The following is a 144,179-nucleotide window of genomic DNA, read 5'->3' on the forward strand; positions in this document are numbered from 1 at the left end:
ATATAAACCTGTGTCATGATCATATCCAAGCATACCTCTCCCTCCCTTTCATCCAGGTACACACAAGTCTCTTTCCCATATTCACATCCTTTACTTTTCCCCTGTAACTCACCGAGTCCAGTTTCGTGCAGCTTGTTGGAATGTTGATTTATCTAGTTGGCTAGATCTTCTGCATGTCTTGAGCAGGTAACCATAACAGACGTGAGTCCAGGAGTGCAATATTTGTGCAATGTCCAGAAGAGAGTGTTTCACAGCGCTCCTCTCCATCCTTGGGCTCTTTCTTTCCACTCCTTCTTCTGTGATGTTTCGAAAGCCATGTGTGCAAGCATGTGTGTGTGTGTGTGTGTGTGTGTGTGTGTGTGTGTGTGTAGGTGGTACAGGAGATCACTATTTTTGACTCAGCTTCCACAATGGGCTCCCATACAAAAGACTAAAAGAACAAATCATTCATGATTAAGTTCCACATAAACAAAGCAAAACTTATCTGCTATCTGACCTCCTAAGAAATCAAAAGAGACAATAGCAAAATTTTCTAAGTAGGTCAGTTTTAATCATCTTGATAATGAAGTCTTTCTACTTTAATCCTTACTAAAAAGAGAGCAACATAAAGCAGCATGATGTTAACCAGCCAGTTACTTTTCTGTTGATTTCTTTCTCTGTCTCATCATTCTTTGAAATGTCAATGCATTCTTTGTTCTTTGGGTTTTCTTTCTCTAGCCTTTTTTTCTGTGTGTAAAATCAGCTCATCACATGTTTCTACTCTATGGAAGGAAATGTGCAGTTCTAGAAACATATAAGAAGCCAACTGAAACCTTTAAATTGAGTATTTTGTAGTTTTACCTTTGGGTGGTACTATGTTTCCAAAATACGGCGTGTATCTTACACATTCCAGCATGTCTCAGTTTTGTAGCCCCATGTTTTAGTTAGAATTTCTACTGTGATAAAACGCCATGACCAAAGCAACTTGGAGAAGAAAGGGTTTATTTGGCTTATACTTCCACATCACTGTTCATCATCAAAGGAAGTCAGGACAGGAACTCAAGCAGGGCAGGAACTTGGAGGCAGGAGCTGATGCAGAAGCCATGTAGGGATGCTGCTTACTGACTTGCTCCTCATAGATGGCTTGCTCAGCCTGCTATAGACCTCAGGACCACCAGCCAAGGGGTGGCCCTACCACAAATGGCTGGACCCTCCTCCATCAGTCACTAATTAAGAAAATGCCCCAGAGCTGGATCTTATGGAAGCATTTTCTCAACTGAGGTTCCTTCCTCTCACATGAAGCTTTTGTCAAGGTGACATAAAACTAGCCAGGACACCTTATTTCAAAAGTCCCATGATACCATGTGCCTTCTTGACAGTCTTAATGAACAGGCCAGATCTAGATCATTTTTCTCATCAAAATTTAGCTTAGATGGCTGTGAAATTGCTGGGGAAGAAGCTGATTCTGGGAGTCTGAGATAGAGCCCCAGAATCACATCTTTAACTATTTCCTAGCTGAAGTAACCATTACTGGTCTAGGGACCACAATTTACAAAATATGTGTTTAAACAAACCCAAGAAAGTCACACATGAGAGAAGAAATGCTTCTCTGTACAATACAGAGAAATGTATATTTTGAGTATTTATCACATTTTTTTGAGGTGATATTCCTCTGCATTGTAACTGAGACTTTCTGGGTTGACTTGAAATGATCTTGGCTATCTCAGTCTTTTCTGAATGTCTTCTGTAAATTATTATCTCTTCCTTGAGCTCCTCATATTTTATTTGTAATTGGTTTTTTAAAGTATCTACTTAGAAAGTTTCCACTGAACAAATATGAACATTAATATGGAATAAGTTAAAAGAGGCATTGAAGGTTCTTATATCCTAATGAAGACTTTTCAGTGATAGGAGAAAATTTCTTCATCAATCAAAACCTAGAGGCACAAATATCTGTATTTTCCTTTTATAATATATTGGGCTGCTACTGAATCCATCCATTTACCCTAATTGAAGTACAAATTTGTAAAGCTATATCATAATTTATTGAGGTTTACTAATGATATGAAGTAATACATTTAATTTTCCCAGAAGTGACACATTTTAATTTCTAAGATGAACTGTCTTAATTTCATTATTCAGGTGGTTCTGGATAGTTTTATGTCAACTTGACACATGCTAGCATCATCTGAGAGGGAGACTCAATTGAGAAAATGCCTCTATAAGATTAGGCTGAAGGCAAGCCCACCAGGCATTTTCTTAATTAATGATTGATATGGGAGGGCCCAGTCCAGTGTGGATTCTCATGGCAAGTTGAGTAGGAAATAAGAAGCACTATTATTAAGTTCGTAGCACTTCTCCATGGCCTCCAGTTCCTGCCTCCAGGTTTCTGTGCAGCTTGAGTTCCTGCACTGACGTCTCTTGGTGGTGGACTGTTACCTGGAAGAGTGAGTGCTACAAATCCTTTTCTTCTTAAGCTGCTTTTGGTCATGTAATTCATTACAGCAATAGAAACCCTAAGACTCCAAGATTTGACAAATGCATCTGTATCTAATGTACACATACCGCATTCCTTTCCAAATTCAACGTATCTAGTAGCTATAGATTGAATCTTAAATATCTGGACAGGCCCGTGTGTTAAAAAGGCCAAAAAGGCCTGATTGCTCGTCTGTTGCACTATTGTGAGACCGTGAGTCCTTAAGGACTAGTAGAACTAAATTACATTGTTGGTGTTATGCCTTTTGTCATCAGATCTTTCCTCTCTCTCCTCTGTTTTCTGGCCAATGTGTGGTGAATATGTTCACATCATGATGGCCACTGTATGATAAATAGTCCTCCTTTGCATATGTTCACACCATGATGGCCACCATGTGGTGAATAGTCCTCCTTTGCATATGTTCACATCATGATGGCCACTGTATGATAAATAGTCCTCCCTTGCATATGTTCACACCTTGATATGTCACATAAACAAATCAAGAGAGCCTAGTGACCATGGGCTGAAACCATGAGCCCAAACAAACTCTTCCTTTTTAAATGTTGATTTACTTAGATGTTCTCTGTAGCAACAGTAAGGTGACTATGGCCTACAGCTAGCAAGGTTGTAGGTAAGGACTACCTGCCATGGTGTGCCCAATAAGCCATACAATACCATAAACCATGCTTGCCTTGCTGAGTTTGTGCTTGCATGAGTCCAATTCCCCTTGCAATTTCCCAATCCCCCGAGTCTGGAAAAAGAATGTTTATCATGCACAGTGTGTTCCTGATGTTTTACAAGGATGCTCAGCTAGGAGTTTACCTAGACATCAGGGCGGCCTTTGGACTTGGGACTTTTTAGCAATGCTAGGACAAGTAAGACTGGGGCGTTACAAGGGTAGAATTAATGCATCTTGCAGTATGAAATGGGTATAAAGCTTTGGATCCAGGATGGGATGTAAGAATTTGGATCTGGAGTGTCCCCAGAGTCTCACATCAAATGTCTTAGGTATCATTCTGCATTGGTGCCGAGAGGTGGTGAAAACATTAGAAGGCAGGGATTAGTACAAAGAAGTAACTTCATTCTGTCTTTGAAAATGGTGCTGGAAAAAGAAAATAAAGAAAGAAAAATAAAGCTGGGGTATGGGGTGGGGAGTGGATAGCTCATGCTTTTTATCCCAGCACTTGGGAGGCAGAGGCAGGCAGATCTCTGTGAGTTCGAGGCCAGCCTGGTCTACAGAGCTAGTTCTAGGACCAAGATTACACACACACACAAAAAACCCTGTCTCAAAATTATCAAAACAACATTAAAAAGAGAAAGGAAGGAAGGAAGGAAGGAAGGAAGGAAGGAAGGAAGGAATGAAGGAAGGAAGTGTTCTGGTGGAACCCCACCTCTCTGCCCAGACCTTGCCCTTCAGAAAGTCCTGCCAAACACAGCTCCTCCCCCAGAGATGCTCAAGGAAGATGAAATGGCACTGGAAGCCCAGATCCTCCTTTCTCTCTCTTGCTTCCTGGCCTCTGAACTCCCTACTCCCTGACTTCCTGTCCTCTGTGAGGCAAGCAGCTTTACTCGACCATGCCATCACCTTATGCTTTGCCAGAGGCCCAAAGTAAATGGAGCAAGAAAACCCAGAATGATATTCTGCAACTATGAGCCAAGGTAAGCCTTTCCTCCTGGTGAATTACTTCAGACACTCTGTTACAAGGTGGAAAGCTGACACACAGGAGCTGGTGAGTTACCTCAGACACTCTGTTACAGGGTGGAAAGCTGACACACAGGAGCTGGTGAGTTACCTCAGACACTCTGTTACAGGGTGGAAAGCTGACACACAGGAGCTGGTGAGTTACCTCAGACACTCTGTTACAGGGTGGAAAGCTGACACACAGGAGCTGGTGAGTTACCTCAGACACTCTGTTACAGGGTGGAAAGCTGACACACAGGAGCTGGTGAATTACCTCAGACACTCTGTTACAGGGTGGAAAGCTGACACACAGGAGCTGGTGAATTACCTCAGACACTCTGTTACAGGGTGGAAAGCTGACACACAGGAGCTGGTGAGTTACCTCAGACACTCTGTTACAGGGTGGAAAGCTGACACACAGGAGCTGGTGAATTACCTCAGACACTCTGTTACAGGGTGGAAAGCTGACACACAGGAGCTGGAGATTTTAGTCCGGTCTTATATTTATATTTATCATTGGTTATATTATTGGGCATCCATCTCTATTAAAAACAGATTTCTTTTCAACTTACGCTATCAAAAAACCCCTACATTTCTTCCTCTATTGGTGGTAAAAATCCCCTGTTACTATCTAAACTGTTATGAAAGGTAAAAAGCAAAAAAGTTGGGGAGGATGAAATTGCCTTTAAGTCTACTGGAAAGGGAGACAGGGTTGGACACTCTTGGTGGCCAAGAAGACAGAAGTTTCTTTTCAGGAGATGCACAGAAAGACAGATCTTTATTTTCATGTAACCAAGAAACAAAGTTTCTTCTTCATGGACCTGAAGGAACACAAGCAAGGCCATTTTCTCACCGTCATCACCCAGGCACAAGGTTTCCATCAGCTCCAAATATAGATGGCTTGGACATGTGCAAGTCAGGAACACAGGGTTCTTGTCATGCTTTTGTTCTGGCAGGGAAGGCCATTCATGCTGGAGAACTTCCCAAGGAGGACAAGAAGTAATGGTTTAAATAGAAAATATAGAAAGTTTCAAAAATATGTTAAAATTTTATGATGATTCTTTTCCATACAAAAACGAGAATCTAGATGTATTGTAGCTCATAGATACCATTTAAGGACGTGAACATGTGGGACTGATAAAATTCTCATTGGGTAAAAGCATTTGCTGGGCAAACCTAACCACCTGAGTTGGATCCTGGAACCCACATAAAGGGGAAAGACAGAATCCATTTAGGTCTGACTCACATCCCCTCACATATAAACCCACTAATAATTAATAAAAGCATGCAGCTTTGTACTTTAGACTATACAGAATAGCCAGGTGTAGTGGTGCACGCCTTTAATCCCAGCACTTGGGAGGCAGAGGCAGGAGGATCTCAGTGAATTCAAGGCCAGTCTGGTCTACACAGTGAGTTCTAGGACAGCCAAAGCTACATATTGAGATCCTGTCTCAAAAATACCTGCCTCCCCAAAAAAAGAAAGAAAGAAAGAAAAAAAATGAAGAATATGAAACATCACATTTTAGTTATTTTGTTGGAAATCTCTCAAAACAATTCTAGCAGACATAGGATCTTCATTTTGAGGGTTAAGTAAATTTCCAAGATGTTAACATTATTTTTTTCAGAGACTGGTATGTCTTCATGTGAATTGGTCAGTAAGTATGTTTGGAGAGCCTACCATGAGTGTGGCTTTTACCAAGTCTTGGGGATTTAATGATGAACACTGAGTTCATATTCACTTGCTAGAGCAAGGAGAATGATGCAAACACTTTAAGAATAACAGCAAATGCCTTATGTGGGAGTCAAAGAAGGCTCTATATCAGTGGTTCTCAACCTGTGTGTTATAGTTGTTTGTTTTTGCTCTTTTGGGGGCCCACCACACCGCTCCCAAGTAAATCACACACAGAGGCTTATACTTAATTATAGATGGCCAGCCTTAGCTTGACTTGTTTTCTTGGCAGCTTTTCTTTACCTAAATTATCCAATCTATCTTTTGCCTCTGGGCTTTTCCTGTTCTCTTACTTCTATAAATTGTACTCTTCTTACTCTGTGGCTTGCTGTGTAGCTGGGTGACTGGCCCCTTGCATCCTCCTCCTTTTCTTCTTTTTTCCTCCCAGATTTCTCCTTCTATATATTCTCTCTGCCTGCCAACCCTGCTTATCCTTTCTCTTCCCTTGCTATTGGCTGTTCAGCTCTTTATTAGACCATCAGGTGTTTTAGACAGGCAAAGTAACACAGCTTTACAGAGTTAAACAAATGCAACATAAACAAAGTAACAAACCTTAAAATAATGGTCTACAATAGTGAGTCTGTGACTCCTTTCGCGGTGACCACCTCAGACCATTGGAAAACACAGATATTTACATTCATAACAGTAGCAAAATTACAGTTATGAAATAGAAACAAGAATAATTTTATGGTTGGGGTCACAAGGGTTGCAGCATTAGGAAGGCTGAGAACAACTGTTCTGCAGGGAGAGATAACATTGTGTATACAATACAAGGCTAGATAAGCTGTTGAGGGAACAGGAAGAGGAACGGCAGGTGTTCTGCCTTTGGGCTGATGAACACCATGTGCCATTCATGTCCCTGGATACAACAGAGTATGTCTGGGGACCAGAAAGCAGTCACTATTGGAGTTGTAGGAGAGATGGGTCCAGGCCAACTGAGACAGAGCCATTGTGGAGAACATGGGGCTTCTTAGACTGCTGCACTTTCAGATGGGGAGAAAAGGATGGAGGGGGCTCACTTAGGCAATTTTAGCATCCGGAGTTATAATTGGCTAGCCTCCTGTTACTCTAGTAGGTTTATCTGTATGGATCTAACATGTTTTGAAATTCAGAGTCTCTTTTGAAAGACAGATTTTAACTTGTTCACTATTAACAGCAGATACTTACTTAGCTTCAATTTCCTTCCTTCATACAGAACCCCCAAGTTGTACTTGTCAGGCAAGTGCTGTGCCACTGTTACAGCCCTAACTAAGCCTCTATTTATAGGTCATTTCAGCATGTTTCTGGAGCCACAATACTCACTGTTTGTTTAATGCACATGATACTGTCTTTGACGTTATCAGATCTTGTGAATTTTGTAGCATTGTTACTTCTTGTTTCTCTCATGCTCAATAAGCCACATCAATTCTCACAGTCTCCATTTCCGCATGCTTGAAAGGAATACAGTCCTTCAGAGAGCTGTGGTGAGGATTGTGCTAATAAGTGCATCAATATCTGGTGCTCAAGATGCACGAATCAGGATCCTGCTTAACCCTTCCCTGACTGGGAATCCATTTTATAAGCTTAATACCACTTTTTAAAGCTTTTGAACTTTGTGACATTGCTGAAGAAACTGAGGACATTTGCGGGAAGGTTTAGTTGAGGTTTGCTGGGTTCAGGGATCCTTAGTTCCATTACATGTTGACATCATCCAGAAGAACTTTATAAAATTATAATCTTTGCTCTCACACTTTCCCATGGCCTAAAATCAACACTAATTCATTTAAAAGAATTCTTCTAAAGGCCAAATTGATTTGAAGATTCTGTTTATAGTTTTTGTAAGTCTGTACTATTTGGCCATCTGAACTTGGACTACCAGGATGCTTGTTCATAATCAGGGAATGGTGATTGTGATGGCTGGTCTTGGTTGTCAAGATGATTACATCTGGAATCAACTAAATCCCCAAATGGAGGGGCACATATGAGGGATTTTTGCTTAATTTGAAGTGGAAGGATCCACTTCTGATCCTGATCTTTGAGATGGGAAGACACACCAATAATCCAGATCTTTTTAGGTAGGAAAACCCACCTCCAATCTGGGTCAGACCTTCTGCCAGAAGCCTACATAAGGACATGGAAGAAGGAAGTGCTTGCCCTTTGCCTGCTTGCTCTCACCTCACTAGCAAGTCCATTCCTTGACTGGCATTACAGACTACTTCTTTGGGATTCTGGTGTACACTGAAGGCAACATGAGTCATCCAGCCTTGTGGACTGAGCAACTGCTGGGTTATTAAATCTTCTGTTCATTGACAGTCATTATTGGATTAACTGGACCACAGCCTATAAGTAATTCTAATAAATCCCCTTTCTATATACATAGGAAATTAATTCTATAAGTTTTGTTACTCTAGAGAACCCTGGCTAATATAGTGATCATTTAGGATAGTATTTATATCACTCTAAGATTTCTTCCCCAATAACTTTTTACTTAAATTAATTTCATCCATTTCTTTTCTGGGTCACATAATGAACTAGAATTTTTTTCAGACAGAAATAACATACTGGATTTTTTTTCTAGTTGTGATGACTTTAAGAATTAGTCTACCTTAGAAATTTCTTCATTACAGGACACAACTTTGTGCTGTAATAGGTTAGTTAAATGTGTTAATAAAACATACGGCTTATAGAAAAACCGATAACAAAATAGGTCATTACTGGAAATGCTTTCATTTTTTTCATTGAGTTATGGATACCTGGGGCAACTATAGCCATAGAGACCTGCTGTGGAGCTCCCTCTGGGGACATGAAGAAGGTGCATTGGAGGTTGAAACCACCAGCATTGAAGAGATGAGGATGAAACTGGCCAACATCCTAGGGTGGGCATTTGTACCAGAAAAAAATGTGTGAACTTGTTCGGCCATTGGCTATCTATCAACCAGAACTGCAAGTTTGGGTATCTCATGCCTACTCTGAGCATTGCCTTTAAAGTGAAAGGACCTGGAGCCTTGAGAGATAGACGATGATTTCCATGCAAGCACAAGGACCTGAGTTCAGATCTAGAGCATCTACACAAAAAAATGCCAACAGTTGTACATGTCTGTAACACTAGTGCTGGCAGGGGGATATGGGCAGTGTCTTCATTAGGGTTTCTATTGTTGTGAAAAGACACCATGACCACGGCAGCTCTAACAAAGGAAAACATTTAATTGTGGTGGCTTACAGTTCAGAGGTTTAGTCCATTATCATCATGGCGGGTGGCATGCAGGTAGACATGGTGCTGGAGAAGACACTGAGAGTTCTACATCTTGACCCACAGACAATAGGACCTAAACCGTGTACCATACTGAGTGTAGCTTGAGCAAAAGAGACCTCAAAGTCCACCTCCAACTGACACACTTCCTCTAACAAGGTTACACCTTTTGGGGGCCATTTTCTTTTAAAGCACCACAGGCAGAGATAGGTGAATTACCAGAGCTCACTGGCTAGTGCCCTGGCTAATCAGTGTGCTCTGAGTTCATGAGAGAGCTTGTCTCAAAAAGGAAGGCAGGGCCACCAAAGACGGCTCAGCTGGTGAATATGCTTGTGACAAACCCAATAACCAGAGAAGAAAAAAATGCTAGAAGTTATTCTCTGACTGCTCTGTGAATGCTGTTGTGCAAGTGCACATATAAATAAAACTTAATTAGGAGAGGTTAAGTAAGACACTTTATGTCAACCTCTGGGCTCTACATGTGTGCTCATACTCATGCACAGGCATTCCCCCACACACATGTGAACATGCATGTGTATATACACTGCACACAATTTTTTATAAAAGTATCTTCAGGATAACTTCTGTCAAGAAAAGTAACTGGAAATGGGGGAAGCGATTCATAAATATTCTTTGAGTGGAAAGCTGAACATTGTCCATGGGATACTTCCAGGATGGTTTTACTTTCTGGGAACTATGAGACTTCAATTGTGTTTGAGTGCCCTATTTTGAATATCAGTAGAAAATTGTATTAGTTACTTTTCTTGTTGCTATAATAAAATACCTGACACATGCAACTTAAGGACAGATGTGTTTATTTTGGCCCAGAGTTTGAGAGTACCGTCCATAATGGCAGAGAGGGCAACAGGAGCTTGAGACAGCTGGTTAGCAAACAGAGAGAGAGAGATGAATGCTGCTGCCCAGCTCCTTTTCTTCTTTTTATGTGGTCCAAGATCCTACAGCACATTTTGGGTAGGTCTTCTGATCCCAATTAACCTACTCTAGAAAACTCTCCATAGACACGTCCAGAAGTTTGCTTCCATGGTGATTCTAAATCTAATCAAGTTGGCATGATTAGCCATCACAAAAGCGTACCTTCAATTTATTACGTTATAAGTTGATTGAGCAGCTTCTAAAGGCTAGGATCCTGGAAATGCAAAGGGAGGGTTTTGATCAGTTCCCTTTTCACAGGCAGATACACAGGCACCCAATGATGTTGAGGCTTCTGCTGTACCCTGCTATCTTTTCTTCTTCAAACTCATTCAGAAATGGGGGCTTTGTCTAAGAAAGCACAACATAGAAGCAGCTTGGATATTTTTTTATTGGCAGTAAGTTTCATGTAGTTGGAGATTAGGGTCAATTTTAATGAATTCAGTACAGGCTGACCCCAACCTTTCCATACCAGATAAATGGCAGCTTCTCCAGTTACAGTCACAAACACTGTTCATGAGGAAAGGGCAGGCAGGGAAGGTTACCACCAGGGAATTTTATTTTAGACATGAAATTTGAGAAGCAATAAAACAAGCAAGATTAAATATGTGGTATTATTTACAAATTTTAGGATTTATATATATATATTAAGTTTTGTTTTACAATTATGAATTGCTATTACTTTAAATCATATGTTTTTCACATAGAAGGAAATGCTATCTTTCTTAATATACTAATATTGAGTAGGGTATAATTCTTTTAAAGGAAGTTATACAAAGTTGCCTTTTCTGTTATAGTCATGGTTTGTACATGGTAAGCAGTCCTTGTGGGAGGCTCTATGTGAAACCACAAAGCCTCCCAGCTCTGGGATGCTTTCCACTGGTCATGCCACTCCCTCCAAAGCTGGTTTCTGGTGGTCCTCCCTTAAGACATTCTGAGTGTTGGCACGCTATTTTCATGGTTGTGACTCTTCAGGAACAAAGACAAATCCTCCTCCTCATGGAATCCTAAATGTTTGGATAATACCTTCTGTGAGTGTCTGTGTTGGTTAGCTTTTGCCAACTTGACACTAACTGGAGTCACTGTGAAGGGATAACCACAATTGAGAAATTGCTTCTATCAAACTAGTGTGTGGCATGCCTAGACGGCATTTAGCATTTTCTTGATTAATGACTGATGTAGGAGGGCCCATGTGGGCCAAGCCAACAAATAAAGCTTGCCTGGAGATCAGAGTATGGAGCTAGCCACTAGAGGCCAGGCAGTGGTAGCACACACCTTTAATCCCAGCACTTGGGATCTCATGCATTTGATCCCAGTACTTGGTGGACATACTCCTTTAATCCCAGTACTTGGGAGAAGGAAACAGGAAGTGATATGGAGAAAGTGATAAGTGAAAATGATATGGAGAACGTGATAAAGCTGGGTGGAGACAGGAGCTCTCTCTGCCCTTTCAGTCTGAGGATTCCTAGAGGTAAGAAGTCTTTCTAGTGTCTGACTGCTCTGCTTCTTTGATCTTTCAGCTTTCACCCTGATATCTGACTCTGGGTTTTTATTTTTAAGACCAATTAGATTCTCACTACAGGCCCAGCCCACTTTAGGTGGTACTGTTCCTAGGCTGGCATTCCTGAGTTATATAAGAAACCAAGCCATGGAGAGTAAGCTGACTTCCTTCACTGCCTCTGTTTCAGTTTCTTGTTCCCTTTGCATGCCTTGAGTTCCTGCCCTGACTTCCCTTCATGCTGTACTGTGACCTGTAAACTGAAATCAATCCTCTCCCCCTTGTGTTGCTTTTGGTCATGGTGGTTATCATAGCAACAGAAAGCAAGACAGAACAATAGCTAATGAATAAATATTTCCTGGGTGAATGAATGGATGAATGAGCACATTCACATGTAGTTGTAGGAGTGACAGACCCTATGAAAGAACCCTAGAACTTCGCTGTAGCAGCACACTGTATGACCATGGTTTAGTCAGTGATGGACTACATATGTTGTCTAGTGACACTGTGTCCATCTTAGCCTGTGGAGGTACATCATATGTTTACATAACAATGACATCACCTAGTGATGTATTTCTTAGAGGGTGTTCCCACTAAGACACTGATGATTATATTTGTAGTTTTATTGTTCCTGGAATGTGCAGAAAGCTCACATCTCAAATGATTTCCCTGCCTTCTTTCCAGGACCTCAGCTTCTGGATGGATAAGTTTATATCCACCTCACCTGAAATGCAAACACCAGTCTCCTGTTTACATGTTTATGGGTGGAGGCAGGTGTGGGTAACTAATCCAGAATACATGTCTGTGTCTAAATTTGGAGTTTCTTCATGTCAAATACCTAGTCACCTAGACTCCTAGCAGATCCTATTTTGATCTGAGGTCTCAAAGGGATAAAGGTTAAGTTACTGGGCCATTTACCGTGTTTGAGATTCTTAAGTGATGATAGTTCTTGTATTTTGTACACTTGGGAAAATCTTGCAAGTATAAGAATTATAAAAACATTTCTGAATATGAATGCCATGATAAGAGTAACATGGACACAATTTAAACTAATAGTAAAGTTAATTCAAACATAAGATGATCTAAGAAAATATACATATAGACTGTTGGCTTCTTAGAATGAACACAACAATAATTAAGAGTATTTATTATATGCTGAGTACAATAGGTTTTGCTCTAGTACAGTATGTACACATTTAAGAACCAACATTTGAGAATAACCACAGAGCAATGCAGAAAATAAATTTGAGGGAACAGTGCTCTAAAAAATATCTGAACAATGACACACTATACACACATGCATATGCTCATGCATGCCAACAGAGATAAATTTAATAAATCAATAACATTTTTAACACACGTACAATGGTAAAACATGCACAAATGATAAAATAAGTATGGCATCTTTAAGTTTGGAAAGAGCTGATGTGTGGTGTGCAAGTGGAGTATCAGGCTAAAGGTTGGCAGCTGCAAAGGGGAGCCTGGAGGCCACCTGGTATTAGATGGTCAGCTGTAGCAGCGGATGAGGACGGGGTGGCTAGGAGCACACGGTAGCCCGAGTATTGGGAACACACATGGGTTGTGCACCACAGGCTCAGTCCTACTGGATACCGTTTCTGTGTTTCTTCAGTACTTCCCATGGGAGAGGCAGGAGAAAAAAGACATGCTCCAATTGTTCAGCAGTTTAATTGTTTCCTAATTATATTGTTATATTAATTTCAGGCATGAATTTGCATTTTCTTTCTTTCTTTCTTTCTTTCTTTCTTTCTTTCTTTCTTTCTTTCTTTCTTTCTTTCTTTCTCCTTCCCTCCCTCCCTCCCTCCCTCCTTTCCTCTCTCTCTCTCTCTTTCTCTCTCTCCCTTTCTTTCTTTCTTTCTTTCTTTCTTTCTTTCTTTCTTTCTTTCTTTCTTTCTTTCTTTCTTTCTTTCTTTCTTGGTTTTTCAAGACAGGGTTTCTCTGCAAAACCTTAGCTGTCCTGGAACTTGCTCTGTAGACCAGGCTGGCCTTGAACTAGGAAATCTGCCTGCCTCTGCCTCTGTGTGCACTACTACCAGCCGGTGATAAAATACTTCTAATAAGATGTGGTTACACCTGATTTTTGAAGTATCCTTTATTTTTGAGAAGTCCTCTTTAAATAATTTTTAGCACTTGACAATTATTTTGTATTAAGTTCTTTCATGTTTTAGTTATAGTTTGTTTTTTAGTTTTCACCTCTGCAAAGGTCAGGGAATAGCAGGCTATCATGTCATATGTTTACTGACCCTAGTGGAAAGTAGTGATGTCAGTCTGGCTGGTGCTGCAGACATGCTCAGCAGCATGCTCGTTTTTCTCTTCTATCATTGATAATTATGCTGATAATACCCAGCAAAGCCGAATCAAGGACTTCTAATCAGTGTAAACACGCTGAGCCCCATTAGCATTCCAAATGCTTATTGCTTTTTGTATTCTGTTAGTGTCCCTCCTCATTACACAACCTCTTTATGGAATAGAAATATTTAGCATAAAACATCTTCAATGCTTTCTGTTTTGGAGGAGAAGCATTATCAATTGCTAAAGAGGCACTTCACAATTGATACCTCATTGAGAGCTGGTAGCAAATGTGAACGGATGAGTAACAAATGGCGCTATGAACCGTCTTTTTGTACAACAGTGATTGACACCTCCTCACTTTCAGTTGAGAAGCAGGGAGAGGGTTTGGAGTGAGTTCCAGCTTGAGCTGGTCAGAACTGTGTTGACGTCTTAGTTCCTCCCTATGTTAGCAGGTAGTGTGACCATGGCCAAGGTAGGGAGTGTGACATGGCCAAAGCAGGTAGTCCTCCAGGATTCATTCCTTCAACTATTAACATGGTGCTTTTGATTCATATTGCTATGCATTAATGTCTCATATTACACATAGAATCCATAATAAGTAATTGGTAAGTTACCTGCCAATGGAAAAGGATGTTGAAATCTACCAAAAGATGGAACTCTGGGTTGCTGGTCTGAGCAAGACAAGCCTGAAGAGGGAAACCAGATGTCTGGATAACCTTCTCCATGCTAACTACTGTAAAGTGCTCTGGGTTTTGATGTTTTCAAGATATCAGATCTAGAGAATTGGCTAAAACAAGCAGGCCCAGAAAGACATTGGATAGGGTGGACCTGGAGCAAGTAGAGCCCCAAAGACATGCTTACAGAGGAGGGTTGGGTCGGGAGCTTATCTCTTTAGGAGAGGAGTCTAGCCACCGACTTCCTTTTCTGTACATAAGTAGAATCTTCAACTAATACATAGGGTGCTGTTTAACCTTCATTGCCAACTTGACAGGATTGAAAATCACCTTGTATAGAAAACTGTAACTGAATAGAGGGAGCTGCTGCTGTGACTACCCTGGTCTTGTGGTCTGCAGGCAATTGGAACTAAGACTGTGGAAAAGTTTGGAGCTGTGGTCTAAAGAAGACCTAAAATTTTACAAGTAGAGCTTAACGGGCCATGCTGGTGAGAGTATAGAAAACCTGAATGCTGACTAAGTGTTTAACACTGAGTCCCAGCTTAAAAGACCATGCATGTTACATCTGGCAAATAACCTGTAGCATTCGGTCAGTGTTCTGACAACTTGAGTGAGGTTGAATTCAAAAGTGATGAACTAGTTTGTACTGAAGAAACTTTCAAGCCTAAAAGAGACACATAGCACCCAGGTACAATATGGCTTCCTGTGTTTATCCAGGTTTATCGAAAAGCATGGGGTGTTCAGTTTGGTGAGAAAAGAGTGAGTGAAAAAAGTTGTGTCTGAGGAGAGTGCAGAGAGAGATGAGCAACTGTTAAAAAGCTTGGGACAATTAAGAAGTAACTTCATATTCTGTACTGGGACAGTAGGAAAGGTGCTTGGAACGTAAGACCCCACCCATTGATGCTCCAGCCTCTAAACATGTAAATTCACCTGAAAAGGGATGGGGTGACTGAGAATGTCACTGAACTCATTTGCTGCTCTAAAACAACTGCCTAGGAAAGTGTTTCCCCAGGTTCAGCTGCCAGGGCACACAGAGGACACTGTGGCTGTGGCAAAAGCAGCCAGACTTCATCTCAAGTTGGCAACAGAACTGGTTTTTCAGGCAAGAGTGAGAGTCATGGAGGCTTTGTGCTAAGGTTACAGAAAACCACTGAGGCCAGGCAATGGGCAGCTGGATTGAATTCCTTGCAAGAAACCTTGAGAGCCCACCTCCTGAAGCTCTGAAGATAAAGCCCAAGCTGTAATGGAGCCCATGGGATGCTGCAGATGCCAGAAGACAGGATTGACTTAGGAACAGGGTAGGCATGGAATGGAGCCAACCTGAAAGAGAAACTGTGTCCTGAACACAGCAGAACTAAAAGTGAGGGCTATCTAAGACTAGGGAACCCAGCTGGTACCAAAAGAGCTGCAGATGCTGGTATAGAGCTGGGCCTATTTTCTCCTCAAATACAGAATACATCATATTTTTGAGCCTTTTACAAGAATGAAAGGAAACAACCCGAGGAAGGTTCTTGGCATGGTGTATGGTACATAAGGGACTGCTATGTGTTTGGTTGTTGTTGTTGTTGTTGTTGTTGTTGGTGGTGGTGGTGGTGGTGTGTGTGTGTGTGTGTGTGTGTGTGTGTGTAACAAGTGTATTTCTTTATAAACTGTTTAACAGATGTATTCACATCAGGAAACAGATCGTGCTCAAGAACAAGGAAATGGGGACTTCTGGATCTCATCTAGGCAATGCCTAACTTGTAATCCTCAGAGACTGTAGGAACTTTGCTTGGAAAACTTTTCCCCCCTTTTTCTGTAAAATTTTCTTTCTTGCTTCAATGTGGGCTTGTTTCTCAAGTCTCAATCTGACAAACCAACCACATAAGACATTGTCAAGAATTGTTTCCTTGTTTTATCTTTTATTTAGGTACCAAGGCAGTGGAAACCGTCTGAATTTGTACCAGATGATTTGTCCAATGATGTCCTTCTCTAAGCACCAGGTCTTGCTTTTCTTGACCAGTCTGAAGAAACGTGAAAGCATCTTTCTTCTCCTGAACAACTTTACCTAAAGCATCCATGGATGTTGTTTTAATCTATGCTGGATTATAAACCAAAGTGAAGGGGCTTAAAACATGTATTCCCATGAGTGAGTGGGCTTGGAATGCAGATGGGCAGGACAGAGATGGACACTTTTCTGCTCAGATTGTTAGCTCAGCCAGTTTTGGCTAGTGGCATATGCTTTACTCTCCAGTGGTACCTCTGTTTTCTGTTCCCTGTGGTTGGCTGGAGCTCCCTCAGACTTGAGAGGACTTGGGATAGTAGGAAATGGCCAGCTAGAGGCTGTGGAAGGTCATTCAACCACAGACTATTGGATTAAACAATTCTGAAACTAGCTCAGATTGACATGTGACTATAGGAGGGCAGGAGTTTTGGCACATGCCAGTCCGAGTTATGAAGTTGGCTGTAGTACTTAAATGATTATTCCCTTTTGATCTGGCTTGTTGCTTTTTATTAACAGGCGTGGCTTCAGGAACTGAAGGCCTGGTGCAGTGACGGGGTGTTCTCACTTGGCAATGGCATCTTTTCTTTAGATTCAAGAGGTCTCAGTAAATTTTGAGTCCTATAGTTCTGTCAGCCAAGTTGTAAACTTTCTTTGAGGCATTTAAAAATATTAAAACACAGACAAACTAGTTAAATAGGTATTTTCCCCCTCCCCTAGTTTTAGAACCATAGGAAAAAATAAATAAAAATAAACTTCATTAGAAAAGTGAATCCACCCTGGCTTTTGTACTTGTGTGTGTGTGTGTGTGTGTGTGTGTGTGTGTGTGTGTGTGTGTGTGTATTTGTCCTTTGAATTGGAATGGGAATGCTCCTCTGAGTTCCTCTGAGTCCGTTCTGTGGGTGAAAGAGCTCGTATTTGTCTTTCAAGAGCGGTCACATGTCACTTCCTGGATGAAGCCCCTGTTGACACACCTGCCAGCAGGTAAACTTGATCACACCTTTTTTTTTCTTTTGGCCCTTCTGCACTCCGAAAGTCTCCACCTTAGTAACTCTAAGTTTATTGCCCTAATGTAAAGGTCAATCAGGACATCCGATGGCTGGTGACAAGGAAACTGATTTCTCAGCACATGGCACGTGAGGGCTGCACAGGGGAGCGAAGCTTGGGAAGCTCACTGTATGTTGCAGGAGAAGGTCAAGAAATTCATATTTACCATAGACTGTTTCAGGGTTAGAGGTCTGGACAGGGTTCGTGAGTTATTTATTTATTTATTTATTTATTTATTTTTGTTGCTATGACCGAGTATCTGACAGGAGCACTTTCAGAGCTCTCGGCTGCTGTGGCAGGGAAGGTAGAATGGTCACATCACTATGGAACACAGGACAGGTAGGGGCCAGAGAAGCACACAGTCCCCAGAACATTGCCCCAGTGATTACTTCCTCCATGAGCCCCACCTTCTACCTTTCACAAATGTCTTAAAGATGCTATCACATCAAGAATTTATCCAAGGATTAATCCATTCATTAGGTCAAGGCCCTCACGGTCTAACAGGCTCCATAACTACAGCACTGCACAGGCCCAGCCAGAGACATCCTTTATTGATCTCCTAAGCGTTTAGGAATTCACTCGCGCTGTCAGGAAAGCTTCGCCATCACATGTGTATTACAGGGGCACTGGGGGAGGGCACCCCACCCTGCAGTGAGGAGCGTGCTTGGCAGAGTGATAATCTTAACTATCCCAACTCCAACCGAAATCATCTTGGTGCTAAAGCGGATGAGAGAGCCTCAGCATAACTCCTGTGGCCTTAGAGAAGGGGGCTGGTTCCTGGGTTGTCTCCATTTCAGCATCCTGGGATGAAGCAATGTCTTTTTTGGTGTTGTTGGCTTGAAGAGCAGTCGTATGTAGAACGACAGTGGTGCTGGAACCACATGATAACTCCCCAGACTTTCTCCTGAAGACAGTACATGAGGCTGGAGAGATGGCTCTGCAGTGAGGAACACTGGGAACTCTCAGAGGACCCAGGTTCAATTCTCAGCACCCACAACTGTCTATGCAACTCCAGTTTCAGGGGAGACGACATTCTCTTCTGGTTTCTGGAGACACCAGAATACAACAAAATAATTTAAAAAACTAAAAAGGCGTCATGTCTCTTCTAGCCATATTAATTTGTTATTGACTGGTTAGCCCCACGTAGAAGAGTGAAACCAGCTTCCCATCTCTCACTAGGCACAAAATTCAGTTCCCAAAGTTCCCAAAGACCTTAAATTCTAAATGCAAAACCTGAAATTCTAAAACTACTAGAAGAAAACACAGGGAAAATATTTCAAGAGAGGAATGGGCAAGAACTTTCTGAAGAAGAGTCCAATAGCTTAGGAAACATTTCCAAGATTAACAAACAAGTGTGTGCGATTGTGTGCCATGATGAAGCCTCTGGGCCGCAAAGGGAACAGTCCACAGAGTAAAGAGGCTCCCTGCAGAACGGAAGGAAACTTTGCCAACCATACATTAACAGAGGATTGACATCTAGATAGCTAAGTACATAAAGGACTCCAGAAATTAAACACTGCAATAAATGTGCTAATGAAGTGACTGGAAAACTCTTAAGGAAAGAAATACCAATGGCCAAATAAAAACTGGAGAAAGTGTTCAAACTCCTTAGCCACCAGTGAAATGCAAACTAAACATTTTGGAAATTCTATCTCGCTGAATGACTGTCCTCAATAAAACAAATAACAAATGTGGCGGGGATTGGGGAAAGTTGATCTCTCCGTGTCTCTCTCCCCCTCTTCCCGTGTGTGTGTGTGTGTGTGTGTGTGTGTGTGTGTGTGTGTGTGTGTGTGCATTCAGGAAGCCAGAGATAACTTGGGGTGTCATTCTCCAGAGCCATCTATGTTGTTTCTGAAATAGGGTCTCTCACTGGGCTGGAGCATCAAGCCCCAGGGATCTGCCTGTCTCTGCCTCCCCAGTGCTGTGATACAATTACACACACCATTGTATCTATGCCCGTCTTGGGGAGGGACACTTATATACTGTTGTTGGGAATAGGACACCCACTAGGAAAGTCAGTGCGGATATTCCTCAAGAAAATATGAAAAAGAGAACAATTATATGATCCAGCTGTACCAGTCCTGAGTACGCACTGGAAGGAATCTAAGTCGGCACACCATGGAGACACTTGTACCTGCATGGTTATTGCTGCTCTATTCACAACACCCAGGAAATGGACCAGATTGGATGTCCACCAACAAATAAATGGATAGAGAAAATGTACATACCCATAATGGAATTTTAGTCAGTTATAAGGAAGAATGAAATTATGACACCTACAGGAAAAGTGAAAAGTGAACAAAATTAGAGCTCATTATGTTATGCCACACAAGCCAGACTCAGAAAGACACAAATTTCTCTCTCTCTCTCTCTCTCTCTCTCTCTCTCTCTCTCTCTCTCTCTCTCTCTCTTTGAAAATGTTAGCATTTAATTAACCTCCCTGGGTGGCTTCAAGCCACCAGGACACAGGCACCTCCATCACCCTTTATCTTCTCTTCAGCTCTTCTGCTGAAACATTTGGCTTTCACGATGACAGGGTGCTTAGGGAGCTTTCCCTTCCCCAGAACTTTGTAGTAGCCCGATCGCACAACATCCATGATGGGAGCAGCTCAAGTCTTGTTCTTTGCAGCATTGACGCGTGTCTGCTCACTGACCAGTGTCCACAATTTATCCAGGTTGACCGTCGGACAGAAGCTCTGGTTCCTCTTTAAGTGGTAATGTCTCATACCAACTTTCCCAAAGCAACCTGGATGATATTTGTCGAAGTTGATCCTGCGGTGATGCATGCCTCCAGCATTACCGCGGCCTCCTGGGTGCTTGCGGTGTTTACTGATGCGGCCGTGGCCATGGCTCACGTGGCCCTGGAGTTTCCGGGTCTTCCTCAGTCTGGATGGCATGGCGGCAGCAGAACAGAAAGAGCACATTTTTCACTTATATGTGAAATGCAGATCTAAATTTATGTATGTGTGCACAGGCTCATGCACGCACGTGTACACACACACACACACACACACACACACACACACACACACACATGACCTGAAAGTACAAAGGGGGATATTAGAGAGAGGAAGAGGCTGAAAGGCAAGGGGCAGGAGGCAACAAGAGAGCGCAGTGGAGTAGATGTGGCATGGGCACAGAAGGAGCTACTGTCTGTGAGGTAGAAGAGGACCATCAAGAGAAGAGGAGGAGGGATGGGGAAAGCAGGGAAAGTGGAGTAAAATGAAATGCACGCATGACATTTTAACAGTGAAACTGTAGCTTGTTTGTGGGCAGAAGTAGGTTTTATTCCTTTGGGGTCATCCACAGACTCTACTGCTGCAGATCTGGAATTAAAATCCACATAGAGAGCATTTGTCATGCACAGGCTAGTTCTCCTGTCAAGGAACTCCTTGGAGGATGAGGAGCATGCAAGGTGAGGAAGGTGGCAGCTAGGATCTAAACTCACCCACGCACTAAGCAAGTCTTGGCAGAGTAGACAAGGATGAGAAAGATCGATTGGGAGAATGGGAAAATGCAGAAGCTCTGAGAAGAGATCCCTCTCTCTCTGCTCCTCTGACATCTAGTGGAGATTTTTCCTTCCAGGGATCTCTGCTTAGAGCAAATGACAGTTAGTTATACAGATCTTAGTTTTAAGAAATTGTTCTGATGATATGGTGTGACCTCAGTTATGCAAACAATGTGAACAAATGATGACAATTTAAAGACTCAAATCCGACATTAGCTTAACAGGGACCCCAAGCCAGTAGATACTTCCGTTCATAATATTTTTATGAATATTTTTATATTCATGATATTTTTAGATTCTGACATTGGATTTGATAGTGCTTGCTCTAGCCTGTCAATTAAAGAATTGGCCTATATCTTTGATCTGTGTTTAGATTTTCTGTTGACAGAACTTTATAATAGCTAGAACTAGAAATGCCATCTTTGGTGGTGATATAGCAGGGGACCTAGGAAAGGTCTTAAGGTGTTGATAATTAGCAGTGTGTGAAGCACACGGTCTCAAAGCAATTAAGGATGGTAATTGAATATTTGGTTGCAAAGCAGAACGGCTCATATGTAGCTGGAGGTACTGCTTGCTTGAGTTACATTATACAAATGAGGTTGAAAATCCAGAAAGAACGAATGTGGGCCAAACAAATGCTTGTCTCACACAGAGCCACATTTTTTGAATAGTAGTGCCTTGTTGCTATATGTGACACTATTGGCTGCAAACTTCAATATTAAACATGTAAACTTTTAGCCTATCTCTTGTAAATATGGCACACCATTTACTCATGGAAAACTTAGCAGCCAAGGACAGTCTGCAGTCATTTGATTTGGTAAACACTTCCACGTTCATGTACTTTAAATGCAATTAGTGGTCACACGATGGCCAAAATGTCACATCTATGCTCATTTGGGAGGCATAGGGGAATATTATTGATGAGTTCAGAATGGCCCAGGGATTTTATCATAGATGTCCTGTATAACGTTCGTATGGACTTCATAAGCTATGACATTTGATTAATGTGAAAATATATACAAGAAACTCAAAACAAATCCAGTCTTGTGAAAAAGTTTTCAAGAAAAGTGAAAAAGAAATGCAAAATTCCCTTTAGAGGAACATCTGCAGAAACTGGTGGATGTTTTTCCTCAGTGCTTATGGGAGAGTGGGCTGCATGGGTCTGCCTGGGGCTTATTAAGACAGAGGATAGAATGCCACTAAATATGTGGGAAGGCTTAGAATGCAGGCTGAATTTAGTGTCTGGCTATTTCTGTCTTCTGGATGGGAAAGCAAGTTGTACAGCCTCTATGATAAAGAAAAGAAATGATATATGCTTGAAACCCACAGGTTATATCAGTGCTGAAGCTGGTCATCTCCTGACTTTTTCTCCTCAGCCTCCATCGGCTTTCTGAAGATGTATGTAACAGATGGTGATTTTTTTTTTTTTAAAGTTAAAATTCTAGCAGGCAGTGAAGGATAGGAACCCAGAACCTTAAAGTTCCACAATTAATCACCTCCATCCTGTTTGAGGAACTAGCTTGCATAAAGATGTTATGATCTAGGAACCACAGTCCATTAACCACAGTCCATTTTGGAGTGTGCACAGGGTATATAAAACGTAAATTGTACTCCAGGCCTGAAGCCGAGCTTATTATGCAAATACATCTCCTAAAAATGTGGAGTAAAGGAGCTTAGGGTTAGCGAACAGGGCCCGATCACAAGAATGAAGCATTAGCCTGTGATTGGGAAACACGGTAACGACTTGACCTCTTTGGATCTGGGAAAGTTCCTGTTTGTTTCGTAATGTGTGCATTTCACGAGGGCTTGGGAGCTGTGTAAGCAGTAAGGTGAGTCTGCAGCAGTACCACAAACTTAAGAAAGTGGAACCAAACACCCTATTTCATCGTCGTTGAAATACATTTAGTAAAAACCTCCCAAACTATACCCACTTCTTGATGCTAAATTTTTCTTTTTTTCTGAAATGTTTATATGACTTTCTTGGGAAAAAAATTTTGTACTCATTTTCACTGTGCTCTAAGGACGAATTAAAAAGTAAAACCAGCTCTCAAAGACAACTCCCCAGGCCATGGTAGTGCATTCCTGCAATCCCAGTGTTTGCACAGCGGAAGCCTGTGAAGTTCAAGGTCATCCCTTTCTCTACGGGGAGGAGTTTGAAGCCAGCTTGATCTCCTTGAGACCCCGTCTCACAAAACCAGGCCCCAACAAAACTAACGGGTAAATGATGGGAAATAAACCGTTTGACCAGAGTCTTACTGAATCATGGTCTTCAAGCCCCCTCCCAAAGCAAGGCAACCCATCCGCCCTTCAGGGAATTGCCTGGAGCAATGAGAGCGCCCAGGCCAGGCGTGTCCTGGGGTCCCGCGGATTCCGGGAGGGCTCTGAGGTCTCAGGCGCAGCAGGCTTTCTGGGGAGCAGCAGACCCAGCTCGGCTTTGGCAGGCTGCTCGGTGTGTGTTCCTGTGTTAGGGGGGTGTGAGTCGGGGGCGGGTCCTCGGGTCGGACACGCCCCCCACCGGCCTTAAAACGCTTGCCCGCGCCCGACCCGCCGCCGCTGGCGCTCGCGGGGACTGCCAGGCTCCGCGCGGTCCCCAGCCCCGCGCCTGCCGCGTCCGCGCCGCACAGTTGCCCATGGCTGACCTGAGCTTCATCGAGGATGCAGTCGCCTTCCCCGAGAAGGAGGAAGACGAGGAGGAGGAGGAAGAGGGCGTGGAGTGGGGTTACGAGGAAGGTAGGCTCGCGGGGCTGCTGCCGCGGCTTCTCTGCCCACGCGGTTCCGCGCTTTCCGCTCCGAAGCTGCCCCACTGCAGCTGGCACCTGCTGCACCCAGGCAGCCCAGCCCGGAGCAGACCTGAAACCCAGTTGCTTTCTAGTCTTGGGAAGTCCAACCAAATGCGCTTTAGAAAACGCGTCCCGGATTGCAAGCTCAGTCAGTGCTCTTGGTGACTTTAAAAGGAGTTTCCTAAATCAGTCCCTGAAGACCTAGGGCTCCTAATATCCACTAGTATCCATGCTTACTGTATACACGGGAAAAAAAAGAAACAGTGCAACGGAGTTCATAAATATATGTATGGGATACTGTATTTACTTTTTAAACAAATGGTGCTCCTTAGCATTACGGGTTTCCCCTGTCTCTGAGCTTGTTGAACGTTGCAGATATTTTTTAAGTATTGCATTATAATTGAACTGATGAGCAGAGGAAATTTCTGTTTTTTTTTTTCTAATCACTTAAAGTGACTTAAGTTTCCTAAATCCCTAAATCAAGGCATCTGTGTGCACAGATATAAACACGCAGTAAAAGATTTTGTGTGTGGTATTATATTTGACAACAGATCTCTCACCCAATGAATGTGAAAACCCATACACATTTCTCAAATTTCATTTGTGTACACATGGTAGTCACAACTACAATGTCAAGGATTATGAGCTTTTATGTTATATTTTACTATTACTAACTTAAAAAATCCTATTCTCAATTTCTATCATTTCCTTGTCAGGTGTTGAGTGGGGCTTGGTGTTTCCCGATGCTAACGGGGAGTACCAGTCTCCCATCAACCTGAACTCCAGAGAAGCCAGGTACGACCCCTCGCTGCTGGATGTCCGCCTGTCTCCAAATTACGTGGTCTGCCGGGACTGTGAAGTCACCAACGATGGACACACCATTCAAGTTATCCTGAAGTCAAAATCAGGTATTTTGGAAAGCATGTTTTTGCGTTGTTGTGAGCAAGTGGACAATCTCTGATTTAATTTGTATGGTTTAAAAGGTGGTACCAATCAGTTCCTATTTTCATAGTTCTTTACAAGAACTATGCATTTTCTGTGGATTATTTTCTGAAATAGTGTGAAGGGCTAAGAGGGTGAATGACGGCTGTCTCAGCTGGCTGTCCTCCCAAAGCTGTGCCTGGCGCTGCCTCTGTTGCTTGAACAAACATTTACTGACCTGTGAGGAACAGAGTCCATACACAGGCATGCTTCTTTGAGTTGTACACAGGCATGCTTCTTTGAGTTGTTCTGCTGTGCATTTTGTTCTAAAGTACTGATCAGCTGAAATCATTTAATTATAATTCTTTGTTTTACAGTTTGTGAAACCAAACATCAGAATTTATAGATGTCATTGATGTCCGTATTCAAGATAGACCTTTCAAATTGAATTTCCCTTCTCTATTATTGACAAGAATAATTTTAATAACAGTTAAAAGCATCCTCTGAACTCAGCCAGATATTTATATGGAAACCTAGCTCTTGGTTTTGTTTATATTTAACTTCTTGAACCTAGTTGAAATGAATCTGAAATGTGGAAAAATTAAATTTCCAGGGAAATTGGTTTTCAGCTTAAATTCAGGAGAGATGAAAGCAGTTTTTTTTTTTTTTTTTTTTTTTTTTTAAAGAAATAAGCATTAACATTGTGTTTTTCAAGGGGAATAATGACTGTTTTCCTCTTGGGAAGATTGTGACGTTCAAGTATGTTGAATGTTGACGTGCTTCACAAACAGGCTGTGCTTGCATTAATTCCAAATTGATAAAGGAGGTGTTTCAACCCATAAAGCCTTTAGGTCTGTCACTGGGCAAGGAAGCCATTGACTCCGTCCTTTAAGTCACCATGTTTCAGAGCTTTATTTGAAATCTGTGAGACAGAACATAAATTCTTTGTAGCTGTTGCGTTTAATCAAGGAAGGGACAGCTCCCGAAGGACAGTCTGTGTGTGTGTGTGTGTGTGTGTGTGTGTAGTTAGTTTGTTTTTCACTAAGTCCACGCATTGAACTTTGAGCGTAAATCAGAATGTTTTGGAGATGTTTACCTCTGGTCACTGTGTATTTGCATTGTACTTTGTGTATTCCTCTGCCCTCTCCTGCCCTGCCCTCCACTCCTGAGGGGTGGCAAGAGCTGCCTGTACCTCTGTCCTGATGCAGGCTCTGTCCTCCTCTCCTCTGGGGGCTTTTCTCCCGCACGCCCCTGGTTCTTTCAGTCACTGAGTGATCTCTCCCTTTGATATTTCAGCAAACTTAAAAGTTAATTCGTGCTGTGCATGGAGGTGCATACCTTTAATCCCAGTGCTTCAGAGGCAGAGGAAGGTTGACCTCTCTGAGTCCAGGCTAGCCTGGTCTACACAGTAAACACTTATCTAAAAAAGCCAAGTAGCTGAAAGACCATGTCTTGATTAGTTTATTATTTTTTTTTCTAGGATATTTCAGCTTCTCTAAGGAATTGTTTTTAAACTCTAAACATCATTATTTATTTAAGTTTTTTCTTTATCAAAATGGACTACAGATATAATTTGAATAGTTAGCTTTTTCTATGTTTTTCTCTACCCTAGCTACAGCCTATCTCATACCACCTACAACTTCTGTTTTTCTAGTAACAACTACTTTGAACCTTCAAGAATTATATATTTGTTTTTTGTAATTATGATTTGATTACATAATTTCCCCTTCCTTACCCCAAACCCTCCCGTATACCCTTTCCTGTGTTTTTCATTCATTGTTATACATATATGTAAATGTACATACATATATATTCCTAAATGTATAATACAACCTGTTCAGTCTGTATGTGACTTAGGTGTTTGCTTTCAGGGCTGAACGTATTAAAATTGTTTCTCTTGTGTTTCTTAATAACGTGTTTATGTTATTTGCTCTGATATTTAGGAGCTCCCCAGGTTCCTTGCTGAGGAAGGGGAGGTGGGTCTTCTTATAAGTCTCTCCTGCCCTGCTTTTGCCCCACATGCCTAAATTATAGTTATTAAAATTAATATTCAAAACATTATCACTATGACCTTGCACCTGCCATTTCTGCCCGAGACTATATTCTGTTTTTCTTTATGGAACAATGTTTTCCCCTGGAGTTACTATATTTTTGTTTATTTATTTTTAAAGTTACCTAACAGGAATTCACTTTTAACTCTGAGAGATGATAGGTCCTGTCTCAGCACATTCGAAGGCATCACGTGGTCCTTCCTTCTTGTCCTTTCTGCTGCCCCTTGGAGCTGTTCTTCTCTGTCTGGACTGACACTGAAAAGCTAAAACACACACACTTTTCATTTTCTCTCTCACTTTTAGTTTCTAAAAACTGATACTGATTGTTTGATTTAATTTCCTTTTGAATTTCACCATTCAGTGTTTCAAGAAAATGAGACCTTTCTTCATTCTTTTCTGTTGCCTTCATCCTGGATTTTTGTTTATTCTGGGTTCCTTCTCTATCAGCTCAGCTCTGTCCTTTCATTTGGAGGTTCTTGTCAAGCACCTAGTGTCCAGCTCTCTGCTGCTACTTAAGAGTGACTCTAAAACGCGGTCTAGAAGCTTGGTTCATGAAGGGAGGGCTTGCCATCTAGTCACATGGTCAGTAATGGAATCAGACAATGACCTAGCTGTGTGGGAGAGATAGCTCTGGAGGTTGGCTCAGTGTCCTGGGACTTTACCTGCTTGCTATTTCTGCTTTTCTGGGGGGCAGTAGGTGGGTGGGGAGGGAGGGTTGTCCCACTTGTGGATGGTTGCATTCTGGCCATCGTCAACAGCCAAGAGAAGAATATCACCATATGCTGTGTTCATATTCTCTGTTCACCTGCCAGGGACTACGAAGGCAGTTGTTTGACTCTGGAGAACGCGGTGCAAAGTGAGCCACTCTTTTTAGAGATCTTCATTTCCTGTCTGTAGTTTCCCACTCTGTGCCTCCACTCACATCCAGGCACACCCAGTGCCCCTCTGTTCTCAGTCTGCCCTGGTGTGTCTTTCCTTTTGGCTGCTGTGACAAAATGTGATTTATAAATAACAGGAATGTCTCAGTTAGGGTTTCTGTTGCTGTGAAGAGACACTGTGGCCATGTCAACTCTTAGAAAGGAAAACATTTAGTTGGGTGGCTTACAGTTCATAGGTTCCGTCCGTTATCATCATGGTGGGACGTGGCGGCATTCGCGCAGACGTGGTGCTGGAGAAGGAGCTGAGAGTCCTACATCGTGTACAGGCAGGAGGAAGTGGTCTACCTCACCGGGTTTAGCTTGAGTTGAGGAGACATCAAAGCTCACCCCACAGTGGCACACTTCCTCCAACAAAGCCACACCTTGAACTAGTGCCACTCCCTTTGGGGGCCATTTTCTTTTACACCACCACAAGGAGTTTCTGATTTCCAGAAATCTGCGAAGTCTCAGCTCAGGGTTGTACAGATGCAGCATCTGAGGAGAACCATGCTCTGCTGCATAGACGGCACCCAAAGTTGTGTCCCATGAGAGGACCGAGCAGACGCCATAACAGGCTGCTCAGTCTTCTCTCGGAGATCAAGCCTCAGACCCTGCTTTAGGGAACCGAGCAGGCAGTTTCTGAGGAAGACCCACAGACAAAGGGCAATTAATCACTGGTGCCACTGACAACAGTGACAAGGGAGATAGAACCCACCAAGCCTGGGCCACTGAGCCAGCCCCCACAGTTAGTACATGCTAGGCCAGCCAGCCTCCACAGCAGCTCTAGGACAAAGCCAGGAACGTGTCCAGGCCTGCCCCCAAAGTGGAAAACTGTGCCCTGGCCAGCCTCTGAGTAGCCCTGGCCAATTAGAATGTGCTGATATAATTGCCACTTGCTTGAGCCAATCATATCTAAAGTGACCTAACTGCCTTAGGACATCCCCTTGCCTATGCTTAAAAGGAGCCCACTCATCTGTTTCAGGGTCTTTGGCATCTTCCCTTTGCATAGGATGGACAGCCCCAGCATGCTGGGATAATAAATGCTCTTGTTGATTGCATATGTGGATGATGGTCTTTTGTGAAACTTCTCCAGGACCCTAACGTCCTCAAGTTGCAGAGGGTAAAGGGAACACTCTTTCCGTTCTCCAGGGTAGAATGCTAATTGCCTGAGCATCTCTATCGAGGCTGCACTTGGGAGCTGACTTCAGTAGGCCGAGTCCTGTGGCAGGTGCGTCTCCAGGGGGCGTCTCTGCTGTTTTACTAAGTCAGAATTTCAGGCCAACCAGCTTCTTTGGCTTCTTTGGCTTCTTTGGCGTTTCTCTGCTGCTTTTAAATTCCACCCTTGGCCATTTTGCCCTTGCACATTCCGCTCTTTTGTGTCGTGAGGTTTGAAGAGGAATGGAAACACTTTGAGGAAGGAGGTTCTCCTTGATAACAGTGTGATATCTTTTAAATTTCATTCATTTATTAATCTCAGTTAAGTTATCCAGGCTGGACTGAGAATCACTGTGTATTGGAGATGGTTTTGAACTCCCAGCAGTCCTTCTGCTTCTGTCTCCCACATGCTAGTGTTACAGGCATGAGTGCCATGCCCCACTCACGTGCTTTCAAAAACATTGCTTTAATTATTATTTTGTTGTTAGTGTGTGTGTGTGTGTGTGTGTGTGTGTGTGTTTTGTGGCTTTATTCATGGGGAGGTCAGAGGGCAATTTTATGGCCCTACATCTCCTTCTACCTTTACATGGATTCTTGGGATCAAATTCAGATTATCAGGCATTGTAGAAAGTGCTATTACCTGATGATTCATTTTGCTGGCCCACAAATTAACCTTTTAAAGTAAAAAACAATATTCACAGGAAAAGTGCAAGTGTTCTTTTATTATTATTAAGGAATTAAAGCTGACTTTTTATTACCTGCTGTGTTGAGATCTTAGTTTCTTTGAGAATGCCTTCGGCTGTGGACATTTAGTCATTTTTTTCTTTTCTTTTTATTTTTTTTCCTGTTTTTATTATAAAAAACAAAAACAAAAACAAAAACCTCACAAAGAATTACCCAAATGAGGACACCATTTTTGTAGTATAATTTCAGTGTTTATGCTTCACAAACCAAAGTTGTTAGTGTCACCCTAATGACGCAGTTCCTGTGTATGGTCACATCTGGAAACGCTGCCTTACGGTGAACTTGAGGCATTTCTTGAGCGCAGGGACTAGCCTCCCTACCATGCGGTTCTGATGAGCCTTTCTCAGGCTGAGGCCACTGGGATCTTCCCATGTGCTCTCCCCAGTGGGAACTGGAAAAGCCTATCAGACTCCAGCTTCGCTGGGTTAGAAATGATGTGTGCAAACCCTCTAGCTGGCCTCTCACACAGTTGTCCGAGGGTCGTTTTCGTTTTGACTGCCTTCTCCCTGCCAGTTCTTCACCATCCTCAGCATTCTGGGCTGTCAAGGCTTCCTTTCCAGTGCTCCTCCCACACAGGCACTGCAGTGTAGAGACTGTGTGCTGCTCTGTTTTGTGTTGTTTCCACCAACGGACGGGCCCTACATTGCATCCTTTGGCAGGTTGGGACAGCCACTGCTTGAACAGCCCAGGGAAGGAAAGTCAGTCTTCACTGAGGAACACATTCTGCCCCTGAGCAATTCCACAAGTCAGAAAGTTCTATGGCTTCCCCATTATGTCTATTTTAGAGTTCTGGACTACACAGAGCATATGTATCAGGCTTTCACAGACATCCTTTGGAACACCACTGTCATTCCGTCAGGCAGGTGCCATTTTTCCTTTCTGACACTCTCTCTTTTTTTTAAACTCTTACTCTTTGGGGGGGCCTACCACCCAGCTCCCAAATAATTACACACAGAGAGACTTGTTCTTACTTATGAATTCCTGGTCTTAGCTTGGCTTGTTTCTAGTCAGCTTTTTAAAAATTATCTCATCTACCTTTTGCCTCTGGGCTTTTATCTTTCTCTATCCTATATACCTTTCTTTACCTCTTACTCCATGACTTGCTGTGTAGCTTGGTGACTGGCTCCTGATGTCCTCTCTTCTTTTCTCCCTCCTCTATTTACCCTTCCCAGACTTCTCCTCTTATTTAGTCTCTTGGCCTGCCAGCCACACCCATTTTCTCTCCTGCCCAGCTATTGGCCATACAGTTCTTTATTAGGCCAACCAGGTGTTTTAGACAGGCACAGTAACACAGCTTCACAGAGTTAAACAAATGCAACATAAAAGAATGCAACACATCTTTGCGTCATTAAATAAATGCTCCACAGCATAAACAAATGTAACCCATCTTCAACTAATATTCCACAACATGATACATGTGTTCCTTCAACTCCAGACAAGTCCTGTCCTTCACCTCTCAACACTTACTGATTGCTTACCACAGCAGCACAAACTCCCTTGTCTGTAAAGCCTAAGCAGACACTCTCAGCTAGGACAACAAAGGCCTGGAAATGGCTACTGGCTGTCTGATTTACCTGTAGTGATGGGAGGGGAAGGCCTGGACAGAGCATGCCTGGTGTGCCAGATGTTTGATGTGTCAGGAGAAGCTGGAGGTGCACCTGGGCAGCAAACATATTTGCTCTGGTTTCCTTTGGCTGACAGTGCATTTGGCAAGATTATATTTTTATCTTATGCAAAAAGTTACATGCTTTGGGTGTGGTAAATATAAGTCAGAGACAGAGCCATTGAAGGGAGATTGTTCAGGGAAAATTATTAGAGGAGGGTTTGGGGAGGAAGTAGGAATTGAAGTCATCTTGAAGGGTAAATATGCTTGTAGGTTGGTGAGATATGGAGCAGAGAGCTACAGAACGCACAAGGATATGGGAGAAATGTAGAGATGGTGGTACAAGGAAAGGCAGGTCTTTTAGCACACCTGAAAGATGTATTTGTGGTGAAGGGCTCAATGGGAAATACAAGAGTGAGAGTGTGCTAGAGCAGTCTTGAGGGATCGTGAACAGAGTCTAAAGAACGAGAGTCCTCCTCCCTTACAGGAGTCTTAAGTACCATGTTGAACTAGGAAAGTTAACCTGGTAGCACAGGATGAGCTGGGATGTAGGAGAGATGAGGATCTGGTTAAACTCAGGGCAAGAAAGGAAGTGACCCAAAGACTGAGGCCATTTCGGTACCCGGCAGGAAAGTGGGGCTGACCCAGGGCTTTACTGAGGGATAGTCTGCAGAGCTCTTTGATGAGTGAGTTTGTGGAGTAGGGGTGAGGAGGGGATGGGTGGAGATGGGCAGGAGTGGAGACCTCGAGACTGGACCATGGTTTGGGTCCTGTCACCGTCTGTTTCTGTACCAGGTCTGCTCAGAAGCGGTGGAGTCACACTGAGCCTGGAGTTTGGCCCATTTCCACATCCTACTGGTTATTAATTTACCAGGCCACTTGCCCTGCCTTCTTGAGCTGAAGAAGTTATCTAAAGCTATCACATACATCATTTGATTTCTCAGGACTGATGGATGGCAGGAATCTTCACATCTGAGGTGTACAGAATAAGAAAATTGAACATATTTATGATGATAGGAAAAAATAGCATAAATATTAAAATATAATGATACCAGTTCTCATTTATTGGCAGTGGATATGTTCTCGGATCCCAAAGATTGTGCTAAATTTTCTCTATACTGTTTTTCTAGTTATATATACTTATGATCAAGTTTACCTTGTTAATGAGGCACACAGTACAAAATTAGCAGCACTATGTAATAATCATATAAAAATTATATGGGTGAAGTCTCTCTATATGTTTGAAAATTTTGATTGAGTACTGTCAGTTTGTGGTTGAATGAAGGTAATAGAAACCACAGAAGGTGATTACAGTAAGGATAAATTTCTAGTGGGAATAGTGTATACTTAGGTGTGTGGCACTGCCCAGGCCCATGTGATAGCACATTACTCCATCTAACTACAAAGGGTAAAGACTTGTTTTCTTGTTTTTTTATGAAATGTGGTCTTGCTATTAGCCCAGGCTGAAGTCCAGTTCTCCACCCTCTTGCTTCCCCTTTGAGTACCGGGGTTCCAGCAATCCCCTGTGCTCAGTAAAGAGATTTTTAACTGTCCATTAGCATAGGAGAAACTGAAAATCACTCTGGCTCATTTGTGTTACCCACTGCAACTTCTTACAGCAACTTTAATTATTTATTTATAACTTCCAATCTAAGTTTAGGCTCGACAGTCTTTCCCAATCCTTCCTCCCTGGTGTGGAGCCTCTGATCACTGGTGACGAAACGGTTTTCTTCTCAGAACACATGTGAACCAGTTGGTACCTTGAGCCTTTCCCAGACTCTTCTTCCTGCATTGGCTGCTGTTTTCTATTAGAATATAGATGAATATTAGCATATCTTCAAGGTTCAGCTTGGCTGTCATGCCAGGAAGTCTCCACTGATTCTGTGCATGCTACCTGGTTTTCATTTGGCCCTAGCTGGGTGTCCTACTGTCCAAACATTCTCTTCACTGTCTCTGATACTTCTTCTTGGGAACACTGTTTAGGTACTGAGGAGGCCTGTCTGCACTGGGGAGGCCTGTCTGCACTGGGATGTCTGTCTGCACTGGGGATGTCTGTCTGCACTGGGATATCTGTCTGCACTGGGATGTCTGTCTGCACTGGGGATGTCTGTCTGCACTGGGATGTCTGTCTGCACTGGGAGGCCTGTCTGCACTGGGGATGTCTGTCTGCACTGGGATGTCTGTCTGCACTGGGGAGGCCTGTCTGCACTGGGGAGGTCTGTCTGTACTGGGGAGGCCTGTCTGCACTGGGGAGGCCTGTCTGCACTGGGAAGTCTGTCTGCACTGGGGAGGCCTGTCTGTGCTGGGATGTCTGTCTGCACTAGGGATGTCTGTCTGCACTGGGGATGTCTGTCTGCACTGGGGAGGCCTGTCTGCACTGGGGATGTCTGTCTGCACTGGGATGTCTGTCTGCACTGGGATGTCTGTCTGCACTGGGGAGGCCTGTCTGCACTGGGGAGACCTGGCTTATGCTGAGGTTGGATCATTTTGCTTTATGTACCCCGTGGTCATTCCACTTAGAATGTGTGCTCAGTTCAAATGAAATGTGAAGGAGTTCTTCTCCAGTTGCTGCTTTTGAATTACATGGTAAATTTGTTTTCATCAAAGGATTATGAGGCTTCAACAGGTTTAGGTAAATGTTTGTTCATCAAGCTGTCATATGTAGAGCTTTCCTTTGCGAGCTCTTTCTGTGCCTCTTAAGCATCATGGCAAGGTCCATTAAAGGGCAGACAAGAAATGGGGACCAGAAGCAATGGCATCAGCCAGTTGCAGGTTCTTCTCCCAACTTTGTCACTCTGTGAAAGTGCTGCTTGTCATCAGAGCCATCCTATGTTGTTTCATTGTAATGCCACTGACATCGATGTCATCCCAACAAGGACTCTGCCAAGCAGGGTCCAAGCATCACTGTCCAGAACGTAGTGCGGTGTGGGAAAGCACCCGCTGGGTTGACTGTTTTCCTTCTAAACAGCATCTGTAGAAAGGGAGTGTAGTATCTTTAGAGGATTTCAATGGCTGGGGTCAGAGTGACAGTTTATTTTGGTGTATGAACAATCAATCTCGAGGGATGGATAGGAAGTGCATTTACTTGGCACCTCAAATAAATTCAGTGTTTTGTCTTCTTCTTCTTCTTTTTTAAAAGGCCTTTAGTGGCTGCATGGTGTTAGAATGGTTTACTTTGGGATTGTTAACCAGCAGCGAAAGTGAAAAATACCCAGACCCTGGCACCTGGACAAGGGCACCTCTTTGCCTCCTCTCTCCCTGAGGACGGACCCGGGAATGATGCCTTCCTCCTGTGTGCCCACATACCCTCACAGCAAGTGTGGTCCATGGGGACCCTGTCGTTTCATTATAATTCCAGGAAGACAGTTAACTGCAGCCAATGAGACTGCCGCCCAGTGACCAAGTATTCCTCAGTGGTGTTTGATCTCCATGAGTAGACAAATTCAATTTCAACCTAAATGGATGTGAGGTCCAGGAAGCCAGGAATTCTGTTTTGTTAAAATCATTGTATCCTAAGCATTTTACACACTGCCTGGTGTCATGTAATAGATGATAAAAATAGTGTAAATGAGTCCCATGGGTTTTGAGTACCATCCTATCAAAACATGGGCCTGTGCAGTTTGAGTTTGTAGCATGTTTAAAAACAGGAGCTCTGGGACTGGAGAGATGGGCCCATGGGTAAGAACCTTGCTGTGTAAGCCTGAGGACCTGAGATCATTTCCAACTCCCAGCACCTACGGTAGAAAGATGGATATTGCAACACATATGTGTGTAAATACCTACACTGTGTGGGTGTGTGTGGAGGGTACATGGAAACAGGAGGATCTTTGGGGCTTGATGGCTTCCAGCCTACCTCCAGACTCAATGAGAGGCCCTATCTCAAGAGAATAAAAGTGGAGAGTGATAGAGCGTGAAACCCACCTCCTAGTGCACATCTGTGTACACATCTGATCTCTATACACATGTTCACACATACAATACACATATACCCATGCATAAGAATGAGTTTTTTTATCTTTTAAATTGAAGTTTTAGTTGTTTTAAAGACATTCAGGAGCTGGTGTGCAGACATATGCATACCATAACTCAGGAGGCAGAGGCAGGAGGATTCAAGGCCAACCTGGGCTACGCAGTGAAATCTTGTCTTGAGAAACTAACTCAAACATTCCCCTTACTCCAATAAAAGTCTCCCCCAAACAGGGGCATTGTAAAAAGATTTTGGTAATAATTCTTTTATTTTTAAAATTATAATATAATCATATCATTTCCCCTTTCTCTTTCCTCCTGCCAAGCCCTCCCACATACCCCTTCACTTGCTCTAAAGTCACGGCGTCTTTTTCTTTAACATGTTATCACACACATGGCACACACACACACACACACACACACACACACACACACACACACGCACACCTAAATTCATAAATACAACATACTCAGTCCATATAACCTGAACGTATATAATCTCAGGGTTGACCATTTCCCCCACTTTGCACATTCCTTTGTTACCCATAGTTCTTTGTTTGGGCCTGAGGCCCCACAAACTTTCCCCCTTCCATGTTAGCATGTCTGTTGTTAGTGTCCTTGTTCAGGTCTTGTTTAGGTAACCTTGCTAATGAAACGTCATGTGTATAGCTTCTCTGAGATTTTTAGGAGACAAGATCTCAGAGCATACTTCCTCTGACTCTTACAATCTTTCTGTCCCCTCTTCTGCAATGATCCATGAGGTTAGGTACAAGAATTGTCTTGTAGATGTATCAGTTCGGTACCACCATCTCTGTTTTCTGCATTTTGCTTGGTTGTGGTTTTTAGTAATGGTCTCTGTCTGTTGTAAAGATCAGTTTCTTTAATGAGGGCTGAGAGCTACACTTATCTCTGGCATAAGAATAAATACTTACAATGTAGTTAGGAATTATTCTGGTTCAGTAAAGTGATAGTTGTTGGTCCTCCAAGATCCATGGCCACACTAGGCCCTGGTAGTTGATTGGATTTCCAGTTCCAGGCATGATTTCTCTCTTGTTGAGTGGGCTGTAAGATGAGTTAGCTGTTGCTTACTATATGCACACCACTACTGCATCCTTAGGGTTATTGTTACATGCTGGTCATTGTTGCATTATAGGCATCATAGTTGGGTAGGATATTGGTTGCTTCTCTCCCTTGGAAGCTTACATGTGCCTTTTGGTACCATAAAGACTAGATCTCAGGGAGGGGCTTTCCGATCAGATCCATCTCAGGTCCTCTGGGTCCGGTATCCAAAGTACATGGTATCTTCAACAATTGGTACTCACCTTCCACCTCTGGGAGCCAATCAAGGGCAACAACAGTCTGTGTTTTGGGAGTCTCTTCGACAGCCCTGACTCAAAGGGGGCTTCTCATGTTTGGTGCTGAGGCTTTTGTTAGATGGTGTGTGGCTCTTGTGGGAATCATTGTCAGCCCACATGGGAAGATTTTATTTAATCTGTGCATGAATACACAAGCTTATGTGTATTAAATGTGATTTTAGGTAAATAGTCAACAGTGTGGTTTCTTATGACCTTTTCAGAATCCTTACTGTTATTTTACCCATACCTCTCTCTTATTTATCTCCATTCCTCTCCCTAGTTAAAATCCCCCTTCACTTCCATCTTTCCCCTTCAAATCATTGGGACCCTGCTGCCCCCCATCTGTCCCTCCCCCCACAATGTCCCCCTGTACTTTCCTGGTTTCTGTACTTACTCCAGGTTATGTATTCACATGGGAAGACGTGGAGCTGACAGCTGTCATTCACGCGCTCATGTTCGTGTCCTGGACTTTGCGCTGTTGGTCTACCCGCCTGTTTCCATGCCAGCGCCATATTGCTTTTGTCACAGTGGCTCTGTGATAGTCTGGAGATCTGGAATTGCAATCCCACCAGCACTGTTCATTTCACTCAGGATTGTTTTGGTAATCTGAGGTCTTTTGTGATTCCATAAGAATTTTAGGAGAGTGTTCTCTGTTTCTATGGAGAATGAGACAGGAATTTTGATTGAGATTACATTGAACATGTAGATGGTTTTTGTTAGAATGATCATTTTTGCAGTTGATTAGTTGCACCAATCCCTGTGCGTGGGGACCTCTCCATTTTCTAGTCTCTCTCTCTCTCTCTTTCCTCAGAGAGTTAAAGGTTTCATTGTAGAAGTCGTTGACTTCCTTGTTTAGGTTTAGTCCTAGATATTTCATTTTCTTTGAGGCTGTTGTGAATAGAACCGTGTCCATGTTCTCTTTCTCTGTGGATTTATTGTCCTTGTAAAGAAAAGCTATTGATTTTTGCAAGTTGATTCTGTATCCTGCCATACAACATAATAATAATTTGTTAAGACTCCCAGTATGGTCATTTTGATTTTATAGTTTTGAAAGGTGGATTTGTTTTTGTTGTGATGAAATCCATGTCAAAACCAGTTGTATCACCCTTTTCCATGAGAAGTGGCACACTGTTCTCTGTAGCTTCTCTAAATGTGTGTCCATGTGTATCCTAGGAAGGGGTTTGGGCAAGTAGATTTACTGTTTTTTCTTATTTTTTATGCATAATTTTATGCTACTCTTGTTCTTTTCCATAGCAGCATGGAGCTTAGCCTCTTCCAAGATAATTTTATTGCTTTCCTTTAAAAATGGAGAGTTCCAGAATTTACCCTGAAGGCTGGGGTCAGGTCCATGCTGTGTGTGGTGGTGGTGGAGATACATTTTCTTCAGATGATGCTGGCTGAGGTGCTGCGTGAGACTCCCCCTTTTCTCTCTGGTTTGGGTGACAGGGTACATAGAAGGTAGACTTCTGGTCTCCCTCCTTGTTTATCTCAAGATGGAGTTTGGACTAAGTGGGAGTGACTGTCCAGAATCTGTGACCCTGTCTTGAAATAAAAGCCTGGAATACAATCTTAAAGCTACTCTTACAGAATAGAAAGGCAGAGCAAGTCTTCAGAGTTCTGAGTATCTGCAAACCTTTTTGATTCATGAATTTAGATTTGTTTTGATTGTCTTTTGAAAAATCTGAATTTTGTCCTCAAAGGAGAACCCAGAGTTTAGAAATCTAGGCTTAGAGAATATATTATTTTTTTCCAGTTCATTCTCGTAAGGCAGTAAAATTTAGGACTCTGTCTCTAATTTATCCCCGTGGTGGGTTAGGCTCCAACTCTGGGCTTTGTCCTGGGCTTGCTAACAGGGTGGCTGAGGTAAACTACATTAGTCCCTCAAGCCCACCGTTCCCCTCTCTCTATAGGGATGAGAACACTGACCCTAGGAATCTGTTGTGATAGAAGGGCTCTGAATTCCCTGCTGTGGTCTTTATTCTGCTGGCCGTGCATTCTGCTCCCCTTATTGGGATCTGTTCACTTCCCCTTGCAGAATTAAAATCTCTCCTGGACACTCTTTCCTCCTGAGTTGGTGGAAAGATGAGAACCAAACTTGTAAGACACTCTCAAGGACTGTGTGACGTGGGAGATAGCTTCACCCTGCCTCGACTTCCTGCCATGTTGTTTCTTCTTGTTCTCTTTCTAATTTGCATTCTGGCTGTATTGACGGCAGATCTACATAAGCCCAGTTAGAACAGGTTCTTAGCTAAGAATTAACCAAACATACAGACACTGCTGCCCCAGTTCACTTTTGTATCAGTTGTATTGGAGGGTGATGATGAAGCTGATCCCAGAGAGACTTCAGGCTCCCAAGCGAATAGTGCTCTGTTCATTGACCCTTCTTCTAGGGTATTGGTGATGAAGGCTGCCAGCTATTTGTGTAAAAGAACCTAAAAATTCTTAGCTGGTATTATTTTTGAATTAGAAGTTGCTAGAGGAGGAGCAAAAGTCTTGAATTAATCTTCATCTCCATTGAAATTAGTCATTGTATTTTATAATATACTTTATTTCACGTTTTTACATAGGCTCTTTCTAGGGGCTATTAAAATCCTTAAGAAGTTGCTTAAGTGCAGTTTATCATGAAGATGCATTTTTCACTATACTTTAGTGTGTCCTTGTTTGGGACAGAGTTCTAAATCCCATTCAAAAGTGAGCACTGAATGAGGCCTGGGAGGATTGATACTAGTATTTTCAACACAATTTTAGCCCAGGAGTAGGCAAGTATGTTGAATGGTCATTGGTCTTTAAAACTATGATTTAATAGTAGATTATATTTAGTTATTATTTTAATTTTTTTGAGACAGGATTTCTTTGTGTAGCCCTGGCTGTCATGGAATTAGCTCTGCAGAGCAGGCTGGCCTTGAATTCACAGAAATCTGCCTGTCTCTGCCTCCTGAATGTTGGGATTAAAGGCGTGTGCTACCACTGTTTGGCAGATTGTATTTATTTTTATTTTATTTATGTGTGTGTGTGTGTGTGTGTGTGTGTGTGAGAGAGAGAGAGAGAGAGAGAGAGAGACAGAGAGAGAGAGAGAGAGAGAGAGAGAGAGACAGAGACAGAGATAGAGAATGTGCCACATGTGTGTGAGTGCTGAGGAGACCAGAAAGGGTGTTGGATCCCTGGAGCAGGACTTACAGAAGGTTGTGAGCCACCTCAAGAGGGTGCTGGAAACCAAACTGGAGTCCTCTGCAAGAGCAACAAGTGTTCTTAACCAGTGTGCCACCTCTTCAGCCTCACTGGTTTTATTAATATTATTTTTTTGGACAATTTAATCAGCTTATATCTTTTCTCTTATTGAAAGTCTACTAATGCCAGTGGATGACCCAAAGATATGGCTTAGTTCATTGGTAGATCTATGGTAGAGGACTGTTTTGTATGGGGCTCTGACCATATTCTTGTCTCTTGATTAGTGCCCATCTTAAAAGTCACAGTAAGGGGACTGGATAGATGACTCACTGATTAAGAGGCAGTACTACTCTTGCGGAGAACCTGAACTTGGTTCCCATCACCACAGTAGGTGGCTGGAAACGGACTGTAACTCCAGCTCTAGGTGATCTGACATGCCGTTCTTGCCCCATGAGTACCTGCACATAATTTAAAGTAAATATTTTTAAAACGGTCTTAGGAAGAATTTATTTCCTTATCTATTCTTGGACTGAAAAAACAAAACAACTTAAAATATAGGTATTATTACCAAGGTCCTATCTGAATACCAGGCATAAGAATTTTAGTGAAATCCGGACAGTTTAAGTTGACTCAGTTGTAATCTGTTTCTCATTGACTTTGCAAATGCAGTCTTTGGGGCCCAGGGGAGCTTTTTGGGTCAACAACAACGCAGCATCCAAATGCCTCTGTGTGTGAAGCTTATGACATCATTCAGCAGTTTCCTTTTCTCTTTCCAGTTCTGTCAGGAGGACCGCTGCCTCAGGGACACGAGTTTGAACTCTATGAAGTTAGATTTCACTGGGGAAGAGAAAACCAGCGTGGCTCTGAGCACACGGTTAATTTCAAAGCTTTTCCCATGGAGGTAAGAGTAATAATCTTGTAAGGATATCATTACTTAGTAAAGAATTCAGCAAGTTACTGAAAATGCTTGTTTTAAAAGTAGATGTGTAACTCTTGAATTTTATGTTTGTGCTAAGAGTGCCGAGTAAATGTCAGCTTGGGGCAGCTAATGAGGCCACCTGCCTACTTTTTGGGTCCAGAGTGCACAGGGGCGTAGGCCCCAGAGCAATCAGCACTCATGCGTCTTCAGGCCATAGAGAGCACACATGCATATGCACACACATATCTGAAGTGTTCCCTACAGCAATTCTTTCTTTATGAATTCATATACATTCTTCAATACCCACTTGAAGTATTATGTCTCCTTTTGTATTTTGTCTGGGTTCCGTGCCTAGGTCGAATTCATCATCCCCTGTCTAATCTCCCAGTGGACTGGATAGTTCCCTGTCTTGCGCTCATCCCATGGATTGACGCATGCTGAGTCCACTGACTTCTTTAGCTGTGGTATTTTGAGGACAAGGTCTCCTATTCATTCCAATGGTGATTCTTGTCACGTACCTACTGCCAGGCTCATCATAAAGGTTCATGAGTTGATGAGATGTCCTTGTTGGTGCAGGACTTGTTTGTATTTCTTTCCATAAGAAGTCTCACTTCTCCCCAAGAAGCAGATGTTCACTGGGATCTAAGAGCCTTCACCCCCTCCCTCCCTCCCTCCCTCCCTCCCTCCCTCCCTCCCTCCTTCCCTCCCTCCCTCCCTCCCTCCCTTCCTCCCTCCTCTCCTCCTTCCCTTGCCTGTTGTTTTAGTTAATTTCTAAGGCCTTACACATTAACTATATCAGACCTCAGCTTCACCTCCATGTAGAATCATGTAGACAACCATCTAGTGGACTTTCTGACTTGGATACCTGGCAGATATTGCAGAGTAAAGATCATCTAACACCTTTTGAAGAAGAACTATTTTGAGATTTGCGGCAATACTAGGTTTCTTTCTCTGTCATCCACACTGTGGATGTGCATCTTATTAGGTATGAACTCACTCCTGGCCAGATGCCATCTGCAGATCTGCCTCCATGATTTGAAATCACTGCTGTATAACTATATACGCCATATGTGAACTGGACAGGATGACACTGGAATGTTTTTCAGCATTGTCTCAATAATTACTTAAAAATCCCCTCAGAAGCTCAAAATATCCATTCCATTCAAAACAAACTCAAGCTTTAAAAGTGCAATATGAAGCGCTTCAAGGGTGGAGGGAAAACCTGAATGGTGTGTGTTGAAGAGAGTATGATTCCAGCCTCAGGAGTTCAGGAAAAGAAGATGGCCTCAGGTTTCTGTGGAGGAGGGTTATTCCGAGTACCTCCTTTCCCTTTGCTTTTTTTCCCCCTCCAAGGCATGGAGACATCCTCTCATTTCTACTGCTTTAAAAAACATTTCATATTACCTCAGGCTCCTGTCCTGTCCTGAGCATACCTGAGAAAGAAGAGTGTGTTCTGTACAACACCAAGAGGAAGGAAGATATCATGTCTAGCAGAGGGAGACAGGGGAGGTCAGAGGGGAGGACAGAGCAAGCCTTGCCCTCCTGTTCGGGTCTGAAAGTCCATGTCAACACTTTGTTGTTTAGTCAGTCTCCAAAGGCAGAGGTGCTTGGGGAGACACATGTATCCTCAAACTGCAGGAGGATTCTGTGGCTCTGCTTTGTACACAGTTCACAGCCTTGGGGAGTTTCATTATATTTTGGGGTCAGCAGTCTGTGCCCTTTCTGGGCAGTCAGATAGAATTTCCTGAACTAGTGTTGATGTAGGTTTAGCCACTTGGTGGTGTTTTAACTGCTATATCCCATTAAGCACAGGAAATGGTTTATTCTGAGTGAAGATTAAATTCTGGCAGTGAGGCTTTGCTTCTGTAGAGATGTTTATATTTGGGATAATGGAATTACTGACTTGATTTTTTCCAATGTCATTAAGGAGTGATATCTGTATTCTTTGTTATCCTAGATTATCTTGATGCAATTCCAGGGAAAATACTTCCATCAGTCATCTGTCATTTGCTTGGACTGTGTTCTATTGGTGTGTGTGTGCTGTGGCTACACAGAATTTAGAGGAAGAGTGCTTCACCATAGCTCTTAAAAATAAAGGATATAGGGCCTAGAGAGGTGGCTCTGTGCTTAAAGGCACCCACTAATCTCACAGAGGACCCAAGTTCGGTTCCCGAGCACCCATGTCAGATGGCTTTCAACTACTTGTAAGTCTAGCTCTTCCCTCTTCTGACTTCTTTTATGCACGCACGCACTCACGCACACACGCACGCACACAACGCACACACACACACACAATTAAGAGAAAAATAACAGCCGGGCGGTGGTGGCGCACGCCTTTAATCCCAGCACTTGGGAGGCAGAGCCAGGTGGATCTCCGTGAGTTCGAGGCCAGCCTGGGCTACCAAGTGAGTTCCAGGAAAGGCGCAAAGCTACACAGAGAAACCCTGTCTCGAAAAACCAAAAAAAAAAAAAAAAAAAAAAAAAAAAAAAAAAGAGAGAAAAATAACAATCTTAAAATAAAATAAAGGCTATGGATAAGGAGCCGGCTTTTAAGGAGACGGCTCTCCTGGTGTGGTGGCAGAGAGTATGCCACGTGGGAGAACATTCCAGAGTCTGGGATGAGATGGCAAATGAGTGATTGCTTAGATAACTCTATACCGATCTCCAGTCCTGAGCAGACATTAAGAACACCTCAAATGTGAAGATACAGCCAGCAGGATGGAGGAAGGTGAGGGACCAGGTATCCTTTCAAACACAGGATAGTCTTCACCTTCTTCCCCTGAGGACACAATGATCTTCTCTTCTCCCTCTTCCCTTTCCTCTCCTCTTTTATCTTGCCTTTTCTTCCTCTGTCTTCCCCTCCTTCCTTTCTTCTTCTCTCCTTCCCTTTTCTCTCTTTCTCTTTCCCTTTCTTTTTTATTTTTTGTGGTTCCAGGTATGGAACGCAGGCTCTGCGTCCTAAACTAGTGCTTGACCACCGAGCTACATCCCAGCCCTTGTGTATATGTTAAGACTAACGTCAGAATCACATATTTATGAGTTTTTTTTTCAAATTGGAATACAGTTTTAAATCATGTTTAAATTTTTTTCCCTGAATATTCAGTCTAGTGACATAACAGTAGCACACATGACTACATGCACCTTTGTGTGTGTGTGTGTGTGTGTGTGTGTGTGTGTGTGTGTGTGTGTGTGTGTGATTACTTCCTGAAGGACAAGGATTCTATTTGGAAAGTTCTCACCCATGCCTATTCCTTAAAGTGTTTTTTTTCCCTGAATTTTTTCTCTAATAGTTTCAGACTTTTAAATCTTATATGTTTTTGATCAATTTGGGGTTGGTATGTGTACACAGTGAGAAATAAGAATTCAGTTTCACCCTTTTCCTGTGGAACCAGCACCTTTTCTTGAAGAAGATGTCATTTCTCCAGTGTGTATTATGGTATCTTTGTCAAAAACCACGCAGCTGTAATTGTATTGGTTTATTTCTCAGCTGACTGTTCTAGTTCATCGATCTACTTATCAGTTTTTGTGCCAATACGAGTTTTGATAATAATACAAGTCTTTAGTATAACTCAACATCAGATGTGAGGAGCACTTCTAGGATTGTTCTTTTTGCCCAGGACTGCCTTGACTATCTAGGATCTTTTGTGCTGCCGACTGTGACGGATAGCTTAGCAATTTGATGGGCATTGCATTGAGTCTGTGAATCTGTAGGACACATTTGGTAGCATAGCCATTTTTACTGTACTAATTTTTCCAGTCAATGAGCATGAGAGATCTTTCTGGCTTCTGGTGTGTTCCTCAGTTTCCCTCTTCATTGTTCTAACATTTTCAATAAAGATGTCTTTCACTTCCTTGGTTAGTTAGGGTTATTCCAGTTTTTTCCCCTCCCTAATTGTGTTTGGGATTGTTGCCCTGATTTGGTTTCTCAGTCTGTCAGTTACTGGTAGGTAGAAAGGGTACTAGTTTTTATGTTGGTTTTGTTTCTTGAAACTTTGCTGAAGGCATTCATCAACTCTACGAATTTGCTGGTGGCTCTTTAGAGTCTCATGTGTAGAACCATACATATTTCCCTTTTATTTCCTCCCATTTTCTTGATCTAGTTAAGACTTGAAACATAGCCCTAGCTAGTGTGGATACTTTGGCCTTCTGTTGACTTAATGGACATGCTTTGAGTTCTTTTTCACTAGTCTGCTTTGGCTGTAGCTTGTCATGAGTGGCTTTATTATATTGATGATGGATGTTCCTTCTATTTCTAGTTTCTTCAGGGATTTTACAATGAAAGGGTAACGAATTTTGTTTCAGCCCTTTTCTGTTTCCATTAGGTTACCATGTGAGTTCCATTTTTTAATTCAACCATGTGATTTATTGCATTTATTGATTTGTATATGCTGAGCCATCCCTGCATTTCTGGAATGAAACCAACTTGATCATGGTCATTGAGTGATCTTCTTTCTGGGTTCTTAAGTTTTCTTTGCAAATATTTTGTTGAGAATTTTTTTCAGAGAGATTGACTTACAATTTTCCTTTTTTGTTGCATCTTCATTCAATTTTGATGTCAGGGTAATACTGGCTCATAAAGAGTTTGGCTTCATTCCTAAATTTCTCTTTTACGCATTAGTTTGAGAAGCACTGAAGTTAGTTCTCCTTTAAATATGTTAGAATTCAGTAGTGAGTCTATCTGGACATTTTATGGTTGAGGTTATTATTATTATTACTGATCAAATCTGATTATTTATTACAGATCTGTATTTAAATTGTTTGATGCACTTTGGTTTAATTTTGCTAGATCATATGTGTGTAAATTTTATTCATTACCTTTAGCTTTCCCAATTTAGTGAAATGTACATTTAAAAATATGATCTGATGCTTTTCTGAATGGCATTGGTGACTGTCATATGGCTCCCTTTCATCTCTAATTTTGTAAATTTGATTTTCCTCTTTCTTTTAGTTAATTTGGCCAAGGCTTTCTCACTATTATTTCTCTTTTCAAAGCTCTTGGTCCTTTTTCATTTTCCATGCTATATCATTAGTTTCTGCCTTGGTCTTAATTATTTCTTTCTACTGATTTTGTGTTTGACTTGTTTTTGTTTCTTCAGTGCTTTAAGGTACAGCACATCATTATTTGGGATTACTTTGTACTTTTAATGGAGTCACTTGTAGCTATTAACTTTCTTTTTAGGATTGTTTTAATTGTATCCCATGGGTTTAGGGGTGTTGTGTTGAATTTTCTTTTAATTCTAGGAATTTTGAAATTTACATCTTGATTTCTTCAATGACCTTTTCAACCTGAAATATATATATATAATGTTATTAGGAGTCAGCCCCACCACTGCTTCAAAAGTTAGCATGATTCCTGACTCTTTTGTTCTTTTTCTGTCTTTTTGAGAAAGGGTTTCTTTGTGTAGTCCTGGTTGTCCTGGAAATCACTCTAAACAAGGCTGGCCTTGAACTCACAGAGACCTGCTTGCCTCTACCACTCAAATGCTAGGATTAAAGGTGTGGGCCACCACTTCTCAGCAATTCTGGATTTTTAACTATAGCTTCTTTACTAAGCAAAGTTGAGAAAGCATGTCATTTGTGTACAGCTTTGCCATTTTGTTAACAGCAGTAGACTAGGGCATCCATATGCACTGGACTTATTTATTCCATTTATATTTAATATTGCTCTACATATATAACTTGCTTATATTTAGGTTCATAGTTTTATGTTTCAGGTGTCAGTGAAAGAACTCTCATAAAGGAATAAAGGTCATAGTTTATTGTAGAGCCAAGTATGAGTGACCATAGCTCAGGAACACAGACTTGGGTTACCTCAAACACCATGTTCCAATGAAGTAGCACTTCATGAAATTTCTGTAGTGAAAGAATGAAGAAAGCCACAAATCTAAAGGAAGACTTGTCAAATAAACTGGCTTGTACATCTCGTAGGTGGGTTACAGTAGGACTGGGTTGGGGCAGTACTGTTAGAGGCCTTTGATGCTCGTTGTCTGACAACATTCTTAGCCTTTTGATTGGTGGAAAACTAGATTTCTGTTAAGTTAATGTATTCCAAAAGTTCTGTATCTATTTGTCAGGATGTTGGGTCTGGCTAGTCACGGGATGTTAGGTGGGTGTCAGAATGGCTCTTTAGACTCTGGAGCTGCAACATTCCAACCCCGTCACTGCAGTTCTGACCAGTCACTCTTTGCAGACGCAGCTGCTTTCCAGGGACTCTCATCCACACAGGCTTTGTGTTCTGGTTCTGTTCCATGGTCCATCCTTTCCTTGCTGCTCTGAGTAGCCTGACAGCACTCTGTCTGATTCTTGGTAAATCATGACCAGTGTTTGCACAGGAAAAGCTACCCTCATAACTGTAGGGGAGACTGCTTAGATTTTATGCTTAGCCAATTAAGAATAAAAATCCGTCAGGAGCCCAGCATGTGGCCAAGTTTTAGTTTTTCTCAGTAAGAATGTCACTTACTTTTTGCCTATCATTTGAGACAGGACCTTTAATTGATGACTGTAGGGAATATATGGTTTCAGAATAAATCACAGAGCTGAACAAATTGGACAAGTTAAATATTTAGTTCTCTGAATTCATCCAGATTTATTGCTACTAGACCATAGCCTTCTGTCCTTCCAGCATACCCTATAGAACTGTCCTTAAATAGAGAGTTTTCCCTTGGTTCTTAAGTCTTATTCCAAAGCTGTCATGATACACAACATTGAATAATTTCAAAAATCCATTCCTCTTGATAATCTGTGGAGTTATTTTTGTCTCTACTATCTTTTATTAAAAATAGTCATTTTAATTACTTTTTGGCATGGGATAGAACATGTTTAATAGTATAATGTCACCATTAAAATTAATGTCAGCATTAAAGTTAGCATTAGTGTGGCAAAAACATAAATAAAAATATAAAAACTTTATAGGAAAATGTGAATGTACAGTTTTATAATTGTGAACCCAGAAGACTGTACTAAGTCTGAGACAAAGATATGTCAAGCATAAGAAAAAGATTTAACCATGTGATAGTCAATAAACTTTATCAAGAGATTTCATGATCAAAGCAAAAGATAAACACAACCTGAAGGAAAACAAGACAGCATGTAACAGATGGCTAATTTTCTTCTTTTATAATGACACAAATAAGTTGGTGAGACACTTGTAACCCATAGTGACAGGCAATAAAAGTCATTTAAAAAGAGTCAGCACAGCATTCAGTTAGCTGCTGCTATCTAAAATACTCTTATTTTAGATACGGGTGATGAAGAAAATGTTCATGTCGAGCAGATGAGGCACCTTAAGCATTGTTGCTGAAAGGTATAAGCTGGTAGACCTTTTAGGAGAGAGCTATGGTAATGGTTATACATTTTTTTTGCAATACTTTACTTACTCTGTGAAAGTTTTATACAGTATATTTTGATCGTACTCACTCCTCCCCTAACTCCTCCCAAATCCTGTTTTTTGTTTTTTGTTTTTTTAATTTCTAAAACATCTTTTATTAGATCAGTCTGTGACTGGCTTTTAGAATTATCTGGATGGTCAATTCTTTTTTATTATTAATTAAGTTTGCTCTTTGATTATTTCATACATGTATATGATGCATTCTAATTATCTTCCCCTCATTCCTTCCTATTCTTATCACCCCACTTATTTCCTATAGATCTCTTTACCATATGTATGACTTCTTGTTTTGTTTTATTATCCATTGAGATTAACCAGGGCCATCTGCATCAGATGGTTTAGAATTGTTCATTGGCTGCTGGGCTCACTAATGGATATGCAGCTGAAGGCAGTGCCTTCCACTTCCCAGAATGTCAGTAGCCAATAGCTTTGCAGTAATGGGTAAGGCCCATTAGGTCCTCCCTCATCCAAGGCTGACCATGGCAAGGCTAATCTTGGGAGAACCTGTGTGGACAACCTCAGACCATGTGGTGAGTTCATATTACAGTTGGCTAGATGACATTTCATAACCCTTCTCCCTATCATTATTCTGGTCCTACATCCTTTCTGCCTCCTCTTTGATATTCCCTGAGCATTAGAGGGGGTACCTTAAGTGTCTTATTTAGGACCAAACCCCACCTGTCACTTAGTTTCAACATCTAGGTCAGTCATGAGTTTCTGCGTTCACCACCATTCTTTTCGAAGAGAGGCTTCTCTCATTAGAACTGAAAGAAGCATTTGTCTCCATTTAACCATAGATATTTAGGAGACAATGTGTGCATTTGACCATGCACCAGTAGTAAGTTCTTCCCTAGGTCTATACCTCCTTATGCATAGGGTTTTGACTAGGTCTGTGGTACTAGGCATGCATGGATCCTGTCCTGTGTGGCAGGTGTCAAATCTAGTCAGTATACTTGGTTACCTCCAGAACAGCTGTGCCTCTGTCACATAGAATGGTTACTTCCTGTCTGGCAGGTTAGTACTATAAATTGTAGGTTCACAGTTGTGTGTAACCACTGATACCTTTTCCCTCCCTCAGGTGCCTGTGTAACACCCGGAACTTTGAAAGCTCGCTAGCCCAGTTCCAACCCGATTTCTCCACCTCCTACAACCTTTCTTCCCCCTTTACTCATTTATTTTTTTCTTTTGAGACAAGGTATATAGCCCAGTCTGACCTTGAACTCAAAATCATCCTGCCTCAGCTGCCTGAGCTCTGAGCTTATAGGTGTGCACCTCTGTAGATGTAATTCTAAACAGTCTTATTGAATAAGAAACACAGAGCCAAATAAAGAGTTAAAAGCCCGAGATCAGAGCAGTAGCCAAGAGCTAAGACCACCTTATCTTACCACTCATTGCTGTCTTTCCCCTGAGATAGAGAGAGAGAGATAGAGATAGAGATAGAGATAGAGATAGAGATAGAGATAGATAGATAGATAGAGATAGAGATAGAGATAGAGATAGATAGATAGAGAGAGAGAGAGAGAGAGAGAGAGAGCTTCTTCCTGTGTCCTGTCTTTTTATTGCCTTTCTGTTCTGCTTTCTCATTGGCTCTAAACCCAACCACATGACTTCCTCATCACTGCCTGTCTATACAGACTTCCAGGTCTCTATGGTTGGTACTGGGATTAAAAGTTCAGGTCACCTTGCTTTGGATGTGTCCTTGACCAGAGACTCTGCCTGCCATGTGATCGGATTAAGGGCATGTGCTACCACCCCCTGACTCCTGCTTATGGCTTACTATGACTTCTGATCTCCAGGCAACTTTATTAACATACTAATAAAATCACATTTCAGCACAAATAAAATATCACCATACACCACCATGGTGGGTTCAGGTTAAGGATTTAAAAAGCTTACTACACTCCTTGTTTCTTTCATTGCACTCCAGATGCAGGAGTGTTGTTGGGGATGGGTACTGATTCTGCACAGACTAGCACTCTGGGCCAGAAAGTCTCTGGTTTAAGAATACCTTTGGTGGCAGGCCAGTGGTGTTGTAGTACAGGCCCTTATCTTTATTTAGGCTGACTTAAGGAGTTGCTCTTGCCTTGTGTACTCTGAGAGGGCAAGTGATGAATGAGCTGCATACCAACTGTTTACAAGACATTGAGTGCGGTAAGAAAGGAGATTCTCATGCAGAGCATGGACCTTTACTTTTCAAGAGTCCTGGCCCTCCTGTCCCTTCTACTCTCAGACATGTGCCAGCTCCATGGATGTCCCTTATTCCTCCCTTTTCCCCAGGGAAGTGGGTGTCTACTGTGAAATATAGCCTTGGTGCAAATGACCTGGTTTTTATAGTCACTGCTTCCAGGTATTTTTTGTATTTCACTGAAAAAAGATATGCTTCTTTTTCACCATTATTTTTTTTTAATTGCTCTGAAGAGATCCCAGGAAGAGCTTACCTGGTTAACAGATAAATTGTGGATGAGTTGTTTTACTTCCAGAAGCTGCTTACACAGAGCTTCAGGTCTGCAAATATTGCCTAGGAGGGTTGATCACTGACTTTTGAGGAAATGTAATATGAAGATTTTATGGCAGAATGTGGTGAGAATTATATACAGAGACTCAATAGTTAAAGCATTGCAGATATAAAAGGTACTTTTGAGTTTAGCTGTCCAAACATCTCTGTAACATACGACAAAGCTCTGAGGGTTTGAAACCAAATATTTGTTGGAAACCTAATATATAGTGTTGATGGAACATGGAGTCTGGTTAAATAGTCCATTTAATGGACAGTTGTTCTCCTAAGGGCTCTTCTGCTTGTGTATCAGATGGACACACAATACATGAGCTATTTTTGATACCTGCCTGTATGCTTTTTTTTTTTTTAAACTCTTTTTGGGGCCTGCCACCCAGCTCCCAAATAAATACATAGAGACTTATTTTTACTTATGAATGCCTGTTGCTGGAGGGCTTCTCTCCAGGTTCCCCAAGCCCCGCAGTCCCACAATCCACTTATAAAATAATCACTCAGACACATATCACTTATAAACTCTATGGCCATGGCAGGCTTCTTGCTAACTGTTCTTTTATCTTAAATTAACCCATTTTTATAAATCTATACCTTGCCACATGGCTGGTGGCTTACCAGCGTCTTCACATGCTGCTTGTCCTGGCGGTGGCTGCAGTGTCTCTCCCCTCAGCCTTCCGCTTCCCAGAATTCTCCTCTCTCCTTATCCCACCTACTTCCTGCCTGGCCACCTACATCCTGCCTGGTCACTGGCCATCAGTGTTTTATTTATATAGAATGATATCCACAGCAAATGCCTGGCCTTAGCTTGGCTTGTTTCTAGCCAGCTTTTCTAACTTAAATTATCCCATTTCTCTTTAACTACATTTTTGCCTCTGGACTTTTACCTTTCTCTATTCTATATATCTTTCTTTCCCTCTTACTCTGTGGATGGCTGGGTGACTGGCCCCAGCATCCTCTTCTTCTCCTTTTCTCACTCCTCACCCTTCTCTAGATTTCTCTTCCTATTTATTCTCTCTGCCTGACAGCCCCGCCTATCCCTCTCCTACCTAGATATTGGCTACTCAGCTCTTTATTAGAGCAATCAGGTGTTTTAAGCAGGCAAAGCAACACAGTTTACAGAGTTAAACAAATGCAACATAAAAAAGTACAACACATCTGTGCATCATTAAACAAATATTCCACAGCATAAACAAATGTAACACATCTTCAGCTAATATTCCACAACACCTGCCCTGTAAAGGGTTGTTGTGTGGGCAGCCATCTCAGATGCAGAGATAGTGGGGAATCCAGAGGCTGTGGCACTTAAAGCAGGCTGTAAAACCAAGATCCACAGTAGACTAGTAACGGTAAGGGCTGTGGTGTTGCCAAGGTAGAACATTTGCTGTGCCCGGAGAATGGTGTACTTAATGGAGAGCCTGGCTCTGCCTACTCTGCCTTTCCTGGATCTGAAGAGGGAGTTGGCTAGGCTTAGGATCAGAGCTTGAAGAAATACCCAAGAATCAATGCCTGCTTCAAGGAGAGTGCTTCCCCCCAAGCCAATTCTTATGAGGAAAATCAACAAGTTTGGGATTTTCCTTGCATATGTAGCTAATACTTTGAACTGAGGTTGCTTTGGGGGAAGAACAGCTGCCATTCAGAGGAATTGAGACTGGTGCTAAGAGAAGCTCTGCAGCCTGAACATTCAGCTTCTCTGATCAGCTTTACTATTTCCAATAAAGTGTTATTATTTTTTCAATGAGAAATAACATCTTGTCTCTGCATATAATAATTATTATTTGGTATCCTGGTATCCCCCAGGGGCTCGCACATTGAGCCGCCTGGCTAAACTGACCGCTGGTCTCTCTAGTGGTCACAGCTGTAGAAACTCCCTCTCATTTCAGCAACAAACAAAAATTTTATGTTTCCTGAATTCTATCAAACACTTGCCTTTTTGTTCCATGAAAACCATGGTCTCTGCTTTGGTCCAGCATATTTACCTTTTCATTTATTTCTGTGTGTGCAGAAACCTGCCAGATTACTGAATAGAAGACAAAGTTATGATGTTGAGCAAACAGAAGTGGTCTCGCGGTTGCACCGCACTGAGGCATCCGCCCTTCCTCCCAATCTGACCTTCTGCTTGGAAGTTTCCTTTGATCTTTCATCTGTAAGCAGTTCCTTCTCCATCCCTGTTTGAAGACACACAGAAAGTTGTTTTGTCAAGCTAAATTTGGAAGAAGCATTTATATTCTGGATGATTTTATGAGACAAAGCAAATCAGTGTAGACCAATAATACTCATGGGATGTAATTAATGCATGGGTAGTTATAAACTTGAGTTCTAACAGACTAATGGTCTGTAAGTGAGTTATGTCTCATCTCAGTGTACTTTCAGATAATAAACATTGATTTCAATATTAGTCTGTAACTGAGCAGCTCTCCTAGCTACGTACATCTCTTTGTGCATTCCTTTTATCCATTCATCCACCTATCCACCCACCCATCCATCCATCCATCCATCCATCCATCCATCCATCTATTCATCCATCCACCTGCAAAAATGTTTTAAAATCTACTATTTAGGCCTTTGACTACATAATGGGGAGATGGTGATGAATGCAACATGAAGCTCGTAGTTTTTCATATAATGGGGAAGCCTGGATGCAATGTATATGATTTGTGTCCTCTCTATTTCTGTCCTAAAAGGGAGATTATTTAGATAGAAATAAGTAGAATATATGTATATATTCTGACCATTAGAAGCTAATGAGAGTACTCTTTGAAGACATATATAAGATTGTAAACATTATTTGAGATACCAATGTTTGCTAACCACACAGGATATCAACTAGTGTATGAAAGACATTGTGCCTGTCATAACCCAGGCACAAACTGCTGTGGGCTGAACTAATTTCAGTAACCTAACAAAGTTAGAACCAGTGAGATTTGGAAAGCCAAAAGAATGGAAATTCTATTTCTTATGTATGCATAATAATCATAATCAAAAAAACATCAGGAAAGAGGGCCTTAGAAATGGATACTGATGAGAACCTAGTCACTGGATTGTAAGTGCCAATATATTCAACTGAAGAGGAAGGAGAAGTTAGAGAGATCAATAAAGGCTTTCTACTTTTTTCTCCATGCATACACTCTAACAGAAAGCAATAAAGGGAAGAGTTATGAAAGGAGGTCCATCTGGGAACCATGGGCCATGTAGCAGGAATGAGCAACTCTTCGTTTCCTCTACGCTCTTCAGTCTTGGATGTGAACTGTTTCCAAGTCCCATGTTCCCATGTAATGGGCAAGAATTTAGCTCAGAGCTTGGCAGAGTCACCCCTTCTGTAAGTTCTATGAATAGAAAGAGATAGGAGAATATTAAGGGTGATGGACCTCAGTGATTGTGATGATAAAAGCACATAAGACATACAGGGTGTATGCATGGAGAAAAAAGTAGAAAGCCTTTATTGATCTTTGTAACTTTTCCTTCCTCTTCACTTGAATATATTGGCACTTATAATCCAATGACTAGGTTCTAATCAGTATCCATTTCCAAGGCCCTCTTTCCTGATGTCTTTTTGATTATGATTATTATGCATACATAAGAAATAGAATTTCTATCTCTAGCTGTCACTAATCTAGAGGTAGTGGGGCCTGGGAGATTGGAGCCAAAAAATGAAGTAGACTAAAGTTTCATGCCATAGCCACCTTTATTCAGAACCTTAGACAATTTATACTCTGAGAGTTAAGAAAGATCACATGAGTAAATTTCTCATGAGTTTAAGCTGCATACAGTCACAAGGACAAGCTACACATGGCAAACATGTTTTTCCGTAGAGGCATATAAAGGATAGTTTAATCATTTAATTGAATAATAACACCAAGCAATAATGAGACATCTGAAGTAAACTCATTCCTCTCCACTACATCTGGGAGGAGCATGAACACACATTCCAAGAACAATTCTGTGTTTGGAAGAAACTGAGATCACAAGACTCATGTTTTGTTTTCTTGGAGTTTTCTCACAGGCGCTCAGGATTTTCCTCACACGACTCCATTCCTGGACCATGTTCTGCCAGTTAGCTACTTTACAGTGAAAATAAACATTGCTCTGGGGAGGCTAGTGATCTTACAGTACTAAGCTGCTGGTGAGTGAGAGGATGTTAGAAGATTTTTTAGCTTTGCAATATTCTTTGTCTGATGAACATGCATGTTTTGGTTTTGGTTTTGGTGCTTTAGTTTAGGTACTGGGTGTGTGGCACAGTGGCAGAAAGCCTGCCTGGTACACAGATTCCATTCTCAGAACTGTGAAAAAGGAAAACAGAAGGTCCAGTGATGTTTCTAGGATAATTGAATTTTTGCTGATTTTTGAATGTGATTAAATATTTTTTCTTTTAGTTTCGTAGGGCTCTGCAGAACAATAGTTCACTACAGAATCCTACAACAGCATCCAATTTCCAATATTCCTAGATGGAGAGACAGATTTTGGTGGTGGTAGTGGTGGTGAGGCATGATTTCCTAGGAGGCAGTTGGCCCTGGTGATGTATGTTATAAGTCAGAGAAAGCTACATACTGATTCTAGCTCATTGTGTTTGCTGTTCGGTTTCCACACAGCTGTTTAATTAAATTCCTTCACTGATACACATAAAAATATGGTTGTCCCTAACAATGTAAAACAGAGAGACGCTATAAAGACCTAGTGTAGGGGCTATAGAGATGGCTCAGTGGGGAGAATACTTACCACGTACGCAAGAGCACTGAATTCAGATGCTCAACACACAATGGTAGCCTGTGTCCCTAACCGCAGTGCAGGGCCACGGAGATGAGTGAATTCCAGGAGCTCACTGCTTCAGTGAAAAGAATTGTCTTAAAAAATATGGTGAAGAGTGATTGAGGAAGGTACCCAATGTTGACCTCCAGCCTTCACTGGCACATGCACAGGTCTCACATACACACATGTGTAAATAGGATCATGCATATCCCCCCACACTAAAAATAAAATAACAGTGTAAGCATTGAGAATACCATCTACTCAGTTTCTCCTATGATAGTAAAATATGTTGTTATTAAGTATGGTCTGGTGTTTATTCAATGCTTTCTGAAAACATTCCATGAGCATAGTTAGGTGTATTTGATGGAAATGCTGTCATGTAGGGCTGTAGAGTTACTCTGTTGTTTAGAAGCCCAAAAAGATTTTAAAAAAAGAAGAAATAAGTTTTAAGTTAAATATAAATATTAACTACAAATGCAAGATATTTAAGACCATCTATCGGGAGGCTTTTCCCATTCATTAATGTCTGTTTTGGAGAGCCCACAGCAAGTAAATTCTTTGAACCCCACCTGACAAGTCTTCTAGATGAAAGGGCTTGTTCAGTGGAACTGTTTTATAGGCTCTAGCATTCGTGTATTTCCCTGGAACATTCCATGAGAACTCTGCATTGGTGAGTTCAGTGAGGAGACCCAGCGGAGAGATGCAGTCTCCCCAGGCTGTCCTCTGAACTGTTAAGAAAGAGGGCGTTGTGAGAATCCTCGGATGGACTGTAAACATCCCCTTTGCCGTGGATGGACATACACTGGAGACAGCACAGTGTGAGGTGGAGGAGGGGGTGGAGGGGATCAGGCAGCTGTGCCTGTGCAGTTAGTTATAGGCAGGGGGAGGGTGATAGCCCAGATACGGCTAATTACTTAACTTCCTAAGAGTAGTTCAAATTTCACATAAGCTTTAAAAAAAAAGGAGGAGGAAGGAGCTATTTGTACTGGAGGAGTAAAGAGGACTGGCTTTGTTTAGGGAAAAAAATCTCTTGCTATAGAAACCAGGAACAGGGAAGAAATGTTTCCTGTTAATGGCACCAGTTCCTCAGATTTCTCCACTCACCCTTTAAAGCTGCAAGTCACCCACTCACCCTTTAAGGTTCCATGTCATTCACCCACTCACCCTGTAAGGCTCCATGGCACTAGATACTAGAAGGAAGACATTGCATCTGGGAGTCAGCAAAGGCAATCCCATTTCGTTTATTGCATACTGGTTCGTCCTAACCATCTGTGACCACTCACATCTCTCTTAAAAGATTCCGGGGCCCAGCGGTGATGTCGCATGCCTTTAATCTCAGCACTCTGGAGGCAGAGGCAGGCGGATCTCTGAACTCTAGGCCAGCCTGGTCTATAGAGAGAGTGGTGGGATGGCAGAGTCCAACCAGAGCAGCAAGAAAAGAGAACAGTGTTTCTGATGGTTGAACCCATTAGGAAAGAAGACAGCGGAGTAGTTGATGCGTTCGGTGAACAAACGTTTGTGTCTGTGTTCAAAGCAGCACCCCATGAGAAATATGAAATGTAAGAAAACAATATTTGTTTCCAGTGACTCCTGAGTCTGGTGGGAGCACTAAGAAAGAAATGCACTTGACATCTGACCGACATTAAATGACATTGTAGAACAACCAGGACAGGCTTAGGAAATGATGCCTGTGTGTTCACTGTTGTGCTTGGGGTTGACATGGATGACAGATGTCCAGTATGCAAAGAAATGCTCATTCTCCACAGTGTGGCAGTCAAAAATGACTGCTTGTCTGATGGAGGCTTTAAGGATGTGAGTGGTAAAAAGGAATACAGATCACAGAATAATGAATTTCTTCTAGGCTCAGAGAAAATTAGAAAAGAATGGGTTTTGGAAAGGGGCCTTGATAATGGAGTCAGAGTTTGCTGGATAAGCAAGACTGTGAAGGTTGTTTCTGGGTCAAGGAGTAGCATTATTTTGGGCAGAAATTCTGGGTGTCTTTCAGGGTGGGAAGGGGCACTGAATATTCTGGAGGTGAGTTCAGAAGTCCCTGACTCCAGCCTTAGAATTCGACTTTAGTCTCTTGAGGAGACCAGGAGGTATAGGCACATTTAAGGAGGAAGATTGTCAGGGTGAGCCTGGGCTGGTAGAGTGGGAATGAGGAAAAGAGGAGTGTGAATGATGTAGAAGAAGACATACATAGACAAGGGAGATTAGAACAAGACACTGGGATGTCGAGAAATGGGACATGAATAACGAAATATTACTGAAATGAAAAAGGAAATAATGGACTCCTTGAAGACTGAATATCTCTAATCCAAAATACTGGGCACCAGAGTGCTTCTGATTTGTGGTTTTGGAATATATGCTTGTAACAGTGAGATATGATGGGGTTGGGCACAAGTCTAAATAGGAGATTCATACACACTTCATATGAACCTTACACACATAGCTTAAAGGTGAATTTTTAGTGTATTTATAATATACATGAAATACAGGTTCACAGTGTGGAATTTTCTACTTGTGATATCACATTAGCTTTGAAAAAGTTTTAGATTTTGTAGCATTTTGGAGTTCAGATTTTGGAGGTAGGGATGCTTGTGTAATAGAAAAGAAAGTGAGGTACAGCAGTGGGGAGATGGTGTGTGAAGTAATGAATGGGTCAGCAGGATTTAACAACGGCGTCATTTTTATCTTGTCACTGTCTGTGGTGCTTTTAGTTCTACCCACTTTCAAACTGCACAGAGAATAACAGTAGGAGGTCCTAGCCCCTTGGTGTGTTGATAAAGATGCCCTGGGCTACCTATAAGGTGAAGACATAAACACATGTGAAGCTATGCTAAGCTGTGTGTAATTGGAGTCTTAAGCAGAATAGTAACCTCTCCATGTAAGTGTTGATTAATTCAAAAGCACTGTTAATTTTATTTACTATTAATTGCATTCCTTATTTATGGTTAGTTGCATTTGATTTGTATTGTCAAGTGGGGAATTCAGCTTGAGAATGTTCCCTGCCTTTTTTAGTCCAAGTGTCTTAATTTCTTGGTCTGCACAGGAGAATGTGTATTTCTCCTTTGGTTTCCTAGGCAACATCTACCACACTCTCTCTTATCTGGTGATGTTGTTTTGAAGGGATTTATCTTGGACCTTTGTTCCCTAAAATTGCCACTGCTCACTGCTGTTGATTGCTGCTTCTGGAGTCTCTGTTTTTTTTATCTTCTTCTGTTACCTAGGGCATTTTCCAACATGGAAATCTATATTTTGTCATGTGCCCAGTAGAAGGAGATTGCATAACTTTTATATATTTTTATATATAAAAAGTGCAAAATATAAAGATTGCAGACTAAAAACAGCAATCAAGGAAGCATTAGCTTTCCTGTGTTTCCTACATTTGCCTATATCAAAATTTTAATAGAGATGTAATTTTGACTTAGAAGTGAAAACTAGTTTTGTGTCAAGCAATATAGAAGTTTACTTAAAATGATTAGAATTTGTTGTACTGGTGGTCCCATCCAGGGAGAGCTAAAAGCTTTTGGGGAACTAGAGTTTTGCTTTTTGATTCTGGCTGGATTCCTCCTTACAGGGCAGGGTCTGACTTCAGGAGCATGTAGGTTTTGCCTCTGATTGAAATGAGTGTTGAGTCCCCTGGGATGCTGAGATGTAAGAGAATGGTAAATGATGCTGCCCTTCTCTCCAAACCTTCTGTTTTGGAGAAGTTGGAGGAAGACAGTATAAAGGCTGACCAAATACTCAGTCATTTTTGGCGTGATGCCCCGTAAGCATGTATGTGAGACTTTTCATGAGTCAAGTTTTGAGCATGAGGCCCTCGGGGAATGATGTTATTAATGATGCAGCCACCAGTAGGCCAAGGGAATCAGAAGAAAGTTTTCAACGTCCAAGAGTCATGTTGATGTTGTGATTGGTGTTAAGTCTAAAATATCATTAAAGTCAGCTCAAGTCTAAGAATTTTCAGACTTAGATTGTCTTGACATCTCACAGAATAGCAGTTCTTGGCAGGTAGTGTGTTTTAAGTAAATAAAACAAGCAGGTGAAAGAGCAGAGAATAGATGAGAGAGTTCTAGGCATTGTGCCATGTACTGAGGCCACAAAGGTGACAGGGAGGTCATCCTCCCACTTTGGAGACTTTCTGTTTGCTATCTAGAGTGCTTTCCTCTCAGAGAGCTCCACGACTTGCTACTTCAGTCTCTTTGGGCCTCTAGTCACATGTCACGTAAACAGGGAGGCAATGTTCCCTCTTCTCTAGCTTGTTTTCACCCCAGCCTTTTATAGAAATTTATTGATATAAATATAATGATATAGAAAGTATGTGCAGCTCTGTAGTTATGTATTGCTATGTCTGTATAAAGGCATGAATACAGATAGTTCATAAGCGCCTGCTTTAGCAGGTGTGGCAATTAAGTGGCTGGAGATGAATGGCTGCTTAGGGACAGAGACTGGAAGCTTGACTCTCAGGTTGTCACTGAGAAATGGCTGTGGGCAGATGTTTGGTACCTAAGTGGTGTCTGACTAATGTGGGTGTTTCTGTATAGTATTTCAGCTTTGAGTTTTTGATTCACCCACTAAACATTTGTTGGGTACCTACTATATATGTTCCAGACAGTTTCCAGTACTGACAACATTTTATAGACAAATCTATAGAAGTCACTATGCTAAGAAGACTTTGCCTCTAGTGAGATTTCTTGGTGATACACTTTAGGGGATCATTGTTAAATGCCAGGTGTATTGTTCATATGACCGCTAAAGGGATGGTGGCCTTGGCAATGAGCAATTGTGGGGTGAGAAGGACCCTCAGAGATCTTGATAGCTTCAGGGTTTGCTGGAGGTCAGAGGGAATCTGACATGTTTTGAATTTGACAGTTGCCATTCATTCTGTAAAATGCCTAGGAAGGGGTTGGGATTGTAGATCTGTAACTCAGAACAGAGCAGACTGGATTTATGGCAGCTGCTAATTTTCACTCATTTATCTAGTTCAGTCTGGTTCTATGGAAATGATAACTCCAGGAACACACAGTGTCCTTTATTTATCCAGTGTCATAGGTAACATTCACAATTTTAAGTTGGTGTCCTATTACCATTGCTTATTGATATCACAGACATCTAGAATGTTGGTTAGCAAGCCTAACCATGAAAATCTCTGCCCAAAGGAAATTAGAGTCTTGGTCCTAGGTAGTGGCTGTTTCCTGTGCCTAGCTGCCACAGTATGGGTGGAGCTACAATAGATATGTTATTCTTACTCACATCCTAATCAATTCATTCTTGAAATTTATTAAGCACCTCTTAATAATAAATTGCTGCTGATATAATCTTTAGCTAGATAGTTAGGAAATATTAATGTGAGTGTAAAAGATTTGATATTTAGACGTATGATCCTTAAACTGACCTTTGATGATAGTTTTTTTTCTTTTGTTTGTTGGGTGTACGTGTATGCATGTGGGATATGTGTGTAATGTATGCACATATGTGTAGACAGAATTTCTCCAGTCCCACATGGCTCCACAGTCTGTACAAATCTCTCCCACCCACAGTACCACAGCCACTTATAAAAATAATCATTAAGAGGCTTATATTAATTACAAACTGTATGGCCTATGGCTTCAGCTTCTTGCTAGCTGAATTGACTTTAACCATCTTAAATTAACCCATTCCTACTAATCTATATGTTGCCATGTGGCCATGGCGTTACTGGTCCGCTGGCATCTTGTTGCTCCTTGGGCTGTGGGCTGGCGTCTCCTCACTCTGCCTTTCTCCTCTCACTCTCTTGGATTTTCCTGCCTGGCTACATCCTGCCCTGCCATAGGTCAATGCAGCTTTATTATTTATTAGCCAATGGGAGCAACATATATTCACAGCATATAGAAAGATATCCCATAACACTTCCCCTTTTCTGTCTAATCAAAAAGGAAGGTTTTAATTTTAACATAGTAAAATTACATATAACAAAACAGTTATCAAGCAAGAATTATAACAAGTTATACAGTTATAACATCTAGTCTATTTGTATTTGGCAAAATTAAAGAAAATATTCTATCATCTATCCTATTTTTGTGAGTCTAAAGTGTTGCTGGAGGGCTTCTCTCCAGGTTCCCCAAGCCCCACAGTCCCACAATCCACGTATAAAATAATCACTCAGACGCTTATATTACTTACAAACTGTATGGCCGTGGCAGGCTTCTTGCTAACTGTTCTTATATCTTAAATTAACCCATTTTTATAAATCTATACCTTGCCACGTGGCTGGTGGCTTACCGGGGTCTTTACATGCTGCTTGTCCTGGCGGTGGCTGCAGTGTCTCCCTCCTCAGCCTTCCGCTTCCCAGAATTCTCCTCTCTCCTTGTCCCACCTACTTCCTGCCTGGCAACCTACTTTCTGCCTGGTCACTGGCCATCAGTGTTTTATTTATATAGAGCAATATCCACAGCATAAAGTTCCCTATCTAATTTACCTTTTATCATAACCAAAGAAAACTATAACTATCTAGTCTTAACTCCATCAAACATCCCAAAAGGATATAATATTACCTAAGTAAATAGGAAGTGCATTGTAAGCAACTTCCCAAACTCTAGAAGTGACAAGAGATAGCTTGCTGCCTGGACAGTCACCCAAGATTTCTCTGCAATGTTGGGACATCCATCTTCAGCCTATAGGTCTAGAGTCTCTGGCAGACTTTTTAGTGAATCAGGAAATTTGAAGGGTTGTCTCCCCTATTGGCAGAGTTCATCAGTCGCTTCTCCCTGTGTCCTTTAGAATGTTTGGCAGTCTCCTCTGTGAAGCAGGAACCTAAAGTACCATCTCACCTTGTAAAGTTCAGTGGTCACCTTTCTTCAATGCCCATCATCTTCTTTGAAGTAATTGGTGCTGCCAGAGCAGACATGTATCATTGTTCAAAAAAGTCTAAGTTCTTAAAACATTTTAAATGCCATATTCTGTAGGTCTTTGAAGTTTTTGAAGATTACCTACCTAATTTAAATATATCTATGTATATCTAGAAAACTTAACTACCATGGCTGCAAGTTTGATTATCATAGATGACTAATTATTAACCTGTATTTCTTAATTATACATTACAATTCTAAATGGGTTGCATAAACATAACACCTTAAACAGGAGTAGAAATATATAAACAGTAAAACCAAATTAACTTTAAATTTGTATCAATAAATTAAAATGCATACCAATTAAAATATTTTGAGATTAACTATGGTTTTTTTAGATTAAAGTAGATTCAATAATCTATCCTTTTGTCCTATCATTTCTATATCATACATTTCTGTATTATATTCCCCTTTCTTCTTTTAGAAAGAGAATTGACTATGACCAATATCAATTTGTAACCAATCCCTTAAACAAAGACAAACATCCATAATCCAATTTTGGGGAAAGTGAGTGTAGTGTGCATTTGTGCATGTGTGTGGAGGCCAGAAGAGGTTATCTAATGTCCATCCTACAATGTCACTCTCTACTTTATTCAACTGAGACAGACTCTTGAGGCAGAGTCTCTCACTGAGACAGTCTCTCACTGAGGCAGCCTCTCACTGAGGGAGGCAGGCTCTCACTGAAGCAGACTCTCTCACTGAGGCAGAGTCTCTCACTGAGGCAGCCTCTTACTGAGGCAGAGTCTCTCACTGAGGTAGTCTCTCACTGAAGCAGACTCTCTCACTGAGGCAGACTTTCTCATTGAACCTGTAGGTAGGTAGACTGGTGGTTGGCAAGCCCCAGCAGTCCTGTTTCTGCCTCTTCCCCAAGCTCTGGGGTTTATAGGCATTCCCAGCCATGCCTGACTTCTTTTTGAGGATTCTGGGAATTCAAACTTGGGTCCTCATTCTTACTCATTGAGACATCCCTCCAGCCCCAAACAACATACTTTCTTGCCATTGATAATTGGTTTTTATCCTTCATGCCTTTACTTTGAATACTACACATGATAGGAAATGTCTTTAGAATACCTTTGTGAAAAATTCTAAATAAGCAAAAAGCTCAACTTCCTTTATTTTTAGCAAATACCAGGAAAAATTCTCTTTAAGTTATTTGTGTGTGAGCTTTTGTCAGCATCGTCCACATCTTGTAGGAGTTGGTTTCCAGTAAATAGTGGAATATGCAACTACAAAAGAGTAAGAAGCACTTTGTCCCACTGAACAAGAACTCTCCAGGACAGTCCCAGTGCTGGGTGATTCAGCTGCTCAGCTGTGATGGCCTCAGACTGTTATCCTCTCTTTAACATTCTAGTTTGTTTGTTTGCTTCTTTTCCGTTTGGTTTTGGAGATGGCTGTATCTGCAAGCCTAAGTTCTGATGACCAGTTCTTAGAAGTGAGAGCAGGACTTGTATTCATTCTCTTGAATTTTATACAAACAGCAAGGCAAAGGCTTAGTATGTTTACAGCCTGTGCTTACATTGCAGTTTTAGAAAACATTTGTTGCTCCCAGCCCTGAAGTAGTTAGTTGTTCTCTATCCCCTCTCCCTGGAGTCGAAGGATGAGTTGCTGTCTCCTCCAGAGTTGTCTGCTTATGCAGTTCACATGAGTAGGATTGTGCCTCTGTGGACTTTTCTTCATCCTGTCTCTTAGCATAAGGTGGTGGCATCTACCACACTGTTCCTTGGTATTTCATAGTGTTCTGTTGGGTGGATATGTTTTGTTGATCTACTAATTAGTTGTTGGATATTTGGGTAGTTTCTGTTTTGTGGCTCTCCTGAATAATATGGCTTATGAATATTTTATTTCTCTGTGTACATGTTTTTATTTCTCTTGGGTTTATATACTTGGAAGAGGAGTTCCTGTGTCATATACTCACCCCTGTTTACATTTTAAAAATTGCTCCTCTCCTTCTCAAAGTGACTGGTGGCTGTTTCATTTACAGTTCTACCGGTAGTGTGTGTATATACTGATTTCTCAGCACCCTGACCAACATATCATTAGAGTTTTGACTAGAGCATTCTAGCATGTATGAAGTAATATAGGATCATGACTTTGAGTGACATTTTTCTGATGGTTAAATTATACTGAACATCTTTTGTTGCTGGAGGGCTTCTCTCCAGGTTCTACCAAGCCCCGCAGTCCCGCAATCCATGTATAAAATAATCACTCAGACATTTATATTACTTATAAACTGTATGGCCGTGGCAGGCTTCTTGATAACTGTTCTTTTATCTTAAATTAACCCATTTTTATAAATCTATACCTTGCCACGTGGCTGGTGGCTTACCGGAGTCTTTACATGCTGCTTGTCCTGGCGGTGGCTGCAGTGTCTCTCCCCTTCTTCCTGTTTCCCCAATTCTCCTCTCTCCTTGTCCCGCCTATACTTCCTGCTTGGTCACTGGCCATCAGTGTTTTATTTATATAGAACGATATCCACAGCACTTCCCCTTTTCTTCTTTTTTTTTTAAAAAGGAAGGTTTTAATTTTAACATGGTAAAATTACATATAACAAAACAATTATCGAGCAAGAGTTACAGTTACAATATTAAAGATGTCCTATCTATCTTATTTTGTGAGTTTAAGGTTTTATATCTAACTTATCTTTTATCATAACTGAGGAAATTACAACTATCTAGTCTTTAACCACATCAAAGACCTGAGAAGGAACATAATGGTACCTGAGAAATGGTAGTGCTGTGGATATAGTTCTATTTAAATAAAACACTGATGGCCAGTGACCAGACAGGAAGTATAGGTGGGACAAGGAGAGAGGAGAATTGGGGAAACAGGAAGAAGGGGAGAGACACTGCAGCCACCGCCAGGACAAGCAGCATGTGAAGACGCTGGTAAGCCACCAGCCACGTGGCAAGGTATAGATTTATAGAAATGGGTTAATTTAAGATATAAGAACAGTTATCAAGAAGCCTGCCACAGCCATACAGTTTATAAGTAATGTAAGTGTCTGAGTGATTATTTTATACGTGGATTGTGGGACTGCGGGGCTTGGTGGAACCTGGAGAGAAGCCCTCCAGCAACAATCTTCATAGGTTTACTGACCCTTTATATTCCTGTTACTTTGAAGCCCTTTTATACTTCAGAACATTAACCTGGGCTCAGTGAACCTTGCTGTAAGACATTTGCCTAATGTGTGAGGCCCCAGGTTAACCCCAGTACTGAAAAAACAAAAAAAGAGAAAAAAAAGATAATTTGTTTTATTGTTGAGTTATAAAACTTTATCAAATCAGACAAATGATTTACAAATGTTTTTTCTCATTACCTAGGTTAAAATATTACTTTCTTGGTGGTATATTTGCGATGTTTCATACCGGCCAAATTACCTTTTTTTTTTCTTAATGGTTGTGTTTTTAGTTCAATTTTTATTCTTTATTCATTCTTACTTTCTGAGCCTGGGTGTGACCACAGCAACTTTTATAAAAGAAAACATTTAATTGGGTGGCTTACAGTTTCAGAGGTCTAGTCCATGATCATCGTGGTGGGACAAGGTGGCATGCAGGCAGACATGGTGCTGGAGAAGGAGCTGAGAGTTGACACATCTTTATCTGTAGGCAACAGGAAGTTGTCTGAGACACTGGCATGGCTTGAGCATAGGAGGCCTGAAAACTGCCCCCCAAAGAGACACACTTCCTCCAACAAGGCCATACCTACTTCAGTAAAGCCCCACCTCCTAATAGTTCCACTCTCTGTGGGATTATGGGGGCCAAGTACATTCAAACTCCCACAGTGAGTGTGTAATTCATTTCCTTTCACAAGGTGTGACTCCTTAGTTCCAGACCCACTAACTGGTTATGTACTCAAAGGATGTTTTTCTAGTAGACATTTTTTTAACATTTACTTTTCTAATTGTATTTTCCTTAAGCCTTGTGTTATAAACAGAATATCTGCCTCACCATACCCCACCATATTTTGAAGTGGTAACTGTGCAGTGGTTACCATTTACCTAGTCAAATAACATTTTAATTACGCTTTTGTCACTGCTAAAGACTTAATGGCCTATTGGTTCAAATTATCTGATGCTGGGGCTGGAGAGATGGCTCAGAGGTTAAGAGCACCGACTGTTCTTCCAGAGGTCCTGAGTTCAATTCCCAGCACCCACATGGTGGCTCACAACCATCTGTAATGACATAATAAATAAATAAATCTTTAAAAAAATTATCTGATGCTGCCTCATACAAGAGTGAAGCAATGACTGGGCCCCTCTTTTTTTAAAATCATCTTACATTTTTTGATGGTTTCTCCTTCTGTAGCCTAGGCTGACCTCAAATCTGTATCCTCCTGTCCCAGCCTCCCCAGTGCTGTGGTGAAGGCATGTGTCGCTGTACCCAGCTTCTGGTTATAATTTGAGACAGCAGAATTATCTTTTGTGCTTCATGACTGTAGAGCAAGGAAGGGCCTTCCTTTCCTAGGGGTTCATCTCAATGTACAGATACACATACCAGATACAGTTCTGGCTTTTCACTGACTTCATTTGTCTAAAATAAAAAGAAAGTCTGCAATAAAAGAGTAGAGGCATGCATCACTTAGTACCACGGACTTATGAGAAGCACACTGGTAGGCCGCTCTGATACTGTTGGAACTTCGGAATGTACTCACACCAACCCTGATGGTCTAAGTTAGTCATGGACACAGTAGGAGACTCGGTGCACACCAGGAGCCTTCAGCCAGCTGAACACAGCATGGTGTTTCACAGGAAACTTAGAAAAAGCTCAGTAGAAGGACTGCTCTCTAAAATAACAGTGAGGGACTACAGATCTGCCTGCATGGGCAAGGCCTTGACTTCAAACCTTAGCACTATACAAAACAAAAAACAAAAACAAAAATGAAAACCAAACCTGACAAAACAGTTTAGTATAGCAGAAATCAGTTATGGCTTATTATCTTGATCAGATATCTCATATTATATATAACTGATTATATTTTTATATGATTAGAATTTCAGCTGATTTTTTTAGGCTAGCATTGCTACAAATACAGGAATAATGGGTTCTTTTACGACAGAATGATGTCACTAGGACATAGGATGTTGTGGTAATCTATTGTGTCCCCCAAAATATTGTACACCCTCATAAAGCTTATCTGAGGATCAGAGGAAAAAGCCAGCCACTATATTAAACATAGACACCAGGCAATGATAGTTCATGCCTTTTTCCTAGCATTTGGAAGGCAGAGATTCACCTGGATCTCTGTGAGTTCAAGACCACACTGAACAGAGCCAGGTGTGGTGACACACACCTTTAATCCCAGCACTAACCATAAAGGTCTAGAGGTCTGTACAGACAGACAGGAATTGATGTAGCTGGGCAGAGAGAGGAAGTGAAATTGCAGAACAGAAAGGCATATAGGCGTGGGTATACAGGAAGTAGGTCTCTTTGGAGACTAAGCCATCGGTAAGTTGAGGTTGACTGTGGCTTCTCCTATTAGGCTAGCATTGCCACAAATACAGGAATAATGGGTTCTTCTATGGCAGCTATGATGTCACTAGGATGTAGGACATTGTGATGATCTATTGTGTCCCCCCAATATATTGTGCACCCTAATAAGCTTATCTGGGGTCAGAGAACAGAACAGCCACTAGATTAGACATAGAGGCCAGATGGTGATGGCACATGCCTTTAATCCTAGCATTCCAGAGGCAGAGATCCATCCAGAACTTTGTAAGTTCAAGGCCACACTAGGAACAGAGCCAGGTGTAGTGGCACACACCTTTAATTCTAGCACTTGAGATCTCATGTCTTTGCTTGGGAAGGACACATGCCTTTAATTTCAGGACTTGAGATCTTATGTCTTGCTTGGGAAAGACACATGCCTTTAATCTCAGAAGTGATGGTAGGAAGCAGAAAGGTATATAAGGTGTGAGAACCAGGAACTAGAGGCTTTTAAGCTTTTAGGCTTTTTAGTAGCAGTTCAGCTGAGATCCCTTCCAGGTGAGGACTCACAGGTTTTCAGTTTGAGGATTCATGGAAACAGAATCTGCTGAGGAGTTGGTAAATTGAGGTTGGCTGTGGCTTGTTCTGCTTCTCTGATCTTTCAGAATTCACCCCAATATCTGGTTCTGGGTTTTTTTTTTTTTTATTATTAATAAGATTGTTTAGCAATTCATGCTACATGACATTTTCAACTTCTTGATCATCTTATAAACATACTCACATGTTCTTTCCATTTCATTTGTTATTAAAATTGATGTAGATTTTATGAGAATGACCTGTATAGCTGAGATGATAATGATGTTGGTAAGTATGGTTTATGTACCCCACAAACAACTGTGATGATATGGGGAGACCCTATCTGGACCCATACAAGTCCTAGGGACACTTCAAGCACTTTTGTCATTGATGATAATTATCATGTTTACTCTGTTTTTTATGACTATACTGGCTATGTAACCCAGGTGGCCTCCCCTCTCCAGTGCTGGAACTGCAGGATTTCAGGCATTTACTTCCATTTATTTACTTATTTATTTTTCTATTCTCTTTTTATGGGGGGAGGGGGATGCTGGCAGGGCCTTTTACATGCTAGATAAACACTCTGTGGCTCAGCTCCATCTCTACCTGATGATAAATCTTGGATTGTAAATAAGGTATAGTATCTAGAAATGTTTTCCCATACCAACATATTCTGCACAAAATTTAAATTTAGTGCCAGAAAATGTAGGTAAAACTTCTTATCTGAATTCTGGTTCATACCCATTGATCTCTTTCCTGTATCCGGTTGACCGTTTTGTTTTTATTTACACTTTGAATGTTTCCATTCAAATTCCACTTCAGTCAAGCAACCGATACTGCAGCTTATCATAGCATTGGAAAAGAGCTGGTCTCTGTGTTTTGGATCAGTAGTTTCTTAAGCTCCATTTCTGTGGAATATCCTTTACAATTATTTGATAACATTGGGTGGTCTCTAGCACCATGGGAGTCTTAGCAGGTCTCAGGAGTACAGTCCCCTTTAATTTGAAGTAGAACACCTGTAATGTGGTTCACAGTGAGTTTGCGGAAGAATAGTTCTTTGTGCTGCTCTCTTGAGCAACTCTCTTGAGTTGGATTAGCATGTTTTGATTTTAAAGTGAGTTACAAAACGTACATAAATAAGGAAGTACTTCGTAAGAAAAGCATACATGTGTGTTTATCCAGAGCTTTTTTGTCTTCATATTAGGGCCTCCCTCTTCATTTCTAGTGGTTGGAAAGAAGAAAAGCCAGCTACTCAGGGGATGGGTAAAATTCTATTACATGTGTTGCTGTGTGTACGTGCATTTGTTTAGCCTGTCAAAGTTCACTCCACTCACAATATTCTGAAGACAGAGGTTTGTATTGTTGGGCAGTTTTATGGTCCATGCATTGTCTTGTCAGCATGAGGTTAATGCTAAATGCATTCCACTGTGATTCTCAGGGGATGATGAGAGTCCTGTTAACACTTCGGAAGACTGTGTGAGCCAGACACATGCCATATCTTATTTGGTTCATTATATGTATATTTTTATGTCTATTTTTCAACTGAATAATCAGGTCAAGAAGCATTAAATAAGTTGCCCAAAGCTAGTAAGGTAATGGTTGAGATGAGGCCTGTCATGCTCTACCCTGCAGGGCATGCCTTTCTCAATTCTAATAAAATGATTCTGATTTTTGTTTTGGATAATTCTAACTGAAAAAGCCTCAAGAATACTGTATTAATAGATGAGTCCCTTGTAGATAAAGTGAGAATTAAAGTGAAGTTTTATCTCTTTTCAACATTACCAGATAAATTCATTTCATTGTAAATTGTTTGCATATTATAATTGGGTCTAAAATATTGTTCTAACAATGATATTATTAGGCAAAGTATGAGTATATAAACTTGAGTTGGGTCAAAAACTGACCATGGTGTTTCAAGAGAAATAAAATCATGTTTGATTTTGAAATCCAATTAAAATTGCTTTATATGCATTCCTGGCACTAAAAAGAGCACACATCTATTACTGTTCTTATCAACATACTAGAAATAGTTAATATAAATCAAGCCATGTTTGTCACACTTGATGACTGTGGAAAGATGTTCTGTTTAGACACTGAAGGCTGTGGATTCCAAGTGTACCCTGTGGGCAGTGATAGCCGCTGAGGAACCAGTGCAAGATAAAGAGGGGGGCCAGATGCCAGCTTTGGAGGCACTGACTCCAGTTAGATTTTGATCATAAGTATGCCTCTGACACCTGAATTAGGGAATAAATGCATTTGTCTAAGAGGCTGAGTTTGGGGGCTTTGTGGAGGCAGAATGTGAGATGTTACTCTTGGCTGTGTTGAAATGTTGGAGCAGATTTCTGGTTTGGGTTTCATCATTAGAACTGAGAAACCAAGAAGTGTCAGAGGCTGGGGGTAGTGAGGGCTGTGACAGGCCAAATTCAAATACCCCACAGGAGGGCTTTTACTAGGCTGTTCAACACAGAGGCTAGCCTCAAGAGGCTGTTTGGGTTAGAAATGTTGATTTTGGAACCATATGCATCTAGGTGATAGTTAAGGCATGGGACTGGACAAGGTCACCCACCATCAATGTGTGAAGGGAAGGAAAGAAAACAGGCTACAAGATGGAGCCTGGACAGAGCCAGGGGAGCCAAGTCAGAAGAGGTCAGAGGAGCTGGAGGTGGAGGGATGGAGGAGGGAGTCAAGCAGTATATGTCATGTAGTCCACAGGCAGGGTCGATGTGAGATTGTGTTTGGGGGCAGCAGATGCTGCAAAATGAGCAAGGCTCCCAAGGCCAGACCGTGTGACGAGGCAGAAGAACGGTCCTTGGGTGAGCCATCAAGTGGTGGGAATAGGAAGTAGATTGTGGTGTATCGTGGAGGAGATGGTCAGGGGGTGGAGAGGGTGGTGGACAGGGATACATTGAAGAAAAAAAGGAATCTGCTGGGCAGATAAAGCAGTGGGAAGGTACTTGGGGTCCAGGAAGATTGCTGTTTTAGTCTAAGGTGAGAAGAAGCTACTCCAGTCCAAATGATGGTGAGAGGGAAGTTCCTTACAGAGGAGGACAGAGAGGACCAAAGATCCTTCTAAGGGTAGCGATGGAATGACCCAGGGTATGGGCAGGTGTTTGGGAGAAAAGATGGGCAAGTGTTTCTGCCAGGAAAGGACAGGGTTTGGCTTTGTTTTCCTCTCCCAAAAATGAGTGACCTTGTTACTAGAATATTGACAGTGCTTGACACTAATAGATGAGCTTTTGGGGTTGGGCTGAAGCCTGGTTTCAGCAAGTAGTGTTCTGTAAAGTTTGTCCTTGATGAGTATAGGGCAAGTCTCTAGTCTTCCTTTACACAGTTCTCAGTCATCGTTTGGGAGGCATTTGAAGTTATGAGAGATGATGGTGGCCTGGCTTACTATAGTGAAAGTGTCATTAATTATCTTTGACTTTTAAGGAAATAAATAAATGAGTTTAAATGGTGTCATGGGGAAAATCACACGGAGTGACGGTGTATACTGTCATAGTTATCTTCCACGTCAACTTAGGCATGCCTGGCACGAGGGGATCTCAGCTGAGGGCTCTCCACCGCCATGCTGGCCTGTGAGAATGGTGGTGGGGTCATTTTCGTGATGGTTAATGGATGGAGGAGATCCCAGTCCACCGTGGGTGGCACCACCCCTCTGGTGCAGGCTTTAGAAAATTGGTAGCTGGGTGTGAACCTGGGAACAAGCCAGTAAGCATGTTCTTCCTTGGCTTCAGTTCCTGCCTTAGCTCCCTTCAATGAAGGACTGTAACCCGTAAACCAAAGACCATTTCTCCCCATTTGGGTCTGGTTATTGTTTTACAGCAGCAACAGAAGGCAGGCTGTGACGTTTGCCATCTGCTGTCACTTACCCTTTCTCTGCACTCCACCTGGGCTCTAGCCAGCATTTGCTTACTCTGAGTAGTCCAGGAGCTTCCAAAGGCCAGTTTTGATCTCCGTAGTGTCTTACAAAAATGGATCATCTGGTCCCTTTTGGAGTGCAGACTCAGTTCAGGTAGCACCTCCACAGTTAGCAGCAAGATGGCCCGCTCAGCTAGATGTGCTGTTGTTTCTGGCATAGTCTCCCTGGATGACTGGTCCTCCTAGGGCTGCACACTCCATTTTTTCTGGTTATTTTGTCTTTACAGAAAGGTTTGTCATTTGTCTAGTTTTTGCATGAACGTTTATTTTTTGAATTCCACCTCATTCAGACTTCCTTGACTTTCCTTCTTTGAAATAAGCTAGCACAAAGCCATACTGGTTGTGTTCAAGCTCTGTCTCTGCTGTCACATATTGGCTATGCCACCCTGGAAAGGTTATTTTTTCAAGTTTTATCATCATTCACTTTTTGTAGAAGTTGTTATTGTTTCCATCTTTTTTCTGTTGCTAAAATAAAATACCCGAGATTTACAATGAAAACAGGTGATGGCAGTGATATTGGGCTTCCCTCTTGGGATTCTCAATCTCCTTAGTTACAGACTTTAAGAACAAATTCAAATGAAATCTTGAGGACCATTTCATTAGAGTTTGAAAGAAGACCCCAGGGCAGGCAAGCTGCAAACCTTGGCAACTGCCTAAGGGAGAATGGGGAAGAGAGGGGAAAACAAGCCTTGCTACTGAGCTAAGCCAGCGTGCCGGCCAGCCTCGTGGTGGACAGGCAGCCACACAGTGGGGATGGCAGCTTTAGAGAAAGAATAAGGAGTTCCACATACCAGAGAACACATACTCAGGCTCTGGACGGCACCTGAAAGAGAAAGATGAACTAGAAGTTATGTCAGAAAGGATGTAAGCCGTGGTCCAGCTGCACCTTACTGTGGCTCTCAGGGACTACACTGGGAGGTGGGGACTGGAGGAAGGAAAGACACATAACCCATGAAAGGAATCGTTAGTTCTTTTAGCCCGTTAGAACATAGCTTAGGCAGACACCTTCCTGAAAGGGGGTCCTTTAGTCAGGTGGTTGACATGCCCAGGTATTAACTTTTATTTTATTAGTTAAAAAGTAAAGTATCATATCATTTTCCCTTTCTCCCTCTTTCATCCACTCCTCCTTCATGTTCCCTCTCACTCCCTCGAAATCATGACCTCTTTTTCCTTGTTACTGCTGCATATGTGTTTAAAATGCACACACAACCTACTCTTCTGCTCGTTGTTACTTGTGTGTGTATGACTGTGATTTTGGGCTGAGCGTGTGGTATTGGATACACAGTTAGGGGCTTACCTCTAAGGTAGACAATTTAGCCTGTTCTTCGCATTCCTTAGTTACCTGTAGTTCTTTTTCTAGGTGTGAGGCCTTGTGAGCTTTCCCACTTCCATGTTGGCATGTCTATTGGGTTGTTCTTGTTCGGTCATATTTAGGTAGCCAAGTTGGTGAGACTTCATGGATGTAACTTTTCTGACATTCGTAGGCTAGGAGACACAACTTCACAATGGATTTCCTGGTTCCCTGGCTCTTACAATCTTTCTGCTACATTTTTCAGATGTTTCCTGAGCCTTGGGGCACAGGAGCTGTATTGTTGATATATCAGTTGGGACTCCGTATCCCACAATTTCCTACCTAGCTGTGACACTTACGAACCACAACAACCAGTGTGGTACTATATTCCTAAGGGTGCAATAGACATGTTCATATCTTGGCAATTGTATTTAAGGCCTGCTCAACAGGAAGGAAATCATGCCTCATACTGAAGCCTACGAGGAACTGGTGACATTGTGGATCTTAGAAGGGAGCCTACCACTCCTATTTTACTAAATCAACATAATCTTTAACTATATTCTAAATACTAATTTTTATATTCACAAATAAGTGTAGCTCTTACCCTTCATTAAAGGAACTTCTCTTTTCATCAGACAGAGACCATTACAGAAAACCAACTGTGTTGACTCTTAAGGGTGGAGACAATGGCATGTGTCTATCTAGCAGTAGTTCTCAGCCTTCCTAATGCTGCAGACCCTTTGATACAGTTCCTCATGTTGTGGTGATCCCCAACCATAATATTATTTTGTTGCTATTTCATTCCTAATGCTGCGGACCCTTTGATACAGTTCCTCATATTGTGGTGACCCCCAACCATAAAATTATTTTGTTGCTATTTTATAACTGTAATGAATTATAATGTAACTATCTGATATTCAATTGCTACTTCTATAAATTGAATTGTAAATATCTGATATAAAACTTCCAAAGGGGTCATGACCTACAGTTTGAGAACCATTGATCTAGAGGTCGATTATCATAACAATTTCATCAAACTTCCCACACTAGATCTGGGAAGTCCTAAGAGCACAGCACTGGCTACAGCTCACTGTTGGTGAGTGCTTTCTACTGTGGCACTGTAGCAGAAGCAGAAAAGGTGAGTACTCACACTTAAAAAGCCAAAGCACAGGGTTGGCCTTGCTCCCTAAGAAGTCACTCTTGTAGAAACTATGACACCTTAGGAAAACAAGAACACACAACAGAAGTTAGCTCAGTCTGCAAGAAAGACAGTCAGGCCTCTTGAAGACCTAATCCCCTTTCAGCAGCCTCACCATCCAACAGCTGCCACCGTGGGTTCTAAACTTGGCCATGTGCCTTGCAGGAGACAAACCACAGAAATGATCATGACAGAATCTGCCATTGTAACAATGTAAATAAGGAATGAGTCACGTGATACAGAGACCAGGGTCTCGCAGAGACCAGGACATCCTGGTCTTTCACTGTGCACTAATCCTTCTGCTCATCCTTTTCTTCCATTAGGCTGTAAGATTTGTATTTTTTTTTTTTTTTTTTTTTTTTGGTTTTTCAAGACAGGGTTTCTCTGTGTAGCTTTGCGCCTTTCCTAGAACTCACTCTGTAGCCCAGGCTGGCCTCGAACTCACAGAGATCCGCCTGCCTCTGCCTCCCAAGTGCTGGGATTCCAGGTGTGCGCCACCACCGCCCGGCCCAAGATTTGTATTTTTATTTATGGGTCTTTTTATAAAAAGATTTGAGGTCTTTATATTTCTGATGCTGAAAGCTGTGAGCACTAAAACTGTAGATAACATGGATGCTCAGTAAATGCTTAGAGGAATGCAGCCATTGATTTAGAGCTTCTTCCTCTAGTGTGGCATGCGTCCCCATGAGAAAGTGGGTTGTCACCGCTGCTCACCATACCAAATGAACAAACCTAATCTATGTGACATTCAACACCAAGAAGACCCTTTGACAGTCTTTTTACTTTGCATTCTTTATTATACAAAATAATAACTGTAGTATAGATTAAGTTACAACAGGTTAATTGCATCCATACTTAGCATTCAGATCTTTATAAAGTAACTGGCTATTACCTGGGGAACCAGGAAACCAATGCCAAAAAATTAGTTTTGACATATGAGGAAAAAGGAAAAAAACATGCAATTAAAACATCTTGTATGCTTATATACTTTTTTTTCTTTCGAGACAGGGTCTCACTATGTAGCACTGGCTGTTCTGGAATTTGTTATGTAGACTGGCTCTAGCCTTGAACTCACAGACAGCTGCCTGCCTCTGAGTGCTGTGAATAAAGGTATGGGTCACCATGCCTGGCTTATGTAACAGTTTAACTCAGTACTCTTCATAATTTTTTTCCATATAAAATCAGTTTTAGGTTCTTTTGTTTTATAGTGAGTATAAAATATTTTTTAAATGTCATAGTTTTTCATTGTTTTGACTCACATGATGGTTCCTAAAAGGCTTTCTGAACCTTTCATGGTGAATTCCTACAGGAATCTTCATTTTGGGAGAGAGCCTGCTGATGTCACAATGACATATTCCTAACAGGGCAGCAATATGCAAGGAAACAAAAGGAAGTCAATGTTCAGAGTGGAAAGAATGCTGCTCCAAAGGAAAAGTTGTTTTATAAATTACATAGAAAATTGGGTGCCTTTGAGCAGGTAGATTCTTACCCCAAGGAATACTACAAATACCATTTTGTTATTGTCATTGGTGAATCAGCATCCTGCTTCTTCTTTACCTATGATATGATACCTAATCAAGTTTAGGCAACCATGACAAGTGGGTGTCAGGTTGAGAGAGAATTTCCAGTAACTCACTCTCTGTTCCATGAGTCACAGTGACATCTGTCTACATTGTGAAATGTACTTCTCGGATACCAGCCACACCATATATTGATAGTGAGTTTCAAAGTGCTACACTAAACCCCTTTACCTGAGATGAGCTCACCAAACCGAGTAACTCTAGAGAGAAACACTGCTGTTTAATCCTCCAAACTCATATTCAGTCACTTGTGATTTCCTTTTTCTTTGTATTTTAATACTTAATACCTTTTCGTCTTTCAATATTTGATATCATAAGGATATTTTTTCCTTCTTAAAAAAAATCGTAACTCTGTATGCCTAGTGTGTATGAGGCCTTGAGTTTTACCCCTAGCACCATGAAAAAATGCCTGGCTCCTCCAGATGCTATGCAAATGCATGTTTCTAAAATACCTTTCTTAGTAAAGAACAGGAAAGTGAGACACTCAGCTTCTGAGCCTGGCACGCTGCCTGCTGGACACGACCTCACTGGCCACAGCTGACTTCTTTTGGCATCAAGGAAAGCAGCTGAACAAACCCAGGACACAGGGCAGGACCTGGTGTTGGAGTCCTCTGGAAGTCTGCTGTGGTAGCTTAGCTCAGAGGAAGGTGCTTCATGACCACAGATGGGGTGGAAGGTCTTGATTCCGTTAGGTCTGAGTTCAGAGGTCATCGTGAGTGCTTATGATTATCAAAATTTACAGTAGCCTGTGTGATGCCCTTCTGCTTTACTCTGGACTATTAAAAGAATAGATGAGAAGATTGAAAGTCGAAGGAGGATTGTGTTTAAATGCAGGTGTGCTGATTTTCCTTGTTTTTGTTACAGTTGTTTAGCACCCACATTGGCTCCTTTGTGGTTCTTCTGACAGCCCTGCCCACCTCCTAGGACAATGGCCTTGCCTTGCTTTGGTAGATGCCTTCACATTCTGCTTTTGTCTCTGAACTGCTTCTACATAATGTTAAAAGAAAAAAAAAGCATGTGCAGCCCCCCACCTTCCACCCCTTGTTCTTTGCAGCTCTTGAAGCTTTGACATGATCCATGGCTGCTTTCTTCTGGAAAAATCTTTTCTCATTTGTGCTAACAGAAGTCTGGAATTGTTTGAGTTCCTTCAGAAACCTGTTTGATGGGCCTGTTTTCTCATCTCATCCTCCTTCCAAGCTCAGGCCTTATTTCTGTCATTTATCTCAGACCCACAGGCAGAATGATGATGCAGAAGCTGAAAGAGGGCTGGTTTTTTTGTTTGTTTGTTTGTTTGTTTGTTTTTGTTTTTCAGACAGGGTTTCTTTGTGAAGCCCTGGCTGTCCTGGAACTCGCTCTGTAGCCCAGGCTGGCCTCGAACTCACAGAGATCCGCCTGGCTCTGCCTCCCGAGTGCTGGGATTAAAGGTGTGTTGTGTTGTCACTGTGACCATTACCAAAGAGAACATCCCAAGGGGCAAGATTTATTGAGGATCCTGGCTTTCAGAGTTCTGTATGGTGGTTCTGGAGGGCTCCTTCCATGGCCACCTGATTGTGGACACAGGGACAGGACACCCCAGAAGCAGGACCTTTTGAGAGAAGGCTCTTTACCCTGTGGTGGCCAGAAAGTAGAGTGTGTGTGTGTGTGTGTGTGTGTGTGTGTGTGTGTGTTGTAACCCTCAGTGGCACTTCCTGGTGACCTACTTCCTAGGTTCCACCCTCTAAAGTTTCTAACCAACTCCCAAAATAGCACTACTCACTGGGGACCAGGCACTCAGCATGTGAGCTTCAGGGGACATCTCCAGACACAACAGGTGTGTCTCCCACCTGGAGTCTACATTCTCAGGACGCCTCCAGTTTTATCTCAGAGGTCTAGAACGGGGCACCAAGTTCTAAAACCTACTCCCCTTACTTTGGGTTGCATGTTGGTGGGGATCTTAGCTGCCCATCCTTTCTTCCTTGTCTCTCGGATCTGTTAGTTTAGATCTTGTCTGTCCCTCTCCCTAGCCTCCTGTCTCACAGCTCACTTCCTTCTCCAGTCTGTTTTCCTATCACGTCTGGTGAGGCCAGAGGGTAGAGAGGATTCACAGGGTTGGGAAAGGGGAGGTCGGAGGAAGGTAGCAAGAGTGGAGGAGTTCTGAGGAGTCCGGGTCACCACTCTTGCATTGAGCATTAGATTGTTAAAGGGGGAAGGAAGGGATTAGGGACGTTTAGATTCGATTGGAGCAGGAAACAAAGGAAGTTAGAGATTTTGAGCAGAGGAAATGTGAATGCTGGGGTCCGGAGAGATTAGTGGGACTCTGTAATGCAAATGGGTAGGGGCAGGAAAGGCATTGGGGAGTGGAGATAAGGCTGTTGTCTGAAGCCCGGGAGATGCAGCCTTCTGCTGAGAGTCAGCCAGAGTGCACCTTTGAGAAGAACTGGTGTCAGTTCTGGAACTGTTCTGCTTGTGGTAACAAGAAAACCTCTGAAAGGAAATGCCATTAAGCATTTGCAGATAGGAGACTCCAGAAAACTCACAGGAGTGCCTGGGGAGACTGGTGAGTCACAGGTGCCTTTTCAGATTTTACAGCTTTTTCCATTCTAGTGATTCATTCTTTTGTGCTTTAATGCTGCTGTGTTATTTATGTTCATAGTAAATCCCATTTATCTTGAAGATAGCTTTCTGTTAAGCTTCCATGGAATCTTGAAACTTACTTTTCTCAGTGACAAACAAATGGCCATATGACTATGGCACATCAGAGTTTCACGACTTTGGACACATTTGCTGCTGTGAGTTAAGTATATTAGGATTAACGCTTTCCATGGAAAACTCAGTCAAGGATTTTCTCAGAAACTAGAAGAGGGTAAGTTACAACAGGCTGTAAGTTAGCCTGTGGTCTGATGTCTTAGGACTGCAGCCTGGTCAGCCAGCATTTCTGGTAGGGTGGATCATTGTAACATTGTAGGGTCTGAGGAAATGCTGAAAGAAGACTCCAGACTCAAATAGTATCTAAGAACAAAGAGAGTTAAATATTCCAGCATGCAGGGGTCAACACCTGTACAAAATGGCAACCACCCCAAGAGGGACATTTAGGCTCCTTTTAAGCACAGCTAAGGGGAGTTTCAGGGTCAGCTACATAATCGGTTAGCAAGCAGCAGTTACATTAGTATATTTTTAAAAATATTTTTCTTTCTTTCTTTATTATACATACAGTGTCCTGTCTCTATGTGTGCCTGCACACCAAAGAGGGCACCAGATCTCATTCTACATGGTCATGAACCACCATATGGTTGCTGGGAATTGAACTCAGGACCTCTGGAAAAGCAGTCAGTGCTCTTAACCTCTGAGCCATCTCTCCAGCCCACATTAGTGTATTTTTAATTGGTTGAGGTTTAGTCTTATCGTTTTGGACACATCTGCACAAGCTTGGACATGACTCAAAAGGGGCTACTGGGTTTGACCTTGAGACACTGTGAGGCTGACTTAGACCCTCGGTGTTTGTTCTCTCCCCTGACCCTGAGTGTAAGGACCTTGTAGATAAATGGCCTTTGTTGGCAAAGACACCTGTTTGTCATTCTCAGAGGACTGGGACCTGAGTTCAGTCGTGAGAGTGGGAGAGTTTAACCCCTTCAGCATTTGTCTCTTTCTGAGGCCTTGTGGGTGGGAAATTAGTTGTCAAGAGTGAGGAAGGCTGGGTTTGATTGTCAGAGAAAACCATTCTCTGCTGCTCCCACACACCGTGCTACAAGGAAGCAAGACCTTTGACCCGCTGAGGGTGTTTGGTAGCCACAGTAAGAGCCTGGGTTCTGTCTGTACCATGCGTTTTCAAGGCAAAGACTATCCAGGTTCCTCTTAGACTAGTGACAGCTGGGTCCTGGCCTGGGGGTCAGCTTTATTCTAGTGTCCTTTGAAGGAGCTAGGTGGCTGTGCACAGTGGGCCATCCGAAGCCTGGCAGCGGATACAGAGACAGTGCGAGCTGGTCCTTAGCAGTGGCCAGCAGCACTGCTATGCTCGGTCTGCACTGTAAACAGGGAAAGCTGCTCTCCACCCCCACCCCGACTTCACCTCCCTGCTTCATTGCCCTTGCTGGCTATAGATAACCAATGCTAATGACAGAAAAATGGGACGGTCATACAGGAGGAGTGAGCACGTGGGGAGACAGAGAGGGGTGAGTAAACTGAGCTTAGGAAGTACCGTGCTCTTTAGGTTACAGACAGCCTCATGCTCAAAGGAGGTAGTGACTTGTGAAGTTCACAGGGCTGCAGCTGCCGGGCTGAAAGGAGAATCTTGCGCCTGTAATTCTGGCTGAGGTCTGTGAGAGGTAGTGCCTTGCTTCTGAGAGTCCAGAGTTGCAGGGGCTCAGGTTGCAGTTTTTCCCTCTGCCCTTGTAGTAGTCAGTCACGCCCCCATAAGTCTGCCCTTTTCCTCGCCATGTTTGCCTTTGAAGTTTATCTACTGAGGCCCTTCCACTCCTGTCTACTTGGGCCTCTCAGAAGCCAGTTCATAAGACGATGGGGGGAAAGTGGCTTCATCTCCCTTTCCAGCTGCTCATCACTTTGTAAACTACAGCCTTAGTGTGTAGGTTTCGATTCAAACCCATTTGTCTCCAGAGTCCTTTGTTGAACTGTCTCCACTGGAAGAAACCATAATACATGTGCATTCTACAAAAAATTGTAGTTATGCATTATCGTATTAATAAAGTCTCTCTTTATCTGGGGGTATTTGTTCCAAGACCTCCAGTAGATGACTGAAGCTGGATCTTTCTAATCCCATATGTATGAACTGGTTTCCAGATATATAAATACCAATGATAGAGTGATTTGTCAATTAGACACAGTACAGAGTACCAATAACTAATAATAAGAGTTAAATTATAATAATGAGTTTGGTAAAGCTATTTCAAACACAATTTCTGCTTAGTTTTTTGGCCACAGGTAACTGTAAATATGGAAAAGACACCACTGATAAGAAAGAGTACTGTATGTATTATGTATTTTGTAATGTGTAGCAGAAATGAACTGAAAAGGCATGTGGTAAAAACAAGTAGCAGAAGCTATAATCCTGTCTATCCAGGAGCATTGCCCCCCACCCCTTCAGTCCTAGAGGAGCAGATTCAATGTGCTGCCCATCTGGCCACCAGGCTGTTTCTCCTCATGCCCCTGCTGCTAGCCTTCTTCAGATGTAGACCCCTGTTGGTCTCTTCTCTTTTTTGTTTGTATAACCTGTATTACTCCCTTGTCCTCAGGGAAAGGGTGGGGTGAGGGAGAGGGGAGGAAGAATCGAGAAGAAAGGAGAGAGAAGGCAAGGATTTACATTACGGAGTTGGTCTCTGTGATTGAGGGGTGGCAAGACCCACATCACCAGGGCAGGCTGGAGGTGGGACATTCTTGCAGAAATTGGCCTTGTAGTTGGAGTTTCAGTGAGAAACAAGCAGGATTCTGTCTTGTCCTGGAGGCAAGATTTTTTCCTACTCAAGTTGTTCTCAAGGCATTCAACTCAATGGATAAGGCTGACCAATGCTATGGAAGGCAACTAGATTTTCTTAAGGTCTGTTAATTTAAATAGTAACCGCAGCTACAAAATACCTTCACAACAATATTTGGACTGGAGTTTGGCCAAACTGAACTCTATAGCTTAGCTCTATAACAACCTAACACAAAAGTGACTATACTAAAAGCTAGGCATGGTGGTGCTTGCCTGTAGTCTCAGCCTCTGGAGGCTGAGGAAGGAGAAAGATACCATGAGTTTAAGGCTAGCCTGGGCTGTGCAGTAAGTGCTATGCTAGCCTGGGCTGTGCAGTAAGTGCTATGCTAGCCTGGCCTACACAGCAGGGCCCTGACTCCCAGCCCTACCCCTCTTCCCACCCAAAGCTACCTGCTGAAAACCCTGTTGCGGTTTTCCTGTGGTAGCTCCTGTGGCCCCACCTTTCTTGTATTCCAGCCTCTGGTGTGTTCTCCCTGCTGCCAGAAAGGCCTTTGAAGAAAAGAGGTTGTCGGGGAAGTTTGATTGCTTCTAAGTAAGGTATTATTACCATTGTAATCCTGTGCTGCTTTAGTGTTTCATATTAGAACGATGAAAAACTCTAAAGCACCTTGTGTCTGACCCCCTTCCTTCCAGCCCCCTCTTATTATTGGCAAACTTAAGTTCCCACAAAGCTCTTCCAGTTCTTCCTTTGCTTTGGTGATTTCCCTGTTTCTGTGTCTTTGATTTAAGGAACTGAACCAACATTCATCTAAGGAAGAACTGCTAAAATGAGAGGAATAAAGGAGGGGCTGGGGAGAAAAGACATAATTGGAATGAACCAAGTGTTTGAAATGCAAACAAACCGTGCTATGATTGCAAGACAGGAAAGGGGAGTGTTCTGGGAAAATCCCATGTGAAAACCTGGCTGCCAGAGGCGGAAGGTGCCTGGAGACTGAAGAATCAGGCTGACAGGGTGTTATAAAGCACCATGGAGAACTCACCGACGGAAGTGTGGCCAAAGAGGGGCAGGCACACAGTGATTCCCATGACTTGGGTGAGAAGGAGAAACTTAGAGAGTGGCCATGAAAACTGGCTTCACCCAAGCTGCCATTACTTGATTTATCTCAAGTGGCAGTGAAGCTACCAGGCACCTTCCTGGTGGTGGCAGTACTGGGGTCTGGTCCTAGAACTCCACATGCCAGTGAGCTGGAAACAGTGCTGCAGGAAAGCGCATGGTGGCTTCTCAGGGCAGGCATGGTGGTTGCAACTCAAAATGGTTGCAGCTAGTCAAGCTTGCTTACCTCAGGTGAGACAGATGGACGAGGTTATGAACAGAATTGTGTCCCTCGTGATTTCCAGTGCATGTGATATGAGTGTATTTGAAATCAATTCTTTACAGAGGTAAGTAGGAAAGGACACATATGCACAGGTCCTCATCCAGTATAACCGTGTCCTTGTAAGAAGCAATGATTAGGACACAGTCACCTATGTAGGGGAGACCATGTAACAACATGGAGAAAGCCTCCTGCAGGCCACGCACAGAAGCCTCACATGCAGACGATTGTGCCAGCACCTCATTCCCATCCTTGCAGCCTCTGGAAGTATGAGAAATGAATTCCTGCTGCTGTAGCCTTCCAGTCTGTAGCATGCTATGACAGTGTCCCTCAGAGAAGGAGTGTAGATGGAGAGCCTTGAAGAGCAGAGCAAGCCCAATGCTGAGAAGCAGCAAACATGTAGTGTGCTGTGCCACAGACCCTGTATCTGGTTACTGCTGTGGGCCATAGCAGGAAACTGGCCTGGAATTTGAGTTGGCCATCTAATCTCTTTTCATGTGGAGATGGAGTCTCTCTTTTGTCTTCAGAAGAAGATAAAGTCTCAGGACCATTATGGTCCTTTGGTGTCAGAGTGAGGGCTGCTTGTTGACTTTGAGATGGAATCTTCTTGGTCCTGAGCCACCAGGTCTCCAAGGAGAACAGGTTGTCAAGACTCCTTTGCTACTTTTATTTTGAATTATTGTGTTAGACAGGTGGGGACACAGATAGCTGCTGTCTGTTTTATCTTGAGATGGCTGAAATGCTAGTGTTTCCCTTATTTTTCTTTAAGGGATAGAAAAATCACCATTTTTTATAACAGTTTAAGATTTGCTGAAAAATTGTGATGATAATACAAAAAAAATTTCTGTGTGTCCCATAGCAATTTTCTCCTATCAGCATACATTTGTTGGAGTTAGTGGGCTAACACTGATACATTATTAGGTCTATATTTTATTCAAATTTCCTTAATTTTTAGGGAATTTCCTTTTGTCTCAAAATCTCATTTATGATACCTAATTACTGGTAGTGCTGTGGGGTTCTTTACTTCCTGTTGTCTGTACCATTTTCTCTCTTTCTTTTTAATAATTTTGACAGTTCTGAGATGTCCTGGCCAGATGTTTTGCCTGATGTTTTAATCATGATTATTTGTAGTTAAGGGTTACTGGGAGGAAGAACACAGAAGCACATGCCATCTTCACTACATATCAAGACACCTTCTGTCCATGTGGCAGGCTGTAGGCTGACCTTGATCATGACACCTGTCTGTGTGACAGGTTGTAGGCTGACCTTGATCATGACACCTGTCTGTGTGACAGGTTGTAGGCTGACCTTGATCATTTGGTTTTTTTAGGTTCCCTTCCTAGAAGGTCCCCCTTTGCCCCCTCTGTGTACAGACTCTTTGAAACAGTCACCATGCACTGTGCATATGGAGAGAGTGGGGACCCTTGAGGCTCTTAAAGTGCTTAAAAGGTGTGCAAGTGTCTCTGAAGGGCAGGTGTGAGCGGTGACTCGGCTGAGTTGGGAAGAGTAGCAAACCAAACTAGGCTCCACACCCCAAACAAACAGAAAATAAAACTCATGCTTTTAAAAAGTATGTTAATGTTTTATTTCTCAAAAAAAAAGTGCCCAATAAAATTGCTATGAGAAGAAAATGTCCTTTAAGCTCTGTAATATGATGACTAAAAATACCTTCTGCCGGAGGAGGGCTCAGAGCTTTGTTGATCTACCAGAAGCCACCGGCCCTTATCTGTACCACAGGGCTTTGGAAAGCCATTGTTGCAGCCACAGAAGAAAGCTTAGAATTATTCTCCATGTTATTATTAATTGAGAAGTGATAGGAGGTTGCATTCAGAAAGGCAGTGCCTCGATAGTTAACACTGGACAGTTACAATCCTGGTGAGCTTTCCAAGCCTGGCCTCAAGTGGCTGACTCCATTACTGATTTTGCTACCTCCCTCTAGTGGTCAGTTTTATTTTTAATGTTTTCATTTTTTGTTCTTTTTATTAAAAATAGATTCTTTTCTCATACAGTATATCCTGATTATAGTTTCCCCTCCCTCTGCTCCTCCCTACCTTCTCTCCCCTCTGGACCCACTTCCTTTCTGTCTCTCATTAGAAAAGAAGAGGCTTCTGAGAGACAGCAACCGAACATGACAAAATAAATATATATAAGAAGATAACCTATCTTATCAAAGTTGGGCATGGCACCCCAACAGGAGGAAATGAGTCCCAAGAGCAGGCACCAGAGTCAGAGACCTACTTGTTCTCGCAGTCAAGGGACCCATAAAAATACTAAGCTAAAAGCTTGCAGACAAATCCAACAGTTGACAACAAAATTTTAGGCTATCCTTATGGTAGTCTTTTTAGAAATTAAATTAAATGTTAAAATGTATAGTGATCAAATATTAGGTAAGCTTTTATTTCTGGTGAGAGAGAAATTGCTTTTTAAATGAGAAAGTGTCTAAATTTTCCTTCATTTATTTTGTGTGAGTGGTGTGGAAGGTTGAGGGGTGGGGTGCATGTGAAGGTCATGTGGGAACCCGATTTGGCTGCTTACAGTGTGTATGACTGCTGTAGGAACAAGTGCCCATTCTAGAGAGGCCTGAGAGCCACACAGTCTTGCAAGGTGTTGCTATTGCTTTGCAGATAAGGTTTTATCTGTTGTCAAAGAAATGACCTTTTCCTAAAAATATGGCCCCTCCCCCAACAGTTTGCTGTTTCTGGATATTCTCAGAGAATTGAAATAGTTTACCAGATTTTGAGAATAGCTTTTTAAAATTTCCTTCTGGAAATGCTGGGCAGTTTTTTCAGGTCACAATCTCATCTCCCCTCTCTGTCGGCACTAGGGTTCACACTTAGGACCTTCAGCATAGACCACTCCACCACTGAGCATGCACGCCCTGCCTTCATCCTTCACACGAGTAATGGTGTTTGTCTAGACCTGCAGTTTTGCTCCCCGGCAACCCGTAGGGCCTGGATTTAAAGAAAGACAGCTCATCCAGTGTGAAATCTTTGAGTTGCCCCGAGCAACAGAAATAGGGGGGCTTCTCTTGGAGCAGCAGTGCAATTATGACTGATTGATTCTTTTTTGTGCTCAGTACCATGTAGATTCTGAGGGTGGGCTACTGCCTGCTTTTCTGAGTAGTACGTGAAGTGACGCTGTCCGTGTTTCGCCCCCAGCTCCACCTGATCCACTGGAACTCCACGCTCTTTGGCAGCATCGACGAGGCGGTTGGGAAGCCGCACGGCATTGCCATCATTGCGCTGTTCGTCCAGGTGAGAATCGTTTGCTGTGCAGTGACGTTTAGCAATGCTTTCTCTAAGTCATTTTGTCAAATATTATTTCAGTTCGCAATTTTGTTACTTGGAGGTCAGATGAAACACAAATAAACACTGATATAATAATAGTTCACGAGATGCAAGCTGCATTTCTTGTATAAAATAGTTCACTTTTTATCAGACGTTTCCTTCAGAGTGGTATCTGGGGTCTTTGGAGAAACAACTTAGAAAATGTTTCCTGAAGTCAGACTTCATTTTATTTAGGAAAAAAATTTTTAGACCCGGGCTTACTAAAAATATCTAAGAAAAATCAATAATAAAATTATGTAGTGAATCACCTTGTCTTTTTGTTATTAATAATTTTCACTTAAAGATGACTTGAAATGCTTTATAGAAAACAATGATAAAAGTAAGACTGGCAAAGACCATGGCAGACTTAACTAGTCTAAAATGGGCATTGAGCTCTGTGATGGCAGAGAATGTTATATAGTTTATCAGACACATAAAATGGACCCATGTGCTGTAAAGTAGAAATTTAAAAGATATCCTATGGTGAGTTTTAAACTTCATCCTCAGCTACATGATACGATAAAAGACTTATTAGAGGTGAAAGGGTCCTTGGGAATTTTAGCAGCCCCTGGGTCTCAGAAGAGCGTCTGGGGCCCATGGACAGAATTAAAAGTAATTCTTGCAATTTAAATTGAAATTCTTTTCTTGCTCTTTACTTCATGATTACATAGGCACAGGGCTATTTCCTTTAGCTCTACAACTATTATATAGGTAGAAAGGAATTACAAATTATTGGCAGAATGCTTTTGACTTTTAGCACATAGAAGAATTAATTTATTTAAAAAGACCCTTTTCTGTGACCTGGAAAAGTGAGTGGAACATCAAGCTGATGAAGTTGAGGCAGTGGAGGGCATTATATCGTCATTTAGGAGTGAGAGTAAGGATAACAAGCATAGGGACACAAGTCATCGTGCGGCGAGATGGGACAGGTGAGTTCATGATCAGACTTGGTACACAGTGGCTTTGAGAACTGAATTAGGTATGACCGTTTAATGTTTCTACTGTCTGATCCTCCGCGTGTAAAGGTCTGCGGACTAAGGGGACCTGGGTTGCAAACCTAGCCTCCTGGGACTAGCCCCTGTGTTTCCAGGAACATACTTGTAGTCATGGAAAGCCCCAGAATGTGTACAGATGCTCTTGCCTCCATGTGTTTGCTGTGAGGAAAGCCTCAGGTGGCTGTGTACAAATGTTTTTCTCAGGAAGAAGTCGCATAACCTGTGAGAGTGAAATCGCACCCAGTAAGGAGTGGCTGGTGAATGTCAGGGGATGCAGAGAAGAAAGGGGCTGAGTCTCCACATCCCAGGCTGGTGCCCTGGCCACAGCAATGGAAGGCCAGAGGAGGAGGGTGCTGAGTGCGGACTTGTTTCTACAAGCTTGACTCGAATGAGAAAGGGGCAAAGGAGCAAAATCTAGTGGCAGATTTGAAATCTGAGGACTTGTGCTTTGCTTCTGAGCAAGATGAGCTAGTGCAGACGCAGTTTAAAAAATACACAGGGAAAAGACTGGCTGGCAAATGCAGAGGCATCTTACAGGGGAAGAGAGAGTATGGAGCACGGGACATCTGCTCAGCTACCTGGATATAGGCCTCCTACAGAGCAGCCACTTTCCTTAGGTGAAGAGAGGGCAGGGAGTTAGGGACACTCATGTTTGGCGCCTGCCATTCTTCTGAGACACACGAAGCATGTTATAGAGTAAGAGGGATCTGAACGCAGGGTTTGGCTTTGAAGCAGCCAGGCGAGAGAGATAATAGACATTCTATGAGGCAAACCCACCGAGGGCTGGACAGCATGGGTTAGGTGAAACAGCACCTGAGGGATTATTCTCCATCCGCATAGGAGCAAAGACCATTCTTGCAAATTGTTGTGATGATCAACTGAAGAGCAGGTGATTTAGGAGGATAAAGGGATGGAAGAACTCAGTGGTAGAAAAGAAGTCATTCAGTTTAATGAGAAGGGATGAATCAAGGGGCTGAGTTGACTGCCAACAGTCAGCAAATGGAGAGAACAGAGGACAGGGGGCTGGGCAGATGTATAAGCTTGATCAGAAAGAGGGGGAATTGAAAATTTCAAAATAGCAGGAAGGAGGAATAGAAGTTTAAAAAGCAGTCAGATCATGGCGCTAACGTGCGGCCGTGTCAGAGGTGGAGGCTGAGCCGGTCAGTGCAGTGTGAGAGCTCACGTCTGGACCCCTATATTGTATGGCTTCACATTGTTCTGATGTGGACGACTCTCAGTGCTTATGGTCCGACAGGAGATTCATGAAGGGAAAATTGACCCAAACCAGACAGTCCTGCCTCCAAGAGCTGTCTTCTGGTGAAACCATGAAAGTGAGGAGGGTCCCCTTCTCCTGAAGACCAGGGAAGGCTTCTGGCTGAGATGTTGGCTTTTGTGTTCATGCATATATTTACAAAGGATGCTTTTTAAACCTTAGAATTTTATTTTCTGTTTTTAGAGCCCATCTCAGGAAGTTTTTTATTACATTGAGCTGACTGGCCATTCTTAGTTCATTGTTTCTTTCTTTTGCACATTTCACAGTTAACACGAGGAGAAACAAAGGTGTGTGTGTGTTGACAGCTACCCTAGCTTCTCCCAGGTCATTCTTCAGACGTCTATGTACATAGAAAAAGCCTAGTGTAGTGGTGCCTGTCTAGCTGAGATAATCCTGGGCTCTACTCTCTCTTCCTCTCCAATGTTAGGGTCCACTGGAAGCAGGCTGAAAGTAGCAATCAGGTGGCACTAAACATTTATAAAGACAAGAACACTAAGTGCCAGAAAACGTATTTCAAGTATCAGTGTTTTTGAGCATTACTTTATATTACATATTTATACATAATATATAATACATATGTAACATGTTAATGTATAATTATATGTTACATCTCATTATAATATATAAGTTATATATCGATATAAGTATATAGATATTTGAAGTAGAAATATATATATTTAAAGTAGAAATCTTTGAAAAACAGTTGTATCTTACTAAGAATGAAGAAGAGGTTATTGACTAGTGATCAGCAGTAATCCAGAGATATTTTAATTTTGATAACTTTGGCATATGAAATATTATATGCACCTCTGAATTAATGAAAATTTTCAACTTGTTGAAATATTTATGACATTGCTCTCTAAATGTCAAAGGCAAGAATACAAGGCAAAATATGTAAATAAATAAAAATGAGAAATCTGGGCATGTTGGTGTATGTCTTTAATCCTAGCATCCAGGAGGCAGAGGCAGATAAAGGCTAATGTCTGAGGCCAGCCTGGACTATATACCAAGTTTCAAGCTAGGGCTGGTTAGAGAGAACCTGTCTTAAACAAACAAACAAACAAACAAACAAACAGAAAACAGGCAAGAGTTTAGACACATATTGCATCACTTTACTCCAGAACTACTTATGACTCTTTTCTATAGCAAACTTTTATGATTCTATATATTACATATGACACAATGAGTAATAAATATCTGTAGCAAGATGAGTTTGGATAGATTCACTGGTATTATATTGCACAAGCTTTTACAATTTCAATTACCTTTAGTTTTTGACCTGATCATAAATAGAAAGGTTATTAGTTTCCAAGAAGGCCATTCAGGTGGACTGGAGTCTTGTTTCTGGAAGTTACTTTGGATAAAAGCTAAGCATTAAAAAGTGTATTTGTGATTTGTGCTTTTTCAATATTTTTCACATTTGTGCTTTCACAAATATTTTTGAAATATTTGTGTATTTCAGATAGGGAAGGAGCATGTTGGCTTGAAGGCAGTGACTGAGATACTCCAGGATATCCAGTATAAGGTAAGTCATTATTTAAAAGAACTTCAATATGAGTTCCCAGCGACCCTCTTTAGGCTTGATAATTCTCTAGAAGGGACTTATAGGACTCTGAATAGTTGCTAGAGTTAACAGTTGAGGTTTAACTCAATGTGATACTGGGAAAGGGACACAGATTGAGTCTAGGGGGACTCGGAGCAAGTCCCCTGATGCTTCTCCTGGGCTCCCAGTATTCCTAACATGATGCGAACTAGGGGAGCTCTCATGACCCTTGATGTCTAGGGATTTTTTTCAGAGACTGGTCCGTTAAGCCTGAGTTGCCTTGTTAATTTCCCCTGGCATCTTAAACCCTGCTGTTGTTTCTCTCACTGAGCCCAAGAAGGCATCCTTGTATTTCCGGGATTAACACACCAGCTCACATTGGTGTGAAGCTCCCAGGGCCAGACCCAAGGGCCAGATTGAAAACCCCAGATGGTCACCTTAAATATGGCATGGCCCAAGGCTTCAGGTATAGGAAAAGATCTTACCAAGGGTGGGGGTACTCCAAAGGCTCAGAGACCATCCCCAAAAAGGCTCATCCTGAACTTAGGATGTGGAGGCTTTGAGCGGCCAGGCCCTGCTGAGTTCCGGAGGTGAGGAATGGACTTCCTCTGATAACTTTTCCCATGGCATCTGTTTTAGTAAAAATATTCCTGTGGGGCCAGTAGGCCCCAGTGGTACACTCTATGCCAGGCATTATAGGAGGAATTTAAATTCAAGAGCAAACAGCCATAGACTCAGAGCAGGTGTATTTTGTTAGATCCAACTGATCTCACTCCAATGAGAAAAGAGTGGTCTACTGACGAATATTGGGACTTGGCAAGACCATCACAAAAGACTTGAAAGTAAACCCTTAGTTTTAATACTTTTTGCTAAAAAATTACAAATTTTACATTAGCATGTCCTGAACTTCTTTTCCTTTTTCAGGGAAAATCCAAAACAATACCCTGCTTTAATCCTAACACTTTGTTACCAGGTAAGCATGTCTGGTGCCCTGAAATGGACTTGAACTGGGTGTGTCGCCACACTATTTTCCTCAGAGTGTTCATAATCACACATTACTAATTAATAAAGTTGCTTTGCAATTTCTGTTCTCCATAGCAGGTACAAGTTCCAGATCATGTTGATAAGGCAGGAAACCTTTTGAATGTTAGGAAACCCTTGCTACTGCTTCCATATTCCAGGAAGAACATTCGCAGTGACATCATTTGTAAAATGTAAAATTGTTAACTCAGTATAAAGTACCCGCAACTATCAAATCACAGTGCTAAGACTATCAGATCATTTTTAGAATGAAATAAACTTTATATCTAATTTTATAAGGTCACTTTCTTACAGCATCACGATTTAAATATTCTAATTGTATGCACAGGTAATACTTACACATAAAACACTCTGAATACACCTTGGAGTTCAAGGTGTTTTTTAATATATATAAAAAAAAAATTGTCTCCACATTTCTCTGCTTGGATTGTGTGCTGTCCCATAGTGTCTCAGACAAAGCCAAGGAGATTGGTCCGTCGTGTCTTCTTCCTACACTCAACTGCTCTGTCACAAACCAGTTTCCCTCATATACTGAGCCCTTCCTTCAGAGTATTTAATTCTGAATTCCTCTAAGGCAGTGCTGAGGAGTTCAAATCTGTGACTTCTTTTTTCTTATTAGGATTTTAGTAATGTGCTGCTGAAGTAGTGATGTAAAGATAGCTCAAATAGATGTTTAAAACCACAGTCTTTGAAAGCAGACTGCTTGGGTTCAAATCCTCTGCCAGTTTTGTGTGATCTTGGACAAATTATTCACATTCTGTAACTTACTTTCCCTTTATAAAATGGGACTAATGTGACTCATTTCTTTGTTGTGATGATTCAATAAATTGATTTATACTACTCTAAATATTATTTGACATAGTTCAATAGATATCAGGTGTGAATCATTTAATATAAAAAATGGGTAGTAGTTTCCTAAATGTATTAAGCTTGATAGATATAAGCCACTGATAGAAATCTCTGTAAATATAGAGGGAATTAATAATGTTTTCTTTATAAATGGCAGATTAAGAATTTGCATAGAAGGCTCTAGCTTAAAAATGTCATCCATCTGAGAAGTGACAGACTGCCATTTTGGAAATCATTGCTGGAGTCTTAAGGCCATCAATGTTCCCTTTCATAACATGTCCATATGTTTGCACAGACCCTCTTCTGCGGGATTACTGGGTCTACGAAGGCTCCCTTACTATCCCACCTTGCAGTGAAGGAGTTACCTGGATATTATTCCGATACCCTTTAACTATATCCCAGTTGCAGGTGAGTATGTACCTTTGAATCTTTCAGAGTGAAGTCCTGAGGTCAAATATTCTTTCTGTAAATGGAAAATATCTATTTTATGCTTTTGTTCCGGTTAGATCAGTCATAACTTTCAGATCAAAGTTGACTGTCATGAGCCAGGGAAAGCAATGGAAAGGTCAAGGATGGACAAAACCAAGGCTCATTTGTGATCTGTGTTTTAAAAGTTAGTTTTTATAGAGTGAATAGAAATCACTGTGAAATAGTCAAACTTTTGATTAGTCTGTCCATTCCTCTATATGGATTTTTCCAGGTGTGGGAAAGAGATGGTTCTGGAAATAGAGTGAGACTGCTGATTATTTCATAGGCATGTGATAGCTCTTTCGCAGTGTTCAAAACACTTCGATGTGTTAAGGTGTGCAAGAAAGCCAGAAAGAAAGTCCTGGGATATTCTGGATCGTTCCCTGCTATCTGGGGTTCTATATAGATTCTCTAAATGCTAAGGAAAGCCATCTGTGGGGACTCACATCCACAGGGAAGCTAAGGTGGTAGTGTCATCTCAGGATAGGAGTTTAAGACTCAGTAGCAAGATGCACTCTACAAAAGAAGAAAAAAAGACCAATGCTAATCCACAGGGAGCAGAGACACCCGAGTAAGTTTTGTCTGGATGTTAGCTGGGAAACCATGAGTCAGCACCTCTGGGATGTGCTTAGTGATTTTGAAGGGGCTGGAGTTATAGCTCTGGATATGAGCATTATATTCTCAAAAGCTGTATTTTTCCTTCATCACCAAACCCCAAACACTTAAGAAATAGAAGAAGAAAACACCAAGTTTTCTTCAGTAAAGTTTTATGATTTCTTTATATCTCATCATTTCTTGAAGCTAAGAGGCTCAAGTTTACTAACTTCTAGATTGATTCTTTTGCTAGCATTATTTCTATTTTAAAAATATTTATTTTTTTGAGATTATAATTACATAATTCCCTCCCTCCAAACCCTCCCATGTACCCCCCCATCCTTCAAGTTAATGGCCTCTTTTTTCATTATATTGTTACATAAGTGTATATATATATATGTAAATACATATATATTCATAAATACATAAATACAACCTGCTTAGTCTTCATAATGTTACTTGTGTGTGCTTCTCCAGGGCTGACCATTTGGTGTTGGATAACCAGTTGGTGGGCTGTTTGCTGGAGAAGACCATTTCTTCCACTTTCAGCACCCCTTGTTTTAGCGTTAATTCTTTGAAATCTTATACTTAGCATTTTCAATTTCTGCTTGTCTAGGGAACACTTTAAAGCTCTCTTTCTTCCTGTTCTCCATGCCTTCCCCTGTTTTTGAATTTTTAGCACATCCTCTTCACTTATTTTCCATAGGACAAATCCTAATTCCATTATTCTTCTTCATCATCTGTTTGTTCCTATAAGAAACTGTGCCTGAGTGTCACGGGGCACAGCGGATACAGAATTGAGACACACCCTCCACTCTCGGAAGTGTTGCCCTCACCTGGGAAGGAAAATGACTGTACAGGTGGTGGCACTTGTGGTAACGTGTCCCAGAGCGTCAGACTGGACGGTCTGAGGAATGACTTCAGAAAGTAGATTTGTTAGGCGGGAGTGAAGAAGTTAGAAAATCTGCTCTAAATATTAAAGAGAGAGCCTTGGGCTAGTGGCGTCTAATTTAGAGATTTCACAGTAAGTTGGCAGCTTCTGTAATAGACAAACCTCCAGTTTTGTTGACCTAGAGTAAATAACTGTTTTATATGGGTTTGTTTAACCTCAATGTATTGGAGATTTATGATCTACCTGAGATGGCATAGAGGTTCCCTCGCCAGCCTGTTCTGGGCACGGGAAAGCTGAGTGTCATTGTGAACATTTCCAGGTGTGCCATAGACATGATATACCGTTTCACTGTCCAAGGAAGCTTTAAGATGCAGTGCAAAGCTACTGCTTTGTAGCTCTCTCTGGTTTCAAAGGGAACCTGGCTTTGTGTTATCCCTCTGATAAGGCCAAAGGTCAAGGCTAACCCTATTCACCAATCACGCAGGGAGATAAACTGTGCCAATAACATGTGTGTTTGGAGGAAATGTCTCCTCTTCCCTTGAGAATGGCTAAAGGTTTAGGTATTTTTAGCACAGAGCACTATGACATCTCCTGAGAGGGAAGCAGTGTGTTTTAAGTTAGGTTTTCTATTGTTGTAAAGAGATACCATGACCATAGCAACTCTTATAAATGAAAACATTTAATTGGGGTGGCTTACAGTTCAGAAGTTCAGCCCATTTTCATTATGGTGGGATATGGCAGTATGCAGACAGACGTGGTGCTGGAGAAGTAGCTGAGAGTTCTATATCTTGTAAGCAACAGGAAGTGAACTGTCTCACTGGGAGTAGCTGGAGCATAGGAGACCTCAAAGCCCACTCCCACGGTGACACAATTCCTCCAACAACCATCACACAGTATAAATACAGACTCACATAGATATGTCATGTGTTTGTGTCTATGAAAATACACTTTAGAGTGGTTTACTAAAATACGATCTTAGGAGAGGTCTGTTTTTGACTTGAAGATTTCACTCACTGCTTCTCATAAAATTTCAAAGAAAATAAAGTTAAATAAGAGAGGTCCTGAAAGGGTAGTAAAAATTCGAAGTCCAAAGAAAAAGTATATAGCCATGAAAAATCAAGATGTGCATTATTAAAGGAGAGAGGAAGGAGGGAGGAGCCAGGGAGGAAGGGAAAGAAGTGCTCATACATGAAACACCAGTAAGAGGTAAGGAGCAGGCAGACTCTCACACTGCACAACTGGGAAGAACAGAAGCTGCATCCTACCTCAAGCGGTCAGTGTTTATAACCGAGCTGCTGTCCAGCCTCATGCAAGCTGCTGGTGCCTCCTCTTCACTAGCAACACCGAGAAAAGTGTGCTGAATCACACTGCTCTCAGAGCTAGTTGACAGCAGCTTGCAGAGAAACAGGGTGGACTGGAAGCCTCTGTGGAGGTGACTTTTTCATAAGATTCGTGGTTGATGTACTGTATGTGGGAGTGAAAAAGATGATTGGGCAGATTTAAATGAGAGTAATTTTCTTCTTTTTAAGATCTATAGCCATTAAATAAACTTAAGATAAGAAGTGCTGTAATTAGTAGAAACCCTGGAACAACAACAAACATTTTTTTTTACCTGAATTTTTGTTTAGAAATGAGATTTACAAAACAGAATAAGAATGCCAAACATCATCAAATATGATAGAAATGTTAAGATATCTCCTACTTTGACGGTCATTGAAGTGGAGACAGAACCATCTAGCACTACTAGAATATGCTGATGGAACAGTGGCCATACAGCAAGAGATGTGAACATACATCAAGAGAAGTGGGCTGGTTGGTCGCTGCTGCTCTCTTCTTACCCCACCCTGCCTTTTCTGCCTGTCCTCCCCTCCTATCTATTTACATTTCTTAGCTTATCTCTATTCTCGTATTACCTGTCTCCTGTTCTTCCTTTCCCCTTCAGCCGAAAACAGTGCACTGAGCAAAGGGGGATGGCTACATTTTCTTCTCAGTCTTGCCTTCTCTCTATCCCTTTTCTGTCTTACGTAAGAACAGACCTAGCGCTGACAGCCTGAGTTAGATCTAGCATGAGGTGTATGTGGTCTCTAGGATCTAGGTTATGTCTGTTTTGGATGCTGGGTATCAAGCCCAGGGCTGCTGAGCATATGCTCTTCCCTAGGCTGCACCTGTTGCTATGGACAGATGAGGAAATCTGGTAAGCTAGGGACACAGCTGGCTGCCTGGAGGGTCTTATTGCTCCATATGGAAATGAAAGGCTGTTGCCCTGAAGACCTGGTCCACACCATGGCCATGCACGAAAATGATTCAACTGATTTGAAATGTTAGTTGTAACTTTTCATCTATGTCCATAGCTGTGGTGGTTTGAATGAGGATGGCCCCTATAGATTTATGTGTTTAAAAACTTGGCCCCCAGTTGATGAAACTGTTTGGGAGGGATTAGGAGGTGTGGCCTTGTTAGAGGAGATGTGTCACTGGGGATGGGCTTTTGAGGTTTCTGTTAGTTCTGTTTGCCTTCTACTTACAGATCATTGTGTGAGCTCTCAGCCGATGTTCCAGTGCCAGCCCATTCCTTACTGCTGCCATATTCACCTTCATGATGGTCATGGACTCTAACCCTCTGGAACTATGAGCCTCAATTAAATGCTTTCTAAGCTGCTTTGGTCATGGCACTTTGTTAAAGCAATATAAAGTAACTAACACAGAGGTTGTTTCAGAGAATGGGTTCACGCTCTGATAGACCTGACTACATTATTCGTTCAAGTAATGTAGAAGACTTTGGGACTTTGGACTAGGAAAGTGGTTGAAATCTATAAGCAGAGCTTAATGGGCCATGCTAGTATGAGCTTAGAAGAAAATAGTACAATGTGGGCTATGGAGGCCCAGCTCCAGAGGTTTCAGTTTGGAACAATATTAACAACTGGGCTAGAGACCATTCTTGTCATATTTTGGCAAAGAATGTGGATGCCCATGTCTAAATAGAAGGAAAAATAAAACAAAACAAACTAACATGGCTATGATTTTAATTTGTCACTTCCGAAATGTAGGTGTTGACAATGTGATAGTACTGAAGGGTGGGGTCTACCATGAAGGTTTCTCCCTTGTTTATAGGATAAAGATGTAAGAAGAGTATTTGGACTGGTTTTGTTGGCAACAGAGGTTTTAAGCTAATATTTACTGTCACAATATTAACTCTGTTAGTAGTTATTACTCACAACACTTAGGCAGATACAAAAAAAAAAAGACAAGCACGATGAAAAGAAATACAAAGTATACAGTTTGAGGAGAAAAAGAGCACCAGGAAATTTTCTGGAGCTGAGGCTTTTGCTGAAGGAGATAAGGAGAGCCCTGATGCAGAATGGAATAAAGGGAGCAATGGCCTTAGGGAAAAACTCCATGCAGCCAAAGAATATTCTCCACCTAAAAAGGAAAACAAAGTAAAGCTTATGCAAATGTAATTCAAGGAAGGTTCCAGGCTTCATGCCAAGCAAGCAGCCCAAGTTGGCAGCATCCGTCATATTGTTTTGGCTTTAGATCATGAAGGACAGATGAGTAAAGTGGCTGTGACATCTTCCTCCTCGGTTAAGGAAAGCTAGAGGAGGTCCTGCATGAACCTTAGAGTCCATTGTATGAAGCTGTGAAAGCGAAGCCTGGATTGAATTGCAGACTCCAGGATGTTGGAGATGCCAGAGCTGTGGGATGTTGCCTGGAGGAGCTGCGTACAGGGAGTAGAACTAGGCCAAAACAAAGAAGTGAGTTTTGGTCAGCAAAGTTGGAAGGATGGAAACATCTAAGCCCTATGATATCAGAGATGGAGTTATAGAATTTAAACTTTGTCCCACTGGGTATCCGTCCAGTATTTTTTTTTCCTTTTGGAATAGTAATGTATATTCTATGCTATTGTACTTCCGTAGTATGTAATTTGCTTTTTGATGTTAATTTTATAGTGGGTTACAATTAAGAGATTGTCTTAAGTCTCAAATGAGACTTTGGACCTCAAAATTATGTTGAGACTGTGAAAGACTATGGGGACTTCTGAAGTTGGACTGAATGCATTTTGCATTATGATATGGCTAGGAACCTATGAAGGTCAGGGAGTGGAATGTGGTGGTTTGAAGGACAATACCATTCACTACCCTGCACATGTGCTGATATGCTTAAATACTTGGTCCCCAGTTGGTAGAACTGTTTGGGAAGGGTTAGGGGGTGTGGCCTTTTTGGAAGAGCTGTGTCACTGGGGGTGGGCTTTGAGGTTTTAAAAACCAATACCATTTCTAGTTAGCTCTCTCTGCTTCATGGTTGTGTCCTGGAATGTAAGCGCTCAGCTACTGCTCTAGCACTGTGCCTGTCTGATTGTTGCCGTGTTCTCAGTCCTGATGGTCAAGTGCTCTAACTCTCCAGAACTGTGAGCCCCACATTAAATGCTTTCTTTTATAAGTTGTCTTCATCATTGTGTTTTGTCGCAGCAACATAAAAGTAACTAAGACCGTGGGCACAGTGTTAATGAGTTCCTTGAAGAACAGCTTTCACTCTTCATTTCGTTATGTGAAGACCCTGCCATGTGCCTGCTCCTTATGCTTATAATTTCCAATCTCTTGAGATGTGAGAAACAGATTATTTTTAAATCACCCAGTCGTGGGTATTCTGTAGTCACAGCACACACACACACACACACACACACACACACACACACACACACACACACACACAAATGCACTTGTAGATCTCAGACCGGAGTATGCACCCACACCCTTAGGACATTTCTGGCCTTCACCTGAGCGAGATGCTAACGGAGCAGGTGTGCTGTAGGACCTGACAGTTCTCATTTCCATTCTTCAGAACCACCTCAAGAACTATTGTGTACCCCACCCTGCACTCACCCCCAACCGTGTATTAGATATGTATTCTAATTCCAAAATGCTGAGGTTCTGAAGGTAAGTATGAGAGTAATCAGCAGCCCCAGGCCCTGTCTAGTGGAAACACAGCCATATGTACATACATACATGTAAAAACAAAACAACAAACAGGTGGAATTGATCCAAATGGTGTGCTTAATCCAATATTCACAGGATTGCAACAGATAGTCAATAAAGAAGGCATTGCTGGGATGTTTTTGAGTTCTTACTCTCATGCTAAGTCTCTGGTCCTCTGGGATTGTCACACTGATATGCATCTTTGTTTGCACTATTGTGTGTGAATACTCAGGAAGTGGAGCTGGTGGCATAAGGTTTCCTCATCTGGGAGACTCCTGCTCTTAAAATGTGCTACTTTTAGGTTATTGCAGCACCTTTTGTGACACTTTGAACATTTCCTCTGTCTTGTGTGATAAGAGCATGTCGCTGGTGGATGCAGCCTCAGTGACCTGTGCTTCTGGAGGGAGTTTTAGTTTGTGGCTCAACAGCAGTTACCCAGAAGAAGGAAGGAAGTCAGCTTGGGCTGGGGCTGCTGTGGCCTACAGATGGGAGTGAGAGGAAAGGTGGCTTCAGTGTGCCTGGGGAGAGGATGTTCTTTTTCTTATCTAATTCTTCCTCAAGGAACCATGTCTAGGTTAAGGAGGCCATGCAGAGTTACTCATAGTTAAGAAGTTAGAAGCCTCCTGAGTGCTGGGATTTTAGTTGTGAGTTATGATGTGAGTCTGAACTTAAACCACTTCATTGAAATATGACTGATATAAAAAGCTGTACATATTTAGCAAAAATCTCCGTAGAAATATATGCATTTAATGGGTTTGGGAATAAATACACAACCATGACCTGATGACACCATCAGGGCCGTAAACATGTTCATCGCCTTTGCCTTAGTTGCTTTTCTGTTGCTGTGAAGACACTATGACCAAAGGGACGTATAGGAGGACAAATTCATTGTGGACTTACAGTCTCAGAGTGGACCATCATGGCAGGGAGCATGGGAACAGGCAGACATGGCATAGAGCAGTAGCTGAGAACATCTGTCCTTAACTATAAGTAGGAGAGAACTAACTGGGAATTGCAAAAGCCTGCCCCCAGTGACATACCTTCTTCAACAAGGCCACACCTTCTACTCCTTCCCAAACACTTCTACCAACTAGGAACCAAGTATTCAAACTCATGAACCTATTGGGACCATTCTTGTTCAAACCATCACAGCTCCCAGTGAACTCTGCTGTCAGTTGCCTTGGTCATGGTGTCTTCATAGCCATAGGAAAGTAACTAAGATAAGCCTCCAACATTTCCTCTCATGACCTTTATTAGTATTATGTGTTCTTTGTGGAGCACTTAATTCAAGATCTAGCTCATTAATACTGTCAAGTCAACACAATGCTGTCAGCTATATAGTTTATCCTCTAGAACCTCTTTGTCTTTATAAATCTGAGCCTTTAGATCTTTGGCCATCTCTTCCCGTTTCTTCTTCCCACAAACTTTCAGTAACTACCATGCTGCTCTCTGCTGCTGTGACTTCTGTTTTACATTCATATATGCGTGAGATCAAACAGTATTTGCCTTCCCGTGTCTGACTTCTACTCACCTGTGTATGGAACCACAGGAAAGAAGTCAGTACCTTACAGAGATGGTACCGACTCAAATGTTATTTGTGGCCCAAACCCAGTGTCTTAGTTAGGCTGTAGTTGAAGTTTTCCTGTGTCCACCCAGCTCCTGCTGGGTGACTGTATTTCCACAGTCACTCAGACCCAAATAAACACACACAGGCCAATATTATTTAAAACTGCTTGGCCATTAGCTCAGGCCTACAACTAACTAGCTCTTACACTTAAACTCAGCCCATTTCTGTTAATCTATATGTTGCCACGTATTTCGTAGCTTTACCTGTGTGCCTGTTACATGCTGCTCTCTGAATGGTGGGTTGGCATCTCCTGACTCAGCCTTCCTCTTCCCACAATTCTCTTCTCTGTTTGTCCTACCTATACTTCTTGCCTGGCTACTGGCCAATCAGCATTTTATTTATACAGAGTGATATCCAAGCATTAGGGTTTCAGTTGCTGCAATGAAACATCATGATCTTAAAGGAAATTGGGGAAGAAAGGGTTTATTTGTCTTACACTTCTAGATCATAGTCCATCACTGGAGGAAATCAGAACAGGAACTCAAACAGGGCTGTAACTTGGAGGCAGGAGCTGATGCAGAGGCCATGGAGGGGTACTGCTTATTGGCTTGTTTCCCATGACTTGCTCAGCCTGCTTTCTTATAGAACCCAGGACCACCAGCCCACTGATGGCACCACCTACCCATTGATCACTAACTGAGAAAATGCCTTTCAGCTGAATCTCATGGAGGCATTTCCTCAACTGAGGCTTCTTTTTCTAATGACCTGAGTTTGTGTCAAGTTGACACACAATATTAGCCAGTACACCTAGAAACACCAAAATGTCCATGGTAGCCGAGTTAATAGAAGACATTGACTTCTGTGCTTCCTTTTTAGCACAATGACACAGGAAATAGAAATCAAAGTAAATCTGCTAGATTGGATGGCCATAGGAACTTGGGATCTCGGGTAAGATAATTTGCCTCAAACTGCAAACCATGGGAGTTAGCCTCTTGAATGCACTCAGAAGGAAAGAGTCTTAGAGTTGGGCTTTAGTCAGCACTTCGGTTTGTGAGTCTGTGAGGTTAAATAGAGATGTCTTAGACCAGTTGGGTTGCATCTCTGGCTCATACAACAGCCTCTGCTCAAGTAAGCCCACCTTCAGGAGATGGGGCTTCTTCCAGGGTGCAGCATATCCAATCATGTCTCTCATCCTCTCCATTGTCCTCTTTTCCTCTACTTCAAGTTATTTAAAAATGAACAGCATGTTTCAGTGCAAATCCATAGGGTGACCTATGCCACATATTTGTTTCCCTGTGCTAGTGACAGTCTCTAATGCTTGCTCTCTGGGTTTATTGAAGACTTTTATCTTAAAACATTATTCATCACAGCCTCTCGTTTTGACATGGGCTGTTTCCACATGCACTCGAAACCATTTAAACTGATAAAGGATTTTGAGGGGTGGTTATTTCAGAAAAATGACGTTTTAGGAAGATGAGCTTCCCATCTATCTCAACTGATGTTTGAAATCTTCAAAGTGTCACTGCGATCAGGGAAAAGCATTCTTGTGAAGTAGTTTTCTGCAAAGTGCAATGATTGAGGCATTTGCTAGATCTCCTCTCAAGAAGTTGTTTTCACAGAACGTGCTCTAGGCTGAGGCTCTGGCCTTGAAGGATGCGCCTTCAGCTTAGGAAAAGAAAATATAAAATTAATTGAGTTTTAAAACAAGCTTCAAAGTTAGTGTGAGCTGCCTAATATAAGTGCTGGGCACTGAACTTGGGTCCTCAACAAGCGGAGCATTCTTTCTTAACCACTGAGCTCTTTCCAGCTCTGGTTTTCTCTTTTTGAAGTTCACCCTTCATTTTTTTTCTCTTATACTGTCATCTATTCATAGTTTGGGTTGTTTATGAAACTCTGAACTTGATAATGTGCGGTCAGTGACTAATCGCCTTTATTCTGCTTTTCTTTTCAGATAGAAGAATTCCGAAGGCTGAGAACACACGTTAAGGGGGCAGAACTTGTAGAAGGCTGTGATGGGATTTTGGGAGACAATTTCCGACCTACCCAGCCCCTGAGTGACAGAGTCATTCGAGCCGCATTTCAGTAGCCAGAAAGACTATGATCAAACCCATCTGCATCAGGGTATGTGAGATTGGACAAGAAAATGAGTTACCTTAACCCAGCATCCCAAAGTCACTCTGTAGGCTGACTGCTGGAATACACTTCATTTTAATCAATTTATGGTGCATTCTTGTGTCCCATTAATGACAGGTCAGGTGGTCCTTTTTGTTTCATGCAATATTTTTTAAAAATATATGATTCATTTATTTTCCACTTGAACATCCCTTAATCCCACTTTCTGCTTTAATAGTGGCTTTCATAAGGAAAGGCACCTGGGATGCAGACGCAGGGATTCTCAGTGGTATCTTTGGTATTCACTTTGTCATCTCCTGAAAATGCAGCAGCTACTTCCTCTAATCAAAGAACATGAAAGGAAGCCTAAAAAAATGAGCCTTCCTGTTTATCACCTTGTAGGGTCATCTTGCTCTCTGGTATATGATGGGATGGTCTGGCAGGAGTGAAAGTCCTGTGTCCTGTAGAAATGATTTTTATTAGCATATGCTACTTGTACATAATAATGGGTCTGTGTGTGATATTTTCATACATATGACATACTTTGGTCACATCACTCCTGTCCATTACTCTCTTTTGTTTGTTTCTTGGAAGTACTTTTTATTTGCAAAGTCAAGAAGCTTATGTTAGCTGTTTTAATATTGTACATTATTTTATTGATTGTCAATATATTGAATTGAATTCAGCATATTTATTACTTAACCTTAGGGAACTCACAAACATGGGAAAGATAAATATATGCAAAGATTACTGTGTATTGGAATCTTTCTTTATCTTGTAAGCTACCTAAGTGTGCATAGATCAGTGACATTGTGGCAGCCAGCTGCTTCCCATAAGGGAATCTGCCAGAACAGTACCTGGAGAAGCAGGATGTATCTAGGACTGATGATGAACTATGGCATGATATGAGAGTTGTATATATTTAGGAATGAGGAAGTCACAGCTGGATGGAAATCTCAGGCCTTGCCGGGCTTACAATCTCATGACCTGGCCACTGTTGATGGAGATTTCCAAAGGTGATGGTCATGTGTTCTTCAGTCTTCTTTCTTGTCTCTGTTATTACTCTGTACAGTAGAGTCTTATTCTCTGGAGTATGCTTTGCTCATTCTGTGTTGTATACCCATCCTTCGCCTACTGACCCCATAACTGCCCTGGGCTCAGCTCAAACACTGATTTCAATAGGTATCCCAACTTTCCCCTTAAAGCAGACTTCATTTCATGACCCCGTTTCCGCTTAACTACTTATGTTTCTTATTTTTTTTATTGTATTTCAAACCTCTAAGGGTCGAAATTGTTTTGCTTCACTATGAACCCACTATAACACATCACATGTTGTACCTGGCTTGACTTCAGGGCAACTGGAAGTTTCTCAGAACTGCCCATGGGGAGCTTTAGACTCAGTTCTTGTCCTTTCTCAGCTGGCCAGTATAGTTAACCTTCTGCTTCTTCTAATGTGAGAAGATGAAGGTCCAGCAAGTCCACCATGTTAGGAATGGGAAGACATATAAGTAATTCAGACATTAAAAAGAGAAAGTCCAAGGGTGTTTTAGGCCAAATCTCAAAATAGATGAGTTGAAGAGCTAGAATGAACTAAGTCCAAAATCACTATTGAGAATATTTCCTGACTGATTGTGGGTGTACCCAGAGAAAGACATTCATGGTTTCTGCCCTCATAGATTCTAGAATCTGAAGTAAGAAGTCTGACAGTAGAGAAATAGGACTCAAAAATACACAGTTGCAAATGTTAATATATTATGTGAATGAAAAGAACTAAGGAAATGCTAAAGGAACTTCTAGGAAGAGAAATATCTTTCTGAAAAGGCCTCAAGGTGTGCTTGTCATGGAGGAGGTAAGATATGGGTGCATTAAGGTCCCTGAAGGAAGGCCTGGTGTGTTTAGAGTATAGAAATAAAGGGTGAAGTAGGTTAAGACCCAAGTGGCAGATGTTATCAGCCACACTAAGCTATCTTTATATTATTGTGGACATATCATGAACCTGTAGAGACTGATTCAGGGGACTGACTTTATCCCGTGTTTTTTTTTAATAGTACACTCTGAGAAGAAATTGAATAGATTGAATTGAAGTGGACCAGAGCAGGAGTAAGAGTTTAGAAATCTGTTGGGTAGCCAAAATTATAGATATGGAAGCCTGGACCTTACATTAAAAGCAGTAGTGATGGAGAGTAGGTAAGACATAGGAAATAGAAATTATAGATGATACCCAGTGATGAACTGGGTAAAGATGGTGGGAGATGGAATTGTCAGGTTAAATGCTGAGGTTTGGGCCTTAGGAAATCATGGGTAGGATGCAACTGAGTAACAGCAAGAAAGCTGGCAAAGGTCATTTTTGGGATCAGAAAGATGAAGAGTTAATGTTGGAGCATGTCAATAAAGAGATACCTGTCTATCATAATAGTGGGCTGATAGGAAGGTTGCTAAAATTTCAGGGGTAGAGATGCACTGGTTAGTGTTCTCGTTGCTCAGAAACAACCTGTGGAGGAAGGAGCTGTTTTAGCTTAGCGTTTCAAAGAGTTCAGGCCATGGTTGCTCCACTCTGTTTGGGCAGAACATGATGGTACTAGACTCTTGTGATAGAGGACTTTCCTGGGAGACAGGAAGCACATATAATGAAGAGACCAGGACAGGATACAGACCAAAGGACATTCTCTTGTTATCTGCTTCCTCCAACTAGGCATCATCCCTACCTCTCACCCTCTCCATCAATGTCTTCATATTATGAATCTACCAAAGGATTAATCCATTGGGTAGGTCTGAGCCCCCATGGTCTAGTGTTGTGTAACCTTCACATGCAAACCCAGCGGTGAACTTTACTAATCTCCTGGGTGTTTCTTCATTGAGTCAAGTTGAAAGTCATAAATAAGCATCAGAAAATTAGTCTGTGTAAAATATGGACGTATTTGGCATAGAGGAAAAAATATATAGCATTCAAATGTATAAGAGGGATTATTTCACTAAGTGTTTATGAAATCTTATATGGGAATTTACAGTGTAGTTAATCACAAGACAGGAGAGTCAGGCTGTTCATTGCCTAAAGCAGTCAGTCCATTTCTTGAACAGTGAAGCTGGAAAGTTGATGTACATGGCTTGATTGGGTGACTTCTTTTTCTTAGCAGTACCTGGGCTGAGGTCAAAGAGGGCTCCACCCTGCTGGTGGGAGTGGTGTGGCAATGAAGCGTGCATGTTGCCATGACTGAGGTTAATAGAGGGGTAGGGCTACAGGTCCCACACCCTGGGCATTTCTTAAAGGGGTGGTTGTTTGACTTTATAAATGGCTACCCAGTGGTTTTTCAAAGTACTTTCAGTCCCATCAGAAGTGAAAACTACATACAGTCCTTTTAGGCACAAGCACTGTCTAGCTTTATTGATCTTCCTAAAAAACCTATCAACATGTCATGCACACAGATTAATAGTATCCATTGTGACATTTTATACATAGATACCTTATGTATTTATCATGATCAGCTGGGTTGGGTGGGGCAGAATGCCAAGACAGATTTTATTTCGAGCACAAGAAATACCAGAACTTGTCTGAGTGTATGGGGAAGGAGAAGAGCATGCAGCTGAGCACTTTGTTCTTGGGAAACAAGATCTTGCTACTGAAGACTGGAAAACTTGGAAGGCTGTAACCCCGAGCACACCTGGAAGACAGTTTTGTTAAGAGTAGGTGTTTTGCATGCTCCAAGGGGATGGAGGAAGGGAGTCCAGATTTATAGATTGGACCTGTTTGGGCCTTGCTTTCATTTTTAAATGAGGAATAGGGTAATAACCAGAAGGGTACAAATGGCAGTGAAGCTGGGAAAAGACCCCAGTGGAGCTGGAAAAGACCCTAGTGGCAGACACATAGGACCACAGGAAGAGGCCCTGTCAGAGGGTCACAGAGAGGTGCAAGGGGGCTGGTGAGCAGCAACTTAAGGGGTTTTCAGGCCATAGTTGGCACTTTCTTGTGAATATAATTAACTATAAATGACACTTTTAATGACATAATATTACTGGCTTGGGTGTTTGATTCATAGTTAGGCTAGACCAGAGTTGCTTCTGGGTACTTGAAGAACTGTCATTTTTCTCTGTGTGTCCTTTGTCCCTCTGTCTGCCTTTCTCACATGCAGATTCAGAAATCTCATACTGTTTGTGAGATTATGTATATTCCAGATCCTTAATTATTTGACAGAAAAGTGGTGTTTGCTCTTTCTATGTTTTTAGCTAATTACAATTGAGATATCTTTTTTTTTTTCAAAAAGGGAAATCCTTCAAAATTTCTAATTCTGATTTTGTCCTTTTCTGAATGCATTTTTTATCCTTTTGTCTTGAAATGTATAATATAAATGTATTCATAGTTCTACATAAAATTATATTGGGAAATCAGATTTATGGATGTGTTCTTTTTATTTGATATTTAATAATGCCCTAAGGCACATAATTCAAATTTTTATTAAAGTGAAGTTATTTGATAGTCAGCCTTTGAATTTAATGCATGAATGTTTCATTTAAGCTCTTGGAACTAAAGGGGGGAGGAAATTCCATGGTAGTTGTTCTCCTAAAAATGTTTAAAGTAATTCAGATTTATTTCAGCTGTGCTTTTTGAAATAACTTTAGTTTTGGAATTAAAATGACAGGTTTTTAAAATGTGACATTTCTGGGCATCTGGAGGGCCTTGATAAAAAGAATTATTATTCTCATAAGGAATATGAGACCTTTTTATATTAGCATTTAAGAAGTGTGAGTTAGAATTTGGTAGTTGTTTATGGAATTAGCATGTAACTCACCAAGTTGCTAGGAATTCTTTGGTTCAGTGGTGATGGCTCACATTTCAGGGAGACAGTTGCTATTAAGAGATCCATTATTTATTGAAGTTTTAAAGAATATTTATTTTTATTTTTATTTATGTGTATGTGTGAGTGCATGCCACATATGTGCAAAGGCCAGAAGATGGTGTCAGATTTCCTGAAACTTGTGTTACAGGATGGTGTGAGCATTCTGGTGTGAATGCTAGAAACCAAACACAGGTCCTCTGCAAGATCAGAAAGTTAATTGCTGAACCATCTCTCCAACCTTAATTAATCTTTGAATTTTTTAAAAATAGGATTCAGAAAGAAACAAATCTTAGTAACAGCAATAAATAATAAGACTTGGTATGGGGTCCAGTTCTCACATAATGCCTGGTATCATAATATTGGCACTGATCTTTTGAAAAATAATTATTTGCCTATTTTATTAAGTGTTAGCTCAATTTAAAAGCTATTGGACTGGCCACAGAGTGGATCACCCAGGACTCAAATATTAATCCATGCACAGGTTTTCACTAATTGCAATATATTAATGATTTAATTTCTGCAAGCACCAAGTATACATGTTTCTTTAAATAATTTTCTTTTCCCTCCTAAAAAAATAACACAACCACAAACAGAAAAATAAAGAAGGAAAGACCAGCAAACATTCTGGAATAATCCTTTGTCATAATTGTTGCCATTTTTCTTTCCGAATCTTTGAAGTTTTCCTTGACTGTGTTGAACTTTTCCCAACATGTGCTTTTACAGTTAATGATTTTGTCTTCTTAGCTTTGATGAAGCAATAGCTAGCATCAATTTCATATCTGTTCTCTTTTGTAACCAGAAAGAATTCTAGGCTAGAAAAACACAGAGCTTTATGGGAAAGGGAGAACTGTGTGAGGAAGGTGAGGCGTGTCTCAGTGCTGAAGCCTACCCATCCCCTCCGGATAGATGAAAAGCTCAAAGGTGGATTTTCAGCCAGCAGCACTTGGGCTTGAATCACTTAACATAGTGTCCAGCATTAGCAAAAGTATTAAGGGCTCCACAGATAGGGCTGTTTTCTATTTCCTGGATCCTACAGATTTCCCTCAGAATGAAATAGATTGTCCAACGTTTACAGAATGATTTCAGGAAAGTATGTAAACACCAGGGATGCCTAAGTCATCTCTTATGTTTTGATTATGTGATACTAAATTATTATTAGTCTGGGAGTGAAAAATATCAGAACCGTGTAGGCTCTCTTCAGGATTACTGTATGTACTACGAACGTAATTCCTGCCTGAAATACATCCCCTTTCCTTTTTATATTTTAGAAATGTTAATAATTTATTGTGTATAACAATTCTGAAGTGATTTAATTTTTTTCTCACCTGAGGATTTAGAAAAGAGATGGTTTGAGAAGTAAAGCAAGATTTTGCAGACAGGAACCAACGTATTTACGTTGACTGTCATGTTCTGATCCCTGAAGTACATTCAATATCATGATTTTTAACGCCAAGGAATGTTTTCAGAAGAAAACCATCATGGCTGTGGCCAGTGTATGTGGTCGAAGCATGTTCTCTTTGTCTGTTGTCCTTTGCTCAAAAGATGTATGTTGACATAAAAAAATGGCTTTAAATAGGCAGCTAAGAGGACATACATCAGCTAAGGGAAGATTTTCTTCTAGGAGTGGTAAGGAAGACTTTTCCTATAAATAAGTAGATCAGACCTTAGACCAGGCTTTTGAAAGGTGCCATGGGATAGAACCCTCTCAGTTCCTGTGTGGTGGTGTTGATGGGAACCCGGCTGGACAAGTTTATCCCAGTAGACCTCTTGGGTGCCTTTGACTTCTGGACTTGTGTGGTGGATGTGCCTGCTTCTGTCTCCATGAACTGTATTATGTCAAAGGCAAATGAGAGGACAGGCAGCAGGGAAGTGAGCAGGGGTTGAAGCTAATAAGGTTTCATAGTAAGTCCCCAGCTAGAAAGGTAAGAGCTAAAAATATAGTTCAGGGAAGTTGCCAAAAATGCTAAAAATTAGTGCAGAAATATCCAGAAATAATGTGCTCTTCAACCAGGATTTTAAGAAGACATTTTCTCTTAGGTACTGCAGGAGTCTGTAATCTGCTCTTTTTAACAGGATGCACTGTAAAAGCACAAGCACACAGGAAGCCACTCCCATGCTGGTGTCCATCTGATTGAAAGCCTTAAAGGGAAAACAGAGCCTGTAGTCAAACTCTTTCTCTGCCCTGCCAGCCAGCTCTCAAATAATGACAGAGACATCTTATTAATTACCAAAGCTTGGCCTGCATTTTGGTCTTATTTCTAAGATGGCTCATTTTGGTCTCACAGCCTTTAGCTTATTCTTGTCCCACTAGCTTTTATAACTTAATTTAACCTGTTTCTAGCCATCTACATTTTGCCTCAGGATTTTTTTTTTAAACCTTTCTTTCATTCTGTATGTCCTGCTTTCCTGCTTCCGCCATGTCTGGCTGGCTAGCTGGACCCTTACATCTCCCTGGTGTCTCCTTCTGTCTCTCCCAAGCCTAGATTCCTCCTCCTCCTTATTCTCTCTGTCCTCCAGCCCTGCCTATCCCTCCTCTGCCTAGCTATTGGCTATTTAGCTTTTTATTAGACCATTTAGGTGTCTTAGACAGGCAAGGTAAAATAGCAACACATCTTTACTTAGTTAAAAAAAATACTCCACAACATAAATAAATGTAACACATCTTTACATACTTAAACTAATATTCCAAAACATAAACAAATGCAGGACATCTTTACATAGTTAAACTAATATCCCACAGCATAAACAAATGCAATACATCTTTGAACAGTTAAACTAATATTTTACCACAACATAATCAAAGTAGTACTAGTATTTTGCTTAACAATTTTCCGAATTAGAAAAACCCAGAGAACTTCCTAGAATGTCAGATTGACTATTTACAGTGTAGCCTGCTCCTGGGTAAAGTTAGATAGCTACAGGAGTTGCTGGCCTGTCCTTCAAGCCTCTCCCCACACCACCCTGGAACTTACCATTAGGAAGTTCTGAGTATTCTAGTGGCTTCTGGCTATTTAAACACAGTTTATATTTGAGGGACCACAGTTTTTGCTCACCAAGTCTTTCCCAGGTAAACTGGCCTTAGTAGCCTTTCTTTCTTTACTGGGGTTTAGATCTTCTTCCATTTCGCTTTTAGTGAATTTCTGTCTTCTAATAATGTGGGTAGGAGTAAGTGTTATTCTCCACTTACTCCACTGAAGTGTGAATTCCTGTGTATTGGAATTAAGTCCATTTGTAAAGTACTACATTAGGTTGGTTTTCTTTCCATGAGACTTCCAGGAATCTTCACTACGCCGTGACAGTCTGGTGTAGGAAACAGCACTGCGAACGTTTAACCAGAGAGCAGCGACAGGGTGCGGAGTGCTGGTGTGTGGGGACCAAAGCCTTCTCTGTGGTTCTGGAAGACCTGAAGTGGTGAGGATAAGCAGGGCCAGCAGATGTGGGGACCAGAGACCCCTGTTTCTTCATGACTCTAGGACAGGAAGGGCAGGTCCAGGTGTGCTCTTTTCATTTGGGTGTGTTAAAGGTGTTGTGGACTCAGCAATTGGATCCACAGTCCCTTTTACCGCCCCGGCTCTCTGCTGGCTGATGTTCAGAGGTGGGCTGTGCAGACCCTGGCTGCCTCACCTTGTTTCTTATTTGTCACCTGTTTCTGTGTGCTTTCTTTCTGAAAGCTTCCAGAGCTATCTAGTATCTCCATATATGTCACCACCACCTGCAAAGTCAGGGTCAGATTATGTACAACTGTTGTACAAATTCTACATAAAGCTGCTAAGGAAAGACACAGGTAACAGACAGCACCCAAACTCATATGTCAACCCCAGCTGGTTGGCAGTAGCTGTCTGGAGAGTGTTAATGATTCTGAATTCACCCATGAGTACCATGGGAAAGAGTAATGGGACTGCCTGGTAATGCCTGCCATTGGTAGGGATGGGTTTTCTATTCTTCCTTGCAGCCCACAATGAAAGGTAACATTATTAACATGTGACTTTAACTATGGAATCCTTTGAAATGAGCTTTGGAAATTTTATCTGCATTGGCCAATACTATGTTGCCTTGTGTTAGCCATTACTGAGGAAGCAGAGAAACAGGTCAAAATAGTTGAATCCCCTGACTTACTTTGTCAATATTTTCATCATTTATGTAGAGGTTAAGGTCCAGGTTAAGGGAACTAACCCCTACCTCTCCAGTGCTCCACCTCCTAATACTATAGAGCATATTGCTTACAAGCAGGATGTGCTTGAGAAACCAGAAGTTTTGTGGCTAGAGGGACAGCTCAGTCATTAGAGGCTAAGATTCATAACCAAAAGGTCAGAGCCTGAGGTCTCAGGGTAAAATAGAAACGGCATCAGTATCACTGAGGAAAGAATGATAGCCTTGGTCCCTCTGTTTGGGGCAGAAGTCCTCTCCTGAAAATGGGAAAGACCTAGAAAGTGCCTTCTATTTGGGCCTCTGTGACAAAATCCCAGGAGTGGGAGTAGCTCTCCACAACAGAAGTGGCTCTCTCAGCTTTGGAGACTGTGAAGCCAACCTCAGGATAGGGAGGCAGAAGACTGCCTGGGATGACTCATTTCCCGAACACAGAACAATCCCTTCTTACACACAAAGGTACTCCCTAGGTTTGTGGAGTCCCCTTTGTGAGTAATGTAATCCCAGTCCCATAGGCTCTGCCTCTGTGATCTACTCTAGTCCCAGCACATGGGCTCTGTCTCCAGGGTCTAACTTCCCCTCCAAGGCTCTTCCTAATACCAACACTGTAAGAACTAGGGGGCGGAGGAGAGGACATAAACAGTTAGACCATTCAAGTATGCATAGAAGAAATCTTGTATGAGGAAAGTGGATGCTGATATGAGCCTCCCAAGGCTAAGCCGTCATCTACTTGGAAATATTTTTAATGGGAATATAACCAGAGACAAATGATTGCTTTTAACTGTAAGTTTTAGGAAAAAATTTAAATGGTATATACACATAGGTATGCTTAACTCTCTGGCTATTTAAATTTTACTTAAACATTCTAGTTAGTTGTTTTTATAACAGAGCTACAACACTATTCCTAGTACTTTTGACAGACTCTGAAATATTTATTAAGATTATATAGAGATTTCTCCAGTCAAGAAATATGCCAAAAGATAACAGCTCCTCAAAATAAATTGCTAAAATTGTAAATCCCTGACAACTTCAGATAAATTTATTTTCCATTTCTGTGCTTATTAAAGCAAACCCAGCAAGTGGTCTGTTTTCTTACTGTTCTCATCTCTGAGTTCTCATCATTCATTCTGCGATGGATTTTGTTAGGAACTTAAGGTCTTCCGTGCTTGACTACAGAAAAAGTACATGGTCAGAGACTTCAAGGAGCAGGTACTGATCTGGATCTCGAGACACTCTTTAATTTAGTCTTTTGTCTGGAAGGTCCTCAACTAAATTATTCCAAATGGTTACTCACCATATTAAGATTAAAAAAAGGAAGGTTTTGCTCCCTGTGAATACCTCCTTCAGTCTTTACACCAGCATAATATCCAAAGGGCACAGTCCATCACCTTCATGAAGTACTGTGCTTACTGCTCACTGCTGGGATGCCATTTGGATGGTGGTACTCTTATTCTCAGTAAATACATATTTCTAATCAACATAAATGGTTGTGTTTTAAGTGTTCTCAGATTTGCACCATCCTTCTGTTCACATTGAATGATTCCTATACCCGTGTGCCACAGAAAAACAGCAGTGATTTTTTCGCAGGCCTGCAAGTTCATTCTGATTTTTCAAGAGCTCACTATGTTTCTTTCATGTCATTTTTTTTCTTTAAAGAATGAATATAATTAGTGGATCACAGCAACAAAATTGCTGTAAAGCTAAAGAAAAGAAATAAGAATAACAATGTTGCTAATAATCAAAATTAGTCATTTATGGCACATTTTGGTACCTGAAATATTTACATAGGAAATAAGGTGAAAACCCTTTACTTATGAGACACATTGCAAACAAACGCTATCTCATAATAGCTGCCCAAATCCCAATTCAACTTAATTTCATTGACTTTGCTTTCTGGACTACTAAAAGAATTAAGCCCAAACTAGTGAAAAATGAAGAATATGTGCTTTCAATTAAGAAGTAATTAGACACTCAATCACCCTCACAACACACCAGGGAGCGAGGAAGGGGGAGACAAATGTGACTCACTGTGGTGTGTAAATGGGTTTGTTAATTAGTTTAGTGCTAATTGAGATTGAGAAAGTGTCACAATATCACATAGGTTTGCTTCTGAATACTTTTAAAAGCTAAGTTCAGTGTTTCCTAATTCCAGTGCAGAGAATAATGCGGAGATTATTAGGCAGTAAGATTTATCCTACAGAGTGGGTAAAGGTTTCTATACAGATGCTCATGAGTGATGGAGAGGCCTGTGCTCTTGCCTTTATTTTAGAGATAAACTGAGGCAGAGAAGTGCTGAGTGGCCTGCTTAAGGTCACAATCAGTGAAGCCACTCAAATCCTGGGATGAACTCCTGGCTCTGAGCTACTTAGCTGCATCTCTTGGATCTCTGCCTCCTCACACTTTTAGATAATTCCCTGGGGATGAGATCATCTGAGGAGGGGAGAATGTACGTGTTTTCACTTTATGGGACACATTGCTGGTTCCTCTGAGGTTCCCTAACTCACATACGCCCACCATGTGAGTATTGTATAGACTGAGGTTTTGTCATCTAGTCCACTCCCCACCTTTGGAGCATCCCCTCTCCCTCCCGACACCAGGCTGTAACAAGTTAACCTAACATTTCTTTGCTTTTTGTTTCCATGACTCCGAATATAATTGGTAAATATTTGTGGTTAAAAATTCAAGCAACACGGCACTCAATGAAGCAGTGGCACACATCTCTGCTGCCAGTGACAGCCATCAGCAGCCCTAGGTGACCCAGCATAGGTGGAGGCCTTGCAGCGTGTATCTGAGGGTAGCATGAGTCCCTTGGCATGGCCATGACAGAGTACTTCTTTTTCCCTTGCTTAAAGAAAGGTCGTGAGGAGGCTACAAGAAGATGAGATCTACGTGTTTAACATCTTCATTTGTTCTGCAGCATAAGTATGTAAGGAATATTACTTGTGTGCATTTGGTCTATATGTGCATCTGAGGATCCACACATAGAATGATCCACATGGGGTTATTCTGTGCATGCTATCTGTCTGCTCATTTGATGCTATGTCTTTTTGTCATTGAATAGCTGCATGTCATACGTTTAAGTGTGTGTTTAGTATAGGTTATTTTTCAAAATTTTGAAGATTTTTTTTATTTTATTTTATGTGTTTGAGTGTTTTATCTGCGTGTGTGTGTGTGTGTGTGTGTGTGTGTGTGTGTGTGTGTGTGTGTGTACCATGTGAATGCCTGCCATTCACCGTTGGATTCCCCTGGAACTGGAGTCAAGGTTGTTTATGAACTGCCTGATGGGTACTTGAACTGAACCCAGATCCTTTGGGAGAGCAGCAAGTGCTCTTGATCGCCAGGTAATCTCTCCATCCATGCTATTTTTAAGCATGTTCTGAAATTTATTTACACTTGGGTCATTCCCAGTGTCCTAGTGCTGAATTCTCTTAAAATACTCTTAGTAGCCAAGCAGTAGTGAAGCACGCCTTTAATCCCAGCACTCAGGAGGCAGAGCCAGGTGGATCTCTGTCAGTTCGAGGCCAGCCTGGTCTATAGAGCAAGATCCAGGACAGGCATCAAAACTACACAGAGAAACCCTGTCTCATAAAATCAAAAACAAAATGACAACAACAAAAACCCCAAAAACCTCTTAGTAATGTAATTATCAGAATTTTATTTTAAATCAGAGAAAAGATTACTGCCCTCAAGAGTTGTATCAGTTCATACGCCAGCTAGCCAGGTGCTCTTCTTCACTTTACCAGCACCCGGTTTTTAGGGAATTCTAATCATTGCCGATCTGCATAAAGATGATTTCAAGTCATTGCCGATCTGTATGAGGATGACTTATGATCATTGCCGATCTGCATAAGGATGACTTATGGTCATTGCTGATCTGTATGAGGATGACTTTTTTCCATTACATGGAGTTCCTTGGTCCTTGGCTTATCCCCAACACCCCTGTTCTGTTCCCTCTTTTTGTCTAGTGCTGCCATGAAGTGCAGTGCTTGTGACCTTAGTGTGGACAAGGCCCCTTATGAGTCTCTTCTCGTGGTTCTCACATGGTTAAAATTTCCAGATAAACTAGAGAATCATTTTATCAGAAGAATAGAAATAACAAAATACAAGAAAAAAAAGGAAGGAAAGAATACTACTAGAATGTATGATTTGTATTGTGCATCACTTAAGGGAGTTTATTTCTTTATAATATTGAGGGACAAGGGTAGATATTTGCTTGGTACAATTACTGTAATTTTTGTCATTCATATATTTTAAGACTATATTTCACATATTTTGTCCCTTCGTTGAAGTTACTCTGGGTGGCATATTTGGGCAGAGTCGACTGGGTGTGGCTGGACAGAGGGCACAGTGATGGTGAATGCAGACCCTCCCCCTGCTCCCCACCTTGGGCAAATTATCAGTAGTCATTCAGCCTCTGCTTCCTCATAAATGAAGTGGAGACAACAGGTGCTCTAAGTTCCTAGCGCTGTTTGGGAACTTGTGAGGTGATATTAAGCAGAAGATTAGCATTCATGAAGCATGGGCACTCACCATTATGATAGTTGTGATGGTTCATATTGACTATTATATTTTTCCATTTTATTTTTATATTGATTAATGTTTTATGAAAAACATAATTTGTTAGGTTGTTTTTCTAATGCTTTTCTAATGATGCTTTCATATAGTTTCTAATGACTCTCAGTTGCTTATTTTGAGTTTTTTAGCTAAACCATAGTAGTATTTGTCAATAGTAACAATTTTATGTATTTCTAATTTAAATGATTCTTACTCTGTTGCACCAATAGGTACTTCTGTGAACTTTAAATAATTAACTGTGGCATCTGCTTTCCTTATTTCTGATGCTTTAATCTCTACACCCAGAGGCCTGTGTCCTGTATCTTTCCTTGGAGTATTCAAGAACAACTGTCACTCCTGGTCTCTGCCTTTCTCTTCTTTGGTGTTTCTTTGTTTTCCTTTCTGTGATTAGTGGCCATGTAAGAAAAGCAGGTAGCTATGTGCCCTTGGTTATAATAGAAGTACATTGAATTTCAACCTCTTTCTCTTGTGTGAGATTGTTCTGAGCTGCCTGCAGGAGCTTTCAGCTAGGACAGAGACAGGTATTCACATCTAAGACCAAGTCAGGGAAACTTGTACAACCCACCCAAGGAAGTGCCATTAGTGCCCAGGAAAACAGCCAACCCACCCAAGGAAGTGCCACTTGTGCCCAGAAAATGGCCAGTTAAAAAGAGTTTTCATTCTTAGCATATCACCATTTTTTTTAAGTCAAAAAAGGTTTTTTTTAGATATATTTATTGTGTGTGTGCAAGTGTTTTGTCTACATGTATGTTTGTGTACTATGTGTGCACCTGGTACTTTCAATATCAGACAAGGAGTTTGGATTCCCTGAACTGAGGTTGGGATGGTTGTGAGCTACCATATTCTAGGTGCTGGAACCAAACCCAGGTCCTCTGCAAGAACGAGTGCTCTTAACTGCTGAGCCATCACTAAGCCCGTGTCAATGTTGTTGTTTATTCTTCACTCATATGACATCCCTACCGCAGTTTTCCCTCCCTCCTCTCCTTCCAGATCCTTCCCTCCCCACCCACCTCTTCTCTTCCTTAGATCCACTCCTCCTCTGCCTCCCTTCAGAAGAGAGCAGGCCTCCCAGCGATATCAACTCAACATGTCATAACGAGTTACAATGAGACCAGATATATCCCCTCATATCAAGACTGGATAAGACAACACAGTAGGAGGAAAAGGGTCCCAAAAGCAGGCATAAGAGTCAGAGACAGCCCCTACTCCCACTGTCAGGAGTTCACAAGGACATCAAGCTATACAACCATGATATATATATACAGAGGACCTAGCTCAGACTCCTACAGGTTCCCTGGTTGTCAGTCCAGTCTCAGTGAGCCCCTATGAGCTCTGCTTAGTTGATTCTGTGGGCCATGCTCTTGTTTTAAAAGGGATGCTTTAGTAGTCAGCTGAGTCACACTTTTTGTCCCTGACATCAGCCTCTGACCTTCAGCAGCCTCTGAGGGGCAGGATGTGTGCACACGTGCATTTGTATTGTTCACAGCTTTTCAGGAAATTCTCTAAAGGGATCTGAATTGCATTCATTCTCTGGGGTCTCTTTATAGATGACAAATTAAGGTTCAAAATAGGCATGTGAAAGATAACATCTGTTATAATTATATCGAAAGAATTGATATAACAGACTCTTTAGAATGTGGTCATTCTTGAAGGTTATTATTGTGAATAATAATCATTGCAGAACAGAAAATTCACTCCACATTTAAGCTTCCCTGTTTATGGTCAAACAAATGGGTATTTGGAAGACTTCCCAAAAAGGAGAATGCAAGCCTGATTACCTCTGTTTGTTTGTCATTTCTTTAGATTGTTTTATCAAATAGATTCATATTCTGATGACCAGATGACATGGTTATCAGAAAGAGTTTAGAAAATACACAGAATGCATCAAAAGGAATGTTTGTCACAAATAATGATCACTGATTGAGCACTGACAGTTTTGTTTTTTACCACAAATCACATTAAAATAACAGAAAAGCGAACTTCTTTAAGTGTGCAAACTCACAAGGATGAGAAAGCAAGAGGAGAGACAGAGGTGGACGTGCCTTAGAAACTGGAAGCACGTGGTGGCATGGTGATGGAGGTGGCAGATGTTTTCATGATGGGCTCTCAGAGGTCTGGGGATTTGTAACAGGTGTTTCTGGACATTGAAAGGCATTAGCTGTGTTGGTTGAATAACGTTTGAGAAGCAGTTATACAGCCCGGCAGAAGCCTGGAAGTACTTACCTTGTGGAGAGGACTCAGAAGAGTTGGTATTAGGGAACTTAGGCTGCCTCACTAGAATAGGGTGGAGGAGCCCTTTCCTAAGAATCCAGGGTTTCTGGTCTCTTCCTCCTCACCCACTCTCTTGTGCACTGTCAAAAAAGACAGTCTACTTTCCAGCTGACCCAGTACACCCAGGATGGCAGTAAAGTGAGATCCCAGAGATAGACATCAGTCAGTGCAGATGTGGCTGAGTTGGGTATGAGCTTCTAGAAGAGGCTTTTACAGAGATGCAAATGCAAAGACCGGAGCTCAGTATATAGCCTGGCAAGACTTGAACTTGCTATGTAGACCAGACTGGCCTTGAACTCAAGGAAACTTACCTGCCTCTGCCTCATAAGTGCTGGAATTAAAGGTCTGTGCCATTCTGCCCAGCCACAACATGTGCCTTAGCTTCTTGAAGCAAGTAGGACAACTGATAGGTAGTATTGAATGGAATTAATTATGAAACATCTAAAATGCTTATTCAATTCAGAGAAAGCAACACAGGAAAGAAAAAAAATCAAGTGAAACCTGTAGTTTCATTCTGAATATTATTTATTATTACTATAATATAAAATAATTGACTCATCCAAAATTACAGTATAAATATATTTGCAGAGTGGGATTGATGCAGTTTTCTTGCATGGTGTGCCTCTGTGTGTTGGGGAGGAGGGACTGACCAGAGGAGAGAATTTCAAATCTTCCCCGGCCATTGGGAGGGTCAACACCTAATACTCAAGCAAATTGGATGACGTGCTTAGGATCACGGTCTGTGATGGTCATAAAATCATTCATGGAAAGAATTGATTAGAAAGTTGCTGAATGTGAGAGGGATTACAGGTAGTCCTCATAGCAAACATTTTTACTTATTTAATTAGTTAAATGGCCTCAATATAATTTTGAAACAAATAAAAAAGAAGTAAAATAGAAACATCTGCTGCTGTCATTTTACCTTACTTTTTTGTGCATGTACATACACATGTGTGTGCAATGTGCACACATGCACATGTGCACTCTTCCATGGAGCATTTACTTGGGTCAGGGAGCATACTGAGCCTACATCATTATGGCGGGGAGCATGGCAGCAGTCAGGCAGGCGTGACACTGGAGCAATAGCTGAGATCTTAACATCTTGAGACACAAACCCAATGCAGAGAGAGCTAACTGGGAATGGCTGGGGCTATTAAGCCTCCCCACAGTGACATACCTCCACCCACCCCTAATCCTTCCCAAATAGTTCCTCCAATTGGTAACCAAGTATTCAAACAGATGAGCCTGTGGAGGTTATTCTTATTTAAATTACCACATTAGGAAACCTATGGATTGCTATACCCCCAAAGTACTGTGCCATGTATTAGTCTACATTTAACTATGGAATTAGTAAGACCTTTAAGATGATTTCAGACCAGGGAGAAGTGGTTACTATCTAGCTGTGATCATTACACATGCAATTGATATCAATTTAAAGCTTCATTTTTATTTATTAGATCTGACATGTGTTTCATTTGTAATATAGTATTAATTTGGTTGAAAATACCTGTGGCTGTGACATTGTACTCTAATTCTTTCTGACATAGAAGTAAAATTATGGTAGACCTTGTAAGAAAATTACAAAGATAGCAAACCTGTGAAGATATTTTAAAATTTCTACATTCTCTCATTTTTAATTTTTACTATCTTGAATTGGACTCTAGCAAGGCTGTATGCTGGAGAAGGGTGCCAGTAATCTAACTGCTTCATTCTCTTGCCTGAAGGAGGAAGACAGTGGTCCTATGGAGCCCTTGGATGAGGCGTGGAACTTCTTGAGTGGCAGCTTCCTTTTAACCCTCAAGCCTGCATTGTCTTCCGCTTCTCCAGCTTGGATGGATATCTGTGACCATTGTCTGCACACATGCTGTTCTGAAATATTAGAAGTGGCTGTTGACTGGAAAGGAACTCAGCGTGTGAGCACGCCACAGCTGCTGATATTCAGACTTTGCACATACTGCTTTTTGCTGATGTATAGAAAGAGTAACAGTAGTTTTCAGACCTATTGATATGACTGTGTTGTATATCAATATGAGACAAAAGAAACCCTCCACATTTCCAGAGCCAAGTTGTTCATTTTCTGTCTGTATTAGAAAATACGCTCATCCCCAGCCTAGTGTAATTCTTGATAATAAAAAGAGTTTTGATTCACAACAGCCTAGAACTCCAAAATACAACATGAAAGAGTCATAAAAATTATTGTGTGTGTGTTTTTTAAATTATCATACCAAATTTAATACCAAACTGGTTTGTTATAGAAAACAATTTTGGAATTAATGAAAAAATACTTTATATATTATTTTTTAAAGAATTGAACTAATATAATTAGAGCATATCTGAAACTATGGCTTCTACAAAGTTAAGAATAGTATAAGAAATAAATAGGAAGAAAGATGAGCACAGCAATAACTTTGTTTTTTGTAACAGAAATATAATTCAGTAGTATACTAGATTAATTTAGTATTGTACACTCTGTAAGTCTTCAGAATACTTTATTCTATAGATTGCACTTCTGTGTTGAGGTAAGATAGGGTTGACCATAGCCTTGTATTAAGAGTGGCTGTCCATTTAGCACGTCTTTAGTCATGGTTCACTGTGACAGAATGGTGTAAAGCAGTAGAGATACTGGCAGAAAGCAAGAACTTAATAAATAAATATTATTGGTGGCTGTAATTGGTGAAAAAAAACAAATAAATATGGAGGGATTTTGTGTTGGTAGGTAGAATAACCACCTATGCAGAGATTTTAGATCTGTTGGGCAGAGGCTGCATTAATGGAAACAATACAAATAAAAAGGTTACAAGAGACCTCCCAGAAAACGGAAGCAAAGAAGGTTCAATGTAGAGTCCTGGGCAGGAAGGAAGACTCGAGCTGTGGTCCTGAGGAACATGGGAGACAAGAAGGGTCAGTAGCCCTAGAATGCAGCAGAGCAGCCACGTGCAGACCTCCAACGGCACAGACAGGGCCTGGATACTTCCTTTTTTCAGCTTTTAGTATGTGCTAAAAAGAAAAGGGCAAAGTATAGGTTAAATCAAAAACCAAACAAACAACAACAAAAAGCAACGCTGCAGTCTAAACCTCTACATCATCCAGGGTAGCACTATGAGATGGGATCAGCCCTAGCTGCAGGGATGTTGTAGTTTATAGTTACTGGAGCAGCTCTAAAGACTTTCATGCTTGGCATGCTTAGAATTTCTTTGGTAGATCAGTGACAGGCACACAATCAGGCATAGGTATCTGTGTCTCCACTAGTGCAGACAGACTTGGACTTGAGTTCTTGGTTTTCGTGTGTCATACTTCCATCAGTCTCTAACCATATGACCCTGAAATATATAAAGTGGAAAATGTAACAACAAAAACTAATATAATTGACCTCCAGAGTGACATCTAATGCTCACATGCTTATCTTCTAGTCTAAGAATTTCATAAAGCAACTAAAATTATTTTCTGAGTATTTTCTTAAATGACCATTTAAGATTAGTATCCATGGTGAAGTTTCGTAGTCCTTATATTCTTCCTTCCTTCCTTCCTTCCTTCCTTCCTTCCTTCCTTCCTTCCTTCCTTCCTTCCTTCCTTCCTTTCTTTTTTTCTTCATTCATCTATCTATCTATCTATCTATCTATCTATCTATCTATCTATCTATCTATCTATCTATCTATCTATCTATTTTGAGAGAAGTTTCACTGTCTAGCCTTGACTGCCATGGGTGTCTCTATGTCAATCAGACTGGCCCTAATCTCCCAGAGGTCCACCAGACTCTGCTTGCATTAAAGGTGTGTGCCACTAAGCCCAACCAATATTTTCATGTTTGATGAACCCCTTCAAGTGCTTATTGCCACTGATTCAGAATAGAAACACTAGTGTGTCTGTATGACTGGATTTGAAAGTCTAATTTGTTCATCAATAAAACTGTAAATAAATATTCTCAAACCTATATTACTCTGATGGTGAGTGGGAAAGAAGATCAAAAGTTATGCAGTGGGACCTGAAGTTAGAGGAGCCTTCTGGAGCAGATGTGAAGGAGGGCTTAACTAGGAGTGTGTGGTGAATCTCACAAATCCTGAGAGTCAGAGTGAAGGTGACAAACTGAAGAGCCTTCCACATAGCTTTCACGTGAACAAATGCATCTGACTTGTGGTTGTAAATGAACCTAAGGGTGTGTGAGGGGATATCTATCTCAGAAGGCTTGTCAGCCAAGGTAATATCAGTCTTATACTTGGAAAAAAATGTGTGTGTTTGTATGTGTGTGGGTATACACATGCCACAGTGTGCACGTGGAGGTCAGAGGGCAGCTTTGAGGAGGTGGCTCTCTCTACCATGTGGATTCTTAGGATGGGATCAAACTTAGGTCATCAGGCTTGGCAGCAAGTGCCACCACCCGTTGATCCATTTTGCTGGGATTCTTCCTTTCTTCCTTGTTCAGTCTATCCAAAGGCTTACCAGTACGTTAATCCTCCCAAAGAACTGGTTTGATTTTGCTGTTTTTCTCTACTGTGCTTCTGTTGTGATCTGCAGTTTCTTTCATTACTTGATGCCTACTGTGGACTTAAGCTCTGCTTTTTCCATTATCTGAAGGGGGAAGACCCAGGTATTTATTTGAGATGCTTCTGTTCTAAATCAAGACATTTACCATAGTAAGTTTTCCTTGAGCACTTTAGCAGCAGCCTATGGATTTTGAAATACTTTTAAATGTTCATTCATTCAGTGTATTCTCTCCAATTTGCACTTTAATGTTGAACCTAAATGACAACCTATGTGCTGTTTAATTTGGAAATATTTATGAGTTCCAAAGTTTTTGTATTCATTTATTATTTCCCTTTGTGTGTGTGTGCATGTGTGTGTGTGTGTGTGTGTGTGTGTGTGTGGTTAGACAACATACTTAGTATAACTGGATCCTTTTCAAGGTGTGTAGGCTTTCTCATGTCTCACAGAGAATGGCATCGGTATGCTGAACATGGATGCTGGTTTTCCTTTTGTGTGGTGTGTACTATAGATGCTTAATCATTCTAGTTGGCTTACAGCTTTGGTTAAGTCTTTTATTTCTTTATCAGTCTTCTGCCCATTTCTGTTCGTTATTGAAAGTAGATATTGAAGTTGCCAACTAATATTGTTAAATTGTTTCTCAAATTCTTTCAGTATTTTCTTTTTGTATTTTGAAACTCTATTTTTAAGGGTATACATATTTATAACTATTTAATTTTTTGCTTTTGAGTTTATATTCATAGTGGTTTGTTCTAAGATATATATATATATATATATATATATATATATATATATATATGTGTGTGTGTGTGTATTTGTATTTTTGAGAATTGATTTTAGATTTATACCAACTTGATTATCATGATCTATTTAGTTATTACAAAATAGCCCTATGACTTCCCTTTCTGTACTAATATATACATATATGCATATATATAAAATATATATTCCTTGTCATACGACCAAAGGATATTATCTTACATCATTTATAGATGTATCAACCTCAACAACATATTTTAGAGTGATTACTCTGATGATTACGTACATATTAAAGAGTCTGATAGAGGAGAGTAAATATATATTCATAGAGTTTCTTATTTAATCTTATTTGCCACTCTCCTTATGTTCATTTGGTTCCAGAAATACAAGTTACTGAAATACTATTAGTTATCTATCTAGTTCAGCTTTGTTCCCATCTGCCTTTATACTGTCATTGTCAAGAATGTGCCTTTGTGTGTGTGTTGTAGGTCTAATGGTACCACGATGTAGTAGTGTTTTATATAGTTGTCTTTTAAGTGATAGTGTACATAAAAATAATGCTTATTCTCCAAGAACTTAAAGTGATAGTATAAGTAAAAAGTGCCCACCTCTTTTATAATGACCTAATTACATTTCTTGTGTTGTATTGTTTCTTCAGAGGTTTAGATTAGTGTCTGATATCTCTAGGCTGATGATCTTACTTGAACATTGTTTTAGGGCAAGACTACAGGAAGTCCTCTTGGTTTTTGCTTAGACATAAAGTCTTCATTTCACCCTTGTCTGTGAAACTTGGTTTTTCTGGATATAAGATTTTTAATTAATGTCTTTATCAAAAAAGTGATGGCTGACTGTCTTCTAGGATGGACAGTTTCTGGTGTGATGTTTTCATTTGCACTCACTTTTAAGTGACAAGTTGCTTTTCTCTGTGGTTTCCTGAATTTTCCTCTCCCTTCAGCATTCTTACTGTGATGTCTCAGGATCTAATCTATGTTTATGTTATTGGACTTATTTTCTTGAATATGTAGAATAATGATTTTCTGTCAATCATCAAAAGCATTTTCTCATAGATTTAGCACATATAACTTTTTAGCAGCATTTCAGTGTAAACTAAAGGAAAAGGAATCCATGCCCTCTTGCTCATAACCCTGGCCCTCGACTAGAATATTAATCTTTATAAGGCTGCATTGGAGAGGAGAAGTTTATTGGGGTTCATAGTTCAGATTAAATGTTCTCATGGATTTTATTAAATTAGAAAATAACCTGGAATAAATGTTTCTGCATTTTATGTGTGCTCTTTGGACAGTTTCCAAGTGTACACAGGAAAGCACATGTGTGGACTCACAGATACAGAACTCTATCTAGTATTTGTGTTTTCCTCTACCCTCTTGTTGCAGGATATGTGATCATACTGTGAACCCCAAGATTTTGTTATTTACTGGAAAAATGTGTTTCTAGTTGTGACTCAGCCCTAGCACAAACCTTTAATCCAAGAGCTTTCTGCTTGAATATTATTCACAGGATTAAATAAAGTCAACCATAGGTCAAGAGGCAGAGCAAGCAACCAGTTGACAGGAAGTGAACAAGAAAATACCACAGAGAGTAAGAGGCAGTCAGGAGGATGGATAGAGAGATCCACAGGAAATAGAAAGGTGGGACATTCAATTGGAGTTTGAGGGTTTTTTTCCTAGGAAGGCATAGGAGAAGGGGGCAGGCTTCGGGGATGTTGACTGAGGAGGAAGGCCAGCTGGGTGTTTCTCTGCCTCTTAGAGCTATCAGGCTTTCACTCCAGCATCTGGCTCCTGAGTCTTTATTGGTAAAATTTAATGATTGAGATTTTGTTAAAAACAACACTTTCTGGGTTTTTGTTTGTTTGTTTTTGTTTTCATTTTTGTTTTAGGTCCACAAGTCTCACATGGCCATTGTGGATATAGTTTTCTATGATTTACTATAGTAAATTACTTTAAATATTAGATGAGCAGTTCCCCTTTGCATTTTTCATGTGAATGAGCACATTTTTAAAAAGTGTTCTTCAAATATCATTATGATTGAAGGTGGGCTTATGCTCTTTAGTAATTTAAAAGGGAAGATTGGTTACAGGGAAGGAAATAGTAGATTACAGGCAGCTGATACTTTTTTGCATCTTCACACATTTGGATCAAACCCCCAGATATGTGACTGTTAGGATCCTGCCCTCACTTGGGCACATGCACAGCTTGGGGTCTTGCATCTTGAGTCTTACATCATCAGGGGACGCTGGCTGCAGCTACTTACCTTACTTACATGCCTTTAAAAAGCTGGATGCAGACCCCTACCCTCTCTCTGTGTTCTCTCTTTGTTCCCTCACTGCTTAGCTCTGCTCCCTCCCCCAAAGCCTGGCTCCCCTCATTCCCTTTCCCCCCTTTCCCTCCTAATAAAGCTCTAAAAGTACCACTGGGTTCTGTCGTGGCCAGGACCTTTCCACGTGGTAGCCAGTGCCACCACCAGTGCCATTTATCATACCCATCAGTGACTGTCGGGAGATGCTGGTGCCATGGTAGGGAAGGGAGCATATGAGTCAATAGTAGATGGTAGAGACCAAGTGAAATTTAAAAACAATAAATGTTATATTTGTAAAAGAAACACCACACTAACAGGGCTCTAGACCATAGGAGGGCAGGGCAAAAGTGGACTCCTGTCTCCAATACAGTTGAGAACAAAGAGAAAGCTTGGCTTGTTAGCTCATATTGCAAAAATGTAGCTTGGGGTGGGAGATTCTTGGGGATGGAGAGATGGCTCAGCAGTTAAAGGCACCGAGTGCTCTTGGAGAGGACCTGGGTTTAATTCTAGCACTCCCATGGTAACTAACAACCATGTGCAATTCCAGTTCCAGGGGATGTAACACCTGTTCTGGCCCCTATGGTAACAATATGCATATGTATTGGAATGACAGAAAAATAACTCAAAGATGTCATTTAAAAATGGTCAGTATTCTCAAAGAAAATTTAGGTAAATAGTTAATAATGAAAAAAAAGTGAATTAAAAAAGGGACTAGAAATCCAGAGTGCATTGAGATTCTGGTAAAAATGGAAATTAAAAGCTCAAAACAAACAATCCTCATGGAAGATTCACAGGTAGAGGAAACTAAACAGAAGAAAAGATACCTGAAATTGAAGACATGGTTGTGGTGGTTTGAGTAAGACTGGCCCCACAGACTCATGTATTTGAATGCTTGGTCTCTAGATGGTGAAACTATTTGGGAAGGATGAAGAGGTGTGGCCTTGTTGGAGGAGATGTGTCACTGGGGACAGGCTTTGAGGTTTCAAAATACTGTCATTCCCAGTTAGCTCTCTTTCACTGCCTCTTGCTTATGGATCAGATATAAACTCTGAACTGCTATTCCAATGCCATCCCTGCCTGTCTGCTGCCATGCTCCCCATCATGATTATCATGCACTCACCCTCTGGAACCCTAAGTTCCAAATTAAATGTTTTCTTTTGTAAGATGACTTTGCCATGGTGTTTTGTTATGACAATAGGAACAGTAACTAAGACAAAGGTTAAGGAATTGTTACATTCAGATAGAAAAAAGGCAACCATGGTGACAATGTTCAAGAATTTTGAGATGTGAGAAAGAGACTAGACCCTAGAAACTAAGAGGTAGAAGGAGTTGTGATCCAAATTAAAGGCATAACAAAACTAATTTAATGAATTCTAACAGGAATTCTCCAAAATGCAGGGAAGGGTACAGATAGCATGTCCAAATATAGGAAAGATTTAGAGTCCCACATGAATATGATTAGAAAGATCCTCTGTGTGTCAAATTTTATTTAAAATGCCAAGAGTCCAGAGCAAAGAAACAATATCAAAAGTCAAATTTTATTTAAAATGCCAAGAGTCCAGAGCAAAGAAACAATATCAAAAGCTGCATGAGAGTAGCACTAAGTGATTTCTGAAGGCAAGCCCAACAGAATGGAGTCAGCAGATAAAGTGTAGCATGACATATTGTAATTCCTGAGAATAAATGACTACCAGTCAAGATTATCTTATCCACAAACAGTATCATTTAAAAATCAATGAAGAGATAAATGCCTCCTAAGAAAATCAGTCTAGAGCAACATATAATCACTAAGGCAGAATTGCTGAAGGTAGTTAGAGAAATCCTAGACATGGATGAGGAGAGATATTCACAATGATAAGAGTTTATGAAAGGGCAAATGTCACACATGAATCATTAAGAGTCAGGTAAAAGTTCAACATTTAACTTAGTAAGCTGACAAACTCATAAAATGAATAAGGGGGAAAGAAAAAGATGCACAGTATTTGACTCAACAATAAAAAAAGAAATTACAGTATTGAGCCAGCACACATCACTAAATAATAACTTTCAATGTAAATGGTCTTAATGTTCCATTTAAAAAGACAAAGTGAGTCTGTTTAGATTAATAAACCAAGTCTGTCCAGTGTGTTTTCAAGTAACACATCCCAAAGCAGGTGAGATGGCTCAGAGGTTAAAAGCACTGGCTGTTCTTGCAGAGAACCAGAGTTCAGTTTCTAGAACCTGCATGTTGGCTCACAACCCTCTGTAAGTCCAGCTCCAGGGGATCTAACACCCTCTTCTGGCCTCCTTGGGTAATATGTGTACATGTGGTACACATACATACATGCAGGGGAAACACTTGTGCACGTGAAAATAAAGTCTTTTTTTTTTTTAAAAAAAAAACTCACTGACAAATAAATACTTAAAAGGAGAGGATAGAAAATGATATACCAAGCAAGCAGAATCTGAAAGCAAGCTGGAATAGTTATAACCATACTTAACAGAGTAGATTTCCAGCCCAAACTAGGAGAGATAAAGGTCACAGTATAATTAATCAAGAATCTATCAGGAACAATCTATCAGGAAGATAAAGTGATGTAAATATGGATGTACCAAATGTTGGCACATTCAGTTTCATAAAACAAACGTTGGACATCAGGGAACAGACAAGTCCAGGTATAATAATCATAGAATACTTTAATATATCACTTTTATTGATGGATTATTCCAATGAAGTGTCAGCAAAGAAACTTCAGAATTAAACTGTATGATCAATCAAATGAATTTAACAGACCTCTACAGAATAGTCTATCTAATAGTTGTGGGATGCACATTCTTCTTAATATCACATACAATATTCCCCCAAATGGGTCATGCTTTAAGCTATAAAACAGTCTTAACAGGGTCCCCACATGCCTGTGATCCCAGCACTCAGAGGTGCAGGCAGAAGGATTAGGACTCCAAGGCCAGCCTTGAATATAGCAAGTTTGAGGCTAGCCTGACATCTTAGTGTCCTTTGTGGTTGCTGTAATAAAATAGGCAGACAAAAGCAGATGAAGGAACAAGAAGTTTATTTGGCTCACAATTTCAGGTCACACTCCTCCATTGCAGGGGAGTCAGGGCAGCAGTAGCTTAAAGCAGCTAGTCACATGACATCCATGTCAAGAGCAGAGAGGCTTGGGAACTCATGCTAGTGCTCAGACCATTTTCTCCTTTTCGTTCAGTCCAGGGCTGAGTCATGAAGTAGGGCGTGTCTTCTCACCTCATTTAACTCAATTTCTCAACAGGCATGTCCATAGGCCAAACCCATCTAGACAACCCCTTATTGAGACCTTCTTCCAAGGTGATTGATTCTAGGTTCTGTCACATTTACAAAATTAACAATTATGCTGGGCTATCTAGGACCCTGTCCAGGGGGAGGGGGGAGGTCTTAAATAAAAAAAAATTTCTTGTATCTTGTCATATGAGATACCATCAGAAATCATAGCAAAGAGAACCATAGACAGCATGCACAATTATGTGAAGACTGAATAATCAGGTGCTTTTAAACAATCAATTGGTCACTGGAAAACATTAAAAGGTGAAAAAATGAAATATTTCAATGTTGTGGGATATTTGGACACTGTGTGAAGATATATTGTGATTTGGTTTAATAAAGAGCTAAATTTCCAATAGCGAGGCAGGAGGTATAAGTGGGACTTTCCAACAGAGAGAGGAACTAGGAGGAGATAATTCAGGTGTAGAGGAAATGCCAAGGAGACATGGGGGAATTGGGCATAAAAAATTAATAAAAGGTAAAAAGCCACATGGTAAATCATAAATTAAAAGAAATGTATTGTTATAAGAGCTAATTAGGAACAAACCTAAGCAACAGGTGGAGCTTTCATAATTAATAAGTCTCTGTGTCATTATTTGGGAGCTGGCTGGCAGGACAAAGAAAGACTTGTTACATTTGGAGCCCAATGTGAGGCATGTAAATCCACACAGAGCCTGAGAAAGGTGAAAGAAAAAGTTCCAAGTAGGTTTAGTGCTTGGGCACCCAGAGATTGGCTCTTTTAAGAGACTCTGCTACCAGGCACTTGAATGGAGTTTGTGAGCATTCTTGGTGGTGGGAGACTAGTTGTAAGTGCCTACTGGAGCCTACTGGTTACTGGATGAAGGCTTTATGATGACAGGGTATTCACCAATCTGATTACCAGGGTAGGCCAGTTCAGGGACCCTCACCACTATAGCTGGTAGTCTAATCTGGGGTCACCCTTTAGATTGCTGGGAACTTCCCTAATACCAGGTTTTTCCCTTACTCCATGATGTCTCCTTCTATCAAGATATCTCTTACATTGCTCTCGCACTCATCTAGTATCCACTTATGAGTTAGTACATAACATGTTTGTCTTTCTGAGTCTGGATTACCTCACTCTAGATGATATCTTCTAGAGCCATCCTTTTGCCTGCAAATTTCATGACATCATTGTTTTGTTTTTGTTTTTGTTTTTTACAGCTGAGTAATACTCCATTGTGTATATGTACCACATTTTCGTTGTCCATTCTTTGGTTGAGGGGCTTTCCAGTTTCTGGCTATTATGAATAATGCTGCTATGAACATAATTGAGCAAGAGTCCTTATGGTATGATTAAGCATCCCTTGGGTATATGCCCAAAAGTGGTATCATTGGGTCTTGAGGTAGATTGATTCCCAATTTTCTGAGAAGTTGACATACTGATTTCCAAAGTGGCTGTACAAGTTTGCACTCACACCAATAGTGGAGGAGTGTTCTCCTTGCTCCACATCCTCTCCAACATAAGCTGTCTTCAGTGTTTTTGATTGTAGCCATTCTGACAGGTATAAGATGGTAACTCAGATTGATTTCTGTTTCCCTGATGACTAAGGATGTTGAGCAATTCCTTAAATGTCTTTCAGCCATGTGAGATTCTTCTGCTGAGAATTCTCTGTTTAGATCTGTAGCCCATTTTTAAAATTTGATTGTTTGGTATTTTGATGTCTAGTTTCTTGAGTACCTACCTATGAACACCTGATTTTTGACAAGGAAGCCAAAACTGTACAACGGAAAAAAGAAAGCATCTTCAACAAATGGTGCTGGCATACTTGGATAGTAACATGCAGAAGATTACAAATAAATCCATATCTGTCACTGTGCACAAAACTCAAGTCCAAATGGATCAAAGACCTCAAAATAAATCCAGATGCATTGAACCTGATAAAAGAGAAAGTAACAAGTAGCCTTGACCACATTAGCCCAAGAGACCACTTCCTAAATGTAACATTGATAGCACAGACACTGAGAACAACAATTAATAAATGGGACCTCCTGAAACTGAAAAGCTTTTGTAACGCAAAGGACATGGTCAATAAGACAAAAACCATAGCCTACAGAATGGGAAAAGATCTTCACCAACCCCACATCTGACAGAGGGCTGATATCCAAAATATATAAAGACTACCTTTTAACAATTTAAGGTTTGGCTCATAAAGTTTGTCTCTACAACTATAGAAGTGCAAAAAACATCAGGTCAAAAGACCAAGAAAATCTCTAAACAGATATAGTATATTTAAAAATGTGCTTAGAAGATGGGCCTGGCGGTGGAGAAAAGCAGATGCAGGTAGGCCTGTGGCGGCGGCCCGCAGAGGTAGTCGGGCCCGGCGGCAGTGGCCAACAGGGACATTCAGGCCCGGCGGTGGCCCACAGAGGTAGACAGACCCGGCGGCGGAGACAAGCAGACGTAGGTAGGCCTGTGGCAGCAGCCCGCGGAGGTAGACGGGCCCAGCCAGCGGCGGCCTGCAGAGGCAGACGGCCCGGCAGCGGCAGCGGCGGCGGCGGTGGCGGCCGACAGGGACATACAGGCCCAGCGGCAGCCAGCAGAGACATACAGGCCCGGTGGCGGCCCACAGAGGTAGACAGGCCCAGCGGCAGCTGACAGGGACATACAGGCCCGGCGGCAGACTGCAGAGGTAGACAGGCCCAGGGACGGAGACAAGCAGACCCAGCTTGGAACAGGGAAGTCCCTAACCCCAACACCTGGGGAAGAAGCTATCTCCGTGGGTCAGAACCAGAACAAATCTGAACACTCCTTCTGAGGACAACCCAGGGCCTAGCTGCTGATCCTGTGAAACCCAACAACTTGGAGGTGTTGGTGAGACTACCCTGCTCAGCTGAAACCCATCTGGGAGAGGATTCAGATGCCTACAGTTTGAAGTCTCAAGAAACAAGATCAGCTGAGGAGTTGACAAATGAACAAAACGTAACCTGGGAAAACAGAAGAAGGCGCTACCCAGCCACCAAACTAGATCATCAGAATCATAAGTATATAATTCACCGACTGAAATCAGCTGCCCCTGAAGAAATAGCCCAATAGCACCAATTTAATCAAGAACCCCTACTAAACCAAGACTAAAAATTAGAACAAGAGAGGCACTCTCAGACACAGACACCACCTGCACCGCACAGAGGAAGAGATGAGTAGACGCCAGTGCAAAAATACAGGCAACAACATAAAGACCTATATGGCAACATCAGAACCTAGTGATTCTACACTTGCAAGACCTAAACATACCATGACAGAAGAAACAGAAGAAATCAACCCTAAAAATGACTTTAAGAAGATGATAGAGGCCCTTAAAGAAGAAATAAAACATTCCCTCAAAGAGGAAATAAAAACTTTCCTTAAAGAGGAATTGAAAAACTACCTTAAAGAGGAAATAAAAACTTCCCTTAAAGAGGAAATGAAAAACTCCATTAAAGAGGAAATAAAAAACTCCCTTAAAGAAATGGAAGAAAAAATGAACAAAAAAGGGGAAGAAATCAAATCAAGCCAAGAAAAAGCAATTAAACAGATGAAAGAAACATTCCAAGATCTGAAAAATGAATTTGAGACAATAAAGAAAACACATGCTGAGGGAATGCTGGAAATAGAAATCCTGACTAAACGAACAGGAACTACAGAAACAAGCATAACCAACCAATTGCAAGAGATGGAACAGAGAATCTCTGACACTGAAGACACGATAGAGAAAATAGATTCGTCAGTGAAAGAAAACACTAAAGACAAAAAAAGTCGTAACACAAAACGTCCAGGAAATTTGGGACACCATGAAAAGACCAAACCTAAGAATAATAGGGATAGAAGAAGGAGAAGAATACCAACTCAAAGGCACAGAAAATATATTCAACAAAATCATAGAAGAAAACTTTCCTAACCTAAAGAAAGAAATACCTATGAAGATACAAGAAGCTTACAGAACACCGAATAGGCTGGATCCAAAAAAAAAGTCCCCTCGCCACATAATAATCAAAACACTAAACACACAGAACAAAGAAAAAATATTAAGAGCCGCAAAGGAAAAAGACCAAGTAACATATAAAGGTAAACCCATCAGAATAACACCAGACTACTCAATAGAGACTATGAAAGCTAGAAGATCATGGACAAACCTCATGCAGACACTAAGAGACCACGGATGCCGACCCAGACTATTATACCCAGCAAAACTCTCAATCACCGTAGGTGAAGTAAACAAAATATTCCAGGATAAAACCAGATTTAATCAATATCTGTCCACAAACCCAGCCCTACAGAAAGCACTAGAAGGGAAAATTCAACCCAAAGAAGCTAAACACATCCATGAAAAATCAAGCAATAGATAATCCCACACCAACATACACCAAAGAAGGACAACACAACACAACCACAAAAAATAACAGGAATTAACAATCACTGGTCATTAATATCCATCAATATCAATGGTCTCAACTCACCTATAAAAAGACACAGGCTAACAGAATGGATAAGAAAACAGGACCCATTCATTTGCTGCATAAAAGAAACACACCTTAACTTCAAAGACAGACACTACCTCCGAGTAAAGGGCTGGGAAAAGGCTTTCCAAGCAAATGGACCTAAGAAACAAGCTGGTGTAGCTATCCTAATATCTAATAAAATAGACTTCAAACTAAAGTCAATCAAAAGAGACCAGGATAGACATTACATATTTATCACGGGAAAAATCCACCAAGATGAAGTCTCAATTCTAAACATTTATGCTCCAAATACAAAAGCACCCACATTCATAAAAGAAACACTACTAAAGTTTAAACCGCACATCAAACACCACACATTAGTAGTGGGAGATTTTAACACACCACTGTCACCAAAAGATAGATCTACCAGACTGAAACTTAACAAAGAAATAAAGGACCTAACAGATGTTATGACTCAAATGGACCTAATAGATATCTACAGAATATTCCATCCTAACACAAAAGAATATACCTTCTTCTCAGCACCCCATGGAACCTTCTCAAAAATTGACCACATGCTTGGACACAAAACAAATCTCAAAAGATACAAAAAATTTGGAATAACCTCCTGTATCTTATCAGACCACTATGCCTTAAAGTTAGACCTCAACAACAACAAAAATGATAGAAAACCCACAAACTCATGGAAACTGAATAATGCCCACCTGAAACATCAATGGGTCAAGGAAGAAATAAAGAAAGAAATTAAAGATTTCCTAGAATTCAATGAAAATGAAAGTACAACATACCCAAACTTATGGGACACTATGAAAGCAGTGCTAAGAGGAAAATTCATAGCTCTAAATGCACACATAAAGAAGATGGAGCAATCCCATACCAATGAATTAACAGCACAACTGAAAGCTCTAGAACAAAAAGAAACAAACTCACCCAGGAGAAATAGATGCCAGGAAATAATCAAATTGAGGGCTGAAATCAACGAAATAGAAAACAAGAGAACAATACAAAAAATCAATGAAACAAAGAGTTGGTTCTTTGAAAAAATCAACAAGATAGACAAACCCCTAGCCAAATTAACCAAAAGGCAAAGAGAGAGCACCCAAATTCACAAAATCAGAAATGAAAAGGGAGACATAACAACAGACAATGAGGAAATCCAGAGAATCATCAGATCAATCTTCAAAAACCTGTACTCCACAAAAATGGAAAACCAGGAAGAAATGGACAATTTTCTGGATAAATACCACATACCAAAATTAAATCAAGACCAGATAAACCATTTAAATAGACCAATAACCCCTAAAGAAATAGAAACAGTCATCAAAAGTCTCCCAACCAAAAAAAGCCCAGGACCAGATAGTTTCAGTGCAGAATTCTACCAGACTTTCAAAGAAGAACTAATACCAATCCTCTTCAAAGTGTTCCACACAATAGAAACAGAAGGAACACTACCAAACTCTTTTTATGAGGCTACAATTACCCTGATACCCAAACCACACAAAGATGCAACAAAGAAAGAGAACTACAGACCAATCTCCCTCATGAACACTGATGCAAAAATACTCAACAAAATATTGGCAAACCGAATCCAAGAATACATCAAAACAATCATCCATCACGACCAAGTAGGATTCATCCCAGGGATGCAAGGATGGTTCAACATACGAAAATCAGTCAATGTAATACACCATATAAACAAACTGAAAGAAAAAAAAACACATGATCATCTCCTTAGATGCTGAAAAAGCCTTTGACAAAATCCAACACCCTTCATGATAAAGGTCTTAGAAAGATCAGGCATACAAGGAACATTTCTAAACATAATAAAAGCAATTTATAGCAAGCCAACAGCAAACATCAAATTAAATGGAGAGAAACTCAAAGCGATACCACTAAATTCAGGAACAAGACAAGGCTGTCCACTCTCCCCATATTTATTCAATATAGTACTAGAAGTTCTAGCTAGAGCAATAAGACAACAAAAGGAGATCAAAGGGATACAAATTGGCAAGGAAGAAGTCAAACTTTCACTATTTGCAGATGATATGATAGTATACATAAGTGACCCCAAAACCTCTACCAGGGAACTCCTACAGCTGATAAACTCCTTCAGTAAAGTGGCAAGATACAAGATCAACTCAAAAAAATCAGTAGCCCTCCTATACACAAATGATAAAAGGGCTGAGAAAGAAGTCAGAGAAACATCACCCTTTACAATAACCACAAATAATATAAAATACCTTGGGATAACACTAACTAAACAAGTGAAGGACCTTTTTGATAAGAACTTTAAATCTCTAAAGAAAGAAATTGAAGAAGATATCAGAAAATGGAAGGATCTCCCATGCTCATGGATAGGTAGAATTAACATAGTAAAAATGGCAATCTTACCAAAAGCAATCTACAGATTCAATGCAATCCCCATCAAAATCCCAACACAATTCTTCACAGACTGAGAAGAATTCTTCACAGAGTAAGAAAAATACTCAACTTTATATGGAAAAACAAAAGACAAAAAAAAAATGTGCTTAGATGTTGAAGAAAGAAAAGAAAATGGGTATAAACAATAAAAATAAATAGTTTAAAAATAATAAAGTCTTTAAAGAAAGATTAAAGTAATTTTTAAAAAGCCACATAAAGATGGAAAATACATGGGGTGTCTGGATCCTGTGTGGTGCTTTATGACTTTAAAATGTTTTGAATGCTGATGGGAGCTGCTGAGATACATTGGATTATGAAAGAGACTGATGAATTAAACCAGCCTATGTACTTTAGAGATGTCTTGGTTTCAAAGTGGAAGTCAGGAAATATGTTGTGTTGGGGGAGAGATTATGCCTTTGTTTCCATAGGAAACAAAAAGTAATGGTCCTCTTCAAAATTAATAAAGATCAAATTTGATTTGGGGAAACCTCTTGAAAATCTTGGCTACAGACATAAAGATAAAAAACAAAAAAGACTACAATACAGGGAACATATATGGCAATCCCTCTTCTATGGGATCAGCTCTGAGACTAGAGGAGACATGGTAAGTCTTGTTGGCTACAGAGTCCTCATGACTTATTATTGTTGCATGCCATCCTTTCATATGGTGTAGATAGAGTTTGGTTATACAGTCCAAATGGACCTATAAAGTTAACAATTGCCTTTTACCTGCTCAAACATAAAATGAAAAATAATTTTTAAAAGCTTGTACACACTGCACATTTCATACTTGCATTAGTGAAGATATATATGTTATTTTTAAAAGTTTATTTGTTTTTAAAAAAAGGATCAGACACCAATAAAGACAAGCAGCCCAGGTGATCCACGGTCTCAGAATGCCTCTGTTGCAGTTTCCTCAAAATTCTGTGTCTAGAACAACTTTAAAGCTGCTAGCTGAGATGGTCCAGCCTCACAGACTATCCAGCCAGAACTTCAGTTAAGCTCTACACTTTCCCATCACACAGAGACTAAACAAACAAACAAACAAACAAACAAACAAACAAAAAACAATCAGCTAGCTCTCCCAGGACTTGACCACTATCCCAATTTCATCAGGGTCCCCTAAAGATGCCATTGCCCTCAGATAACAGGAAGCATTCTAGAGAATACAACTCCTACATTCCCAAGAGGTGAAGTGGGTGGTTTTGGGGCATCCAGTGGGTTATGGATGCTTGTCATAGTTTAGAGGGCACAGTTATAAGTCATAATTAGTTATGGTTAAGAAAGAGACTAAACAGAGGAAATTAGATTCAGGAATCTCATTCTGAAAAGAAAAAGGAAGGATATAGAAATGGTAGGATAAAATGGTAGATTATTGAATCTACTTTCAAACCAAAAACAAAACAACCACTAGTCTCAAATATTTACATTGGTATGGGTTTTTTATATATTGACAAGTTAAGGTTATTTTTGTTTTATGTATATATATATATATATATATATATATATATATAATGTTTCTATTCTTGTTTAAGATATTTCACCTATGCAGCTCATTTAAAAATGTAATATAAAGTTTTAGTCCTTAAAAGTTATTTAAGATAATAAAGAAATTCAAGTTAGTAGTTATTTATCTGTAACAATCAAACTACAGTCATATTAAATATATTTTCAAGGTTAAACAGAGATACATATTAAATAGATAGATGGTCTTCAAACACTTCAAAGACTACAAAATAAGGCATTTTGAATGTTTTAATAACATAAGACTTTCCCTAACAGTGAGGCATATCTGCTCCTGGAAGCACTAATCTACTTCCTCAAAGGATGATGGGCAACAAAGAACCTCCATATGCAGTCTGGTTTCAGTGTGACAAAAAACTAGCCACTGGGCAAGAAACTGCACTTGCCTCAACTGACAACAGTATGCTGTTAAATCTGGACAAGCAGGACACAAAAGAAAGCAGCTGTCAAATTTTGTCAAGACAAGGCAGGACAGACCTTCAAAATTCCTGCTTCACAGAAAAGTCTGTCAGATATTCTAGGCCCATAGGCTGAAGATGGATGCCCCAATGTTGCAGAGGAACCTTGGGTGACTGTCAAGACAGACAGCTGTCTCTGTTGTTTCTATAGTTTTAGAAGTAGTTTGTTCTGTACTTTCTATTTACTCAGGTAATATTATATACTTTTCAGGTCTCTGATGGAGTTGAAGACAAGATAGTTATAGTTACAGTTTTCTTTGTTACCAAATCCCAAAAAGAAACTCACAAAAGAAGTATAAAGTGTATAAGGTTGAGAGACATAGAAGCTTAAATTGTTTATCTAAAAAAATATTTTGCCGGGCGTTGGTGGCGCACGCCTTTAATCCCAGCACTCGGGAGGCAGAGCCAGGAGGATCTCTGTGAGTTCGAGGCCAGCCTGGGCTACCAAGTGAGTTCCAGGAAAGGCGCAAAGCTACACAGAGAAACCCTGTCTCGAAAAACCAAAAAAAAAAAAAAAATATTTTGAGGTCTAAAAAGAATGGTGGTGAACAGTGAGGAGGCACCCCAAGAATGGTGGTGAACAGAGTGAGGAGGCACCCCAAGAATGGCAAGAAACATTTACTGCTTATTCATCTGACAAGAGACTGATATCCTGAACATGGAAGAGCTAAAAAAAGAAAGGCCCCATAAAACGGGCAAGGAATGCAATTGAATGGACAATTTAACTGAACAGACACTTCTCAAAAGGAGAAATAAAACTGCAAATCAAAAGCACATTGAGATTCCATCTCACTTTAGTTAGAGCAGCTATCAAGAAAACAAAGCACAACATATATTTTGAGGAGAAAAGGCGTCTTTAGATATTGATGGTAGAAAGATATTAGTTTTCTGTTTCTGGGATAAAACTTCAAGACCATGGCAACTTAGAGAAGAAGGCATTTGTTTGGGTTTACGGTGCTAGCAGAGTAAGAGTCCATCATGGTGGGAGGCATGTCAACAAAACCAGGAAGCTGATCACTCACATCTTCAAATGCAATGGTGAAGCGGAAAGAGAAGTAGGGTGAGGCTATGAGCTCTCATAGCTTGCCTCCAGTGACTGACTGTCTCCAGCAAGGCCACACCCTCTAATCGTCTCCACCAACAGAGGACCAAGGTTTAGACAGCCGAGACTGTGAAGGACATTTCTCATTCAAACCACTATAGAATGAGAAATAGTCCCAGCCACCAAGGAAATCCCTATGGGGACTTCTCAACAAATTAAAAATAGAATTACTACACACCACTTCTGAGTATATACCCAAGAGAACCTGAGTAAGCACACTGTAGCTATGCCCATATCCGTGTGTCTGTCATGGCACCATGTACAGTGCTAAGCTATGGAATCAGCCCAGGTGGCCATCAATGAATGAGTGCATGAAAAGATATGGTATATATGCACACTGAAGTTGTTTTCAGCCACAAAGACTACCATTTTGTCATTTGCATGACAATGACTGGAACTGAAGACCACCATATTGTAGCAGGAATCTTAAAAGTTCATATTGATAAAATCAAACCCGAGGCAAGTTATTGGGGTCCATGCTGGTAGATCAGAGAGACAGAACAAACCACAGCTATCTCACCTCGCCGGATCCTCAGCTGGTCTTGTCTCCTCAGACTGGAGGCCTCTGAGTCCTTATCCGGAATGGGTCTCAGCTGAATTACTGCTCAAAAGCCTGAAGGCTTAACCAGCCACATGCTTAACCAGCCAAATGCTTAACCAGGCCAAAATGCTAAACCAGCCAAATACTACTAGTTTCTCGTCCTCACGCCTTTTGCTTTCTACCACCACACCCTGGGATTAAAGGCTGGCTTTCTGGGATTAAAGGCGTGTGTCACCATGCTTGGCTATTTCCAATGTGGCCTTGAACTCATAGAGATCCAGAGGGATTTCTATCTCTGGAATGCTAGGATTAAAGGTGTGAGTGCCACCATTTTCTAGCCTTTGTATCTAGTGGCTCTTTGTTCTCTGACCCCAGATATTTTTATTAGAGTACACAATATTTTGGTGAACACAATACCACCACACCATATTAAGCAAAATAAGCTGGGCCTTCCAAAGAAAAGTGTCCCGTGATTTCTTCCTTATATAGCATCTGGGGACAACAGGAAGGACATGAGTCAATGAGGCTTCTTGGGAATGTGGAAGGGGAAAAGGAGAGTGGGAGCAGAAAGGGTAATAGAGGGATGAACATGATCAAAATCCACTATGTGCAGGTACAACAATGTCAGAATGTAATTCATTAATTTGTGCAATTAACATGCACTAAAAGTATAAAAGGGAACGTTTATTAAAATGAAAAGAAAATTGGAGTAGCCTAATATCAGTTATTACCTTATTGCAGCAATTACTCTGAAATCTTATTTCTACACTTTATTTCCCTAAGTAATTAATTAAAGTGGTTAATTGGTAAGGAATGATTAATGATTTTCAAGTCTTAACTACATAAATGTAACCCCAGGAAGGTACTTACATACTGACATTCAGAAAATCTATTTTCTTGAGAATTTTGTGCACACATTTCTCTTGGAATATAGTAATAAAGCAAATATTTAAATGATAGAACTAACCTATATTACTGGAATAGATATGATTTTGTTTCAAGAGACAGAACTGTAGGAAAGATAAGGTGTTGCTCAGCAACAGTTAGATATGGCTCTAAGGCTCTGCACCCCATCTCTTTACTGTTGGTTTTTTATGTCATCCTTCTGCCTGGTGTCATCTCTGTGGCATTTTGGATGGCACTGTGCCTGTCACTCAATAAGATAGTGAGGTGGAGTTGTGACTGACCCTTCAAACATTTTTAAGAAAGACAAAAACAAGATACAAGAAAGGATTATAAGTGGGACATGTTATCCTGTGTCCTATGTAGATGCTTCATTATAGCATCCTCAGGGCTGTACCTCTCAGGCTATCCAGGCAAGTTCATTTGGAAATGGTGTTTCAGGGTTTGAAGAGAAATCCATTTCTAAAAGGTGAAACATTTTCCACCCACTGAAGCTTCATTCAGTGATTCAGCAGAACTCAGGAAAGTTCTTAGAGATGCTCCAAAATCCTACATCTACTTGATACACTTGTTCTACTTCCTTTGGGCCTGGCTTATTTCTAACTACTGAACAATTTCTTGGATAAAATATAACTGCTTTCAAATGCTATTAGAATTTAACCAACCTCAATGGGAACTTTCCTATAAAATTCTATTCAAATTTGGCTCCAAGAAATTTTTAAAAAGAATATCAAGCTAAGTTATAGGAAAAAAACATTATTTGAATTATAAAATTACCCTCTTCAAGTTGATGGGGAAAGCTACCATTTTCTAGCAGGAGTCTAGGTCAAAACTGATCCCTTGAGCTGTGAGCTGTACTCATATTTAGTAGTTTTCTTTCAAATACTTGTTTGAACAAATAGAAGAAACTGCATTTGATTGAAATACTTTTTATAAAAATTAATATTATATTTAGTTTAGTATTCAATAAATATATTTAGAATATTTAGAAAGAGAGAAGAGAGGAGAAAGGAGGGAGGAAGGGAGAGAAGAAAGGAGAGAGGGAGGGAGGGAGAGAGAGGGGATATGAACTCAAGTTTAGGGAAATCCTCATTGCAAGAATGGAATTGTTTCTGCTTTTAGGCTTAGCAGTCATGAAGCTAAGCTCAACCTCATACATACTCAGAAGTGCAAAAGCTGTTTGGAAAAAGCAGGCTGAAGCAAGTAGGCAAAGTCTTCCATCCCTTTGCTTTTGTTCAGGAGAGGGAATACATGCATGGTTCTTGCTGTGAGTAAACTTCCCAAGAGCTGGACTGAATGATTTTTGAGGACAAGGAGCTGTTTCTCTTTTATGAAAGTGTGGAGATAATCTGAGCAGTGTTGTCCTGATACAACAGCAGGTGAGCAGGACATCTGAGGGACAGCACACCGTGTATGGACTAGGACAATTGTCATCATTCTGCTTCCACAAACCATATATTGGAAGCATGTTATGTACACTGATAATCATTTCTTTTTCTTTTTTTTTTAAACTCTGTCATTTTTTATTTTTCAATGCAGTTCCAACCCTTGGCTTCCAGCTTCACATGCTGCAGATTTTGGAACTTCCCTGAGGCTTGATTTCATCTTTACTGCTATTGTCTTTAGCAAAATGACACTATCAGTGGTGGCTTTATGTGCTTTTATTACTGACTGTATTTGTATTTATAAAATTACATTCCACTGTATTACAAAAATTAGTTCAAAGGGAATAGACAATTCATGAGGCAGAATTTTCTTTTTCTTCTCCTTTTTTTAATTAAGAGATTTTCTATTCATTATACATATCAACCACAGATTCACCTGTCCTCCTTCCTCCCACTCCCCAACCTACCCCCTTCCCCACCTCCTCCGAGGCAAGGTCTCTCATGGGGGGTCAGCAGAGCCTGGTACATTCAGTTGAGGCAGGCTCAAGCCCCTCCTCCCTGCACCAAGGCTGTGCAAAGTGTCTCACCATAGGCCCCAGGCTCCAAACAACCAGCTCATGCACTAGGGACAGGTCCCAGTCCCACTGCCAGGGGGCCCCCTAAACAGCTCAAGCTAATCAAGTGTCTCACTTATCCAGAAGGCCTGATCCAGTTCCATGGGGGCTCCTCAGCTATTGGTCCACAGTTCATGTGTTTCTACTAGTTTGGCTAGTTGTCTCTGTACTTTTTCCAATCATGGTCTCAATATCTCTTGGTCGTAGAATCCCTCCTCTCTCTTGTCCATTGGACTCCTGGAGCTCCACCTGGGACCTGGCCAAGAATCTCTGCATCTGCTTCCATCAGTCACTAGATGAGAGTTCTATCATGACAGTTAGGGCACTGAGCCATCTGATCACCAGAGTAGGTCAGCTCAGGCACACTCTCAACCATTGCCAGTAGCCTATGGTGGAGTTATATTTGTGGATTCCTGGGGACCTCTCTAGCACTCTGCTTTTCCCTAGTCCCATGGTATCTTCATTTATAATGGTGTCTCTTTCCTTGTTCTCCCACTCTGTTCCTGATCCAGCTCAAATTTCCTGCTCCCCTAAGCTCTCTTTCCCCTGACCCTTGCCCTCCATTACTCCCCTCATGTCCAGTTTGCTCCTATAGATCTCATCCATTTCTCTATTGCTGGGTGATCCTTGTGTCTTTCCTAGGGTCCTCTTTACTAGGTATCCTCTCTGGAGCTGTGGGTTGCAGTCTGGATATCCTTTGCTTTACATCTAGTATCCACTTATGAGTGAGTACATACCATGTTTGTCCTTCTGAGTCTGGGTTACCTCATTCAGGATGATATTTTCTAGTTCCATCCATTTGCCTGCAAACCTCATGATGTCACTGTTTTTCTCTGCTGAGTAGTACTCCATTGTATATATTTTCATTCTTTCTAAAACTAGCCAAATAGGTTGACAGAATGGGATAGAAGGATTTATTTCTTTTGCTTCTTAATTTAAATATTTTAGAAGATTTCATACACTAATACTGTATTTACATCATCTCCACCCCTCTCACTCCCTCTAACTCACCTCATCCTCACCATTCTTTCTCAAATTCACAATTTCTTCATTATTGTTGTGCACATACACACACAAATGCACACATGCACATACACAGCCCACTGAGTCTGTTAGTGTTTCTTGAGTTTGACATTTGATAACTTGTGGTTGATATGTTGTGCACCCCCAACAAAACTTATCTGGGGGTCAGAGAGCAGAACAGCCACTATATTAAACATAGGTTTAGGCAATGGTAGCACATGCCTTTAATCCTAGCATTCAGGAGTCAGAGATCCATTTGGATCTCTGTGAGTTCAAAGCCACACTGGAAACAGCCAGGCATGGTGACACATGCCTTTAATCCCAGGAAGCGATGGCAGGAAGCAGAAAGGTATATAAGGCACAAGGACCAGGAACCAGAGCCCTTTTAAGCTTTTAGCTTTTAGCAGCTGTTCAGCTGAGATCCATTCGGATGAGGATTCAGAGGCTTTCAGTCTGAAGAAACAAGATCAGCTGAGGAATTGGCAAGGTGAGGTTGGATGTGGCTTGTTCTGTTTCTCTGATCTTTCAGCATTC

The 144,179-nt window shown here is 41.1% G+C and overlaps 1 protein-coding gene and 1 pseudogene across 2 annotated transcripts; one reads left to right on the top strand and one right to left on the bottom strand.

Moving 5' to 3' along the window:
- Positions 1-19,944: 19,944 nt before the first annotated feature.
- Positions 19,945-20,464, bottom strand: LOC114699439 (annotated as a pseudogene).
- A 3,119-nt stretch (positions 20,465-23,583) lies between these two features.
- Ca8 (carbonic anhydrase 8) lies at positions 23,584-120,563 on the top strand. Of its 2 annotated transcripts, XM_037202427.1 has the most exons (10): positions 23,584-23,772; positions 24,539-24,730; positions 40,479-40,603; positions 86,072-86,167; positions 89,970-90,032; positions 90,975-91,023; positions 92,236-92,348; positions 101,308-101,379; positions 102,383-102,552; positions 120,092-120,563. In XM_037202427.1, exons 1-9 carry the CDS (start codon positions 23,673-23,675, stop codon positions 102,515-102,517), a joined length of 945 nt encoding a protein of 314 aa, XP_037058322.1. In that variant the 5' UTR covers positions 23,584-23,672; the 3' UTR covers positions 102,518-102,552; positions 120,092-120,563. The 2 variants fall into 2 exon arrangements, with proteins under 2 accessions (XP_037058322.1, XP_028734352.1); XM_028878519.2 differs by lacking the exon at positions 101,308-101,379.
- The last annotated feature ends 23,616 nt before the right edge of the window (positions 120,564-144,179 follow it).

The sequence above is a fragment of the Peromyscus leucopus genome, chromosome 2 (genome assembly GCF_004664715.2).
Source record: "Peromyscus leucopus breed LL Stock chromosome 2, UCI_PerLeu_2.1, whole genome shotgun sequence".
In the NCBI taxonomy this organism is placed as follows: Eukaryota; Metazoa; Chordata; class Mammalia; order Rodentia; family Cricetidae; genus Peromyscus; species Peromyscus leucopus.

What these genes read in the sequence shown, in the direction of transcription:
- Ca8 (XM_037202427.1), top strand. Translation starts at nt 23,673, where the DNA reads ATGGCTGACCTGAGCTTCATCGAGGATGCAGTCGCCTTCCCCGAGAAG. An exon ending in TAACTATATCCCAGTTGCAG is followed by an intron (nt 92,349 to 101,307) that starts GTGAGTATGTAC and finishes CTTCCTTTTTAG; the next exon opens with CACAATGACACAGGAAATAG. An exon ending in ATAGGAACTTGGGATCTCGG is followed by an intron (nt 101,380 to 102,382) that starts GTAAGATAATTT and finishes TTTTCTTTTCAG; the next exon opens with ATAGAAGAATTCCGAAGGCT.